This window comes from Diadema antillarum, unplaced genomic scaffold (assembly GCF_040938485.1).
Source record: "Diadema antillarum isolate AM-2024a unplaced genomic scaffold, OU_Dant_1.0 scf00000114, whole genome shotgun sequence".
NCBI classification, from domain to species: domain Eukaryota; kingdom Metazoa; phylum Echinodermata; class Echinoidea; order Diadematoida; family Diadematidae; genus Diadema; species Diadema antillarum.
Window position 1 is genome coordinate 782,060 of NW_027271003.1, and position 144,179 is coordinate 926,238.

Here is a 144,179-nt window from a genome sequence, read left to right on the forward strand (position 1 = left end):
CAATACAGAGAAAGCACAAATTGCGTGACGTTCCAACAGAGGTAAGCAGTATGCTTCAATGATATTACAGGAATCATTATCAACAATAATCTCGTAGTCATTGTTAACGTCTATTTAGCAATAACTGATTCAAGCTACTTTTTTTCCAATGTGAAGAGTTTGTAATATATTGTTTGTGTTCTGTAGATGCATTTCTTTTTGATTTTGTACGTTAAATTAATTGTGCAGTTTTGTTTCATACGATAACTACATGTAATATAATAAAATAAATAAAACAATTAGATGTAGTTTTCCACTTGCTCTTGAATTGTCGGCTACACAGATATCTGTGTGGGTAGGTTTGCTCCTGTAGCAAGTGGGTAAATACATAACGAATAAAAAGAACACTTCATAAGGTTTACACTTAAGGCCAGATGTTTTAATATCTACAGATCTAATTAATGAGAATGTCATTATACACTTTAGCTATAACACACTGACAACGGAAATTATACTTACGCACAAACACACACACACACACACACACACACACACACACACACCTGTTCGTATCACTTCTAAGAATTTAAAGGTACTGCTTCCCATTGGGAGCAGTAATTGAAAAGGAATGTCGAGTTATCACATTTGCTGATATTATAATGTATGTGTAGGTCAGTTTTATCACAAAACATTGGAACATATATATTTTGCAATAAAGCCTGAAAAATAATATGGAGAAATCACAATTTTTCTCACTAAGGCATAACTGTAGACGATTTAGTTAGAGAACAATTTTATTATAACTATTGCTCACATTTTGTATCCACAATACTTAACACTGAATATACTGATTGACTTCTTTACGCTTGTTGTTTCCATCCCTAACTCACATTTTAGAATTATTTTGAAGCACTAAACTGGGTTTTTGTTTCATCTGCAAATGGTTAACAATTCCTTTAAGTGCTACAGCAAAAAGGCCAAATCAGCTAAGACAGCACACACACATACACATAGGCCGACACACACAAACAAGCACACACACACACACGCACACACAAAGTGCAAATATTACATTATATAATTACATCTTTTTATCTTCATTGTATAATCCTACCCTTTTCGGCGTAAAATCTTATTACATTGCATGTGATATGATATCATACTTTCTTACTCTCTCTTAACCATTTCTGCCCTAGAGATATTCCTAATTCTATAACCTCGGGAAATGGGCCATTCTTCCCGTATCGGGCCCTTGAATTTGGTCTGTTAGTTTGTTTGTTTGTTCAATTTCAACACAACATGTTATATTTTATTTTCCACTCTGGTCAGGGAATTTTGTCTTTGTATCGTCGTCCTTATTATTGCATAGTATGTTCAAGTTGCCTTTTTCTTTCAAAAACATTTTTGTTGTTTTTTTTTCTACTTTGTGTCTGTTGTGTGTTTTATCCTTTTTATTGTTTTTTGTGTTTTGAAGGGTGATATTTAGTCATCTCTATACGAAAGGTTGTAACAACACTACTGATTTAGACGGGCAACCCCCAATAAAGATTCACAGATATAATTATGGTGATTATAATTACACTGCATTCTATGCAAAGGTTTGAACACATGATGTAACTACACAGAGACACCAGACGTTGTGCTCTGTTCACAATTGGATCCGCAGTATGTGCTACACTCAGAACTGTCCCGTAACGGATGGGTTATTCCCGTGTTTTCGTATATGTAAAAAGTGGAAGCCGACGAATCGGAATCTCCTGTATGTACCTGGACGAAACAGCTGCCACGACTGCTTTGGGAAGAACCGTCCTGGTGTCGAGACCAGCGGAATATTGTGTCTTCGTATACATGTGACGCTGAGAGCAGTGGAGATCCCACTGCTAATGGACCATCAGATTGTGAGGTAAAGTGTTCGCCTTGCGGAATGTCGTAGATAGGATCCTCGTTAACACTGCGGGCTTGGGATTCTGGAAAGTTTAATCCCGACACCTGTGACTCCTTTGTATATACCATCCCTCCATGTCCTGCTTTTACCCCGGTCGTATTGTTTGTTGTGGTTCGACTCAACTGCTTTTTTAGGCAGAGAATAGCAATAATGGCACATACTAGAAGGAGAAAGCCAACTACAGCAGCCACAAGCATGATCCAGTTCAGTTTTGTTGAATTGAAACCGTTCAATGTAGGATCAGGGGCATCAAGAGTTCCAGTAAAAGGAGAAACATTGCTGGCAGGGTGCATTGTTATTTCTGATCTCTCTTGAGGCAACGATACTGTTTGATTGTCAGTTGGCTCTGATAATCCGTCATCCAAACTACTAGGTGAATCGATAAGTACGCACGACATCTTGTATGCACGAGTTATTGTTAAAACTTCACACGTAATGATACCCCTGTGGCCTTTTCCAGGAATGATCATGTGCCAGGAACCGGTATTAAAGTCTCTGGTGTCGCTTGAATCCAACTGTTTTACCTTTTCGCCGTTCACATACCAACGGACGCCTAGCGTTTCATTTGACTCTCTGTTGAAGGGACATGTGAACTGTTCGAATCCATTATACGTAGAGACTCTCAGCTGACCCCCTTCAGATTCTGAGTCGTTAACACTCAATGATTTGTGTTGATTCACAGATCCTCTTGAACATCGGTGGTACATTGAAGCATTGCGCTCTACGAGCAAATTAATGTCAGTGGTATCTCGAGCTTCTCCTATTTCGTTTCGAGCTTTGCAACTCACTTCTATCGTTCTTTCTGTCTCCCAGTCACTATTTGCAAAAGTGAGCGTCATATTTTCAGAATTTGAGTTACAACCCGACATGCCTTGGTAAGAATCGCAGGACCATGAGTAATACAGCACTGGTGGAAACGAATGCGCAATGCAACGGAATGTTCGCTCAGAAACAAATGGCAAGATGATTGTTTCATTGCTTGGTGTAATCTCTACCGAAGGAGAGTGAAGAATTTCAAAAGGGCCAATACTGCAATGGACATTTTGATCTGCAAACGCGGGACTTTTAGCTACGCAACAAATCATTTTCTTGTGAAGACGTCGATCAGTGATGACGTCGCTGATGATTGCCTGAGTCTCTTGAAGCGATGTCGATGTCGTTTCAGCCTGCAAGCCGAGAGTTTCGTTTGGACAAAGAAACCAATTAATTCTGACTGGTGGGTTGGCCCTTGAGGCTTCACATCGGATAGAAATTGTCTCATATTCTCGTCGAACTGTCTTGCTTGGTCCATCACATTCCAGCTCATGTGGTTTCAGAAAGTACAGAACTTTGAGTTCAGCGAGGTGGGATGTGAACGATCCATGGGCATAAGGAACAGAGATAACACACTTGTAGTACTTATTAGAATGTCGTGTAGCTTTGAGAAGATAAAGCTGAGATGTGTATACCAATGTTGTCACGTTATAAGAGGAAGTAATAGTAATAAAGTTGTCTTGATTACTGTGGTAGAAAGTAAATCCATTTGACCAGAATGACTGGATCGTTTCTGAGGGTTGACTGAGTCTTACGGAGCACTGAAATGATACCTGGTCATCTTCTTTAGCTGTGATCGACTTCGGATGCCCGATGAACTCGACAATCGATGTAGGTCGTACTTGATGGCATAACATGCACAAAATGACGACTGTCAGCAGATCCATTTTCACAACCCCCGATTTTATATAGTAGAGTTGTGTTTTACAGTATTGCAATGTGTAAATCACTCATTGCGAATGGCTGAATTAATTCGGTAACGGCCTTATGAGTACTTTCTTCCGGGTTGCCGTTATCAGATCAGTACTGAATCCTGCGAGGACCTATTGTCCTTTCTCTTTCACCTCTTCTCCTTTTACTTCATGTCATGAAACATGTAATCTCATAATTCTACACTGACAAGGAATTGATATATTACTGTTTCTCTCATGCGAATATTTGCAACGCCTTGAAACCAAAAGCAAGCGTAGCTGTTCTTTGTTCTTCAAGTAAACCTAACTTATCCTCTCAAAAGCGTCGAAAGGTATCGAAAGCTACATAATTATACAAACTGTCAACGAAGATATTTATCATAAATTTTATCGAAGTGTAGCACGTCAGCATTTTGTTTTCAGTTACTCAGCTCGACAGAATTAGTTAAGATGTTTCCAGGACTATATCATAACGCTACACGCACCGAGTTAGAAATTAATCTTCGAATAATCTTCGCAGCGTTGTTTTTTTTTTTCTTAACAATTTTCATCGCACTGTATTGATTGTAAAAAAAAAAGCACCCACACATTTGTTTATCAAAGTTATAAAAGTAATTTGGTTCATTCTTCCTGTTTTTATTTGTGCACTTATTTCATCTTTCTCAGACCTAAATGATGAAATCATGAAAGTTATTCTTCTTATTGTAAATTCGCTGTGTATGATGATTCCCTCACAGCCTCTCCTAGTCGTTTCATTCCCTGGAACAAGAATAAAACGAGAAATATATTGTAACTAAACCTTTAATACTTAGAATACGTAAACATGGATTACAACATAATCTGCGGTTGAGACTTTTGAGTACTGGCTTCATCCCAAAAGAAAAAAAATCACATAAAGAATGTTGTGCGTCATAGTAGACTTTGATGTTCATAGCTACCTTTATAGATCAGTGATATATATATATATATATATATATATATATATATATATATATATACATGTATATAATATATGTTACGTTGCTGACGCCTTTTTTCATTCAATTTAAAACACAGAACAGTCGGGGGGGGGGGATATGAATCAACTAAATTGAAAGGAATACCAGATCATATCTAATTTATATCCAAAGCGTTGGACCGGAAAACAAAATGTTGCCAGTTACATAAGGAAAACTTCATACCAGAGTTTTGCTTATTAGGCTTTTGCAAGACATTATCAATATGTACATAAACAGAAATTACAGACTGTCAAATCTGTACTAAATAAAAGTAGCGGTAACTACATTTTAAGTGTGTAACAACATCAATTTGTCTATCAAGGTCTGCAGGGTCTGCAGTAGCAATATCTGGATAAAGAAATAAGGAATACTTGCCATTTAGCTTCTAAATGGGAAATACAACCTTAAAGTGGCATGAAATGATATGGAAGAATTCGTCACCTCAGCTAGATCGCTCTCCGAAGCTCTTGAATAGGAAACCCGTATGAAGGAAGAGGACTTTGATTGGTCTATGTGGAAGATGTTTCCAGGAGTTAACAGCACGCCCTTTGATAGGACAGCTTCACATAGAAACTTCTCCGTATCTTTGATAGTAGGCAGTTCAATCCACATGAACATCCCACATCGAGGTGCGGACCACTTTGCAAGGCCTACAAAAACAATTAGACGGGAGAGACACGATACAGGCTGGGATATTGCTTGGAGAAAGTAGAGGGTGTACGATTCTTTGGAATAACAAACTCAAACAATGTTTGACCATCACAATTTCATAGATGCACTTTCAAAGAAAGCATAAAAGTACAAACCAACTTAATGCTCTCTCTTAAATAAAAACACCCACGAAATTAAATAGATAGGGTCGCATTTTAGATTGATTTTTATGGTATAGTAGGTTCTATTCAGTAATCATCATACGATATACGCATGGTTGACGTTTACATCGTATTCGATGGTTATAACTAAATCTCGATATAACGAGAGAAAAATGCTGATCTTGAGGACTTCGTTATGAAGGAGTGCGCTGTAATTTAAACAGCATGTGTCTTGATCACCATATTTAAAGGAAATGAAGCTTTTGCATGACTTTATGATCACCATTAACTCCGTTTACACCTCTCAATTCATTTACCCGTAAAAATACTGGATCTCTTGTAAAGGTTACTCCAGTAAGTGCGTATAATTATGTTTATATGTATATGCACAGTGCATATACATATACCATCGTATATATATATATATATATACGTTTTCTCCATAATTAATATGCACTTTAAAAAAAAGGTAGTGGCTCCCATTGTCGTTTAAATGTGGTATTTGAAAATGGACTACGCGAGTCAAGTATATGTAGGGCTTAGGCCCTACTGGTAATCAGCATTCAAGAACTGAACACACGCATATATATATATATATATATATATATATGTGCCATGGTGGCAACCCCCCGTGTGCCACGTTATTCTGGGACAAGAAGGTAGAAATGCTTTCAGAAAGAATTATGTTTTCCAATGTGTATAACTTACTACAAATTTCTGTTAAGGTGGACATAATAGTGAGCAAAGTTCAGAGGAAAGCGAAACTTTGCTTCGTAATAAATTGTATGACAAATCTATTTTCAGTTTTTCTTTTGAATGACCAGTTTGCTACATTACTGTGAAGGCATGACTTTTGCACATAAAACTGTGACAGAAACTTAAAATGTACACGCAAATCTAGTTGGGAACACCGCTTGATAGTCAATCACCACATAGAATGCAAGCCGTATGTGAGAAGAACAAAAGCGCGAAAAACGTTTTCATTGTACCGCGGGATTAGCGATTTATCGATCGGTTTTGGCGGCTTTGTCTGTTGAGCAGAATATGCGAAGTAAGACTGCTGGCACGCCGTCGACTGAGTCGGACGTGCGAACGTGGCACATAAAGAGAGATATACATATAACAACACACACACACACACACACACACACACACTCAAATCACGATATGACATGACAAACCTGTAAGGTGATCGGCAGCTGCTCTTGCCAAAGCATCTCTTTGTCGTAAGTAGAACTCCTTGATTTCATCTGCTCTTTCAAGAAATCCGTGCAAGCCCCACTGACGGAACATGTGATGCATTACCATCTGGAATGAAACAGGAATTTACGCGCCTTCACTTTCTCCTTTATGTTATTATTCACATGGTTTCACGTTGTAACATATTAGAAAATCATCTTTATCACAACTGGTTGAATATAACGAAGGACTAAGGTCTTGTTTGCAACCACTCAATAACAGGAGCGAATTTATGTTTCGATTAACCTAACCATACTAGCCTCTACAGCTCTGACTGAGAAAAGATTATGGAACCTTTTTAACCAGCTAGTAATGGAGATTTGATCGTCTTATTACCATTGACAGGCAGATATCACAGAAGAATCCCCACATTCACTAGAAGACTTACCTCAAAATAAATGGAATGCATTTTTTTAACTAGTCAGTACTTTGCTTGTTCTTCTCTCCCACATGCTGCTAATCAGTATAATCATAAGAGGACCAATACCTGCGACAGAAGATTGGCGTGCTGTACATTGGCCTGTATGTCGTAGTTAAGGCGGGAAACAAGAGCGTGGGGACCAGACAGCCAACCTAGCCGAAAACTATACAAAAATATGAAGTAAAGAAAATCGCGCTTTTATATTCATTTATTTTCCCTAGACTCGTCATTTGACCAGAAAATATATATAACTCTTTCTCATCAAAGAAACGAAATCCAAGTCATAAAAATTCCACGCATATTTGACCAATAGAACAAGGATATTTTCAAGCGTATTTGCACATTTTTCCAGCACAATATTAAGGAAGAGAGACTTGAACTAACCCTGCTCCTATGATTTTGGAGAATGAATCTAATCTGATCACTCTTCCATCACTGTCCATGGAGAGAAACGAAGGCAGACGAGGCTGGAATTTAAGGAAAATATACAAATCATAAGACGCATTTTTATTCTCAATCTGGTATTGAAACTGACAACTGAATAAAGTAATTGATACGATTACAAGTTGTTTTCTTCTAGTATATACATGGCAGTGGTGTGTGGCTGTACAACAAAAGTTAAAGGCAATGAAAACAGATGAAATTCCTAACACTACATTTGTCATATTTTCTCCAGTCATGAAGCTAATGATTACAAGTTTATGTAAAGTAATTAAGATAAAAAAAAATGAAAGAGGTTTTTTTTTTCATGTTATCAAGGAATGTGTTTAACAACACTTTTATGAAGTCTTGAATATAAGAATACTCTTTTAATAATAACACCGTTACAAAAAAAAAAAAAAAATGTTGTTATCTGCATGCCAGGCTAAAAACATCTCTATATTCATATATCTTTGGTGACAGAACTGTACTTAAGTTCAGGATAGCCCATGTGATTCGGATTATGGGGTTTTTCATTTGCTCAAAGTATATGACATTCCTTGCATGTCTTCATATATCTATGTATACATATATATATATATATATATATATGTATATATATATATATATATATATATATATATATATATGTATATGTATAACAGAGGCTGGAAATGGCTCAACGTCGATATGCCCGCTTTGTCGTAGGAGACTATCACAGGACAAGTAGCATGACAATGATGTTGCACCAACTCCAGTGGCCATCTCTTCAAGAACGCCGAGCTCAGCTCAAGATGATGGTGATGTATCGCATCCTCAACCGACTCACAGACATCCCTCATACCAACCTACTTCCGGTAACAACATCAAACCGTGGACACTCTCAACAGCTTCAAGTACCCTTTGCAAGAACCCTACTCTACCAGAAATCATTCTTTCCTGACTCCATAAGGCTTTGGAACTCTCTGCCAGAAGCCCTCATCAAATGTGTGTACCTCTACTGACAGTTTCAGGCAGGAGGTGCAGAAACTCCAGCTCCGATAGAAGGGGAATGCTTTTTTTAGCTGCACTTAGTTATCATGTAGTTATTTTATATAATGGCACTGTACATACACCGCACCAGACCCGCCAAACAGTGCGAAAATACACCAGATGGTGGACTGCACTTACTCGGAAGAAGAAGAAGAAGAAGAACATATAATTATGTATTATTTGATTTGATTTGATTTTTTTCTGCTGAATTCCGTTCATCAGATATGATTTTGTACAAGTGATTTATAACAAACAGTATATCAACACATATTTTTAGTACGAAATAAGACAAATGCGAACAGCTTAGGTAGGGAACTTAAACAGAAGGGTCTCCAAAATAAGCCGGGGATTGACGGTATGGAGACTTAGCTACTCTGGATAGAATAAGGGATAGAGAGAGGGGGCAGGGTAAGCGGGGGGGGGGGGGGGGGGAAGAGAATAGTACAGTATATATGTACCACTCCAACTACTTTACAACTGCTTTACAGTAATGATGATAAATGCGTCTGCTATCAAATTTAACAAGTTCAGTTGCCTTTGCCGTAGTAATTAATCGAATATACACTATGTAAAATCTAATGGTAATAAGTGGATACAAAACATTCTTACATGTGGTTATCTGACATGAAATAACAAATATATCGCGGTTAAGTGTGCACAGTATTGGTAAGACACATGATAACATACATACATACATGCTCATATACATACACTAGTACCTATCCTGTGCATACACATACATACCAATATTCATAATATATTCATGGATAGATAGATAAATCAATATAGTTATGCACACATAAATGTATCATGTATCACATACATATTCATATATATTTGATTATAATCATAACAATAAAGAAATCAAAATATTATCCTGAGGAATACTGCTTAAGGGGGTGAAGTTTTACAGCATTCTTAAATGAATACAAAGTGTCATGTTTTTAATTTCGGAGGGAAGGGAATTCCAAATGTCATTGCCGGAGTCTCTGATAGAATGATGCGCGAGTGCAGTTTTGGGATTAAATGTAAATTTGTGGATTGTCTGGTAGGATAAGAGTGAATCTCTGAATTTGACAGAAATATTCTGTTAAATATTGGGGGCAAAAGGTTTGATTTGAGGCGAAACATAAATACAGCTTTTTGGAGAAAATTTATATCATTTATCTTAAGGGATTTAAGCTGGAAAAAACAATGGGTGAGTGTGATCTCCACAGCGTGCTCGACTGCACACACAGATTAGTTATATCGATTATATATATATATATACATATATATATATATATATATATATACATATATATATATATATATATATAAATCAGTACTGTTAATATCAATGTGAAAAATTCACAAGCAATTTTATCCCTAACGAAGGGGAAGGCCCCCGAAAATTTGGATTTTGAATAAAAACCAAGGCAATTGGTATTTAATGCATTCCTCTAGTGTGACATAATGGTTTCTGTTTCTAGTACTGCCAATACGAGGAGCGAATGCAATAATATATACATTTCTGTCATTCATTTCATTTTCAGTAACATGTGAGGTAAAAAAAATAATAATATGTTTACCTGGTCAAACTGCAGGAAGTAGTATGGGTCATCTTCCAAGATGATGAAATCATATCGTTGTGCCAAGGCATATATCTTGAGGCGTTTCTCTAAGGACACTGTTTCCCCAGATGGGTTATGTCCGTTTGGCACGATATAGAAGAGCTTCGGTCTCTTCGACCTTCATGGTGTCAAGGAAATGTACCAATGTGAGTGCAGAGATGCCTTCGATCATTTTAGAAATCAGCATCAAGTTCCGTTCAGGGGTTTTCAATTGTAGAAATTCTCTTTTTTTAATAATAGTTGTTGCAGTTTAAGCAACAGAGAAAACTCCTTCGGAAAAGCAGGTGGCTAATAGATTTATGAACTCATAGTCGTCCGCCATTTTTTTTTTCTGTTTTTTCGTGGTTTTTCCTTGGTTTGTACCCGTCAAAAAATGAATTATAAAAAAGACTTGTCACCCAAACATATATATCATGAAAGGTTTATATGCAAAAAAAGATGTATCCACTTTTATCCATTTGAGATATTTAAGTTTAAAATTGGTAGAGGAAAAAAAAATCAAAACTTCAACGATAATTCTGATAATGCCCTAAGAAACATTTTGTGTTATGTTAAGAATGCGATATCATTGACAGATTTTATTTCTTGTCCTATTTGCTGTTTGATGATTAAAGGGGATGGCTAGTAACTGATCAGTGGGAATCAGTGGGAATGCTGGAGGATGATTGTTCCAATCCTTGTGGGATTCATTTAAGAGTACATTATATATCTATTGTTGTGTGAAAATTATTTGCTTCAGAATGGTCTCATATTCAAGTAATGTGCAGTTTAATGTTTCCAGGTTAGCGTGCCTGGTCAGTGACGGGGCATTAATCTGCACATTACTTGAATATGAGACCGTTCTGAAGCAAATAATTTTCACACAACAGTAGATATGTTATGTACTCCTAAATAAATTCCACAAGAATTAAGACAATCATCCCTCATCATTCCCACTGATTCCCTCTGATCGGTTACTAGCCATCCCCTTTAACTTCTTTCAAACAATTAGGAAATTGTGTTTACATGTTTTATTTTAAATTTTGTATTCATAAATTAAGTTATACAATCTTAATTGCTATATGATAGACACGCAGGAAAACATGCATTTCGATTATCGATTATTCAAATTACCAGTTTTCTTTATCGTCCGGGTTCCACTGAGAAAGCACCTCTTCAAGATGTGTGATACTGGGCCCATCCTCTTCCATTTTTATTCCAATGGGGTCACCTTGTATCAACCGTAACTGTAATAATAAAGCATCTTTACTTTATTGCCTGTTTTGATGAATATACGGTCTTAATAACTTGAACTGTTGTTACTTGTAAATCATGTTTCAGACCGATATTGTATAAGATGAATATGAAGAGTGAATTCACAATGTTTCTGCTGATGTCATTGATACCAAAATATATAGGCCTACCTAAAGAATCATTTCCTCAGTCCTACTATGTTAATATTACAGTATGTGCGCATGTGTGTGTTTTTGTGTGAGTGTGTTTCTTATGAATGAAGATGAAAGCTTTATTTCATTTTCTTCTTTTGAAATTAACTCACACACTTTTGCAGTGTAATTCGCTTTGATTTTGGGGTTATCATACATTGTAGAATTAATGCAGAGACATATGTCTCATGTATATAATATCAATGCAAAAAAAAATAACGGTGATACATCTAAATAGTGTGATGAGCAATCCATTAAATGCTGGTTATTAGTGATTAAGTAGTTAATGCAGGAACTATTATCTTAACGTCATAAAACACGTTATTTAATTCTACTCAACCTTGGTGTGCGCAGAGTGTGAAACCGTGTTTTTGATAACTGACATTCCAATGTCTCCTAAAAACCCTGTTTTTGGTCTAAATATGTAGTTCGCCCATCATATTCTAAATATTTAATCAGTGTATATACCTATCAGTCCCTTATGAAGTAAAAAAAGATTGGAAAGGCAGTAGTGGTTGTATACCTTGAAATAACATACAGAAACAAGCGCATCAAGGGCCACATATTGTCTATACAAAATGCGGCAGATCATTGCAAGTGTGAGGTGAAAGTTAATTATGTATGTTTTCATTTTAAAGAAACCCATTAAACTACACAGCACGCATTAATGATGTTTGAAGAACACCACTCCCATCTACTGCCAAGCAAATCATAAAGTCTCTTCAATCATCAACATGCACAGGTCGATGTAAGTTATTATTATCCCCAGTAAAAGTGACGGTGGATGGGATATTTATGTTGCAACCCGCAGCATGTGCTTAGTTGGATTGTTGGCAGTGTGAGAAATCAGAAAACGAAGGTTTTATTACAGTTACAACAATAGAAGTGTTGGTGAGTTCGTGAACAATAGGCCTAAACATTAATGGAATCATTCGTTTTGTTCACATAAGATGTGCAATGACGTTTTATGAGTGTCTTTCTTTCATATTTGTGTCTTTGTATACTTTAATGACTACCCACCGATTCGAGAAATGTTGGATAAGTTCGCTCTTGAATTAGACATCGTTGACCTTTGTTGAGAAGCAAATTTGCAGTCTGTTAAAGGAAATGCGAAATGTGTAATCATTAGCTTTGAGGGGAAGTGTTCGATTCAATTTGGCTTGTTTCACATAGCGCAACAACAAAAACAATAAATACTTCAATCATTTCAATACCCCAAAAAGCAAATGAATAAACAACAACAGATTATGTTATTTAAAATAATTGACCGAATTACACAGCCCGAGCTTGTATGAATTGAATGAGTCATAACGTACAGTCTCTGAGGCATTTGCAATTCGTTGATATAAGAAATGTAATATTGTCAATGTTACCATAATTACCATGGAGTTACCAAAATCTATAATGCGTAATTCTTGTGACAGTGTACTGCACAAATATTTCATTGCCAAACATTTCAAACTTGGGTCCACGTAGAGAGAGGACCTAGAGATGAAATTCCTTTATATTTTGTTTTATAATAATTTCATTCTTTAATTTGAAATTAAAGACAAGAGAAGGAAGAAGAGGGAGGAATCTTCAAATCAGCCTGTATTGACTTGAGTAAGTGACAAACCTGACATTATTTTTGTCAGTAAATTCATCCTTAGTTCATTTTTTCGCATGTACATGTAATAGGTTTCCTTTCGTCGCGTCTTCTGTTTTGAATTATCGTTAAATGCAACGTTGCTAGTTCAGATAGCCCCTTTTGCACAGTGAACTTCTTGAAGTCTTCTGAGTTTCGTTCTTTTGCACTTTTCTGAAACTTTTATCAAATATCTTAACCACGTTGATTGAGACTCCATTTCTACACGTGACATTGCGTATAAGGCCTTAAAACTGAAGTGTTTTTTTTTTTTGGTCAAAAAAGAAGAGTAGTTATTTGCTTTCGAAATGGTCCATATGCGAGGTTGTTTTATTTTGCTTTATCTCCAATGATGTTTAGGTTGATTTAACATTTGAAAGGTACCGGTCAACAGACAGCAAGGTCAGGACGCACCGAATACAGGCCATGGGAGGCACCAATGTTGACAATCACTTGAAGTGCTCTGTCTTGATCTGAGCTTGCCGTGGTTGGTGGTTTGTGCAATCTAATGGTCAGTTCCTCCAACCACTCTCGGAACGGTTTAACCCTGGAGAAAAACGAACAACAACAACAACAACAACACTTGTCCCACTGATGGAGTGTAGTGTACAGAGGATATAATAGCTGTTTGTAGCAGCTTTCTTCTGAATGTTCCCCTACTATGCGTAACTCTAAAGACAACGATAAAAGAAAGAACAAAACATTGTGGCTGTAGTTAATTTACCATTCACGAAGTAGTGCTAATTGCATACACTGTAGCTCTCTGCAGTGCCGTTGGAAGGTTGATTTTTTTTTTAATTATGCACTGGCCCATAAACTTACAGGCACTACAGTTCAGGAAATGTCAATTCCATTGGAAAATATTAAAAACTGTAGGCAGATTAAAACAGAATGCATATTTACATTATGGCGCTTAATGTATCAGTATTGTACTTGCACTTTGGTTTGCATAACACTATTGTGTAACCATGTGGTAACACAAACCTGTATGTTGCAAGTCATTAAAACACGAAAAGCAACAACAGTAACAGTTCCGAATAATCACAAAAAAAAAAACACATTCATAAGCGCTACTGAAGCTGGTTTAACATTCAGTCTCCATCATCTTAAAGAGGCTCTTGAGTGCGGTGTCCCAGCTTGTATCGACTAAAGCAGGGAGGTGGCTATCGGGTGTCTACTCCACGTGAAAAAAAAACTGAATACATGGATACACAACAAAATCGGATGAGAAAAATGTTGAAGTTACAACTACACAAACAAGATTTCAAAATAAATGTGAAAACCAAATTCCTTACCCATCACTCTTTCCATAATTTTGGGCGATGTCCATATCTTCACTTGAGAGTTCAACAGTTGAGCCATCTCTGTAAGAAAAAAAAAAGAGGAAAATATGAGACAAAATATTCGGAAAAAAAAAGTAGTTACCGCATATTACAAACTTGCCTTCTTCTATCCTTGGCTTAAGAAAATAATTAGAGTGCAGTTTATGGACTCTGACAATATAGCTGAGACCTATGATGACAACTATACTTGAAATTAAAGGCTCAGTCATTTGGACCAGCTGGACCAATTGAAACCTCGTTTGTCCCCACTGGACTTCAACTGGACTTCAGATGGTCTGAATATACCAATTGAAGCCCCATTGAAATCCAGTTGGACCAATTAAAGCCCCATTGGAAGTCCAGTTGGACATGATGACATGGTTGAATGCTCCATGGAAGTCCAGTTCGACCAATAAAAGTCCCATTGAAGCCCAATTGGTACCAATTGATTCACCTCGCAACAAACATAACTGGAATCTAAATTTGGACCCTATCATATCCATTGAAATCAGTGAGGACCAATTGAAACAAATTAAAACCAATCAAAACCAATTGAAACCAATTGAAATTTCAATGTGGATTCATCTGGATTTTCGTCACGAGCTACTGGAATTGGTAAGTTATCTTTTCACATAGAAAATCTGAAATATGTATCTAAACTACGACAGATTCTGGAGACTCGGTTTCACATTACGCGAGATAGGTTGTTTGTATTGGACCTTGTACCTTGAACTAGAGATTGATTCAGAGATAATTCATATTTCTGAATGTACACACATCCTCACGCACCAGACTATTGTCAATGGTATTTTATATATCAATGGAAAAGTCGCAATAAACAAACCTGAGTTGGAACTTTGCACCCACGAGGTGAAAGAGGTTAGAATTTGGCAGGCCCGTCGAAAGATTAATAAGTGGGATCGCTGTCTCTCGGCCGATTACACCTTTCACGGGAATGCAAAACCAATCAAAGTAAGAAAATAAAGCCGGAGATAGATGTGTATGATAAGCAGAAAATTATGATGAAAGGAATATCACGAATAGTATAATGAGCACACCTCTTTGTAAGTGGCGGATGTTTTGAACTACAGACATAGGAGAGAGAACTCTTTTATATCTTATTGAAATATTCCACAACCAGATAGTTATAAAAAATTTCAGGCTTGCCTTGTGCGGCTTGTATAATCAATCCTTACTTGTTGTTACCACTTCGAGTGGACGACTATCAGAGAATTACACGAGCAAATCTATTTTGCAAATACGCATATGCTTGTCTTGAAGAATTAAATGATAAAAAGTGCCTTATTCTCTTTCGTATGTTTGTTTGTATTTTGCGTATTCGAGTATCTGAGGTTGATGTGTAGGTTATTTCATTGTTTGTATTTTGTTTTGTTGTTCGTGACAATTTTATCTGTACATAATGTGAGCAGAGCCCCTCGGCAGAACAGTTAACCAACTGAATGGCCTACTCTGCTAAAAGAATGCTGAAATAAAATGAATAAATAATATATATATATAACAATGGAGTGTCCTCATCAACAGCCACAAAGTGGGTTGACACAAGCAAAATAATTTTGAATAGGTTTAAGTGCTTGTAATCAATGTTTAATTAAACTGATGTTTTCATTGCAACTGATTGATAAATTGCCCTAAATCGACGTAAATGAGAACTGAATTGATCAGTGTTTTAGTAGTAGCCATGCCCTAAATCGACGTAAATAAGCACTGAACTGATCAGTGTTTTAGTAGCAGCCATGATTATCATGGCTACTGCTAAAACACTGATCAATTCAGTGTTCATTTACGTCGATTTAGGGCAATTTGTCAATCAGTTGCAATGAAAACATATTGACGGAAGAATATCATGAATTTGAAAGATCATGGTTTAGTTTCAATTCCTGTCTTCTGAAGTTGCTAATTCTCAATTACTCGTAGTAAAATGTCAATTCTTAAAGAAAAAAAAACCCTGAAAACAGTGTTATTTACGTGTTTGAATGATCATAATATGAGGACTGAATCATTTTGCACAAGCGTAAGACAGGGATATAGACATGCAAACACGTAGGGCCTACACCTCAACCATTTAGCCATTCAGCCAAAAACACGCTGCCATTGGAGACAGGGTAGATTCTTATTTGACTGAATAATATGTATCTTCTTCTTCTTCTTAGGGTTACGCCCACATCCTTCACACTTGAAGATTATTGTAGGCTTGTGCATTGGGTGCAGGACAGGTATAATGCTCTCTCAGTGCATATAATCATAATAACTTTCATTTGGGGTGCAAAAATGAATCCCTGTATATAATATTTAGAAATTTAAGGCAAGAGTATACGAGCGTGGCTAATGATTTCACTTACTGTACGAAAGAAGAGGAGACAAACGCTGCAGAGCCCCTGACTCGCTCAGAAAATTGCTGTAGTTCATCTTGATGGCAGCGCTGTAGCAAGGAGGACTGAAATCACAAATTACAGATTCTCCGAGAGGGTATTTGAGGTGTTACCAATCAGTTGTTGCTGATGTAGCGAACGGAACATTGCACAGAGAATACACGTTCAGAAGTGACCTAACTTCAGGTACTTCGCGACTAAACGATTCAATGTAAGCCTAAAGCCATAATTATCATAGTTGACACTTCTCACCCACTTATTGTTTGCTTTACGTTTTGGTTGTTTGAGAATACTTGTAGGCCTTCATCCAACGACAACTCACTCGATTCAAATGCAGCTGGATTTGTTACGGACAATAAGATATATTATGTTTGCCAATATGAGACTTCGGTAATAACTTTTGATATTCTCCTGCTTTGGAACGATTGCACTGTTATTCAGTTTAACAGTAAGGGAAAACGACCACGTCAACAGTGCGGTAGATCCTTCCTGTGCTTCCCCTCCTGGACTGCTGTTCAAACAAATAACAAGCAAACATCCGATCTCAACCCTTGCGTAATATTTATACTGGGTAGAATATGAGGGGTCATTGCTAGTCTGGTTTTCAAACCCTTTGTCAGCTTTTTTTTTTCACAAAATACGCCCTTTGCGACGACGAAGTCGCCTCTTTTACCGAAGCCAAAGGACCATCCAGCTCAACCTGCTACTTCGTCCGTCTCATTAGAGGGTCTTGATATTCTGGGACGCAAAATAGCATAGGCAAATGAACTGGAAGCCAGATAAAAAAAAAAAGGTCCAACGGTCACACACCCGTGAGTCATACAGCCCACGACAGCTCACGAACTACACAACAAGTAAGACAGACAAACGAACGTGGCACTAAGCATAACAGGCTTGATCTAGGCAAAGAAGACACACAAGTTCGACTCTGTGAAAATCTCTTCTCTCTTTTGTTCTATTTGCTGATGATACGAATATATTTTATTCTCATAAAGATCTTAAGATTTTAAATGACACTTTAAATATTGAAATTAGTAAAGTATCAAATTGGTTTAAGTCTAACAAACTTTCTTTGAATATAAAAAAGACTCATTTTATTCATTTCAAACTTCATTCTCATAATGAAGATACGTTGATACATATTAACATTGATGATATCCCATTAGAAAAGAAAATGAATTCAAAATTTCTAGGAGTATATATAGATGAAAGTTTGACTTGGAATGAGCATTTACATTATGTTACAACGTGTATTTCTAGAAATATAGGGATAATTTCCAAGCTGAAGTTCTTTCTTCCTCGTTCAACTTTATTTCTATTATATAATTCCTTAATTCTCCCATATATAAGTTATTGCAATGTTGTATGGGGTACTTGCGGCTCTACCAAAATAAATTCTATATTTAAATTACAAAAGAAAGTTATACGTATTTGTACAGGATCGCATTTTCTGGCTCATACAGATTCTTTATTTCATGAGCTTAAAACATTGAAGGTTTTTGATTTGAATATTATTCAAGTAGCAGTAATTATGTTCAAATATATACATCATCAACTTCCATCATCGTTTGATAACATGTTTAGGTTCAATACTTCTGTCCATTCGTACCCTACTCGTATATGTAGAAATTTCCACCTTTTGAATCCCAAATTATTAGTGACACACAAATCTATAAGACATTCGGGTCCGGATATTTGGAATAATCTCCCGGATAATATAAAGTCTTGTTCAAGTATTTATTCTTTGAAAGCTTCACTTAAACGATATTTGATACAATTATATTCTCCAAACCAATTGAGCTAACAAATATTTATAGTATAGATTGTCATCTTATTGTCAATCTCAATTTTCTTCCTACAACTGCATCTTGCACTCTCACCTGCAACTGCACTGCACTCACCTGATCACCTTCCTCCAAGAGAGTTATGTCGTTGGATAGTCATTTTATGAGGCCTCCATCCATTTCAAGCTTAATCGCTTATGATGGTGGTCTCCTGCATTCAATTATCTCTGTTGTTTACTGAAAAATACTGTATATTTTATTTTATGTTTCTGTGTATCTACGTTGCTCAATGCAATCACCTATGTGAATCTATTTATGTACTGTTATCGATTTATTTCAGTGCACTTGTTATTCTTTGTCTTTGTACTTTTTGAAGTTTGCATTCAAATTGCATCTGATTGAATGCAGAAATAAAAGCAAACAAACAAACAAACAAAATTAAACCCCGTGATCTAAGCATGCCGAGCTCGTGGCCCTGTTTTCCCGTAGTGTTCAGCTCGTGAGCTTTATTTGCCTCGTGTCTAGCTCGTGTTCCTACTATCACACTTGACTTAGCTTTCGTGGGCCTTGTTCACATGGGCCCGAATTCACGAAGGTGGTACAAATGAAACCATGGTTTAAACCATGGACAAAAACCATGGAGCGCAAAGTGTCGCACGGAATATTTCGTAACGAAATTGGCCATTTCGTCGACAAAATGACCGTTTCGTTAACGAAATTATCATTTCGTGGACGAAATTTTCATTTAGTTACAAAATATTGTCATTTCGTTACAAAATAATCATTTCATCGACGAAAAATGACTGATTTCGTAACGAAATATTCCGTGCGACACTTGGCGCTCCATGGTTTTTGTCCATGGTTTAAACCATGGTGAGTTCGTGACGTGCACTCAAATATGATATGTACATTCTATAGAAATACTACTGTTTCGTCCACGGGTTTATTTTGATCAGTATTCTGTGTTGGTGTGTGTATAGGCACGTTTGTTCAGGTGTACTCAAGTTCGTGGACTGTATGTTTGTTTGTGTGTGTGTGTGTGCGCGCGCGTGGATGTGTATGTGTAATAACTTCCTTTCTGTAAATGTTAAATATATTGAATTTATTTTGCAAAACGCCATGATGATACTGGAAACTTTATGTCTGTTTCGAATGTGATCCCACGTGTCGTCAATTGTTAGACATATTAGCAAGAAAAAAATAGAGAAAATTAAATATTTCGGATGCCGAATTCGCGTAAAAGGGACATCACAGTTGTACACACAGCTAGCAAGCATATCTAGTAAGACCGAGCCGAACACAATTTGTTTGTACTAGCATTTTATGCACTGTCTTTAAGTCGATGCTATCTAAAATTTATTGGCGATATCCCGTTCATATTTGCGGCAAATGAACGTCAGTTTTGACGTGGACACTTTCGAAGAGATATAATGAGTGAGGATAAAATGAAAAAAAAATAATAGATGGTCATGATGATGAAGCTGGTGCTTAATGGGATGGTATAGTAATGTTTGAAGTGAGGATTCAGCTTTAAATTTTTGCTAGATACCTAGAAACCACTTCATGAAATGTTAAAGAGAATACAATTCTAAGAGGTATTTAAAGTTCATCACTTGATGAAAATTGGTTATGAAATGGCTAAGACATCCTTTTATTATGATCGCTTTGTTTTTGAATATCTCAGCCATTTCAAAACCCATTTTCATCAAATAAACTTTGAATTCCTCCTAGAATCATATGCCCTTTTATATTTCTCAAGAGGTTTCTCATTATATCAAAATCCATCCTAAAAAAAGTTGGAAACCTTTAATACGAGTGATAGGTATGTACCGTAACATTACGTCCAGAAAAGGAGATTATCAGTGCCGTTCATTTACTCCTCAATTACGTCATTAAAAAATCAAATCAAGATCCTCCGAGGTTTTTCAAGTCAATTCAATTTCTTTATTTTCATCGAACAAAAGGCGATTTATGTCACAAAGTTTAAAAATAACAAGTATGCACACCATAAAAAATACCACTTCTATAGCGAATGCGAATGGGATTATAGTATAAAACAAACGATTTTGGAAAAGACATTTAAGAGGTAAATAAAGCGTTGGAAATGAGAATTCGCTCCAAATCACAGCTCGTCGACGTTTATCCCTCGGTGAAATTCATAATAACATATTTTATCCAAAATGTAAATCTTCCTTGAGTAAAAGTGTTTGCTAACTGTTATGATGAAAGCTTATTGTCACTAATACTTAAATAGTACCAGAAAATGCGTCTTTAAAATTAGATATCACATACATATGGTAAATATCAATATAACGGCAATATCCAGACGAGATCCATTATTATGTAATGTGTGTACCAATACAGCAGCAGGATTAACAATGCATGATAATACGTATACACAGTGCCATTGGTGACGCAGAAAAGGAAAAACAAAAATTCACATAATAAGTAAAGAGGACCTTTTTAGTTGACCTCTCAATTCTCCTTTTCCCCTCTAAAAATAACTTAATATTTTGCCGGTATGTATGTATATCTCTATTTGTTTATTATGATTATACACCGTGTAAGACAAACATCTAAAAAAAAAAAGAATGAGACTTGTTCCATTACGGCTATCAGAATACTCTCCTGCCGACACTATGGGTTTTGGTACCTGGGAAGACCTTTTCTTTTTGATCTCATGTAATGGAATAATCATTTCATGATTCGATATTCAGACATGTAATAAACCACATCACTTCTCGTATTACGGTTTACAGTATAACGGTTTGAAACCAAAAACAAGCATGACAGTAATCATTCCTATATGCAGTCTCAATGGATTATTGTTGTAAAAGCATCGACAAACATCGAAAATTCTTTGAAAGCTGTCAAATTGCCAAAATGCATTTCATTTTATTTCATTTTATTTCGCTTCATTTCCGACAAAAGTGTACAATATGACAATTGCATATAAACATTTATCATCCATGTCATTGGTGTGCACTACATAAGCGTTTATTTGAAAGTTGCTTGTGTCGAAAAAACGGTAAAAACGAGTAGGACTATACTGTACATACATACATACATACATACAAACTCAGACAGAAACCTTCGAAAATCCGCACTGTTTCTCTTCCTTCTTCTTTTGCATTTTTGTCCTTACACCAATAATTTCACCGGATCGGTGAAATAGTGAAAATTATCTCTCATGCAAGTAAGAAGGATTTGTTGCATACTCAGCCTGTTTTGTTTGTTTATTTGTATTGTCTTTCTCAGACCTAAATATTGAAACCAACAGAGTTATCCTAGAACAACTTATTCGACATTCGTATCTGTGTATGATGCTTCCCTCACAGCTTCTCCAAGTCGTTTTATTCCCTGGAACAACGATAAAACGAGAAATACATAAGAATCAACGAACCTTATCTGAAATCAGGGTGATGTAAGCACAATTAAAAACAAATCAAAGAACATTTTAAACGTTTGTAGCTGGTTTAGGACTATACAGCTATGGTTAGGTCAAAGATTTGATTCTCTTGTTGGAGATGATGTGCACTGTGGCGGATCCAGGAATTGCACAAAGGGGAGTGCCTTCAAAAAATTAAAAGGGGCGCACACGCCCCCCTCCCCCACATTTTTTATTTCTATTTCTGTTGTTTGAATAGCAAAAATTAAGAGGGGGCGAGCCCAGTGCGCCCCACCCCGGATCTGCCACTGGTGCATCTCATAAGAATTGGATGATCATAACGAGCATATATTTGGGATCGAGAATCCAATTGCTATAGTTTGCTGACACAGACACACGCACAAAAAATAAGGGTTATAAATATTTTACAAGGGAAAATCCATAATGTCGAAAGTTAATTGAGTTGAACCAAAATATGTGTTAGCAGGTCTACAATGTACCCGGAAAATGACATACGGGGGTTTTATGGATCAGGCTTATGTAATTCACTCCAAATTTGCACATGACACGAAAGAAATGCTTTTAAAACTGCGTACAGTAACGAACATTTCATTTCATTTCATTTCATTTCATTTCAATCTCATTTTTCTCTCAAGAAAACATAACACAAAGTAAATCAAAAATTCAATCATAAGCATATTATTACAAAGTATGACAATCAATAGTGATCAACAAACTAATAAAGATATGTACACATATTGGAATTACAAAGTTAAGTTAACATAAATCCTTATAGAGAATAGATTTTTCAGATTGGCAGTAACAATCTCTGGATGTAGAAATTACTTTTTTTTTTTTAATCGAGTGAAAATATTCACTCTTTAAGGAGTGAATACAATAAAGGAATGAATCAAGAGTGAAATTGGAGTGAATTTTGAGTGAAAATGTTTATTTTCACTCATTTTGGAGTGACCTCAGGGATCACTCGAAGATTTTGGAGTGATCTCTGAGGTCACTCTAAAATGAGTGAAAATGAACATTTTCACTCAAAATTCACTCTAATTTCTCTCTTTTTTGTATTCACTCCGTAAAGAGTGAATATTTTCACTCGATTTTTTTTTTAGAGAGTATGGGGGTAATTTTTCCAATGCTTAAGCTTCTAAAGATGCGCTTTTTTAAGCAATGTTTACCTCTTAAAATAATTAAAGCATTATTCACCTCAACTAGATCGCTCTCCGATGCTTTGGAATAAGCAACCCGTACGTACGAGGAGGGCACCGATTTGTCTATGTAGAAGATGTTGCCAGGGGTGAAAACCACGCCCCTAGTTACGACAGCCTCCATCAGAAACTTCTCCGTGTCTTTGATGGTAGGCAGTTCAATCCACATGAACATTCCAGATCTTGGAACAGTCCACTTAGCAAGGCCTTGAGCATAAATTACAATGGAGGAACACAGTCTGAATCGTGTTCGTGATTATTTTACAGAGGTGTGGCAAAATATATGAGGAAACTTGAAGAAAAGGTGGAAAGAGAGGGAAATGATATAATAAGATGTGTTTTGAAAGCATACCATTTTTATTTGTCAGAGGCAAAACGAAGTAAAAGCATGGCTTATTCAGCAATCATCCATCATTAATCCCAGTCAAGTATTACGCAGTTTATTACGTCGAACTGACAACAAACGGAGTCACTTCGTTTTAGCTGTCAAATATTGAAGCCCTTGCCATCAAGGGTTATTCCAGTAAATACATGCATATACACAATTTATGAAAACATGTATGCTTTCTGTAAAAGTGGATTTTTTTTTTCGATGTGGAAATTTTCGCACATTTTGCGCAACCACAAATTAGCGCGAAAATAAAAGCACGCGAATATATTATCTTCCACTAGTCAACGTTCTGATTCCGCGGAATTAAAAACACGCAAAATTCATCGCTCCCGGCCAAGCGCGAAAATGATTAGTATCCACTTTTGCAGGTGAAAGGCGGTATGTCCTGTCTTATTTTCTTAATTATTACCACACTTTGCAATGTGTTCATGCTGTTATTGTGGTGCGCCCGAACATGCCAAGTGTGATATTTGGAAATGGTCTGTTGTGAGGTGGGCACACTTTATTGTGTAAATCGCGAGGAGTTGTATCTGAAATTTGAGCAGAAATCGGCAAACTCTGTATACTTCCAGAAATGGTTTGTGTTGAATGCGTCCTCTCGAAAACTCAGACACACAAAGCGCTGCATGGAAAAAAGATGTCACACTAAGCGCTTTGAAAATAGTGCAATTCCTTACCTCACAAGGCTGTTGAATTCTAAATTAATGTAAATCATTTTGAATTGTTATCCCGGGTTAAGATTACTGACAAGTCTCTGTGTGGTCAGAATGATGACACGCCCCTCACACTCATTCCTTACAGTTTTTTTTTTCTCTCTCTCCTTCAGCTTTTTACTTCTTTCTCTCCTTTCAACCTCCTTCTTTCTTGTTCATAAAAGGTCATCGAGGTCACAATTTTTATATCATTACCCGATAACATAATACAAATGAGTTCTATCATGCTATTTTCTTAATGGACAACTTTCCCGATCACGTCACTATTGGACTTCTGAGTAAGGTTGTACATGCATCTATGGCTGTGTTCGTATATGTATACCTATTTGTGTATACACACATTCATATATTCTTTTCTTTATCTCTTCTTCTCCTTCTCTATCTTTACTAGACCCCTCATTTACCCATTCTACCCTGGTCTTTCCATCTGTTCTACCATCAGGTGAAAGCCTTCATTGACTCTGTAATCATTTTGATGAGGCCACCTTCCCTTTCACGTTGTTGTATCTCTTTATCTTTGCAATTTTAAAATGTGCGGTCCATGATATGTATGTATGCATTTATTACTGTGAAAGCTAAATAGGATATAAATGTGTCATTTTTCCATTCTGCATCCCCATACAAACGTCTCCATATATGTACATGCATATGACTGTGTATGTATGTACAGTATGATTATACCTGTATATGCATGTATTACATAAACATCCAAATATTTGTTAGACCTTTTTTTTTATCCACTTTGCCTTGTCCTTCCCATCTGCTCTGGCAGGCGAAATTTTTCACTGATAATGTTATTATTTTGATGGGGCTACTTTTCTGATTATGTTGCTGTTCATTACCGAGTATTTTTTTTATTTTTTTCAATATCTATTAAAAATATGTGTGGTTTATGATATGTTTTACTGAGAATGCTATGCAGGACATAAATATGTTACTTTTTTTTAACTCTGCCCCCCCCCCCCATAGAAAGGTTCGTTTATTTGTGTGTACATGCAAATGACTGTGTATTTGTGTGTATTGTGTACACCTGTATATGTATTGTATACACATATCTACTTATTCCTATCTCTCACAACGTTATCTTTTCCCCATATTTCTGCAAATTCTGAATGGAGAAATATGAAATTTTTATCCATATTTTTGGACAGTTAGACGAATTTTTCTGTGAATGTGATGTTATTTTGATGATGTTTAAAGAAGAATGTGGGTCACGGGGCTTTGTAGGGGTCGGTTGAGAGTGCTAGGGTAAATAAGTCATATGTGATAATTTAGCCATCAGAATTAAATTTTGTTATGAAATTTAAAAACAGTGATTTAATTATATTGGGGGTTGTGCAATCACATTTCTAAATACCTTTTATTTATCAGTCATGTAAACCTGATGTTTTGTGTATGATGTTTTGTTGTTTTATTGGAGTAGAGGCAAATCAGTCGTATAGTTCTGTTTGTTTTGACAAATGCGGAATATGTTCTTATCTTGCATAATGCTCAACCTATTGATTTGTGTAATAATGATATTTTCCCACTCATCTTCTATCACACGTGTAAAGGCTTTATTCTGTAATTGTCTGAATGTTTGAATTTGTATGTACATATTTTATGTTATATTATACGCAATTTAGCCCCTGGGCTACGAGATGTGATATGAATAAATAACCTTTCAATAAAAAAATTATCAGGTTATCAGCACCTAACTACTTTAAACAAAATAGGCCTACATACATACACACGCACATACACGCACACGCTCACAAAGAAAAGAGAACAAAGCTGTAACATTCCAAACCTGCCAGGTGATCAGCAACTGCTTTTGCCAGAATATCTCTGCGTCGTAAGTAGAACTCCTTGATCTTCTCTGCTCTTTCTAGAAATCCGTCTACACCCCACTGTCGAAATATGTGATACAGTACCACCTGAAATGTGACAGAATACTAAAGGTAGTCACTTTTTCATGTCATGTTAAACCTCATGATTTCACGTTGAGACATATCAGTTTAACCTCTAATTCTGCGAAAACAGGCGGGTGACAAAATGGCTTAACGTTGCCTCTAATGATGCCATGACTCCGGCAAACTTACAATTAGAAAAAAACAAAAAACAAAAGCAAAAAACAAACAAACTTGATAACGCTACGTCTGAGTGAGGAAAGATTATGGACGCCAATAGCTTATAACCAGTTCGTATGCAAGTTCAATAATCTGAATTCTTATCAATACCTGTGACAGAACATTGGCGTGCTGCAAAGTGACCTGAATGTCGTAGAAAAGGCGGGAAACTAGGGCACGTGGACCAGACAGCCAGCCAAGCCGAAAGCTGATTACAGATAAAGAGAAGTGAAGTAAAATGGATGGGTGTTGTATCTGTCACGAATAAACAACAACAACAAAGAAGAGAAGATGTAGTGGCATCCAGAGATTCAATTCAATTCAATTCAATTCAATTCAATTCAATTCAATTCAACTCAATTCAATTCAATTCATTCATTTATTCAGTAATAATTCCGAGTTGCCTTATAAATGTGCCATATTTTGAACTATAGATAACTCAATCAGTATGTTCACATGAATAGGAATATGGAAAGAAAATTGATACGCAGGATATGTAAATTTCTATTGTATTTCACTTGTTCGGTTTTCTTGAGTCGTCAATTAGAAAAAGAAAACAATATCTTTCGTCATGAAATTACTAATCTTAATATCCTCATATACACTCATAACTTTATATATTCAAGATACTATGAATTAAGTCTAGAACACGATGGTGTGCTGTTGTTGTTGTTGTTTTTTTTTTGGGGGGGGGGGGGGGGGTTGGTATGCATTTCTGCAAAAATATCATAAATTATTGATTCTAAAAGAGACTTTAACTAACCCTGCGCCTATGATCTTGGAGAATGAATCAAATCTGATCACTCTTCCATCACTGTCCATAGAGAGGAATGAAGGCAGACGAGGCTGGAATTAAAGGGAAGTATCCAAAATGATGAGATTCATATCCACAATGCACTATCAAAACTGACATTTGAAAAAAGCCATTAAAAGGCCAACGATGTTTACTTTCCTGCATTGATTGTGAAATGGATTTGTCATACCCCTGGCTGTTTGAGTTTATAAAGTTGTCTGCCTTTATGACTTGTGAGTGTATAATGCTCTGTGAATTGTGTTAGTGGATGTAAGTCGGATCAACCTGGATGTTGGTGCTGCAGTTATGTGAGGTGGTGCTAAGGTACCGGCACTGGTATGTGATTGAACGAGCTGTTGTGACAATAATCATTGGAAGAGGGTGCCGGAGATTGTTTTAGTGAGATAGTACAGCAACTTCAAGGGATGGGATGGGAACATCGCTTTCGATCGTCATTGCGAAAGAAACGTTAGCGTGTTGCTTGTTGAGACGATTGAGGGTAGCCGTTGAGTTGATCTGCGTTGTGTGGCGAAATGAATGTGCATCGTGGACATATCTGTGTCAGAATGAGGGTTTGTTTCTTAGAACCAGTATACTTTTGACATTATGCCGATGCCACCTTAAAGCTACAATTCATTCTGTATTTATGGTATTTTACAATGTCGGGATATATAAAGCAAACAATCTAACTACAAAATAAGCACGCATATACACGCGAAAATGTTTACCTCGTCAAACTGCAGGAAGTAGTATGAGTCGTCTTCTAGGATGATGAAATCATATCGTTGTGCCAAGGCGTATATCTTGAGGCGTTTTTCTGAGGACACTGTTTCCCCAGATGGGTTATGTCCGTTTGGCACAATGTAGAAGAACTTCGGTCTTTTTGACCTGTTTTAAAAGCAGTACTTGTATCAATATCAACGTGGATTATGACTTTTTTTTTTCAAGCGTGAGCTTACATGCAAAAGGCTTTCTTTTATCTTTTCATTTTATCTCTATGTCTGCCATGAACTCTCCTATTCTCTATGAGTAATAGCAAGATACATGTAGGTACTAGAGTGCCAAGTAGATACAAACAGATTTATGATTTCATGTAAGAACTCGTCCGTCACCTATTTCTTGAGGTGTTTGGTCTGTTGTTTTTGTTACGGTCTTAATACACATTGAAGACAACTATTTCAGGATATACTGAATTCCAATATATGTGTATAATATTGGAAGAATTTACAAAAAAAAAAGAAAGAAAGTATAGTTTAGAAGCAGGGTTGCCTGAGAAATTGAAAAGAAATTTGGCACTGTTTCATTTCGATTATTCATATCTGCATTTTTTTTCCTTCGTATTACGCATTACTATACACAACATAGTATACTTTAACAGTCATCATATTCGTCATTTCGTCCATTCTAAATTTAGAAAGATTAGTATGTTTTGTTTTCCGTAACATACACATAGCCTTGAATTACATTCCTTTGAATTTCCTGCCATAGTGATGAAAGACATCATGTTTTACTTGTTCAAATGCAAGTTTTCTGAATTTTACCTATGATCGTTAATCTATGGGTCTGCTTAGAAAATTAATCCGTTGCGGAAAGGTATTCGTCATTAAACTCAGTGCCTTAATATGAACACGTCATAATATAAGACGGAAACTCGGCAATTCAAGTTTGGTTCCTTGTCCCGCAGCAACACATGGACTCTCATCTACCTATTACCAGTTTTCTTTATCGTCCGGGTTCCACTGGGAAAGCACCTCTTCAAGATGTGTGATACTTGGTCCATCCTCTTCCATCTTTATTCCAATGGGGTCACCTTGCATCACCCGCAACTGAAATAAATCATGTCACATTAGTTTAAGGAATGCAATAGTAATAGTAGAAATTACCTCTAGATGTTGTAACAAATCACTTCAAATCAAAAGTGTTGCGTGTGTGACTGATACGCGTCCGTGGTAGTGGTAGTGTCAACCGAATTGACATAGACCGCATATTATTATTCTTAAGAAAAACAATAGAGATCCTCAAATTTTGTAGAGTGATATTCAGAATTTACTGGATGTTAATGATTTGTGTGTATATGGTCTGCCAATTTGAGAGGAAGTCGTAATACTTTACCAATAGAAAATCTTTGATAACTTATGATGACCACCACTTCCTCTGCCAAATAAATCGTAAAGGCTCTTTAGATTATTAATAGGATGCGCAAAGGAAACTGATTTGTCTCAAAGTTCGTTACATCAGCCAGAAGTCACACAATTACTAATAATTACGACGAAACTTGGAGGGAGTAAGGCGTCTATAATGATGCAATTATTAGTACATGCACAGGAAATGCAATAGTAAGAAAGGCAGGAAAAATCGATTGAAGACGAAGATACTAAAACAGTTATGACAATGATAGCTGTTGGTGTCAGTGTGAATACATGAGCAAATGGAAGTTATAAAGCTCTGGAAGAAACTTGTTTGTATATATAAAACATACTGCTTCAAGGAACGTTGGATAGGTTCGTTCTGGAATCAAAAAGCGTTGACCTTTGTTGAGAAGCAGGTTCGCAGCCTGTTATTAAAGCAGGGAATATGACATGATTAATCATTATCTTCAAAAAAAAATTGAAGCTAGAATCTGTTCTCTGACGCTTTACGGAAAAAATGTAACGATATTATACATAATCATGGGAGACATAAGTTACAAAATTACATTAAAGGCACATAAACATTACTGAATAAAGTTATATCACTTGATTTAAAATTTTTTGACAATTATTTCTGAAAAAAAAACACGCTGCGATTGATTTTGATCATTCTTTTATGTCACACCTAGATTGTATTATAGGTTTTGCCGGTCAATTTCATACTTTTGTCATTCAAGTTCCCATTCCGAGTATTCGATTTCACGCATTCCACGCTCGCAGCACTGAATCAGCAATCAAATTCACTGTCGGAGGATTCAAATTCACTGTCGGAGCGTTCAAATTCACTATCGGAACATTCAAATTCACTATCGGAGCATTCAAATTTAAGAGAAGAGCACGCATTTCATCAATGAGCATTCAAATTCATGTCAAGCTGGCGACGGAATCTCGTCGGTCATTCAAATTCCTGAATAGGCAACCATGTTCCAAATAACTGCATGCAATGTAAAAGAAGTCCTGAATGTAGTTAGTTTGGGGCAGTGTATGCACGTGTTTCTCATTTGGCTTTGAATAATTGGGATCTATGATGATTATTTATTTTGCAGTAGAGGTCCACCTAATCATTGACAATTTTGAACTCGAGCTTTATAGCAAATATAGGTTTTCCCGGTCAATTTCATATTTTTGTCACTTAAATTCATTAATGTGCATTCAAATTCACGCAGCGCACTCACGCGAAAATATTGGGGCATTCAAATTCAGAATCCAAGCGATCAATTTCATTTATGAGCGTTCTATTTCGTTTTCGTGAAATCAAATTCACGATTGAGCATTCAATTTCAAAATGCGAGCACCGACTTTCCTACTCGTGCATTCAAATTCATGCGATAGTCACGTGATAGTCCCAATGAGCTTGTTTGGAGCGTTCAAATTCATTTTTAGGCGATCAAGTTCCTACTTCGTGCAATCAATTTAACTAGGAAAATACTTGAGGAGACTTTTACGATAGGAAAAAGGGCCAACACAACCAATGAATGCTTGCATATAGTGTAATTAGGATTGTTTACATGTTCCGCACTGTTCTCTGTTCATGTTTTCTTTGTTATTCATCTCAATAAATTTCAAATTGCAATGTCCAATCAGCAGTGCATCCAAACAACACAACGACTAGTTATCATATTTCTTGATGATACTGCAACGCCCCAACACCAACCTCATAATGACAATTCATCAATTTAAGACAAACTGACACACAATGATCTCACACAGTCCCGCAAAATTAGATCAATAAGACAGCAATACACAACAAACAACACATATAAAATGCTCATGTATCAGTTTCAAAATAGTCGAAATTGTGTTTTTCTTCCTCGAAAGTGTCAACCAACCCTCCGTATAATGCTCGTCTGTCATGTCTGTAGGCCTATACAGCGCCTAATATTTGTTTATTTGTTTCATTTTCCATCAAAGAAGATGGCTGGATAACCCATATTCAGCTGCAGAAGCTGGTCTTCCATTTGGGGTCCAGTTAGATGTTTTGCTCTTTGCGATGAATAAATGAAGTAGGATCTTTACGTGCATGATTTGTGACTCTTTTTACATGTGGGACCTCCATTTTATGTCCAATCCCAGGGACATGTGCCTGTATATTCATATTTGCTAAGCGCGAGTTCAGAATTGTCAATTAAAAGGTGGACCTCTACTGTAAAATAAATAATCATCATAAATCCCAATATATTCAAAGCCAAATGAGAAACACATGCATGCACGTCCCCAAACTAATTCGCAGGACTTCTTTTAAATTGAATGCATTTATTTGGAACATGGTTGCCTGTTCACGAATTTGAATGACCGACGAAATTCCGTTGCCAGCTTGACATGAATTTGAATGCTCATTGATGAAATGCGTGCTCCTCTCTTAAATTTGGATGCTCCGATAGTGAATTTGAATGTTCCGATAGTGAATTTGAATGCTCCGAGAGTGAATTTGAATGCTCGGATAGTGAATTCGAATGACCGGATTTTGAATTTGATTGCTGATTCAGTGCTGCGAGCGTAGAATGCGTGAAATCGAATGCTCGGAATAGGAACTTGAATGACAAAAGTATGCTATTGACCGGGAAAATCTATATAAAGGAATATACAGGCTTATGTCACTCAGATTGGACATAAAATGGACGCCCCATGTAAGAGAGTCACAATTCATGCACGTAAAAGATCCCACTTCATTTATTCATCGCAAAGAGCAGAACATCCCACTGGACCCTATATGGAAGACCAGCTTTTGCAGCAGAGTATTGGTTATCCAGCCACTTTCTTTGATGGAAAATGGGCCGAATGCATAAAACAAGCAATTGCTTGTAAGCCATTGATTCAAGCAAAAGCACAAGCTCGTCTAGCAAAAGGTCTAGCTCAAGCAATTGCTTAAATTCATTTGTATAACCTTTTGCTTGTGCTTATACCTTTTGCTTGTCCCGCACAAGCAATTGCTTGCGTTTGCAACAAAAGGGACGTCACGCCTGTGCGAACGCAAGAACGTGCGAGTGTGGCAGCATGTATTTGAAAGGGCGTGTGTGTGCGGAAACATTTCCTGACATGGCAGAAGAGCTATGAAATGAAACTCATAAATGCACACACAGACGCACACACACACATCTATGCACACACGCACTTATTACTGCCTGATTCCCATCACTGTTTACAGTAGCCTGAATATGCCAGATCGCACGTGGAGAGAGGTCTCCTTGCTCTCCGCTGAAGTCAGACATCCTACCTGTTTTTCATCACGTTTTGCGTGCTAACCACTGGACATTCCCGTTGTTGAAATTAAAAAAAAAGTTTCTTACACTACTTAGGAGTAATTTCTTGTAGATTTATACCACTCCTGTACAAGTGTGGTCTTTCTTTCATGAATTTGAAAATGATACTTAAAAGGGAACCTCCCAGTTAAACAAACGCTCAAGCTCGTTTTACAGAGCTTGGAAAAGTTTTTAAGCAAATGCCTGGTCTCTAATCAATTGCTTGCCGGCAGCAAGCAATTGTTTGTGCTTGCTAGCAAAAGCTTCTGCTCGCAAGCAATTGCTTGTTTTCATGCATACAGATTCGTTTAAAAGGCTAGCACAAGCAATTGCTAGCGTTTATGCATCCGGCCCACTGCATAGGCCTACAGACGAGCATAATACAGAGGGCTGGTTGACACTTTCGAGGAAAAAAAACAAAAACAATTTCGACCATATTGAAACTGATACCTGGACATTTTATATGTGTTGTTTGTTGTGTATTGCTGTCTTATTGATTAACTTTTGAGTGACTATATTATGAGATCATTGTGTGAATTGAAAAATTGATGAATTGTCATTATGTGGTTGGTGTTGGGCGTTGTCAGCACGCAGTATCATCTACAAAGATGATTACTAGTTGCTGTGTTGTTTGGATGCACTGCTGATTAGACATTGCAATATGAACTTTATTGAGATGAGAAACAAAGAATACATGAACAGAGAACAATGTAGAACCTGTAAACAATCATAATTACACTAAAAGCCTTCATTGGTTGTGTTGGCCCTTTTTCCTGTCTTAAAAGTCTACTCCATTTTCCTCGTTAAATTGATTGCACGAAGTATGAACTTGATCGCCTAAAAATGAATTTGAACGCTCCAAACAAGCTCATTGGGAGTATCACGTGACTACCGCATGAACTTAAATGCACGAGTAGGAAAGTCGGTGCTCGCGTTTTGAAATTGAATGCCCAATCGGGAATTTGATTCCACGAAAACGAAATAGAACGCCCATAATTGAAATTGATCGCTCGGATTCTGAATTTGAATGCCCGAATATTTTCGCTTGCATGCGCTGCGTGGATTTGAAGGCACATTAAAGATTTTGAGTGACAAAAGTTTGAAATTGACCGTGAGAAATTATTTTAGCAAACAATGGTATTAAAGGGAAGGTATACAAAGTATTGGTGGAGATGAGAATTGGGATTTAGACTTTTTGTGAGATACCAATTAAATACTTATGATATAGTAGAGCATACCATTTTAAGAGGATTTCAAAGTTTATTTGATGAAAATCGAGTTTGGAATGACTGTAACATACAAAAACAAGGTAAAACAAAGCAATCGTAATAAAATGTGGGTCCCACACTTTATAAGATATCTCAGCCATTTCAAAACCAATTTTCATCAAATAAACGTTGATTTACTCATAGAATTACATGCTCTTTCATATTTCATAAGAGGTTTCTCATTATCTCACCCAAAAATGGTGGAAACCTGAAATTAGGTCTCAACCAAAACTGTATGATCCCTTTAACGTTTGAATTATGGAGGCATTTGACATTTCTGTATAATGTTATTAGTATGTTAATATCATTATAATCACGATCATTTCAACATGATTATTCTTCATTTAGCGGTATCATAAGACAGCGTTAAGAAGAAATATCGTCTGATCCTCAATACATGTATTGCACAACAATATTTCAGGCTTGAGTGCTGTATGGGCACGAGTTACATACACTGACATAATTTAGGCCTAAAGAATGTGGTGATTTTTGTCTTCAGGATTGTATTTTTCCTTCTGAAATTTGATTGCCTTTAACACATTCTGTGTTTGTCCATGATTAATTCCAACTTTCAAAGAAGTAGAATCACCCTTTCTGAATTCATTAGATTTTAAAGTGAAGAGCGTGTACAGGGTTTCTAATAAATGAAAAGGAGACGACACAACTTATCTCACTATTGTAAAAAAAAGTGCTCGAGAAAAACGGCTAAAACGCTTTCTTGTTCGTTTTATGATCCCAAATTTTAGCATAATGTGGAACAAGACTTTCTCCTTCAGGAAATATGACAGGTCACGATTAGCTATGCTGACCTGTTTCACTTATCTTCAGTCCTCACACATTATTAATGTGTGCGACTTTTGTTGGTTGTGTGATGCACGGTCACGTATATAATATAGATAGTAATGTAACGATTGTACCGAATGTAATCCCTGCAAGGCCCCTGCGTTAACCATAACTTGCAACGCTCTGTCTGGGTCTGGGCTTATCCTGGTTGGTGGCTTGTGAAGTTTGATGGTGAGTTCTTCCAGCCACTCTCGGAATGGTTTAACCCTTATAGAGGAACGAAGAACAACAAGGACCTTTGTCAACTTGAATCTAGTTGAAAGGGGATTACTGTCATCCACAAATTCTGAACATGCTAGCTCTCTGAACATAATTTTCTCTCACAGGCCTAGAATATTTACACATTAATCTTTTGAAAATACCAATTTCTTTGCCTTAAAATACAAAAAGGAACTGTTATTTCTCAAATTATGATGTTTCTCCATGGTATTATTAGTTATAATAGTTCAGAAGAATGGAGAGACTATGATAGACTTAATTACATTTTATTTACATAATAATGATTATCACTGATTTTAACTTAGCTCTTTAAGGGATGATGTTATTATTCATTCATAAAGATAAGGAATATCTCGTTAAATTGTATATGCGACATCACAACAAAGTAGGTGGCTTGCATACCATCAGAACAGCAAGCATATTTCTGTGATCAAAATTCTTAAGCATAACTATTAAAGAGACATGAGTTATGAAGGCCTATATTACACAGTCACAAACGCTATTATAATCATTTCAATCTCAGGCATTTCCTTTAAAAAGAGAGAGAAAAAAATGTCGCTGGATCCCAGCCTGTATCAATGTGTGCAGAATAGCCTATCATTACGCACTTTTGATTAGCCTTTTATACTACAATGTAACGTTATTATTGTTTATAAGACATCTATTATATCATGCAGAAACATAGGAACTTAATGTGAAAACATTATACGTGTATTTTATTTCATGAAAAAAATTGAAATATGTAAATCATTTATGATAACCAACTAAAAAGCAATAAAAACATGTAGATGCACAAAAGATAAAATGATAAAAAGAATTTCATACCCATCAATTTTCCCATAGCTTTGGGCAATCTCCATATCCTCACTTGAGAGTTCAATTGCTGAGCCATCTCTGTCAAAGAGAGGGGATGAGAATAATTTTCGACAGAAGAATAAAATTGTGTGCATTAAATATGAATATTTGTTTATTTTGTTTATTTATTTATTTATTTGTTTTATTTGTTTTGTTTCAGTAGGGTAGCTCTGTCAGTGGCTTAACACTGTCATTCTCAGAGGCCCTACACATATAATAACGTACATCACGAAATACATTGTAGACACATTTACCAAGAAAAATAACATAATGTACAATTACGGTACACTTACAACATGGCCAAATAATTGAGCATTGCAGAGGATGGTAGAAAATAAACAAATAACATCATTTTTATCATTACAGTTCACTGAAAAGTGATATGCTGAGACATACCTAAGAAAAATCAGAATGTCTAGGTTACAGCACATGTATATATTGCACAATCCATAATTCTTCATATCACTTCAGATTACATAATTGTAATCTTTTTCGGAAACAATCAACACACAAATTTATTAATTTTTATTATTATATAAGACAGGGCCTTTAAAAACAGGCTAGCAAAATAAACACAAATTTCCTGCTCACAAAACCTTTCTTTCATTCATTATTACTGAAATACTATAGCATATGAGAGAGAGAGAGAAAAAAAATCCTGTTTCAATCAGTATCATATCTGATGGTGTAGAATTCGTAATATCCAACCATATGTAACATTGTTTGAGGAAATAAAAAAGTATATTGAAACGCTGTCAAACAAATGAAAAAAAAAATCATTTCATACACACATTATTCTGAAAAAAAAAAATGTTGTGCTCACCAAGAGCATAGGATGGCATCGCCCTAACCTTTGGACAACATTATGACTGTAGTTTACACGTGACGTATAACAAATGACAACAGGTGGAATTGATACGGCCTGTAAATGCTGGCATTGCTTTTTAAACAACGTGAGAGACTAGTCAAGAGGCTCTTTTTCATGTTGCGTGTTATCACTGTTTGGATTTATCTTTAGGCAATATTCGTTGAAATAGTTGATTTTCAAAATTGAATCATTTCACAGTCTATGCACACTGTCATGCACAACATGACAAAACATGAAAGACATGAATCACATAGTATTTTGTTGTATCAATAACAAGTCGTGAAACAAACCTCAGCTGGAACTTTGCACCTACAAGGTGAAAGAGGTCAGGATTTGGCAAGCCTGGTGAAAGGTCGATATGTGGGATTGTTGTCTCTCTGCCGAACATACCTTCAAAGATGAATACAAATTAGACTACAAAAATTTTATCAGTTTTGTAGAAATAACAGAAAAATAATGACAACCGCACTTTTATGAACAACAATAACATTACGTTGTTTTGTCAAAATGACAGTAGTTAAAACAAAAGTCAAATGAATTTGAAGGAATCCTGGCAGGGATCATCCTAGGAGGCCCAGTTCCAAGTTTATAGCTTCCATACACTTTATAGCGTGCTCACATTTTCTTCTATTTGTTGTCATCAAAGATAAGGCACACTGACTTTTAGGGATTATACGTAAGCATACCTTTAATTTTGAAAAGACACACTTCTGTATTTTGAGGATATGAACTAAAGGAAAGGGTTGCTTTATCCTCTTTTGTGAATATGAACGTGACAATGTAAGTGGACTTGTCCTCGCCAAAAGTAATAATGAGTGTGTCGACGTCAGCCTAACATAACTACAATAGCCCGAAAGAGAAGTTCAAAATAAGATGCAAGAGTAAATGAGAGTAAAATCTTACAGCAGTGAAGGTTTGATCAAAATTGAATAATGATTAGCGACGCTATGAAATTGGGATATTTCGCTAATCTATGCAAAACAGTTACTGAAGTGTTGATATTAGAATAAAATGCTTATGAGAGAAACTCACTGTTTTTGTTTGTTGTAAAGTGTTAAAAACTAGTGTTATATCGGACTGGATAATTTCAGATTGATAGTCAATCAGACAATATCACGATAAGATACTGGATTATAACTGAAATTAATACAAACTATACATGGCAAGTTTTAAGGCGGCTAAGTCATCAACATGCTCATCTGCATACTCATATTAACTGTTCAAGTTTTGTGAAACCAGTAGCCAGTAAAACTTCATCATTCCATACCATTCCAATTTGTCATGAATTCATTTTTGCACATAAGGAAGACATTGAGTGTTCTCACACACAAATGCATACACCCACAAAGCACACATAAACATGATGATAATTTAATTGACCTTTAGAGCCACGAACCATACAATAGTACCCAACTGAATTTAGATGAAAAAAAGGTGGCCATGGATTTAACTTACTGTATCTTGCAAAAGGAGACTTGCGCCTCAATTTCCCTGACTCGCTAAGAATCGTCGTAGTCATCTTGTCGTATATCAGAAATCCCAACAGACGGTAATGTCGATGTAAAGGACAGTGTACAATAGGCTCAGAACTGAACTTCGTTCAGGCTCGTCTAGATCCAAGAACAAGGTCCTACTATTCATCATTTTGAAACACGATAATGCCCTCCTACGATTTGTCTGGGTCTTTTCAGACAGTCGTTTGTGCATGCCCAATTGTCAAACTCGAACAATGCATTTTAATTTTACGATACAAGCTTGCACATTTTTTTATGTATTGTTTCATCGCTTGGGGAAATGATCATATCCTCAATGATGTTTGTTTTAAACAGTGAGTGAGTGACATTAATCCAAAATGCGTGTGATATATAGATCCTATATAATATCATGTGCCATAATCTTCCACCCCCCCCCCCTTTCAAACATCGTTGGCCTTCCCTAGTATGATAATGCATGGGCATGTGTAAAATACTTTTATTGTAGAATAATTGTGCGGTTTTTTCCTCCAAAAAACTTTTTCGAACAACGTGCTGTGCTTTTTCGTCACTGCGTACTAAAAATGTGCTTGCCTGTTGTGTGATCATGATATGAGGTGTGTATTTACACACACACGTGAATAAAAGCTTCTTTGGCAAAGAGGCAGGTTATCTTCTAATGATGTGATATGCATTGATTGACTGTTTTATTACCCCATGACTACAATTCTGCAAAACATTTTCCTCATATTCCTCGCAGGCCACAGATAGGAGTCAAGGGGTGCTTAGGCGATTCATCAGCCCTAACTTATGTGCGCCTATGTATTACGTATATAGTGATATGTTTGCGTGTATTTATGTATTTATTCTACCTATATTTATTTGTATTTAATCGCATGCATTCAGATTATATATATATATATATATATATATATATATATATATATATATTCATGGGGTAATGACCATATTATATATTAAATATAAATGTTCATTACTCCATCATGAGATCTGTCATGCTCAAAACATCTATTTCATTTCATAAACAGACAATAAAGCTGAAGAAATCACCTAAGCACCATTAAGGTTCAGATCCAGATTAATTCCGACCATTGCTTCAGGTCTTTTTGTCACTGGAAACATAAAAATGCACAATGAGGAGATCAACAAAAAGAAATCCACAGCAAATTATCATCAACAGGCAGTATTCCCATATCTTATTTCCATACCTTTCTTTTCCTTTCGTATTCGGGAGAAAATAACATGAAAGCATGTTTATATGATATATACCTGAAGGATATCCTCCTACCTAACAGCAAACGTGAACTGCTTGGGAAGCATTCACAATACACAGACCTACAATCAAACACAAAAGTCAAACAATAATTATAGAGTCAGACTGCCAAGGTCCCTAGAGTGTGACGAAACAACTCTCTATACAACAATGGTTCGTGAACCAGCCTCTACGGTTAATCTATTAAAACGCAAACTAGAAAATTGTGAATATGAAAATATTCGGAATAAGAATCCTGGAATGTTTTGAATTGGTGTGGTACGAATTTAATCCACTACTTTCATGAACTGAACTGAACTGAACTGAACTGAACTGAACTGAACTGCAATAAAGGTAATGAGGAAGGGATAAAGTGGAGTTTTGGGAGAAGAAATTAATAAGGTGTTAAATGAATCAATGGGTAATGGAGTAAAAGAAAGGCATAAGAAAGGTGGGAGAGGGTAGAAAGAGGGAGAGAGAGAGAGAGAGATAGGTTAAAGAGAACGATTTATATAGTAAAGGGTAAAGAAATGAAAAAATAGAATGAAATAAAATTGTACTGTTATGACAGAAAGGTATGTTTTGAAATCAAATATTGCATATTTCAGTTTGTCTGTCTACAAATGTATTTTTGGTCCATTTTTTGTGGTTATATAACTCTAACTGTCGAGTGTGTTTTTTTACTATATAAGATGTAATTACATGTTTTTCTGTGTTGTCCTTTGTCTTTGCCTTGTGCCTCTTGTTTAATTCAGGAGACAACCTAGGCCTTTCATGTTACATTGCTTATTGATATAATAAAGAATGATGAAGAACAATATATAATTTATTATATATACATATATATATATATACATATACATATATATATACATATATATATATATATACATGTATACATGTATATCTATAAACACTAAAGGAGATACAAACAAATAGCTAGCATTCGGAGCCTTACCATTTTCACCTAAACAGCCTTATATGATTCATAGAGAGTGACTTCCGAGGTCAAAACAGTGTAGTAGAATTTAGCTCTTTATTGTGCTTTCTGTTTCAAATGCTTCGACTGCCATCTTTTTGACTACTATTGATGTAATGTTTTTGTTGTTCTATTGTTCTTGTTGTTTAATGACACACACCATATGAACATACCTAAGAAAGTGACAGAGGAGGGAAGGGAACAACACCATTAACGTTTAGTTATCTCCTGTTCGAATTACCTTGATGGTATGGCTTATGATATTAGTCATGCTAGTAATTTCTAATATCATTCCCCTTCAAAGCCTATCACGGTCACAAAGTTGAGAACAGTGTGAAAGCAACTCTGGAAAGATGAGTCTCGAGCTGAGATGAAGTCAAGTCTGTAGAATGTAGGAGATTAAACATTCAAATACAACTGATCAACCGAAGACGAAACACAATTCTAGCTACAGTTCACTACGGATTTTAAAGGTTGCAAATATTTTAAGTTCTTTGTACAGTGAAGTTGGACAAATTTTGACAAGTTTTGTCTGCTTAAATAATAATCGTATCAGATAGAATGCTAGGAGTAAAAAATAATGTACTATCATCTTTCCGCTGTTGCCCTATTAAAACGATAGTGTCTCTTTCTTTTCTCTTTTTGGCTGCACAAAAACATTATCATCCATCCCATCTTCATAAAGACGAATAGATATACTGAAGATGATTTGCTTAGATAATCTTATCATTACCGTATGTAAACCAATAGAGGCCACAAAAATGAATTCCATTACGGCCTTAACGAAAATCAAAGTCAATTTCATATTGTCTCAATCAGATTGATTGATTGTTCACCATTTATGGTGCAGTCTCTCACTTGTTTGCTTGCTTTTCGGTGCATTTATTACAAATTAATTGCCAAATCAAAAAAAAAAAACACTCCTAATTCTCTTCACGTCACTCCAGCTTTAATTTCATCTCTACAAGTTTTTAATACATGTTTTGTATAAGTGGTACAAGATTCGGCAGTTTACAAGCATGACGTAGATATTCTCTTCTCTTTCCATTCTCTCTCTCCCTCTCTCTCTCTCTCTCTCTCTCTCTTCAGTCTTCTATAGTTAAACCAGAAATGTCGTTATTGAAACTCGTTATGGAAACAAAATATGGGAAAATTGTGAATTTTTGACATTTTTTTTTACGTTAAACAATGAGGCATGAGCAATTATCTTACCAATAGGAATCACTATATAGAAATGAAAATGAAGTTATATTCATTTCCTTTATTTAACTCTTTATGCATGGAGTAATCAGCGAAATATTTAGAAAAATGTAATTCTAGCATAAAATTATAAAGTTTCGGCACTTAAAGCAGACGTTTGACCATTGGCCCTATGAAACAAAAAATTCCCAAGAGAATGAAAAGAACACAAGAATAATTATGTAGAAGGTTTTATTAAGATTCCTTGAGTTATTTCCGAGACATTAAAAAAACGTAAAATTCCAGCATTTTCATCTGACCTTTAACCTTTGACTCCATTGCCAGAACTTTCCATGTTTTTCTTTTCCTTTCTGGCAATAAACGTATACAGTAATTTAAATGAAAAAAAAAACGCAGGAATTGCATATACGGGGGAACAGTGATATTTTAAGCTATTTGACCTTTTAACTCTTTATGTGCCATGTTCGCATGTCCCACAGTCAGTCAACGGCGCGCCAACTTCGCATATTCTGCTCAAACGCACTAATCCGCTTAAACCGATCGATAAATCGCCTAATCTCGCGGTACAATGAAAGCTTTTGTTCTTTTTACATACAGCTTGCATTCTATGTGGTGATTGACTATCAAGCGATGTTCCCAACTAAAATTTGCGTGTAAATGTTAAGTTCCTCTCACGGTTTCATGTGCAAAAGTCATGCCTTTACAGAATGTAGCAGCTGGTCATTTAAAAATTAAAAGAAATAGATTTTTCATACAATCTTTATCAAAGCAAAGCTTAGCATCCTCTTCAACTTTGTTCACTATTATGTCCAGCTTAACAGAAATTTGTAGAAGTTATATAGATTAATTGGCAAAACAGAATTCTTTCTCAAAGCATGACTACCTTCGTGTCTCAGAATAACGTGGCACACAGGGGGTTTCCACCGTGGCAAATAAAGAGTTAAGATCTTGCTCTTTGACCTTCAGCAAGTGCAGCCAGAAGTTGATAGGCACATCTTCGCCCCCTCACACATATATATGCCAAGTTTCATTAGGATACATCAAAAGGTTCTAAGTTTCGCTGTCCGCAAAATTAATTACAGACGGACGGAAGGACAGACAGACGGCCAGCGTGGAAACATACATTCCTTGGTGGAGGCTTAGAATAGTCCTTATCATTAAGACAATATCAACTGTATTTACTGGGCTTGGTTGCAACACCTAATAGCTAATCTACATTATGAAGATTGTGCATCTTCCTGCAGTGTTCATACTATTCAAGCTCTTTCAATAAGGTTTAAAGAGATGTGAAACATTTCAGATTCGAAAGAGGTATTGTCTTTCTCAATTGAGTCTTTGTAAATTGAATTTGACTTTTAACCCTAAGTTCGTTTGATAACTGAACCTCCCAGAGGTACTAATTACTGAAATTACGTTTCTGCCTTTGAATAACCATAGCTCTTGAAATTACATTTCCTTTTCCAGAGTACTTCAATCTTAACATTTTACTGTGAGGTTTTCAAAAAAAAAAAAAGATACTTCCTTACAAACGTTAATGCATATTCACGATAACAAGGAAAATAGAATTAATTTCTGTGAACATGTAGTATAAGATTGCGAGTGCTAGGTGTATTACAGATGTGCCTGTCACATAATTGAGATTTCATTACAGCAGTTTTGTTTTTTTTTTTGAAACAGGCACGCTATTCGGTTTCATTGACAGGAAAAAAATAATGTTTGATTTTATTTTCAATTTTTCTCAATCCTTTTTAATCCCTCCTCTATACTATATATTCGCTACATGGAGAAAGATTTCCGTATCTGGCTTTTCGATGAGATCTCCACTGCGACGTCCTTTATTTTTTTATTTCTTATTAAATGGATATTAATGGATTAACCACCGCCTAAGAAAAACGCTGTAACAATAGTTAACCAACATCAAGAAACAAGTTTTCATCTATCAGAATATGATTTTAGAACAAGGTATGATGCAGCTGGTAGTGCTGTGGTTGTTATGATTATCATTTCCAAGGCATTATTTACCACTTGTAAATGAAACAAAAATCCAGTTGTAACGCTTCAGAATAATTCTAAAATGTGACTTAGGGTTAGTATTGTTGAATATAAAAAGGTGAACAATAGTTATGATTAAATTGCTTCTGGAATAAACCGTCAACAGTTATGGTGTATTGAGAAAAAAATGTGAAATCACCATTTATTCTAGCTTTATTGCAAAATGTTTACATGGTACATTGTTCTGTGATACAGACGTATTCATGAAATCTGATTACTCGAACATTTTGAAATTTCTGCTTCTAACGGTAATCAATGCACTTCCTTCACACTGCCATTCAGTGAGGAATTTTTTCACATCAGTGGTAACTACACATGTATTACGCAAAATGTTTCTTTCCTTCAACCACTTCGTAGAGGCGTGCGTGCGTGGATGTGTATGTGTAATGACTTCTTTTCTGCAAATGTTAAATATATTGCATTTTATTTTGCAAAACGATATGATGATACTGGGAATGTTATGTCTATTTCGAATGTGATCCCACATGTCATTAATTGTTAGACATATTAGCAAGAAAAAAAATGGACAAAACGATAAATTTCGGATGCCGAATTTGCGTAGAAGTGACATCACAAGTGTACACACAGCTAGCAAGCTTATAGTAAGACCGAGCCAAACACAATTTGTTTGTCTTAAAGTAGATGTTATCTAAAATTTATTGACGACATCCCGTACATATTTGCGGCAAATGAACGTCAGTTTTGACGTGGTAACTTTCGAAGTTAGGACTCAGCTTTAACTTTTTGCTATATACCTAGAAACCACTTCAGAAAATGTTAAAGAGAATACAATTCTAAGAGGTATTTGAAGTTCATCACTTGATGAAAATTGGTATGAAATGGCTAAGACATCATTTTATGAGGATCGCTTTGTTTTTGAATATCTCAGCCATTTCAAAACCCATTTTCATCAAATAAACTTTGAATTCCTTCAAGAATTATATGCCCTTTCATAATTCTCAAGAGGTTTCTAATCATCTAAAAATCCATCCTAAAAAGGTTGGAAACCCGAATTCCCATCTCAACAGATACTGTACCATCTCTTAACTGTGGGAGTTGTGATAGGTATGTACCGTAACATTACGTCCAGAAAAGGAGATTATCACTGCCGTTCATTTACTCCTCAAATACGTTATCAAAAATCATATCAAGATCCTCCTAGGTTTTTCAAGTCAATTCAATTTCTTTATTTTCATCGAACAAAAGGCGATTCATGTCACAAAGTTTAAAAACAACACAAGTATACACACCATAAAAATACCACTTCTATAGTGAATGCAAATGGGATTATAGTACATGTATAAAACAAACAATTTCGGAAAAGACATTTAAGAGGTAAATAAAGCGATGGAAATGAGAATTCGCTCCAAATCACAGCTCGTCGACGTGTATCCCTCGGTGAAATTCATAATAACATATCTTATCCAAAATGTATCTTCGTTGAATAGAAGTGTTTGCTAATGTTATGATGAAAGTTTATTGTCACTAGTACTTAAATAGTACCAGAAAATGCGTCTTTAAAATAAGATATCAATATCAATATAACGGCAATATCCAGACGAGATCCATTATTATGTAATGTGTGTACCAAAACAGCAGCAAGAAACAATGCATAATAATACGTGTACACAGTGCCGTTGATGACGCAGAAAAGGAAAAACAAAAATGGATATAATAAGTAAAGATGACGTTTTTAGTGGACGTCTCAGTTCTCCTTTTCCCCTCTAATCATAACTACTATTTTGCTGGTATGCATGTATATCTCTATTTATTAATTATGATTATGCACCGTGTAAGACAAACATCTAAAAAAAAGGAAAAAGAATGAGATTCGTTCCATAACGGCTATCAGAATACTCTCCTGCCGACACTATGTGGGTTTTGGTACCTGGGAAGACCTTTTCTTTTTTGTCTCATGTAATGGAATAATCATTTCATGATGCAACATTCATAGACATGTAATAAACCACATCGCTTCTCGTATTACGGTTTACAGTATAACGGTTTGACACCAAAAACAAGCATGACAGTAATCATTCCTATATGGAAGCTCATGTATCATTGTTAGAAAAGCGTTGACAAGTATCGAAAATTCTTTGAAAGCTGTCAAATTGCCTAAATGCATTTCATTTTATTTCCTTAAATTTCATTTCATTTTCGACAAAAGTATACAATATGACAATTGCATATGAACATTTATGAGCCGTTTCATTGATGTGCACTACATAGGAGTTTATTTGAAAGTTGCTTGTGTCGAAAAAAACGGTAAAAACTAGTAAGACTATACATACATACATACATACATACATACATACATGTTTCTCTTCCTTCTTGTTTTGTATTCTCGTCCTTACACCAATAATTTCACCGGATCGGTGAAATAGTGAAAATTATCTCTCATGCAAGTAAGATGGATTTGTTGCATAGTCAGCCTATTTTGTTTGTTTATTTGTATTGTCTTTCTCAGACCTAAACAATGAAACCAATAGAGTTATCCTAGAACAACTTATTGGATATTCGCTGTGTATGATGCTTCCCTCACAGCTTCTCCAAGTCGTTTTATTCCCTGGAACAACGATAAAACGAGAAATACATAAGAATCAACGGACCGTAACTGAAATAAGGATGACGTAAGCACGATCAAAAAAAAAAATCAAAGAACATCTTAAACGTTTGTAGCTGGTTTAGGACCATTCAGCTATGGCCAGGTCAAAGATTAGGTTCTCGTGTTAGGGATGATGGGCACAGGGGCGGATCCAGGATTTGCATAAAAGGGAGGCGCCTTCACAAAGTTAAAAGGGACGCACACGCCCCCCCCCCCCCCATTTTTTTTTATTTCTAATCATTTTGTTTAAACAGCAAAAATAAAGAGGGGCGCCCGCCCGGTGTACCCCCACCCCGGATCTGCCACTGGCGCATGTCATAAGAATTGGATGATCATAACGAGCATAAATTTGTGATCGAGAATCCAATTGCTATAGCTTGGTGACACAGACACACGCTCAAAAAATAGAGGTTACAAGCATTTCATAAGCCATAACAAATCCATAATGCCGAAAGTTAATTGAGTTGAACCACAAATATGTTTTAGCAGGTCTACAATGTACCCGGAAAATGACATAGGGGGGGGGGGGGGGGGATTGTGGATCAGGCTTATGCAATCAACTCTAAATTTGCGCATGACACGAAGCAATGCTTTTAAAACTGCGTACAATAAGAAAACACTTATTTCATTTCATATATTTCATGCTCATTTTTCTTTCAACAAAACATAACTCAAAGAAAATCAAAAATTCAATCATAAGCATAATTATGTACATTACAAAGTACGACAATCAAAAGTAATCAACAAACTAATAAAGATATGCACACAAATTGGAATTACAAATTTAAGTTAACAAATATCCTTGTAGATAGTAGATTTTTCAGATTGGCAGTAACAGTCTCTGGATGTAGAAATTATGGGGGTAATTGGTCCAATGTTTTAGCTTCTAAAGAAGCACTTTTTTTTAAAGCAATGTTTACCTCTGAAAATAATTAAAGCATTATTCACCTCAACTAGATCGCTCTCCGATGCTTTGGAGTAGGAAACCCGTACGTACGAGGAGGGCACCGATTTGTCTATGTAGAAGATGTTGCCAGGGGTGAAAACCACGCCCCTAGTTACGACAGCCTTCATCAGAAACTTCTCCGTGTCTTTGATGGTAGGCAGTTCAATCCACATGAACATTCCAGCTCTTGGAACAGTCCACTTCGCCAGGCCTTAAACATAAATTACAATGGAGGAACACAGTCTGAATCGTGTTCATGAATATTTACAGAGGGGTGGCAAAATAAATAGGAGGAAATTTGAAAAAAAAAAATTGAAAAAAAATAGAAGAAAAGGTGGAAAGAGAGGGAAATGATATATTAAGATATTTTTGGAAGCAGACCATTTGTATTTGTTTAAAGCAAAAAGAAGTAAAGGCATGGCTTATTGTTTAGCAATCTTTCATCATTAATCCCATTCAAGTGTTACGCAGTTTATACTTGCGAACTGACAACAAAAGGAGTCAATTCAGTTAACTGTTAAGTATTGAATGCAGAGGCCTACATACACAATTTATGAAAATATGTATGTACTCTGTAAAAGTGGAAATTTTTGCGATGTGGATATTTTCGCGCATTTCGCGCAACCACAAACTACCGCGAAAATAAAAGCACGCAAATATTTTTGCATATCATATGTTCCAGTAGTCAACGTCCTGATTCCGCGGACTTAAAAACACGCGAAATTCATGTTACCCGGCAAAGTTCGAAAAATTACTCGCGCGAAAATATCCACCTCTGCAGTTGAAAGGCGGTATGTCCTATCTTATCTTTTTAATTATTACACACTTTGCAATGTGTTCGTGCTGTTATTGTCGTGCGCCCGAACATGCCAAGTGTGATATTTGGAAATGGTCTGTCTTGAGGCAGGCACACTTTATTATCACGTTATCAGCACTGTCACGACTCAACCCAATCACCACATCATGACAATCAAAATGTTCCGCTCCATTCCTGGCAGATCGCACCCAAACCATCACAACAATGTTGCAAAAGACCACGATTGGGAAGCCATGTCTTGATCTGAGAGCGATAACTTGCTGCGGACCTCTTTATTGGTATTAGCCTTGTTCAAGGCGCATCACATCTCCCCCCTTAAGACGGGAAGTTATGGAAGAACTTTCTAGTCAAACTGCAAACAGTCGTTACAAACATGTTCCGAAACACAATACATAAAAATGCACAATTGTGTGTTCATACACTAAAGTGGATTCTTCACATAAACAAGCTCAGACTTATGAGCCTTATCAAAGCCTGTCTTGAGCGTAGGCTAACTGTCTAAATATAGACCCACTACCCAGTACCTGCTCGGAACAAGCATGTGCGTATACGCGCAAAACTTTACAACCACAACATTCCTTGTTTTCTTTTCTTCTTTTTTTTTTCTGCTTGGTCATAAATCATGAAGCATGTATTCTCTTTAGCTTTCCTGAAAAGTATCAAATGGCCAAACATTTCAACACCTAGTCGAAGTCTAAGAAATGCTGCTGGTTCAGAACAAAATACACTGTAATTGTATCATGAAATAATATACCATAAGTATGGACATATCAAACTTCTCTCTTAGCTTGATGTGCATATGCTTGAGAAAAACCGCTACACATATCACTGAATAACCTACATACACTGATAATCATGCAGTTTGCATAATGAACTTCACACATTTTTGTTGTGATTATTGTGTATGTCACCAATAATAGAAGCAATCTTCCATTCACTATACTTATTAACCATTTTTACATGGTGAGCTTGTAGCAATCTGACCTTTGATGAAAACTGACATAACAACGCGTTCAGCTCAACTGTTTGGTCTGACAAACATCTCTACATTTCTAATTTCTTGGCACTTCTGTTCAAGTACTGTAAAGCCTTGTTCGTCAAGACAATAAATGCATGTACAGTGGGCTAGAGTATAGCAAAACAATGCAATTATGAACACCTATTATACTCTCTCTGTTTCTGAAACAAGATATCACATGAATATTACCTGGTTATGACTGTATACCTGTATGGTCTCATGAACCTTGCACAATCATCAAACATTATAAGTATCATACTTATAATTTCACCCGATGGAAAACATGTATAATTGGTCAACTCTATGATACCACAAATATTCCAACTCTTGCAAATTAAGCATTTGAAAAGAAACAACAACAGCTTTTGTGTGTTTGTGTGTGCTTTCTGCAAACAGCAATGCAACTTAATTTGCAGTTCCAATTAATACCATGTCTACATTATACACTGTATCAAAATATGCTGTATTACTGAAAACCCCTTTCTTCAGCATATAAAGCATAAAACATAGCAAAACTCATGCTATATCACTGGAAATGATTTTGCCCTGTTTTGGTGCAAAAATCATGACAATTTGGAAAACATGCTGTCTTTTCCCATGCAGACAAGAACAAATTATGGATACAAATTAAAACAGTGTACACAATGTTTGTGTCATCATTTCAAAACAAGAACACTCTTTCTTTGACAAGAGAAATATCCTTCTCTTACAATAACATGGAAACACATTTCTTTTGTCTGGTATTGTTCGTGCTTCCAAGTCATCCAGTCTTATTATCTGTGGATAATAAGCACATTTGGTGTCCTTTTGTCCCATCCGTGGAAAATACGTTTACTTCTATCTTATCCACGGGACAAAGCGTCTGCAATGACATTGTCTTTTCCGCGTACGTGCTGTATCACGAGGTTGTACTCCTGTAGCACTAGCGCCCATCTGGTTAGGCGTCCATTTTTGTTCCTCATTCGCGACAGGAACACAAGCGGATTGTGGTCTGTGTACACCAGCACTGGATACTTTGTAGTGTTCAGGTACACGTCAAAATGACGAAGAGCCATGACGAGCGCTAACGTCTCCTTCTCGACAGTGGAATACCGTCGCTGATGTTTGTTGAATTTTCTGGACATGTACGCGACGGGATGGTCAACTCCATTGTCGTCCTTCTGCATCAGGGCTCCTCCTCCTCCTGTGTCACTCGCGTCCACCATAAGAATGAACTGCTTGTCGAAGTTCGGCGCTGCAAGAACCGGAGAACTCACTAGCATTGCCTTCAGCCGGTTGAAAGCACCTTGACAGTCATCCGACCAGTCGAACTGCGAGTCTTTCCGCAACATGTTGGTGAGCGGTGTTGCAGCATCAGCGAAATTATGGCAGAACTTCCGATAATAGCCAGTCATGCCCAGAAATCGTCTCAGCTCTCGCTTACTCTGTGGGCGGGGAAAGTTCAGGATCGTCTCCACCTTTGCTTCAACAGGCTTGACGGAACCATGTCCCACAATATGACCCAGGAACACGACTTTTGCTCGGGTGAACTCACATTTCCTCAAGTTCACCGTAAGGTTGGCACTGGTCAAGCGGTCAAACAGTGCTCTGACTCTCAGAAGGTGGTCCTCCCATGTATGGCTGTACACTATGATGTCGTCGAGATACGCCTCGCATCCCACCAAGCCAGACGTGACGGTGTTGATGAGTCTCTGGAATGTAGCGGGCGCGTTCTTCATCCCAAACGGCATCACTTTGTATTGGAAGAATCCATCAGGAGTCATGAATGCAGACAGTTCTTTCGCTCTTTCACTGAGGGGAACCTGCCAGTACCCCTTCAAAAGGTCAAACTTACTGACGTATTTGGCATTCCCTACGCGATCAATACAATCATCGATGCGGGGCAAAGGGTACGAGTCTGACTTTGTTTTCGAATTGAGCAACCTGTAATCCGTACAGAAACGCAAAGAACCATCCTGCTTTGGAACCAACACACAGGGAGAACTCCATCCACTCTTACTGGGCTCAATAAGGTCATGTTCAAGCATATATTGAACTTCCTTCCTCAGAACATCCATTTTCAATGGATTCACACGATATGGGTGTTGCTTGACAGGGGAGGAGTCCCCCACATCAACATCATGCACCACCACACTAGTACGACCTGGTACATCACTGAAGAGGTGTTCATACTCATGGACTACATCCATCACCTGAGCTCTCTCTACTCCTGGAAGATGAGATAATGTGTCAGATAGATTTGCTAACACCTCAGAATTCTTCAACATCAACTGCGGAATTTCCACATCATCACTCTCACTGTCTTCACCATCCACTTCACAACCGATTCCGACTGTGGCAACAGGCTTTTCTTTAGCCTCTTCTACATTTTCAACATACTCCTTTAGCATGTTGACATGACAGAGTCTTCTCCTCTTCCTCCTATCAGGTGTCAGGATGATGTAATTGACATCACTCACTCTTTTCTCAACCACATACGGCCCTGCATATCTAGCCTTCAAGGCATCTCCTTGAAGAGGGAGCAACACAAGAACCTTAGAACCAGGCTCGAAATGTCTTTCTTTCACCTTCCGATCAAACAGTCTCTTCATGTTAGACTGAGCTGCCTTCAGATGACCTGCAGCTAGTTCACGAGTACAAGAAAGTCTATCCTTGAACTGACACACATAGTCCAATAGGTTGGACTCCGGCTCAACCAAGATCTTTTCTTGCAAGATCTTCAAGGGACCACGAACTGAGTGCCCAAAGACCAGCTCGAAAGGACTGAATCCAAGAGATTCCTGGACCGATTCTCGAACTGCAAACAAGAGGAGAGGAATACCCTCATCCCACTCTTTCTCGTGCTCACTGCAGTACACACGCATCATATTCTTCAAGGTTTGGTGAAAGCGTTCAAGAGCTCCCTGGCTCTGTGGATGGTAAGCACTTGAGTTCTTACATTCTACACCTAACTCACTCATCACCTGTTGGAAGATTTTGGATGTGAAATTAGACCCTTGGTCTGACTGCACACACTTTGGAAGTCCTACCATTGTGAAGAACTTCACAAGAGCTTTACTGACATTCTTGGCAGTAATCGTCCGTAATGGAATTGCCTCGGGGAAGCGGGTAGATGCACACATCATCGTCAGCAAATACTGATTACCCGACTTTGTCCTTGGAAGAGGACCGACACAATCCACAATGACCCGACTAAACGGTTCTTCGAAGGCCGGAATTGGCCTTAAAGGGGCAGGGGGAATCTTCTGGTTTGGCTTGCCAACTACCTGACACACATAGCAAGACCGACAAAACTCTGCGACGTCATGTCGCAAACCTGGCCAGAAGAAATATCGAAGCACCTTCTCTTGGGTTTTGTTGATCCCCAAATGACCTGCCAATGGTGCTTCATGGGCAAGAGATATAATCTCCTTCCGGTACATCTTTGGTACCACTACTTGATGAACATCTCGAAAATCCTCATCACTTGTGGCATCAGGAGGGCGCCACCTCCTCATCAAGATACCATCCCTCTTGTAAAACTTCACTGTTTCATTCACTTCCTCATCCTCAGGTACAAGTGACTGTGCAAGACGCACTATTTCAGGGTCTTTGCCCTGCAATTCAACCAGACTCTGACGAGAAATCTCTGACATTTGACCATGGTCCATATGTGCATCATCACTGCTGCTAGACTCTTCAAGTCTAGAGAAGAAAGTATCAGCCAAGATATCCTCTTGCTCCTCTTTCTTCAGTTCACGAGCCATTGACCTGGTAACAGCACATGAGGGAAACACATCAGGCATATCCTGAACCAATTTCTCTGTGGCTTCGTCAACCACGGGTGTCTTACTTGGGAGAAAGTGAGGCAAAACCTTCTCTCCAGCGATATCATTGCCGAGCAATAAGGTGACACCTTCGACTGGCAATGTAGGCAAAATACCTACTACAACTGAGCCACTGACAAGATCGCTCTTCAATTCGATATTATGAAGAGGCACTCGGACACTCCCACCTTCAACTCCCCTCACAAACACTTCTGAATCCACAGAAGATTCAACCGAAAATGGCAATGTATTTGCACACAGGAGACTCTGTGATGCTCCTGTATCCCTCAAAATGTGAACCTGAACCTGCTCACTATCAGGCATCAAACTAACATACCCTGAAGATATGAAAGGTTTGTAATTCTCTGCCACCCGTTCAAACGATGGCAGATGTTCTGTGCGAGTGATAGCAAAAGCATCTGGCAATGCTTTGGGGTTGCTTATCCCCTCTTTTTCTCGCTTCTTCTTCAACTTCCAGCAAGCTGACATCACATGTCCATCCTTCTTGCAATAGAAGCAAGCCTTGTTCGGCTTTTGATCAAGATTGGGCTTGGGAATGCTTGGAGCAACAGCTCCTCTTCTTGGCACACCCTGGCCTCCTTTCTTGCTTGAAGAAAGTTTGAAAGTACCCTTGTGGGTAAGCACATACTCATCAAGGAGGACAGCAGCTCTCCTGGCACCATTTACTTCCCTTTCCTCCAGGTACTGCCGCTGATCTGGCTGAACACACCTCTTCACCTCCTCTAACAATACCAACTCTTTCAGTTTGTGGAAATCATCAACACCAGACGACCTTAACCAGTGTTCAAAATGGGTCTGCTTGTGTTGCACAAAATCAACAAATGTCTGATCATCCCTTCTCCTATAATTCCGAAACAGTTGCCTGTGGGCTTCTGGCACCAACTCGTACGCCCTTAACACGGAACTCTTCAAATTCTCATAATCAGAACACTCTTGGATAGTGAGAGACGCATAGACCTCTTGGGCCTTCCCTACCAGCGAGCTCTGTATCAATGTCGGCCACACTTCCTTGGGCCATTCTAAACTCACAGCCACTTTTTCAAAGTGCTGGAAAAACTCTTCTACCCGGTCTTCACGAAATTTCGGCACCAATTGAGATTGCCTTAATGCATCAAATTTTGATGACTTTGCTGAACTGCCGGAAGAAGGTTCATTCGATTTTGCATCGATTGACTTGATTTCGAGTTCTATTTTCTTTGCCTCGACTTCCAGCTGCTTCATCCGAAGCTGGATCTCAATTTTCTTCAATTCACTTTCTGCAGGGGTTACCAAAGGTGTGATAATTTCACCATCATCTGTCCCTGCTTCATCCTCTGACAAAGAGGCAGGCCAAATACCAGTATTGGTAAAAAACTCCGAAATTGTGTCCTTGATCTCTGCTTTTCGATCCGATGTTTTGATCGGGATTTCTAAAATTCGAGCAACTTCCACCAGTTCTGCCTTCCTCAGGTTATTAAAACCTTCCTGAGTGGGTTCATCAACAAAGCTCTGCACGACATCAGCCATTGTGGGAATATCAAAATCAAAACTTGCAAGAAGTCACAAATCCTCACAAAACTACAAAGCCTTAACAAAAGAAATGCACTGCATATGAGTACACATGTACGCATGAACCCAGTCACATGCGCAGAACAGGCAAAAATTTTCTACGATAAGCAGAAAACATCAAAATCCCTAAGCCTTCGAATCAGGCATACAATCAGAACACCACGGCATCACATTAGCATGTGATCTAAGGACATAGAATGAGTATACACACTCACTACAAACGATTACATAGCACGATTGTGCAAACCAAGGAAAATATATCAAAGCCTTTAACCGAGGCTAATCTTCCAGAAAATTCGGCGTGACCCGTAGCCAATGTGTACGCAAGCCCCCACACATACACATCCAGCATACGCACACTCACAAACTGCACTAGCCCTACACACGACGCGCTAGACCGACCGTCTGCGACTACAAAACACGTTCGAGCCCAATGCGCAATACCCACGCTATGCACTATACGCACACAACTGAACGTGAGAATCCTCACCCAAATCGGTCTACACAAGACCTTCATGCAAAAACGACAAACGTTCAAAACGTGAGAATCCTCACCAAAATCTGCACTAGGCCTTCACACAAAATGTAGCCTATACAACTACTAACACAGTCAATGACTGCCAAAGCCTACGCAGCATAAATGTTATACACAACGTGCACAACCAAACGTGAGAATCCTCACCAAAATCTGCACCAGGCCTTCACACAAAATGTAGTCTAAAAACTACAAACACAGTCAATGACTGCCAAAGCCTACGCAGCATAAATGTTATACACAATAAATGTGCACAACCAAACGTGAAAATCTTCACCAAAACGCATGTGGCCTGTCAAAACCAACATGCAAACAATGCAGGCCCAATACATAAGCCTGTCATCGACGCTATACACTTGTCTACATACTAAAAACAAACGTGTACAGCCAAACGTGAGAATCCTCACCAAAACGCATGAGGCCTACAGAACCTACATGCAAGCAGGTACATAGCAGGTAGGCCCGATACGACATGAGCCTATGACACCATCGACGCTATACACTACGTACTTACAGCACACGTGTACAACCAGACGTGAGAGTCCTCACCACAATCCGCATGGTACATGCGAAAGAAAACGGCTTGTCTGTTCATTTTCCCGGACAAGGTCCCAATTTGTCACGACTCAACCCAATCACCACATCATGACAATCAAAATGTTCCGCTCCATTCCTGGCAGATCGCACCCAAACCATCACAACAATGTTGCACAAGACCACGATTGGGAAGCCATGTCTTGATCTGAGAGCGATAACTTGCTGCGGACCTCTTTATTGGTATTAGCCTTGTTCAAGGCGCATCACAAGCACCTAACTACTTAAAAAAATAGGCCAGCACACATACACCACAACATACATGCACACGCTCACAAAGAAAAAAGAATAAAGCTGTAACATTCCAAACCTGTCAGGTGATCAGCAACTGCTTTTGTCAAAATATCTCTGCGTCGTAAGTAGAACTCCTTGATCTTGTCTGCTCTTTCTAGAAATCCGTCTACACCCCACTGTCGAAACATGTGATACAGTACCACCTGAAATGTGACAGAATAGTAAAGGTAATCACTTTTCTATGTCATGTTAAATAAAACCTCATGATTTCACGTTGAGACATATCAGTTTTGCCTCAAATTCTGCGAAAACAGGCGGGTGACAAAATGGCTTAACGTTGCTTCTAATAATGCCATGACTCCTGCAAACTTACGATTAGAAAAAAAACAAACAAACAAACAAATAAACAAAACAAAACAAAACTTGATAACGCTACGTCTGAGTGAGGAAAAATTATGGAAGCCAATAGCTTTTCAGTTCGTATGCAAGTTTAATAATCTGAATTCTTATCATTACCTGTGACAGAACATTGGCGTGCTGCAAAGTGACCTGAATGTCGTAGAAAAGGCGGGAAACTAGGGCGCGCGGACCAGACAGCCAGCCAAGCCGAAAGCTGATTAAAAATAAGAGAAGTAAAGTAAAATGGATTGGTTTTGTATCTGTCACGAATAAACAACAACAATAAGGGAGGATGGAGTGGCATCCCGAGATTCCGAGACGCCTTATAAATGTGCCATATTTTGAACTATAGATAACTCAATCAGTATGTTCACACGAATATGAATATGGCAAGAAAATGGATACGAAGAATATGTGAAATTCGATTGTATTTAACTTGTTCGGTTTTCTAGAGTCGTCAATTAGAAAAAAAGAAAACCCAACATCTTTTGTCATGAAATTACAGAAAACAATATGTTAATATATACTAATAACTTATATGCATTACCAAGTTAGAACACCACGGTGTGTTGTTTTTTGCTATACATTTCTGTAAAAATATAATAAATTATTGATTCTAACAGAGGTAAGTGTAAAGAAGAGAGGTTTGAACTAACCCTGCGCCTATGATCTTGGAGAATGAATCTAATCTGATCACTCTTCCATCACTGTCCATAGAGAGGAATGAAGGCCGACGAGGCTGGAATTAAAGGGAAGTATCCAAAATGATGAGATTCATATCCACAATGCACTATCAAAACTGACATTTGAAAAAAGCCATTAAAAGGCCAACGATGTTTACTTTCCTGCACTGATTGTGAAATGGATTTGTCATACCCCTGGCTGTTTGAGTTTATAAAGTTGCCTGCCTTTATGACTTGTGAGTGTATAATGCTCTGTGAATTGTGTTAGTGGATGTAAGTCGGATCAACCTGGATGTTGGTGCTGCAGTTATGTGAGGTGGTGCTAAGGTACCGGCACTGGTATGTGATTGAACGAGCTGTCGTGACAATAATCATTGGAAGAGGGTGCCGGAGATTGTTTTGGTGAGATAGTACAGCAACTTCAAGGGATGGGATGGGAACATCGCTTTCGATCGTCATTGCGAAAGAAACGTTATAGTGTTGCTTGTTGAGACGTTTGAGGGTAGCCGTTGAGTTGATCTGCGTTGTGTGGCGAAATGGATGTGCATCGTGGACATATCTGAGTCAGAATGAGGGTTTGTTTCTTAGAACCAGTATACTTTTGACATTATGCCGATGCCACCTTAAAGCTACAATTCATTCTGTATTTATGGTATTTTACAATGTCGGGATATATAAAGCAAACAATCTAACTACAAAATAAGCACGCATATACACGCGAAAATGTTTACCTCGTCAAACTGCAGGAAGTAGTATGAGTCGTCTTCTAGGATGATGAAATCATATCGTTGTGCCAAGGCGTATATCTTGAGGCGTTTTTCTGAGGACACTGTTTCCCCAGATGGGTTATGTCCGTTTGGCACAATGTAGAAGAACTTCGGTCTTTTTGACCTGTTTTAAAAGCAGTACTTGTATCAATATCAACGTGGATTATGACTTTTTTTTCAAGCGTGAGCCTACATGCAAAAGGCTTTCTTTTATCTTTTCATTTTATGCTCTATGTCTGCCATGAGCTCTCCTATTCTCTATGAGTAATAGCAAGATACATGTAGGTACTAGAGTGCCAAGTAGATACAAACAGATTTATGATTTCATGTAAGAACTCGTCCGTCACCTATTTCTTGAGGTGTTTGGTCTGTTGTTTTTGTTACGGTCTTAATACACATTGAAGACAACTATTTCAGGATATACTGAATTCCAATATATGTGTATAATATTGGAAGAATTTAAAAAAAAAGAAAGAAAGTATAGTTTAGAAGCAGGGTTGCCTGAGAAATTGAAAAGAAATTTGGCACTGTTTCATTTCGATTATTCATATCTGCATTTTTTTTTCTTCGTATTACGCATTACTATACACAACATAGTATACTTTAACAGTCATCATATTCGTCATTTCGTCCATTCTAAATTTAGAAAGATCAGTATGTTTTGTTTTCCGTAACATACACATAGCCTTGAATTACATTCCTTTGAATTTCCTGCCATAGTGATGAAAGACATCGTGTTTTACTTGTTCAAATGCAAGTTTTCTGAATTTGACCTATGATCGTTAATCTATGGGTCTGCTTAGAAAATTAATCCGTTGCGGAAAGGTATTCGTCATTAAACTCAGTGCCTTAATATGAACACGTCATAATATAAGACGGAAACTCGGCAATTCAAGTTTGGTTCCTTGTCCCGCAGCAACACATGGACTCTCATCTACTTATTACCAGTTTTCTTTATCGTCCGGGTTCCACTGAGAAAGCACTTCTTCAAGATGTGTGATACTTGGTCCATCCTCTTCCATCTTTATTCCAATGGGGTCACCTTGCATCACCCGCAACTGAAATAAATCATGTCACATTAGTTTAAGGAATTCAATAGTAATAGTAGAAATTACCTCTAGATGTTGTAACAAATCACTTCAAATCAAAAGTGTTGCGTGTGTGACTGATACGCGTCCGTGGTAGTGGTAGTGTCAACCGAATTGACATAGACCGCATATTATTATTCTTAAGAAAAACAATAGAGATCCTCAAATTTTGTAGAGTGATATTCAGAATTTACTGGATGTTAATGATTTATATGGTCTGCCAATTTGAGAGGAAGTCGTAATACTTTACCAATAGAAAATCTTTGATAACTTATGATGACCACCACTTCCTCTGCCAAATAAATCGTAAAGGCTCTTTAGATTATTAATAGGATGCGCAAAGGAAACTGATTTGTCTCAAAGTTCGTTACATCAGCCAGAAGTCACACAATTACTAATAATTACGACGAAACTTGGAGGGAGTAAGGCGTCTATAATGATGCAATTATTAGTACATGCACAGGAAATGCAATAGTAAGAAAGGCAGGAAAAATCGATTGAAGACGAAGATACTAAAACAGTTATCACAATGATAGCTGTTGGTGTCAGTGTGAATATATGAGCAAATGGAAGTTATAAAGCTCTAGAAGAATTTTTTTTTTTCAATTATATAACACATACCGCTTCAAGGAACGTTGGATAGGTTCGTTCTGGAATCAAAAAGCGTTGACCTTTGTTGAGAAGCAGGTTCGCAGCCTGTTATTAAAGCAGGGAATATGAATCATCAGCTTTGAGGGAATATTTTTATAGTTCGAAGCAAGAATCTGTTCTCTGATGTTTTACGAAAAAAGAATTGACGATATAATACATAATTATGGAAAACACAATCAACAAAATTACATTAAAGCCACATAAACATTTCTAAATAAAGATATATCAGATGATTTAAAATTGTTTGACAATATTTCTGCAAAAACACTGCGATTGATTTTGATCATTTTTTTCTGTCACACCTAGATTGTTTATTAGCAAACAATGGTATTAACGTTTAAATTATGGAGGCATTTGACATTTCTGTATAATGTTATTAGTATGTTACGATCATTATAATCACGATCATTTTAATATAGCTATTCATCATTTAAAGTTATCATAAGAGAGAGCGTTAAAAAGAAATATCGTCTGATCCTCGATACATGTATTGCACAACGATATTTCAGGCTTGACTGCTGTCTCGGCACGAGTTACATACACTGACATAATTTAGGCCTTTAGATAGAATGTGGTCATTTTGTTTTCAGGATTGTATTTTTCCTTGTGAAATTTATAAAAAAAAAAGAAGCGGGAATTAACATAACCAGATAATCTCTCCCAGAAGTACATCCACCGTTCCAAATTCCAGGTAAGGTAATATTCTTTGTATGTAGCTTTCGTTAAAGCAATATACAGTCAAAGTGTGTGCCTAGTTTAAAGCCCTCATTCTGTGCTTGTGGGTTTCTATGTCTTCTTGCATTGTGAGGGAACAATTGACTGACGCTAAATTCGTTTAGTCAAAACATCCATAATTGACGGGCTTCCTTTTACGAAAATGGCAGTTATTTAGTTCCGAAACTAATAATCAATTTTAATCAAAATGTATATGATTGTCTTGTAGTCCTGCATTCTTCTTATTCAACATACTCGAAACGTAAGAATTTTGAGCTGATTTAAGTGTTGAAGTGTATAATATTGATAGTAATATAAGGAATGTACCGAATGTAACCCCTGCACGGCCCCTGCGTTGACCATCACTTGAAGCGCTCTGTCTGGGTCTGGGCTGGTCCTGGTTGGTGGCCTGTGAAGTTTGATGGTTAGTTCTTCCAGCCACTCTCGGAATGGTTTAACCCTTAGAGAGAAACGAAGAACAACAAGAACCTTCGTCAACCTGAATCTAGTGGAAAGGGAATTACAGTCAGCGAACAGCTTTCATCTACATATCAAACGGCCATCCTCAAATTCTAAACATGCTAGCTTTATGAACATAATTTCCTCTCACTCGCCTAGAATATTTAGACATTGTTTTTTTTTTAAATGCCAATTTCGTTGGATTAAAGTATAAAGAGGAACTCAAATTATGATATTTGTCCATATTGTATTACTAGTTATGTTAGTTCAGAAGTATGGAGAGACTATGATAGATTTAATTACATTTTTTACATATTAATGATTACCACTGATTTAAGCTTAGCGTTTTAAGGGATGATTTTATCCATTCATAAAGATATGGAATATCTCGTTATACTGTATATGCGACATCACAATAAAGTAGGCGGCTTGCATACCATCAGAACAGTAAGCATATTTCTGTGATCAAAATTCTTAAGCATCACTATTAAAGACATGAGTTATGTAGGCCTATATTACACAGTCCCAAACGCTATTCTAATCATTTCAATCTCAGGCATATCCTTAAAAGAGAGAGAGAGAGAGAGAGAGAGAGAGAGAGAAGCTTTCGCTGGATCCCAGCCTGTATCAATGTGTGCATAGCCTTACATCGTTACGCACTTTCGATTAGCCTTTTATCTTACTACAATGTAATGTTATTATTGTTTATAAGACATCTATTATATCATTCAGAAAATATTTTCTCTACTTTGTTCTACCTCGCACATTGATATTCTTCATGAAACTAATCAGATACATAGAAATTGTAAATATATAAAGTGTGTATATACTTCATGACAAAATTGAAAATAAATAAGTAATTTTTGATAACTAACTAAAATAACAATGATAATGAAAATATGCTGACGCAAAATGAAATGATAAAGGAAATTCCTACCCATCAAATTTTCCGTAACTTTGAGCAATCTCCATATCATCACTTGACAGTTCAATTGTTGAGCCATCTCTGTCAAAGGGAGGGGATGAGAATAATTCTAGACAGAGGAATAAAGTTGTGCGCATTGAGCTTAGTTCTTTAATTTTTTAATGTCGTGGATTATTTGTGCCACTTTTGTTTTGACTGAGAAGCTACGTAAGGCATAGAATGGAAAAAATCACCTCGAACTTTGGTCAACATAATGACTATAGTTTATACACGTGACATATCATAACAAGTGTAACGGGTGGAATTGATACGGCTTGAAATGCTGGCATTGACTTCTAAATAACGTGAGAGTCTAGAGGCTCAGTTTCATGTTGCGTATTCGTTGTTTGGATTGGGCAATGCAAATAAAAAAGTTGATTTTCAAAGTTAAATCATTTCACAGAATTAATGCACATTGTTATGCTCACAATAGACTATTGCTAATGACATTATTCACACAGTATTTTGTTGGATCAATAACAAGTCGTGAAACAAACCTCAGCTGGAACTTTGCACCTGCAAGGTGAAATAGGTCAGGATTTGGCAAGCCTGGCGAAAGGTCGATAAGTGGGATTGTTGTCTCTCTGCTGAACATAACTTTAAAGATGAATACAAATTAGGCACCAAAACTTTTGCCAGCTTTATATAGATAAATGAATGGGATATGAAATAAATGGAATAACGACAACTGCGATATCACGAGCAGCAATAGCATAATGTCTTTGTCGGAATGGCAGTCTTTGATAACTATAGATCAATCGGAACAAATCCCGGGAGTAATCTTCACTATTCTTTGTGAGACCGAGTTCGAGGCTTATCTTGTTTACCATGCTCACCTTTCCTAGTACTTGCTATCATAATGAATAAGGCACACTGACTTTTAGAGATTCTATGTAAGCATACCTTTCACTTTGCATAATACACACAACTGTGTTTTGAGGATTTAAACTAAAGGAAAAAAATTGCTTTGTCTTCTTTCATGAATATGTACTAGACAATATTATAGTGGACTTGTCTTCGACAATAGTATCAAAGAGTACGTCGACGTCAGCCTAAAATAACTACAACAGTCTGAAAAACAAGTTCAAAATCAAAATGCAAGAGGATAAGAGAGCAAAATCTTATAACAGTGAAAGTTTGATCAAAATCGGATAATGATTAGTGACGTTATAAAATTTGGACCTGTCGCTTATTTAAGCAAAACAGCTATTGAAAAGTTGATAACAGTATAAAATGCTTATGGGAGAAACGGTTTATTTTTAAGCCCTCTTTTCATTTCTTAAAGACCCTGTCCATACTCCTCACTTTCAACTCCAATAACTTTGAAAGGAATGATGCTGGTGAATTGAAAGTCAGCTTTGATCATCTACTGAATGTGTTAATGAAGCATGCTCAATTTCAGCTTAATCTGATAATATCTTCCGTGTTGTTGTTGCTCCGATGATCAACATCTTTGTTGTTGCTGTTGTTGTTGTTGTTGTTGTTGTTGTTGTTGTTGTTGTTGTTGTTGTCCCATTCATCCCACAGCTAGCATGGCTTGGTAAAGATTAGGCGCTTGAATATACCCTGCTCTTCAGAGCCTGTTTTCTCAGTTCACACCTTCCAGAGTGTGTCCTTTCTTTCCAATAACTAGTATTTAGATAGGTTAGGAGAATTCCTTTGAATTGAGTTATACATCATTTTAAAGCTTAGAGTCTGTTTTTTTTTTTATAATCTGCATGCTCTTAACTATAAATTCATGTCTGGTGACTTTTTTGTTGGTTTTGTGATGCAGGGTCACGTACGTGTATGTAAATGTGTAATGTATAATTACAATGTATGACAAATAAACGATAGTCAACAAAGTAATAAAGATATACATACATATTGGAAATACAGAGTTGTGTTTAAAGGGGAAGAAGAGAACTGAGAGGTCCACTAAAAAGCAATGCTTGTAGATTGTGGACCACTCAAGAATTTCTTCAAAAATACGTATACTGTAATTAAGTATGCAATGCTTATGAGTACACGTTCTTAGAAAAACGTTGTAACGAAAGTTACCTAATATCATAAAAGTTGGTTTCCAATGATTAGAACATGATATCAACACAAGATATGATGCTCGTAACGCTGTGGTTATCATAATTACGGTTTTAATGTATCATCAGCCAGATGTCAGAGAACATCAGTAATGAAGATCACACTAACACTAACTATATGACTTACTGTATTTCAATGTTTTCATTGAGTTTTCGTGGTTTCTTTTCCCCTAACAGACTCATTCAGTGATCAATAACTTATTATCAGTGCTGATTACACATATGATACGCAAAATGTGCATTTTCTCCAACCCCATTGGAATAGCTTATCAAGCTAATAATCTGACTAATGGCTTGTTAGCCACAGTCTTCATTACTGGTATAGTAAACATGCGTAACTCTATAAAGCCCACGGGAGCGGCACATTGTGGCTCCCACCGTATTTTCGTCTGCCTCTCCTTCCCCCTTTATCCAATTTCAACAAAATTTGGTGACTTTTTCTAAAATCTCCTTGTAAATACAAGTGTGTATTTGATTTATGATTTAGCTACTTCTGATATTGCTGATTGCCATGGCAACCGTAAACGGACAACCATGTCCATCAGATTTTGCGTGCTTCTTCTGTTCCAATTATTGTTAAGAATATAATGGATTAAATGGGGGTTCTCTTTGCTGTAATTTGATGAACAACCAGAATGTAAAGTAATATTTTGGTCGTGAATTCTCCTGAAATGGTACTGTTATTATTTCCTTCATTTTTACATGACAAATAAATATAATTGAAAAAATATTATTTTCGAAAGACTAGCCTTTTATTTGTATCTTCACTCGAATTTTGTGTGTAGTATCATTATATACAATTTTCTTGAACATATCGATCTGCAAACTCCAATTTCCAATTTCATGGACATATAAAATTTGACACCAATATCATGTACCTATTCCAAACCAAATATTTGAGGTCTCATATACGTCTTTATGATTGTTGCAATGGACAGGGCCCCCCTCATGTGTCGACATTGTGAAATTTCAACCATAACATATAGTGAGGGCTGACATTTAGTGTGCAGGCACAAACCCTTGTTGGTCGTAAAGGAGACTGTGCCAAGACTACTACATGCACAAACCCTTGTTGGTCGTAAAGGAGTCTGTGTCAAGACTACTACATGCACCACTCCTGCACTGTTCCATAAGCCCTGTGTTGTACTAGGTGTTACAAAAATATTTCCCCGATTTGATTCTTGATAGTTCACAAACTATATATCAGATAAAAATGTCATTGATAAGAGTAATAGCTGAATAGTGTCCAATTTAGTTGGAAGTGACTTGAATATGATAGCCTATATAAGTTTCATGAAATCAATGATTTATTTCAATGTTAGGATCCAGATTTTGAGCAAATTTTAACCCTCTGTTAAAAAAATTGAACTTTACACAGGAACCAATGATATGTATGTGAGTGTGTGCTTACAATGACCCTGAAAAATTGACATGGCTACCACCTGTTCAGAGCTCTGCTGCAAGGCATATGAATGCTTTATCACTTATTCATGTGGATTGCCCTGAGCACTGCTAGTCTGAATTCATGAGACAGGGTGACATGCATGCACATGAATAAAATGAGCACATGTTTCCTTGTGCTTGCATACACCGCATTTCAGAATGAATAAAGACTAGCTGTGATAGTGGAATTCCTCATTAATGTGTAATAGAGCATTCCAATCCTTGCCATTGTCCAGGACCATTGTCTGGCTATCAACAACACACTCCTATGCACACCAATAACCCCCAGTGCAAAGTTGAAGTTTTATTCAGTGTTGAAAGTAGAGCAAAATCTGAAACCTAACTGAAAAATTAATGTTGAATTTAACGAAACTGAATGATGCTTTCATTTTCAAATTACCTCCAACAAAATTGTACACTATTCAGCTATTGCTCATATCAATGTTAATGTTATCTGTTACAATAAAAGGATCGAAAGTAGGATTTTTTTTTTCGTAACACCTAGTAGCTTCTCCGAGCGGCTGCAATGCAGTGGTGCGTGTAGTAGTCTTGGCGCACACAGGCTCTTTACGACCAACTAGGGTTTGTGCCAGCAAACTAGGCTGACATGACATTCGTTTGTACCTAGGTGTTTCAAAAAACATTTCCCACTTTTGATCATTAATAGTTCAAAAACTATTCATCCGATAAAACTGTCATTGATATGAACAATAGCTGAATAGTGTACAATTTGGTTGAAGGTGATTTGCACGTGAAAGCATAATTCAGTTTCATTAAATCTAAGATTGATTTTGAAGTAAGGTTTCAGATTTTTGTCAAATTTTAACCCTCTGTACAAAAATTGAACTTTGCGCCGGAACCAATGATGTGTATGTGAGTGTGTGCTGACAATGGCCCTAAACAATAGACATGCCTGAACCACCTGTTGACTAGGCGTCAGTCTCGCGCTCCCTGGCCCATGAATGCTTATAATCAATAATTCATGTGGATTGCCCTGGTCACTGCTAGTCTGAATTCATGCACGGGTAAAGTGCTTGCAAACACCACATTTCGTTCCAGCTGGCAATCGTTTTCAAATTTTGCTTCACATGTCACTAAATTTTGGACATAAATAAGAATAAATTATCTGAAGTTCCTCATTTTGATACAACTGTCTACTGATTAAATAGTCTGACAAATTTTTGGCTTTTTCGATAAGAAGAGATCATTTTTGGTAAAGAGTTCAGCAGCATTTATCATTGGGGCGATTTGTTTCACAGTAGATTAATTTAAGGCTCCATATACACAAGTGTATACTCTTTGCTTCCTGTCACCATGTTTACGACAGAACAGAACGTATTCTTTGTAATTTCGTTTTTCAGAAGTAGGGAGAGCACTGTCACGACTCAGCGACAGTATCGGCAGGCGTTTAACTTTACACAGATACTGCCAGAGGCTGAATAAAGACTAGTTGTGATAGTGGAATTTCTCATGAATAAATAATGAAGCATTCAAACCCTGGCTATTGTTCAGGACCATTGTCAGGGTGTTAACCACACACTCACATAAACACCCATAGACCTCTGTGCAAAGTGAAATTTTGTACAGAGGGTTGAAAATAGAGCAAAATCTGGAACCTAACTGTGAAATTAATCATGGATTTCATGAAACTGATTTATGCTTTCATATCTAAACCACCTTCAACCAAATTGTACACTATTCAGCTATCACTCATATCAATGACAATGCTATCTGATATATAGTTTTTTAATTATTAAGAATCAAAAGTGGGAAATGTTTTTTGAAACACCTAGTAGCATTCAGCTATTGCTCATATCAATGTTGATGTTATCTGATGTATAGTTTTTGAACTATAAAAGATCGAAAGTAGGATTTTTTTTCGTTTTTTGTTTTTGTAATACACGTACCTAGTAGCTTCTCTGAGCGGCTGCAGTGCCGTGGTGCGTGTAGTAGTCTTCGCGCACACAGACTCCTTTACGGCCAACTAGGGTTTGCATATATAAAAATGACTGGTATGAAATGAAAACATGATATACTTGACATACAGAAATATGAAAACAAAACATGATACCAGCTTATTTCAGATGTATTTCTTTATATTTTGGTAAAAGGCGGCCTCACTGGGTGACCTTAAGAACTTTCAAACGTTTAGGTCATGTAGAGTATGAGTAGCTCTACCCGTGTGCCGAATATGACAGTGATAATAGATCACACCCCCACCCCTCCTCCTTGAGCCTTGAAGGGGTTAAAATAGCTTGGGCTTATCAGGGTAAAGGTTTTATGATTATTAAGTATGCGAGATAATACAAGCACTACTATACACATAAAAGCCAGAAAATAAAAATAGATTAATAGACCTTATGATTGCATAAGTCAGGAATAAAAAGAGGGTAACTTGCGTACATACTACATTTCAAAGTCCCGACTTTCTTACACATTGAAAATGAAAGATAATAATAATAATAATAATAATAATAATAATAATAATAATAACAATAATACAGTGCTTATATAGCGCATATCACTACCGTAGTGTCTCTATGCGCTTGTGTTAAAGGAGGGGGAAGAAGATGGAAAAAAAAAGAAGTGCACTGTACCAATGTACAATGTATGTACCATAGATGCAAACCAAAAGTCATTCATAACCATTTTTAAACGGATAGTAATACAAGAACCTTGATATTTAGAAATTCCACACTATATATTCAAGGTAATGTTGGTGAATGTATGGAGCTAAACCAGTAGAAATAGTTTGAGTTTGATTAAAATCGGACAATTACATGAAATTTAAGAAATGGTTTTGCAAGGGAGAAAGAGTATATTAAGAGTAAGATGCCAATACTTGTCCATGGCAAGGCCGAGATGTGATATCATTCAGACAGTATAGGCCTACCTTTAAAATGACTTTTGAGAGCTGTACTTCGGCTTGGTGTCAAAACAGATTTTAAAAATCCCCGTTATTTAAGAGTGAAGTAACAAAATGGCGGGTAACTGATTTGATATACGCAAGATAACAGCGTCTACGTAGTCCTGTATGACAATAGGCGTTCTCACATCAGCCCGATAAACATCCAAGCTCGAGATATTTTCCTATTTCCCAAGTCAGAAAATGGCGCGCTATTTCGAAACATCGGGCTGATGTTAAAACGCCTAATGTGTAGCGACGAATAGTGTATGCATACCATTGCACACAGGACAATAGCTTTGTTCCTGTACGTATTTAACACCATCGCATCAACAGGTCTAACACATCAACACATATGAGTCAAATCTCTGCTCATGTTGATTAACAGATCAGTCAATTAGCGAACTTTTCTGTCATTCACATAATTCAAACTTACAGGTCTGGGTAGGTCCAAAACTTTGCCGAAGAGTTGAAGGGATTCTTCTAAACAAAGTTAGAGAGATCCAGAAGTTACAGTGCCAATGTTACTCTATACCGAGTTGCAGCAGCGAGAGTACTGTAATTACAAGAGTAATGACGTCATTAATCTTTAGTCAAATGTCAGCCAGTTTTCTCTTCTCCATATGTCGCTGAGCGTGAAACAGATCATACACCAAACCTCTATACATCCGTATATTCTACCCCGACATCTGTGATGCAGACTATTGTATAGACATTATTATTCAATGGGACACGCATATTCCACTGCACAAATTAGGTCCTAATGATCAAAACTGTCTTACAGCGCAATTACCAGGTACGCATTATGATTTAGTACACACACCCTCATTTCAAGTTCCCATGATCAATTTCATATCCTGTGAGGTTTGTTCAAATCTAACATTCTACCCTTCTTTTATTGCACAATTTTGATTACGAGAAGGTGTTGCTCCTATTTTCCTCTCTGCCTATGATATACTTGGATTAATGTAGGCCTATTTTAACGCATTTATACACACAGTCAAACCTGACTATAGCGGTCACCCAAAGGGACGAAAAAAGTGGCCACTTTAGGTATGCAGATTCTTTAACCCTATTAAGCCCAAGCTATTTTGACCCCTCGCAGGCCCAAGGGGGGGGGGGGGCACATTGTGCCCCCCCCCCCCTATATAACTTTTTTATTATTTGATGTATCATCGTCATATTTGGCACGTGGGTAGAGTAACTCCTACTCTACATGACTGTACATTTGAATTTTCACAAGGTCACCCATGGAGGGCGCTATTTACCAAAATATAAAGAAATACATAGGAAATATGCTAAAAACATGATTTTTCTGTATAATTTCTTTATCCCCATTATATGTCTTATTATAGACCAATCATTTTCATATTTGCCACAAATGATAAGCAAATGGAATTTTATCATTTGCCATGGTTGAAATTTCACAAGGTCACCACATGGGGGCGCTATTCATATCAACATAGTGATACATTATGAGACCTGGGATGAAATGTTTGGGATAGGTACATGTATAGTTATGACATTTCATATTTGCATAATACTGGAATTTTGAGAGTGCAAATTGATAATATGATAAACTAATGATATTAGAGGCATAACTTGGGTGAATCAAAATAACTAAAAATATAAGGGCAATCTGTAGAAAATATTATTGTTTTCAATTATCTCTATTATATCTATTGTTTTATGCCTTTGTCACATAAAAACATAGGAAATAATAAGAAAAACTTTCCAGGACCATAATTACTTCAAATTTTGCTCCTTCAGCAAATTTCAGCCAAGAAACACTCATTTCATACACTGTAATGCTGTTAAAAGAAATGGGAACAGAAAAAAAAGATGCAAAATCTGACTGACATGGTTGTCAGTTTATGGTTGCCATGGCAACCAGCAACACCAAATATAGCTAAATTATGTATCAAAATGTTCGCAATAAGATTTTAGGAAAAGTCACCAAATTTGGTTGAAATCGGATCAAGGGCGAAGGAGTGGCAAACGAAAATCTGGTAGGGGGGGCACAATGTGCCCCCCCTTGGGCTTTATAGGGTTAACATACTTTTTCTCGCGGAGGGAATTGCTTTTATGGCGGCCGTATAATAAATATGCCAGGTGGCCGCTTTAGACAGGCAGATGCCAAGACAGGGTTGACTGTATGTATGTATGCATGTATGTATGTATGTATGTATTTACGTATATAACACACACACACATGTATATTATATATACATGTATACCATGTTCATATGTACAATCGCTGTATAAGCACATCATATTGATATTGTATTCAATTATTAAGAATAAGTACAACAGGTTTTATTTACAACATGCAGGCTTTTCTATGCCAATCGGGAAAAGAGGGTCAAAGCGGGCTACTTATTTCTCTATCACATAAAATTGGTAATATATCTTCATGGGTTTTAGTGTATGATTATACGCAGATTACTCATTTTGATTAGGGTAATAAAGATGATTACGATAATAATAACAATAGAATGATCATATTTACCAATGATAGCCACTGCAGATCGGGTCTAACACTGCTCTCCTAAAGGGTCCCTCTGTCATCACTACCAAATCATTGTCAGGTATACCAATTATAAACATTCGTATATGTGACCGTGCATCATAAAACAAACAAACAGTCGCTCCTCGGTCTTGATTTTACGTGAGGAATAAAAAATTGGTGAAAGGGGTCAACCAGGTCAATCTTAAGTTTTTCATATTTTCTGAAAGAGCTATTCTTCTCTACATCATTCTGAAGTTTTGGATCATGAAGTGAATGGGAAAGTGTGTTTTCAGCAGTTTTTCTACAACCCTTTTGTGAGCGAAGATATGTCTTGGAGGTCCCTTTTCATTTCTTTAAAATCCTTTGCACACTCTTCACTGTCAACTCTAATAACTTTTGAAAGAATCGTGCTGCTGCTTTGAAAGTTGGCATTAATCATCTACATAATTTGTTGATAGGATATGCTCAATTTCAGCTTAATCTGATAATCCCTTTATTGCTGTTTCTCCAGTAACATGTTTATATCCTGTTTTGTTTTGTTGATTTTTTATCCCATTCATCTACCGCGTTTTGGTAAAGATTAGCGCTTGAATATCCGTATAGACCCTATACTTCAGAGCTCTTTACTCAGTTTACACTTTTCCAGAGCGTGTGCATTCTTTTCGGTATTTAGAATTTGAATTGAGTTGTACATCATTTTTAAAGCTTATAGCCTGGTCTTTTAGAATATGCTCTTACCTGCTAATCCATGTCTTTCGACTTTTTGTTGGTTTTGTGAAGCAGGGTCACATATAGTTCGTGATTCTACCCCACACATTGTATTGGCACGGACACAAAGAGGTTGTATGCACGAGTGTATGATTTTTTTTTTTTTCTGCAGCAGAAAAAAGGGACCCTCTCGTCGCTCTGAAGCAGTTACTGTAATGCTCGCATACCATGTTCACACAACGTGAACCAACGTGAACCACCACGTGTAGAACAGGAAGTGATCATGTTGCTTACACGTGACAGTAAATTGAATAAAAATGATTCTGCATGATCTTTTCATTCATTTCTGTTAAATTTGTGGGCCTACAGGGTTGCAAACTGCTGTGTAATATTCAAAATGGAGTAGCAATTACACGTAATTTAACAAACCACATGGTTTCAACTCTCATCAGCGCTAGCTTGCTTTCGATGCATCAACATTGGAATTTGGAAAAAGACTCTTAACGGGGAGACGATCTAATTCTAAATGCATAGACTTTTTAATGATGTCAAATAATACGCCAGTCATTTCGCAATGCGTGACATTAAACGGCGTTAATACTATTTCCTTGAAATTACAAAATACAACTTGTATTTGATGACAGTGTACAATGTATCTCCTATATTCAACGACACTGCTCGTCTGTGATATGACAAACCTCACCATAGCTACCCTCGTTCCTCTTTTCTTATTTTCAGAAAACGGTTTTAACACCTGAGCCTTGCACGTATCCCATTGTTTCTTTCAATTGCGGTCGTGTGCACGAACCTGGTATAGCGTGGGGATACCACGCATTCGGAAGACGACATGGCCTTACCCAGATATTTGGAAATCTCCGTAAACGAATCATGTGATGTCTAAATTCATATTTCTACATCCAAAGAATCTCGCTGCCTGACTCTTTTATTCAGGCTACTTGCGGTTTTCAACTGTGATCCGTAACAATTGGAAAAGAATGAGATCGATTCGGCTGGATAGATTCAATCGTGTTGCCCTTCTCTCCCATTAATGGTTTGGGCCGTTATCGAAACGCACGCACTGCACTGCGTGCGCTTCCATTCTCTTTGCGGCAACACTGCTGCGTTTTTAAATGTCCTTGCAGATTCTTAATATTATCATTATTGCAATTATTATCATTTTTGTTAGCATTATTATATTTGTTAATATTATCATTATGACCATCGTCATCATCATTTTCTATTCGATCAGGTAAAGAATACAGGATGTACGTATCATTTCATATTGTGCATAAAAGAGAATGTTTATTGACCTCATGTCATTAAGAGTGGTTGCAAAGATGTTCTCAGAGTTGGCATAATCATGCTTTCGTACACATTTTTTGAAGAATCAACATCTAACATTATGCCAGGTATAATTTGTCCCTTATTTAGCATAATTCTTGTACATGTTAAAAAAGGAAATTACTTGTTGTATGTGTTTGTGTCTTGTCGTACCTTTTTTCGTTTGTTTGTGTGCTTCGTCGAAAATTACAGCAAAGCAAGTTGTTGAGACCTTTGGTTTCTGCTTGTCTGTTTGTTTGTTTGTGTGTCTGTTTGTTTGTTTGTTTTTGGTTTGTTTTGTTTTGAATGGTTTTGAAATGTTTTTGTTTTTGTTTTGTGTCTTTTTGTTTTTTGCTCTTGTTTGTGTGCGTTGTTTTGTTTGTAGTGTCAGCTATTCAATTGGGCACCACAATAGGTTGATATAATGTAACATAATTTCATGGCAATGAAGCAAAATCCTACTTTTCACACTGATCACCACTGCAGTGGGTGGCCAAGAGAAGCAGGTCGAACATTGCTATGTTGCCAGAGTTGGCATAATTATGCTTTCTGGCACAGTGTTATTTTTAGACGTTTCATCACCTATAGCATTAATTATAGGCATAATTTGACTGTTTTTAGCATGATTATAGCATAATTGCCACAGAAAGGAAATCTCCAGGTGTGTTATGACAGATGGTCCCCCTATTTGGTTGGTCCTTTAGTTTATGAGCTTTTTTTGACCGAATTGACAATAAAAAGTTTTGAGGACTTTTTTTTTCAGACGTTCGTTGGTTTTGCCGATTGAGGGCCTCAGTTTAGTTGGGAGCATAGAATTAGAGACCTTGGATTGTCAGCTGGTTGGGCACCATAATTTGTATGAAAAAGAAATGTAGGCCCTTTCATTTTTTTTTTAATCTTCATTTATTTGTTCTGTTTTTCGTTTTGTTTTTTTGTTGTTTTTTTTTGTTTGCTTGTCAGTTTATCGGGCACCACAAATTGTAGCAAAAATGGGAGGACGATTGGGCAGCACAATGCAAATGGCACCACAAGGCGATTAGGAACTAAAATACGATTGGGCACCCCAATCTAACTGTATTTGTTTTTATGTTTATTTTTCTTTGTCAATCGATTGGGCACCGTAATTCGTAGCAAAAAGAAATGATAATTATAACAATAATGTCAGGACCTTCCTTTTTTGTTCTGTTTTGTTTGGTTTGGTTTATTGTTTTGTTGTTTTTTTGCTTGCTTGGCGGCGATTGGTTGACTTGATTTGACATATTTTCATGGCAATTTAGCATAATTTTGTGCCGCTTCAAGCATAATCCCATGTATTTCGTCATTACAAAAGACACGCTAGAGTGTTGCCTGTTGAGACGTTTTAGGGTAGCCATTGAGCTCATTTATGTTGTGTGGCGAGATGATAAGATAATTATATGCATCGTCGACATATCGGAGCCAGAGAGAGGATTTGCTTTCTTAAAACCAAACTATTTTCTATACTAAATGCAGATGGCACTTGAAAGCTACAATTTATTCTGTACTCATAGTATTTTACAATGTCGGGATAAATAAAGCAAACAAACAAACTACACACTGTGCCAAGGTGTATATCTTGAGAAGTTTCTCTACGAACACTGTTTCCCGTGATGGGGTATGGCCGTTTGGCACGACGTAGAAGAACTTCGGTCTCTTTGGCCTGTTTTACAGGCAATACATTTATCAATACGAACGTGGGTTATAATTTGTGACCCTGCACCTCAAAACAAACAAAAAGTCGCCAGACATGAATTTTTAGCTAAGACCATATTCTGAAAAAGTAGGCTTTAAGCTTTAAAATGATGTATAACTCAAATCAGATGGACTCTCCTAACCTACCTAAATATTGGAAAGAAAGCACAAACTCAGGAAAAGTGTGAACTGAGAAAAGAGGCTCTGAAGTAGAGTGTCTATTCAAGCGCTTAATCTTTACCAAACCGTGCTGGCTGTGCGATGAATGGGACAAAAAAAAAAAACAGGAAGTAAACCACCAGAGTAACAACAATGAAGGGATTATCAGATTAAACTGAAATTAAACATACCTCATTAACACATTCTGTCCATAATTAATACCAACTTTCAAAGCAGTAGCACTATCTTTTCAAAAGTTATTAGAGTTGAAAGCGAAGAGTGTGGACAAGGTTTTTAAGAAATGAAAAAGGGATTCTAAAGACACACCTAATCACACTATTCTACCAAAAATGTTCGAGATAAACTGCTAAGAAACACACTTTCCTGCCCGTTTTATGATACAAAATTTTAGCATAATGTAAAAGAAGACCCGCTCTTTCAGAAAATATGAAAATGTCAAGTTCGGCTAGGTTGACCCATTTCACTTATTTTCAGTCCTCACGCAAAATCAGTGTGTGCGACTTTAGTGTATTGTTCGTTTTGAGGTGCACGGTCACATTTAATCTTTTCACGTGTTAGCTTACACGCAAAAGGCTTTCTTTTAGATTTTTCTTTTATCTCACCTTATAGTTGTTTCAGAAAGAGCAAAGAAGTGCAAAGTGGATACAAACAGATTTATAATTTCATGTAAGAACTCGTCCGTCACCTATTCCTTGGGGTGTTTGGTTTGTTTGTATTTGTTTTTGTTACGGGTGACTTAAGACAACACTACTTCAGTTTGTATGGAATGCCTATCATCGGACGAATCTACATGAAAATAGAAAATAATCTAGAAAAAAGTTGTCGTAGAAATTGAAGAAAAATTTGGTAATGAAATACTTCGATTGTTTATGCTTGTATTCTTTGTTTTATTAGTATACACGAAATCGTATACTATAACAGTCATCAGATTTATCATTTCGTCCATTCAAGAAAGATAAATATCTTATGTTTTTAATAACATACACACATTCTTTTTAATTTCCTGCCATGGTGATAAAAGACATCATGTTATACCTAGTTAAATGCAAGCTTTCTTAGTTTTACTCATGATTGTGAAAGTGTCTACTCAGAAAAGTTATCTTGCAGAAAGGTATTTTTCATTAAAATGAGGGCCTCATATGAACACTTGAAATCATACGGAATCTCGGCTATTCAAATATTGCTCCTCGTCACACAGCAACACATGACCTCTTGTCTGTTTATTACCAGCTTTCTTTATCTTCTAGATTCCACTGAGAAAGCACCTCTCCAATGTCCGTGATACTGGGTTCATCCTCTTCCATTCTTATTCCAACTTGGTCACCTTGCATCACCCGCAACTGAAATAAATCATTATTGCGTTAGTTAAGGAGTTAGGTGGAAACTAGCTTGCGATGTTGTAACACATAATGTTCAAAGGTTCAAACGGAATGAATGGTGTTGTGTTATTAATTATGTTATACGCATATGTAGAAGAACTATTAGTACTAAAAGCAGCAAGACCGGATGTTGACAGTTAGAAGAGAGAGATATATTTGCAAGTTTTTATGTGTTATTCCGAAGTGGTGACTGTAAATGACTGATGGTATTTCAGTTCCTAGAAGTTCTTTCAACGTTATCAGAACGCATTTGTGATGTACGATAACTTCCACTTCCTCTGCTAAGTAATTCGTAAAGGCTCTTCAACTTATTAACGGCATACGCAGAGGAACCAGATTTGTTTCAAAGTTCATTACATAAGCCAGAAGTCACACAATTAGAAATAAGACTTAATCTGGTTGAAGTGAGGCGTATATACAATATGTAATTTTAGGTTCATTCATAGGGATGGCATTAGTAATAAAGGCACGAAAAATCGATTGAAGACAAAGATACTAGAACAGTTATGACAACGATAGCTGCTGCTGTGATTGTGAATACAATGAACAAATGGAATTTATCAAAAGAAACTTTTTGTATAATTATATAAAACATATTGCTTCAAGAAACGTTCTATAAGTTCGTTCTGGAACCAAAAAACTTTGACCTTCGTTGAGAAGCAGGTTTGCAGTCTGTCATTAAAGCAGGGAATATGAAATCAATAATCATTAGCTTCGAGGGAGCATTTCTTCTTTTTTCAGTTCGAAGCAAAAATTTGTTATCTGATGCTTTACGGAAAAAAAATGTAATGAGACAATACATAATAGAATGGAAAACATAACAAAATTACATTAAAGGCACATAAACATCACTAAATAAATGTATATCAGATGATTTAAAATTTGACAATTATTTCTGCAAAAACACTGTGATTGATTTTGATCACTTTTTTTCTGCCACACCTAGATTTTATATTAGCAAATAATGGTCCTAACGTTTGATTCATGCAGGCATTTGACATTTCTCTATTGGTGTTATGATTATAATCATGATAATTTTAATATGTCTATTATTCATTTAGGGTTTTTAAGAGAGTGCGTTAAGAAGAAATATCGTCCAATCCTCAATACATGTATTGCACAACGATAGCTGATAGGCTTGCGTGTTGTCTAGGAAAGAGGTACATACAATGACATAAATAAGGCCTAGATGATGATTTGTATTCAGGATTGTATTTTTCCTTCTGAAATTTGAATAAAAGTTAGGTGAAAGTGACACAACCAGATAATTTCTCCTACAAGTACATCCATATTCCCAAACTCCAGTTAAGGTAATATTTGTTTTGTATAGCTATTGTTAAAGCAATATACAGTCAAAGTGTTTGCCTAGTTTAAAGCCCTCATTTTCTACTTGTGTGTTTTTGTATATAGATTATTGTCTTACATTGTGCCGGAGCAATATTGACTGACGCTAAATTCATTTAGTCAAAACATCCATGATTAATGGGCTTGTTTTTACGAAAATGACCGTTACTTAGTTTCGAAATTGATAATCAATATCAATCAGACTTTATATGATTGCATTATAATACTGCATTCTTTTTTTTTCTTTTTTTTTGTTCAACATGCTCAATACGTAAGAATTTTTGGCTAAATTGAGTGTTGAAATTGTATAGAAAGCCATGTAAGGAATGCACCGAATGTAATCTCTACAAGACCCTTGCGTTGACAATCACTTGAAGTGCTCGGTCTGGGTCTGGGCTGGTCCTGTTTGGTGGCTTGTGAAGTTTAATGGTGAGTTCTTCCAGCCACTCTCGGAAAGATTTAACCCTTTAGAGAGGAACGAAGAACAACAGGAACCTTTGTCAACCTGAATCTATAGTGGAAAGGGGATTATAACAGTCGGTGAACAGCTTTCATCTGCATATCAAACTGCCATCCTCAAATTCTGAACATGCTCCCTCTCTAAACATAATTTCCTTTCACAGAAAAGAATATTTAGACATTAATCTATTGAAAATGCCAATTTCGTTGGAGTAAAATATAAAAAAAAGGAACTGTTATTCCTAAAAGTATCATATTTTCCCATTATATTATTAGTTATTCTAGTTCTGAAGTATGGAGAGACTGTAATAGATTATAATTACATTTTGATTACTGTACATTATAGTGATTATCACTGATTCAAGCGTAGCTCTCAGGGTATGTTGGCTTTAACGAATGATTTTCACTTTAATATACATAAAGATAAGGAATACCTCTACGGCGTTATACAGTATATGCGACAACACTATAAAGTAGGCGGCTTGTATACCATTAGATGGGGCTGCACACTATTAAACCCATTTCTGATTATAACTGGTCTGACCTATCCATCGGTCCAGTAGGTACTTAGTTTTTCCAATTTTCACTGTACACTAATTTCTGATACTGGGTGACCTATCCATTGGTCCAGTAGGTACTTATATAAGTTTCCCATTTTTCACTGGTAAATTCCTGAAAAGTTACTTGTCCGACAGTGATTTTTACTGGTCAGGGACTATCAGACCAGTGCCAGTGTGCAACTTTGCATTAGAACACCAAGCATAATATTTCTCTGATCAAACTTCTTAAGCATCACTAAGAGACATGAGTTGTGTACACTGCAGTCACAAACGCTGTTCTTATCATTGCAATGTCAGGTATTTCCTTTAAAGCCAAAACATAGTTCTGGTACGCCTGCAAAAGTTGTCAAATTTCACTTGCAAATGTGCACGTATGCCTAGGAAATGTGTGGAATAACGCTGTAATAACAAGATATTCGATGGTTAACGACGAAAATGCGAAATAATAACCAAAAAGGTTCGCCGGAGTCGCAGTCTCAGAACTCACCCGATCGGGGTCAGGCTAAATTCGGACTCGGGCATGTCGGGGACAACTCGGCCTCGCTTTAACGGCGGGACGAGTTGTCTCCTCTGGATTGCACAGCGTTGTACTATGGGAGCGGCCTGTAGCGCTTCGCATTCTGGCTGGTCACAGTTAGAGTCCGAGTTGATACCAAAGACGCTTAACTAAAAAGACAGGGAAGTGCGCGCTACTCCTGTATAAAACAAATGGACAGCACGCGGTCCTCAAACGTATTAGGCCAATATAGAGACGCCCTGTCTTTGACGTTGTTATGCTGTTTATTAAGCGTCTTTGATTGTCTTTTCAGTATGGCGATCACGAACTGCGTGTAAATTGTCTGAAATAGGGCCAAGTTTTGCCTGAGATCGAGTTAGTCTGGATCCTTCTGGAATAAAAGTCGGTTTAGACCTACCGACTTTTATTCTTTATCTCGAAATACTCCGAATCAACTCCTCATCCCTGCAATTAAATCGCGTCAAGCAGGTAAGTTTCTCGGTAGACTCTCTCGATATATTGCAACCAATGAAATGGTGCCAGACGGGTTCTCAAACCCTTACCAAAACTATGTTTTCACTTAAAAAAAAAAACAAACAAACAAACCGCTGGATCCCTGCCCGTATCAATGTGTGCAGTATAACCTTACGTCATTACGCACTCTTGATTAGCCTTTTATCTTATTATAATGTATTGAACGGGTTATCATTGTTTATAAGACATCCATGTCATTCATGAAATATTTCTTCATTATGTTCTACCTCGCACATCAATATCCATCCTGAAAGTCGAAGTCGAAATATTCAGAAGGATACAAATTATGGATATATAAAATGCGTAGTTTACATAGTAAAAATATGAAATAATTAAATCACTTATCACAACTTATCAAAAAAAATATAAAAATAGGCAATCGCAAATTATTATGTGCATACGAAACTCCTACCCATCAATTTTCCCGTAGCTCTGGGCAGTCTCCCATATCCTCACTTGAGAGTTCAAATTTTTAGCCATCTTTGTCGAAGAGAGGGGGAAGAGAACTATTCAAGACAGAAGAATAAGATTCAGCACATTAAACTTTAATAGTTACATAATTTTCCATTATATTGCGGATACGCTTTACCGAACATTGTGAAGGCAATGAAGGAAAAAAAAATACTTGGTTAACAGCTTATACGCTTGGCACCAACCACATTTGTAGGGCCTATACATCTACTTGTATGCGCATGTACAATGATAATACAGGAACCAATAAATCAAATCAAGTCAAATCAAAACATTAATCCCATAATGTTGTGAAGCATTTGTGTCAGTTTGTTTTGCTTCAATTTTGGTGAAAAACAAAAAAACAAATAGGGCATAAAGTGTAAAAATCATTCTAACTTTTGGCCAACATAATGACTATAATAGTTTACATGTATCATATCATAGCATTTGGCAACGGGTGGAATTGATATGCCTTGGATGTTGCTGAAGGGCTAGGGTTCGCTTAGCTCTCTAGCACTCATCACACCAACAGCAGACAGGGCAGCACACACGTGTTACTTGGAAGGAGTCCCCTGGCTAACTAACTCGTAACCAGTTTATTCTTCACATAATTTGGCACGGGTTTTACATGTAAATCTGGATTGTAACATAAATATTATGCAAAATGAACATGACAAAACATGCAAATAAAGAAACAAAGATTAAAACTAAATATTCACTATATGTAAATGATGTGTAGGCTTGGGTGATTTGGGCATGTTTTCAGTGTTACAGGGACCAATGGGTGATAATTGAAAGAGCGGGAAAATGTCAGGTGATGTGTGGAATGTCTGTCATAGGAAGGGCGTATGGATGCATGTGGATGTGAATATGTATGTGGTGTGGGTTGATGTATGGGTGTGTAGAGGGGTGGTATATGTTATAACAGAAAGGGGGAATACATTAGTAATAAATGGTTCAAAATAAATGCCTACAAATCAGTCTTCCTCTTACAAATAAAATGTCGTCATTTTCTTATACCTTTTTTTTCAAAAAAAAAGGTTTATGAGACGCAAGTCAATACATGTATATGTTTGCAATTTAGTAAAACCGGATTGAGTATTGATGTTAACAGAAACAGAATATTGGTTGTGAACAGAAATGGAAGATACTGTTGTTAACAGAAATATAATAGTTAGGAGGGAATATATATGTTACTTTGTATATTTTGTTAGGATAGAAAGATAGAAGATTAGAAGAAAGTGTTGAATTTCGTTTGGATAGAGAAATAATGGGAAGTGTATTTATACGGAAAAAGTGATGTTTGATATCTAAATAACATGAGAGTCTGGAGGATCAGTTTCACGTTGCGTGACATATGTGTTTGGATTGGAATACACTTTAAAAAACTGATTTTCAAAGTTAAATTATTTTAAAGAATCTGTGCACATCGTTATTAACTCAATAAACTATTGGTAATGACATGATTCACATAGTATCCACGAGTTTTTTGTATATCAATAACAAGTCGTCAAACAAACCTCAGTTGAAACTTTGCGCCCACGAGGTGAAAGAGGTCAGGATTTGGCAAGCCTTGCGAAAGGTCGATAAGTGGGATCGTTGTCTCTCTACCGAACATACCTGTAAAGATGAATATAAATTAGACAGCAGAACTTGTGTGAGCTTTGTATATAGAAAAACATGACAACGGCGATATCATGAACAGCAATAGCATTATGTTGTTTTGTCAGAATGACAGTAGTTAAACACAAAAATTCAAATCAATTAGAAGGAATCCTTGCAGGAATCTCTTGTATCCTCCAGAGACCAGGTTCCAGGCCTATAGTTTTTATGGCATGCTCACCTTTCTTGTACTTGTTGCCAGCATAGATTAGGCATACTGACTTTAGGATATTCCGTATTCATGGTATTAGCATACCTTTAAATTGGCAAATACACACTTATGTGTTTTGAGGATGGAAACTAAAGAAAAATGTTGCTTAGTCCTGGAAATATGTACTATACAAACAGTACATGGCAAGTGTGAAGGAGGTGAAGTCGTCAACGTACCAATTTGCATAATCATATTGACTGTTCAAGAATGGTTTTGTGAAAACCAGTGGCCAGAAAACTATCAACAACTTACTGTCCCACTTTTCATGATTTCATTTTTGCACATAGGGGAAGACACTGGCCCGAATTCACGAAGGTTGTACAAATGAAACCATGGACAAAAACCATGGAGCGCCAAGTGTCGCATGAAATATTTCGTCACGAAATTAGTCATTTTGTCGATGAAGTAATTATTTTGTAACGAAATGACAACATTTTGTAACTAAATGAACATTTCGTCCATGAAATGATAATATCGTTAACGAAACGGTCATTTTGTCGACGAAAGGACCAATTTCGTAACGAAAATAGAATATTCTGTGCGACACTTGGCGCTCCATGGTTTTTGTCTATGGTTTAAACCCTGGTTTCATTTGTACCACCACTCGTGAATTCGGGCCATCGAGTGTTTTCACACACAAATGCATACACCCTCAGAAACGCATGCAAACATGACAACAGTAACTATTATTAACCTTTGGAGGCATGAGCGAGAGAATATCTATGAGCACCCAAATGATTTTAAACAGAGTGTGACTGTGGGTTTCACTTACTGTATTTCGCAAAAGGAGACTTGCGCCGCAATTTTCCCGACTCGCTTAAGAAATCGTCGTAGTTCATCTTGTCGTATATCAGAAATCACCAACTGACGGGTAATAGCGATGAAAAGGCAGAGTGCACAATAGGCTACAGGCTCAGAACTGAATTTAGTTCAGTCTCTTTCAGACAAATTGATGCCAACTAGATCTAAGCGTAAGGTTTCACTATTCAACATTTTGAAATACGATAATGCCCTGCTGTCAGAACAGCATGTTGCGTTGTGATGCGCCTGTGTGAACAAATGTGCTTGCCTGTTTTTATGATTATGATATGGGGTATGCACACAGACCACATGTGATTAAAAGCTTCTCTGGCAAGGATACAGGGTATCTTCTATCTAATTGATGTGATATGCATTGATTGACTGCTTTATTACCCCATGACTACATTATTCTCCAAAATGTTTTCCTCGTGTTCCCTGCTAGCCACTGGGAGTCAGTGGGTGCTGGGATTATTCATTCATTCAGCTCTAACTTGTGTGCGTCCATATATTAAGTTTCAAGTTTCAAGTTTCAAGTTTATTTCATATTTCTACTTTCTCAGTGATGGGATTACAAAATGATTGACAATAAAACAAAAGTACAAAGTATATACAACCATATCTTATGTTTGAAAAAAAAGACAAACAAACATTACACACAAATATAAATGGTCATTATCATCTGAGGATATCACAAATAAATGTCAGAAATATGATGGGCCCTACATAAAAGCAATGATGCTTGTAAAAACTGTAGGTTCCCGAATTTATAGGCGTGAAATTATACGGAGAACGGAGATGTTTATCTCGACCAACTTAAATCGTACCAGTGTAAAATCAGTATTAAGAACGAACTATCGAACCACATGAATACTTTAGTATCGCTTAAACGAGACTGTACATATTTCGCCGTATTATGCTGTGATATAATGCATGTATTCATTTCTATATTCATGCATGCATGCATGTATCTATCAATTTGTATCTTATGAGTATTATGTACAAACATGTTGAGAATTCATATATGGCTCCAATATAAAGAAGATTCGAGAAATAAACTAGTAATGCATCATTTTGTCAATAGAGAATGAGTTTATTACACAAATTTAACTATTGTTCAATTTGTGTTTTGGTACCGTAAGGTTATTTCCCGTCAAGACTCCTGAAGAAGGTTGAGGCGACAGAAAATTTGAGTACAATTAACTCGTTCTCTATTGACAAAATAATGCATTACTAGTTTATTTCTTGATTCTTCGTTTTATGTATAATATGTATATATATATATATATATATATATATATATATATATATATATATATATATAATATGCCACTTGCATTGTTGTTCCCTCGATTTCCGCCCTAAATTCAGAAATTAATTGATTGCAGCGAGCACTGTACAGTTTCCTACAAATGGCTCATAATTTTAAGTAATTTTGATGATGTCACGACCACATTAACAAAAAATAACCATCTATACAGTTATGTGGAAATATACTTTGTAAAATAACGAAATACACGACTAGAACGTCCTCTTTCCCCTTCATCTCTCCCCCATCTCTCTCTCTCTCTCTCTCTCTCTCTCTCTATCTTTCTCTCTCTCCTTCTTCATATTTATATTTTCACATTGTACGTCCACAGATAAACTAAGTATTAACTCTACTAAATCGTCGGGCATCGGATGGTTCAATACCAATTGAAGAAAAAAAAGTTAAGTATAATAAAGTATAAGTCAAATGACGTAAGTATACATACAAACAGGGTACACTAACAAGACGACTCTCTCGTCTATCAATTGGTGTCCAACAGTGTATATAAAGCAACCGTGTGCAACTCTGTTAGTGTGTATTGATTATGTGTCAAATACTACTGTCTGTTTTTACGGAATTTCGTTATCGGGATTCGCCTGGTTGATAAAATACTTGGTGACGAGGACACGCTGTTTGTAATAACACACAAGTTTACAATCAGTAGTGAGTATGATGAGCTGTTATTTATTCAAGATATATGCTCGGTACAAACAACAAAGTGAAGCTTCAATATCTACGCAGATTAGCATTGCCTCTAGGAAAAAGAAAACATAAGCAAGTTACTGTCCTTGCTCTAATGATTATGTACATTACGAATATGAAACCTATCATAAAATAGCCAGCCAAAATATTGCTTAATTTCTCTTTCGCTCAGTTATAAGCAAGTAATTAAGCATCACCCACTAGTAACTGTACTATTGACATCGTCCTTTTACATAGTTATAACGGATGTTCATTTAGAAGAAAAAAAATGATCATTTAAAAACTTTTCACACTAAATTCTTACTTTTCTTGTGCAAGTCTTTCAAACTGAAGTTATACTTAAAAAAAAAACAAGATCACTTACTGTGACGACATAATTGAACGTCACGAAATCGATAATATCTTCAGTTATGTGTGATTATAAAACGTGACCAAAAAGAAAGAAAGAAAGACCTGTGACAGGATGGAAGAGCAAAAACTGAAGTCAAATAAGCTCTAGAAATGCTGACAAAGGCAAAAAAAAAAAGATAGAGAAATAAGCTAGGCAAAAGGATGAAAGAGAAACTGAAATACATCAAATCACTACTTTGCGTATATTCACTACAGCCTTTGCAGGTATTTACAGCCGTTTTACAGCCTAGAAATCTTGGCTATATGGTGCCCATGCAACCAGTGTTCGTGAGACCCAAGACCCAAGTTATAAGCTTCATCATACATGTACTCTCATTCCATCTTACTTAGAATGTCGTGTAAGAAGTCCATGTCGAAATGCTTACCAATACAAAGAAATGTGGAAATTACTAGGAGTTTCTTGTGTACAGCAAATAATTGTCATAGCCTCATCATTCCTAGCCGTGACATAGGACTACAATTTATTAGCAAACTAAAAGTAAAGCAACGAGTTTGACGTATAGCAAGAAAAACAATTGGTACAACGTTAAATATTGTAAAGAAAGCACACACTCAGAAAATGTGTGAACTGAGAAAAGAGGCTCTAAAGTATAATGTCTATTCAAGCGCTTAACCTTTACCAGGCCGTGCAGGCTGTGCGATGAATGGGACAAAAAAAAAATAAACCAGGATGTAAACCACCGGACTAACAACAATGAAGGGATTACCAGATTAAAGGACAAGTTCACCTTCATAGACATGTGAGTTGAGTGAATGCAGCAATATTAGTAGAACACATCAGTGAGAGTTTGAGCAAAATTGGACAATCCGTTAAAAAGTTATGACTTTTTGAAGTTTCTGCTCAGTCACGGCTGGATGAAAAGACTACTATGGCTTGTGATGCCACATGAGTACAACAGTATAAAGAAAGAATAAAGAAAATTCAACATATTTCCATATTTCTCGCATAACAAAAGAACACTCGACTTCTCTCTTTCAGAAGGCAGGGGGAATAACATTGCCCATAACATATGTCAGTAGCAAGTCGAAGAAATGTGCACTTTATTCAAAGAGTAAAGTTTTGTGAAATTCTCTTTTTATTTTCCTTATATAGTTGTACGCATGTGACATCATACACTGTAGTAGTCTTCTCTTCCAGCAGTGACTGCGCAGATACTTAAAATATTTGTAACTTTTGAACGGATTGTCCAATTTTCCTCAAACTTTCACTGATGTGTTCTACTAATATTGCTGCATTCTCTCAATCCTTATGTATATGAAGGTGAACTTGTCCTTTAAATTGAAATTGATCATGCCTTATTATGACATTCTGTCCTTAATTGATGTCAAATTTCAAAGTAGTTGCATCATCCTTTCAAAAGTTATAGGAGTTGAAAGTGAAGAGTGTGTACAAGGTTTTTAAGAAATAAAAAGAGGACTCTGAAGACACACTTAATAACACTATTCTGCAACAACAAAAAATGTTCGAGATAAACTTCTAAAAAAACACACTTTCCTTCCCGTTTAATGAACCCAAATTTTAGCATAATGTAGAAGAAAAAATTGTTCTTTCAGAAAATATGAAAAAGTGCAGATCGGCTCAGTTGACCCATTTCACTTATTTTCAGTCCTCACACAAAATCAGTGTGTGCGACTTTTTGTTCGTTTTGTGATGCACGGTCACATATACAAATGTATGATGGCGTCATTTTGTCTCAATACCAATGTTCCTATGTTAACCATAGAAAATTTTAAGATAAATGGACTCTTAGGTTTAGGAAAAAGATCCCCGAGTAGACAGGGGAACAATTGGTGAGAGCTTGACCACATGTATTATAATTAGTATATCACACAAGGGTAATGTCTGCCAAATTCTACACAGTATACACCCTCACATCATTGACTCTTTCACTTTGGTGTCAAGAAAATACACTTGAAGATTCTGAACAACCCAAGAGAACTGAAGTTGTGAAATGGTCCTCAACTACATAACACAAAATATTCAATCCCTCTAACATTAGGGAGAATGTCTAGGTTGAAGCAATGTTACCAAGCATTTTCAGGAAAGTGAAGTATTATGGAAAAATTCCCTGCTGGAAAGAACACAGTGTCTAACACTTGTGTTCACTATGTGTTCACATAGTCAACTATGTGAAATCACTCAAATTTAACAATGTGAGGATGATTTTACACTCTGGTGGTTTTTCGCAAAGAATTCACTTAGTCATATTCGTTTTACTCTGTCAATTGATCGGTCCCAACGTGTTTACAGAGTTGTGTAGCTCGAATTTAACAACGTGAAGAGATTTCACACTGTGTTCACAATAATATTATGTTCACATTGTGTTTCACATTGTTTTTCTTACTGTGACACACTGTGTTCTTTTACGCAGGGTTTGCAGCTCCCTCCATGTCATCTTTCTTTATACATTAATCAGGGTTGTTTTTTTTTTCCAAATCTAATAACCATCCCTTCACCATAATTTGTTCCATTGACACTAATAATCTCAATCTAATACATGATCATGGTATAAAGTAGAGAGAGCCAACGTCATCAATATCATTGTCATATCATTATTACATAATTACAATCAGGTATAAAATTACTTTCTCATACTTTACTCATGTAACAACTTCAATTACATTTCATGAGGGGTAATCCATCTCAGACACGCATCGTATGATTTTTTTTAATTAATTCCTACCTAATAAGAGAACGCAATGGAATCTAAAGTCTTTGTGTGTGCTTCTTCACACATCAATCATATCATTTGAAACCAGACTTTTGTATTAGCAAAATAACTGGTGATCAGCTCTATTGTCAGTATATTTCCAATACGTGGAAAGTGAAGGAAACAAAACCGTAAAAGGGAATTCCATGCCTGTTTAAAGTTTGTCTGGAACTATAAAAGAAAAGGTCAAGTCTTGAAAGGACAATAACAGGATGCATATCAGAATGTGATAAGTATTAGGGAATTACAGTAAACTATTCTATTTATTTCAAAAGATTTCTTAAACAGTAACTGTGAGAATGCATTTGTCTTTAGATGATGTTGTTATGACCTCACAATTACCATCTTTCGTGCAAAATAAATTCACGAAAATTATATTCGCCTGCCATGTAAGAGTAAAACATAATATTATAGGTGGTTGGATTATCATTCAAATGTAGGGCTATCACAATTGCCATGAATGCGTTTGAACACAAAACTAGACATTACAAGATCATCGTTTCATGTGTGCAAATTATAGCGTAAATTTAAGATAATATCATAATCTCATACTCATATTGATTGTTCTAGAACTCTTATGTAAAAATAAGCGAAGTTTCACCACACTATAAATTTATTCATCTTTAATCTCGTTGGATCAAATTTATTGTTTTGTGCCTATAGAACTGTAATTTGTCTTATCACTAACTTTTAACAGGTCTGGAATTCTCCGTCAATAAAGTAATCCTGCTACTACAACGACAGTGTTTAACAATGTTTCGAGTTTAAATATTTTGACTGTTATTATGACCTTGAATGATAAAAACATCAAAAAGTCACAAAACGTGAATATTTCATTTAGGACAGATTCCGACAGAAAAGAAACAATTAGAAAAGAAAAAAAATTAGGCCTCACTTTCATTCTTAAATAACTTACAAATCAATACTAATGGACAATCCTAACCCATTACCCATTAAGGAAAGAAAGTCGGGAAGTCAGAGTGGGATGAACTGGGACGCGGGAGAAGTAGGGCACCTCTACTATCTCAAAAAGTTTTAGCATCAGAGTACAAGTATGATGGTAACTGCTCTGAATCAAATCTGGGAGAAAGTATAATTTTTAATTATAATTTTCTTTGGAATTTTCTTTTCCGTTTTTTTTTTTTTTTTTTTTTTGCATTCAGTGTAAAATGCCCTGTGAATTCATCGTAAAGTTTTAACAGACACTTAACACGATGTATGTATAGGCCTCATGGGTTCCAAAAAAAATCCATTTTCTGGCGAAAATTAAGCTAAATTGTGATGTTAGCCGCTATTTTGAATTTGTGGGGGCGCTGGAGCTAACTGGGACATCATCGCTGTTCCACTCCTCCTGATAACAACATCAAAGATTTTCTCATTATTTTCTTTAAATTTCAGATGCTTTCAATGCAACTTTCTCAGATGGACAATAAAGGATATAGCACATTTTGCAATGAAACTCTTCATGTAGGTAAAAAAATTATTTCAAGGGCCCCTGAAATCCAAATGCATGTTGATTTTTGTTGATTTGTGATCCGAGAAAGCCCAAGTAAGAACCCCCCCCCCTCAAAAAAAAAGATCAATTTAGTGTTCTAGAATGATACAACAAACAACAACAAAACCCTAAGCTTAAGAATTCCGCAAACGAAGAATTGATCTGTGAGAAAAGAGAAAAGTCTAAAATTTGATTATGTTAACCATGTTAACCATGTGTGGTGTAACTTTTACTTGGTTTTGTAATGTGCAGTCACATAATTACTCTCCCCCGTGCAGAGCAATGTTTGCACATGAACTCACTCACCAAGGCCAACGACTAGGATGTACACACACAACCCAATCAGGATGCTAACTATCATGGGTTTGTCATAGACAAAACCGGAATCAGACTTTCCGCCTTGGTGATCTTGATCGGGCTCGTCTATTACTATGTCGTTTTGCGTGGTGGGTGTTTTTGGATAGTCCCTGCAAGTGTTCAGGTTCAGGTCAATCTCAGTGCTGTCATCAAGAGAACAACAGTAAACCGTACTTTTGTTTCTTTCTTTCAGAAACCAGCTATCAACGAAATATCCGTCATTATAGCTGTTTGTCTGATGGGGGAGTTTGAATCCGTCTTGGTGACAGACCAGAGTGACATTTTCTGTGCCGATAGCGGCTCGGCAGTGAACTACTGTGCCATTCATTATTGTGGTACATTCAGCTTTACCGTGCGGGCGATACACCTCAACTTCTTTTGTGAGCACCGTGCTAGAGTCATTTCTAGTACCCTGCGATCTACGTGTCAGAATGTATTTCCCAGCATCTACGGGAGAGACATATAATATAGTGATAGTGATTTGCAATTTGGTGTCTACTTTGTCGTTGTAGACACTGAAGCGGTTAAATTGGGATGGGAATTTAAACCCTTCTTTGTGGAGCTGTGCGAGGGACACCGTGGACGTGCAGAAAGGCTGGTCTTCCACCTCAAGCCCGATTGTGTAGAAGGAGTACGCGTCGTCGTCAGGAGTCCAGGGGATGCTAAATGGAATGCTGCCTTGTGAGCCTTGCTCCAATTTAATGTGGTGTGTCACTGTGCTAGAAGCTAAAGATCCCAGAGGCAGACATAGCAGGAGCATCATCGTCATGGGTGTTTTCTTCTTCCGATCCACCAGATAGTGTTTTCGCTGAAATTAAGAGATTTATCAAGATAAATACCGATTTACCTTCACCAGTTAGAGATACTAATACTTTAAGGCCTTGTCTTTTTTTTTCTTCACACTTTCACATCACTTACGAGTTTAAATGAGCAGTCCAACATCACATTCTTTGAAACTGTAAAATGCTTGAAAGTATTGCAAGCTCGCAGCAACATACCTATATATCACAGTGTCCCGCCTCTCCATTAGCTCTATGTTTTGCTTATGTTGTTACTCTTGCATTTTCTGTGAAACTGATTTTGGTGTGTATAGATTGGTACCTCACGCAGTATCACATGCTTCTTATACACGAAGATCAAAGGTAGTTGTACTATATAACTAATGCGCCTACTAAGGAAAATTTGCTTGCCCTGTTAAAAGATATAGATGATGATTTATCTTTAATATGCTCAAGTTTTTATAGAAATGTATTTTCTCTGAATCAGCCTTTGCTTAGAAATTAATTCTAAGAGAATGTGCTTAATCTTGGAAAAGGTTAATCTGATTGGTAATTCTCTAATTGAGGCGAAATTTCGTTTGTACACAACCAGAGAAAACTATTTGCGTGAGCTTTTGCCTACTGTCTGTATTATGTAGGCTTCACCAGACTGGCGTTGACTCACCATAGATGGGGTGTCGGCAGTCTTACAGTCCGAGAGAGTGGGAATGTACGCTGAAGATAATTTGTATCGCCGGAGGATTCCTTCAACAAGACACATGTTTTTGTGGAGAAGTCACAGGAGAAGGAATTTACCCAGTCCAAAGCGAGACAACAGCCCAAGTTACAGCGCTTGATTGATAGTCATCGGCGCCAGTTTAAGCAGGATATCGACTTCTCTGACTCTCAACTTAAAAGGTGGGTATCAACATTTCTAAACACAAGCTTTCCTCGGGTGAAACATTACTGTTGGGAAAGGGTTTGAATTCTGCCGTTGCTCCCAACAAACTCCCTGTTGAAGAGTTTGTTGTCGCTTCGGAGCTAGCAACAAAATGTTTGAATCCAAGCCTGCCTCCTTCGTAACGATTGATCGGAATACTAGAAAAAAAAAAGTCAATCCTCCAAACTCCAAAATTACCAGTCAAGAAAGACAAACTTTGAAGGACCTGTCTAGTAACAAAGATATCGTCATTTTGCCGGCGGATAACGGGAAGGTAACAGTATTACTTAACGTAGATTATTACAAGGAGAACGTCAGTCATATGTTAGAAGATCAGAAAACATACGAGAAACTTCCGTCAGACCCAACACTTAAGTACAAAAAAGAAACTCGTCTTCATCCTGAAATCCTTAAAGGAAGAAGAGAAGATCTCACCAAGACAGTATGAAAATCTGTATCCCACGGAAGAAAACATCCCACATCTGTATTGCACTCCCAAGACCCACAAGGAAGGCTACCCTCTCCGCCCTATTGTTGACTACAAAGGTTCAATCAGATACAACACAACAAGAGCGTTGGCCGACATCTTGGCTCCCTTGGTTGGGAAGGCAGACCATCATGTCCAGAATTCCAAAGAATTTGCTGAGGAAATCAGTGAGCTGACCTTTGAACAAGGAGAGTCACTGGTACCAATACTCCCGTCGATCAATCCATTGACATTATCAATCTGAAAGATAGAAGTCTGAAGGGAAAACTAACCTGACTCCAGACAACATTATCGAGCTGTTGAGTTTTATCCTTACTACCACCTATTTCCAATTCAATGGCCAGGTCTACCACCAGATGTTTGGTTCACTCCAAGATCACCTGAGGACTCGACAGGAGTAGTGTATCAAATACCTTGTAAGGATTGTGACAAAGTCTACATTGGGGAGACGGCAGAAAATTTGGAGTCAGGAAGTCAGAACATCAAGGCAGAATCACTGGGGAAGACATAATGTCACAAGGGCCAAGAAGAAGGAGGCTGATCTCACTCCTAAAAAATCAGCCATAAGTGATAACGTGACTCAGGAAAACCACACTCTTGACTGGAAAAGAATTAAATTGTGTCGAAAGACAGCAATAAATTCACACGATGGATAAGATTGGCTATCAACATCCAACGGGGGCGTAAACACATGGTGAATCGTGACGTGTGGCAATACAAATTGATGAAGCTGATGAAGCCTACAGACAGTAGGCGAAAGCTCACACAATGTAAATAGTTATCTCTGGTTTGTACAAACGAAATTTCGCCTTAATGTGATTAATGTTTGACATGTATAACATAATTATGATCTTTACATACTGATATTGTTTGTACTAGACGTTACGAAAAACATTCCCCAAATTTGATCGTTCATAGTTCAAAAAACTACATTGATATGAGCAATAGCTGAATAATGTACAATTTTGTTGCAGGTAATTCAAATATGAAAGCATAAATCAGTTTGACTAAATTCAAGATTTACTTTCAAGCTGAATTTCAGATTTTTCTCTACTTTCAACCCGCTGTACCTGTACAAAACTTTAATTTTGCACAGGGGTCTATTGGTGTGTATGGGAGTGTGTGGTTAACACTAAGACAATGGTCCTGAACAATGGCACGGGTTTGAATGCTCTATTACATATTCATGAGAAATTCCTCTATCACAGCTAGTCTTTATTCATCCTGAGATGTAGTGTATACAAGCATATTGAAACATATGATTATTCTTTTCATGTCCATGCATTTTACCCTTTACCATGAATTCAGACTAGCAATGCCCAGGGCAATCCATCATGAATCATTGATAAAGCATTCATGTGCCTTGGAGCAAGAGTCCAGAAGACAAGTCAGCAGAGTTCTGAAAAGGTGGTATTCATGGTTTTCATGTCTATTCTTCAGACATGTCAGAGTTGTTGTAAGCACACACTCAAATGCACACGATTGCTCCTTGTGTAAAATTCTTTTTTTTTTCTTTTTTTAAGCAATGAAATGAGAGTTGTTTTCCGGATTGCAAAGGTGTTGAAAATCAACAATCGCAATGATTGGATATTGTAGCATCGAACACAGTTTGTTCAATATTCATTTACTTTTATGGGCCTGCTTAGTTATTATCAATAATGTGTCAAAATTTCCGGCCAACTGCTTGTCAAATGCTACTTACTCTTTGTACCTTTCTGCGAATGGTGCGGCCTCTCTGCGATATAATAGCTAGACCAATGGTAGGATGTCCGGAGCCGATATGCATACGCCTGTGAAATACCATGTCAACAAAGTGACACAAATTATGACATTACTGTACTCAGCTCAATACATTTATCTATCAGTCATTGTTAGTTTAAGGACGTGATAACAGCTAGAAATCCATCATTAACAATTAACACACACATTTCAAGCTATTGAATGGAGATCGCTGACCCAAAGGAAAGAGTGCATCTATTTTGATAAGTAAAAATTATCAAAATTTTTAATTGCATCATTCACACTTATTATGAAGCGAATGATACTAATCAGGCAAAACACAACAATTTGAATGGTATCACGCTATCAGTTTGGAAGATTGTCTAAGTCATTCTGAGATTATTATGTAAAATTTAATTTCAGTCTTCTCAAGTCCTTTGATAGTATAATACAATCTTCCTTAAATCATTCTGGGTCAGACAACGCAAACCGTTTTTAGAGATTTTGCTATTTTGTATATGATTAGGAAGTCAAAGCAAAATGTTAAATGAGAGAACACACCTGTTAATGGTCTTCGTGTTTGTCTGTTTGTATCCTTGGGTCTGTTCACCTCCTGAGTTGATATATTGAGACTGCAGTAAAAACGACAAAAATCTGGTCATTTACTTCGTGAAAATGGATACTTTTGATACGGCTTCGATAAAACTATCTCACATGAAAGGTATGAGGTCGAAAATGAAAACTTATCATCTTGAGATTACAGTCACAACCTATTCAACACTAGTTCACCTCAACTTAAACATATACGAAAGTGGAAAGCAATGTAATTTGGTCCATCTCAAACATTCACTTCCAGTTGAAACAAAATCAATTCACTGATAGATAATGAGAGTAGCAAAATGTACTTACACAAAATGCAATTACTTGAGAAAAAAGACAGAAATTTGTAAACACGTTTCCCTATTAAGAGCTGAAGAAATAGTTGTGTGTTTTAGGGGAAACGCGTTTCCTATATTATGTAACACGTTTGTTAGTCGTTATAAAGCAGAAATAAGAAGAAAAGTTGAATGCTTTTTATAGGTAATTTGCTAATAAGTTGATTAAATCTTTATAAATTTACGTTTAAATGATCGTACCGTCTCAGTAAAAACTTAAATTTATTTTAACATTGATACAGGTTGTGCTTGGACAGGAATTACTTTTCAGTACTAGTCAATGAATAATTAATTAATGTGTCCAGCCCAACGAAGTGCTAGAGTTTTCATGTCAACTCATAATCAGGTATCGGATCGTTCCCTTTGTTTTCATATGATTTTTTTGTTAAACTAACGTAACAAACTACTCTACCATTTTATAGGCGAGTCCTTTGTTTATTTCTTATCTACGAAAGTAAGAACTCATCGTGCTTTCGGTTATGTTGATGACAAAAATGATATTTGATATTTTACAAAATTTATTTTGGATATTTACCATATTCAACTTGTTGATGGTAGTGCAGGGTGACATATTCAGCAGAGCCATTTTTTTTTTCGATAAATCTTACGTTCAAAAATTTTTATATAAGATAGAAGAATCAGCCATTAATGCACGTCCACAGTCATTGATCATCAAACCTACCAATGTAGTTACTGTACATACCTCTCCTTCTGAGGGACCAATTTTCGCCTCATTTTGATCCTCCTGGAGTTGAATGTTTTGTAAAAAAGAACACGAATAAGATGGTATTAGCCAAACCGAGAATAACACAATTTGTGCGGTTGTAATTCATGAGATATTCACGATTGTACTGCAGTTGTTTCTTAATTTCATTCGGTTTGTTTGTGTGTGAGGTTTTTTTTTTTTCTTTTTACGGTTACAATATCTATTTACATACAGAAGGCACGCACGTAATTCGAATCTTTGGTGAAAGTCCGCCAATGATAACTGTTTTCCATTGACATGGTGATCTTGATCATGCAAAATGAAACACGTAGCAAAATATAAAATGGCACACTCTATGATACGTCAAAATACTGCCAGGAAACGTAAAGGAAAGCAGTCACAAGCAGAGCGTGAATGACGGAAAAATCTAAACTTTAATTTGATACGATACTGAAACTATAGTTATTTAAAAAAAATGTAGGAATAGATGGAAAATGTGGGCCCAGGATAGGTCAAGTCGTGCATTGGGGAGTTGGGTAGGGGTTTGTTTTGTTTATTTGTTTGTTTTTTATAAAAATAGTTGATCTGTGCTTGAATGTTGCTCGCATATTTCAGAAAGAAAAATTTTAATTGTCACATTATCTGGAAACCATCAAAACTTACTTCCATAGATACTTCAGCATCATTTACGTCTAGATCCCATCCGCCCATTGCTCCAGTTGTTTTTTTTTTTTTCACTGGAAAGCAGAAGAAAACACAATTAGCAAGTGAGATTAAAAAAAAGCATCAACAGCAAGCTATAATCAACAGTGATAGACTGAGTAGGCAGAATACCCATATCTGGTGTAAATGACAATACAAAAGTCATAAAGCGACCTTATATGTTTTCTTAAGTATTCGGTAGGAAAAAAAAAATGAAAACATGTTTATATGATATATTCCAGAAGGATACATACTACCTAACAGCAAACATGAATGCTGGGGAAGCATTTACAGTACCTACACCTACATTTAAACAAAACAGTCAAAGAATGATTATAGAGTCAGACTGCAGAGGTCCCTAGAGTGTGACAAAACAACTTAAAAAATATTTTCTATACATAATGGTTCGTGAACCAGCCTACACGGATATCAAAACGCAAACTGGAATCATGGAATTTTTGGAATTGGTGTGGTACGAATTGAACCCATTACTTTCATGAACTGCAATATATATGTATATATGTATATATATATATATATATATATATATATATATATATAAGCATTAAATCACACACTTTTTAAACCTCGAGGGTAGGCACTGCCCCACATTGAGGAAGATTACGGTGCTGTAAATTGTTCAGAGTATACTTTACGTGTACACGTTTTGATTTTTTTTTAATACAGATTTCTTGAAACTCAATCTGAATGTTTTTCATTATAAAATGACTTTTATTCTCTTGTGAGCCTTCCAAATTGCCATTTCTCGAAATACAAGTGGCTCCACGACATTACATGTTATGGTTCAGTGTATCACTAGTCACGTTTATCACTTTATATGCACGTCAATCTCGTATACCGTAATTGTACCTCAATTTCAAACTTTCTATGCTCTGTGGTACTATACAAATTTTATGTGCAATATGTTATCATATTCAAATATAGAGTACAACAAATACTTAAGATGAGTTGTTTTATACCCCGAAAACCAGCGAGTAGACCCAACAATTCTTCAGATGCACGTACCATGAGAATTTATGGAAGTATGATATTGAGATGTTTATATAGTACATTGTTGACGGTCTGTCAACTCCAAATTAAAAAAAAAAAAAGATTTACGCTTCGTAGAAGGCCACAGCTGTAATACTTATCTTAACTGATTCTTCCTAGCAACAATGAAATACAAAACCTTCAATGAGTTTTCAATATCTGAATGTGAATGCCAAGTCTTCGAGATCATACATGAAATTAAGTGTTTCTGCTGTTTTAAACATTTCAGGAGGATAGTAAGATCGGTATGCACATCAACGTTACCAACGTGTTAATGTCATGTGTCAAATTCTTGTGTAGGGATTTGCAGTTCACTGTACGTGGTAATTAATGGGCTTACTATCTCTTTTCAGCAATTGACCAGTTACAAATACCATTTTGTACTAAAATAGATTATAAGACAAGGCCTCTTGATGATAGTTACTCTTATCATTTAACTTGGAGTTCCTTGATGTGCAATCAGTATTGACTTAACACACACACACACACGCACACTCACACACACACACACACACACACACACACAAAACAATCAATGTGCACCGGTGTATGATATTTCGCGGGACACCAAAGCCATCTTTGAAAAATACTGTTGGTCATATTTTTCATGTTTGTTGTTTTTTCACCTAATTTTCTCTCAAAATCTTTAAAACTATGTGCCTGCCACCAAAATAACAACACATACAACGTAGTTCAACGTTTGTGCTTATTATGGATTACACCCTCAGTTAAATTAAGTTCCCTCATGTAAGCAAATCTTACACAAGGAACTTGATGCTTCATTTTCGTTGACAGTATTCAAAAATTTTTGTCTTTTATAATTATTTAGCCATTACAATAGATTTTTATCCACCTATAAGTTGTAAATGTTTCAAACTAAACTGTCACACAATGTTGCCCAAAAATGTATTTTTTTTTAATGTCCAAGTGATGTTTTATTTGGTACTCATCATAACACTCTTGAAGCAATCACAGCTGAGAGATACATGACAAAGAATATATTTTTGTTCAGTTTCTTAATTATACATGTACATTTTTCTCTTGAAATGTAAATGACAAAAATGTAATGATTTCACACTTTCTTTTGTGAAAAAATGTCCGATATTTGATAGTAGCAAATTTTGTTTGCCTTAAAAAAAAAGAAAATACTTACCTGAATATGAGTACTCAAGAGTACAATTACTGTAGGTCTTGTACTTTGTAAGCAATGACATGAAGAAACTAATAGAAGGGGCATCTAACCAGTGGGATATTTTTTTAGAGAATTACCGATGTATATTGTATGTGCATATGTATATGTATATGTATATGTATATGTATATGAAGAGTTAGTTGAGATCTTTGTCATTAAAGCTGCTAAAGAAACATAGAAAACAATAAGAAAATACATGATATTAATTTGTAATCATAACTATAGAAGATCACTTATGTTATAATCAAGTGAGGTATTACTGGAAACGTTTAATTTTGCTCTATATGATGATGGACTTACTTTGAAATGTTTAAAAATGGCGCTTAGACTATTTTGCAATAATACTGTTCATATTGATAATAATGCAAATTCAAAATAATAGGAGTAATAATACCGTCTATCTTTGTTTAGGGAAGAAATTGGATTAACCGAAGACTAGCAACTAACCATGGGCATGATGGGGTCGCGGGGAATAACACAACACAATACACATGATTCTACCACCAAGTACCACATTTGATTGCTGTACATTCGTGTTTTTTTTTTCTTTCAGCAGTTTATCAAACACACTGTACATTTAGCACTTGCCATTCTAGATTTGCCTTTGAATGTCAATTTTTTTTCTCTTTCACAACAAACTCAGCAAACAGAGGGTATGCGTAATGTCGCACGTTATCAACAGCGTGCTTTTTATCGTCTCTATACAGGCCCAAACGATGAGAAATGAAAGTCCCCTTCTAATAATAGATAGCGATATCATTATTTTTTTTCTTTTTGTCACTAATCACTGGGCAAAGTTCAAGTATCCACAGTATCATGGGCTCGGAATCCCCTACACAGAAACATATATTTCACATGGCAAGGATTTGCGTGTATGTCTGCGGCGATAAACACGTACAGTCTTTCTGCACTACGATGCACATTCATAATATCAGATTTCTGCGTATCATATCCCGCTATGCATAATGAGAATATACTTCAATGTAATGTGAGCAATGGGTGCACAACAGAACACGAACCAAGGCATGCATTGTGTTATCGGGATGATAGTCAAACTACAGCGCAGTCACTGTGGTCTTTGGTGTTAGGACATGCAGGAAGTTAGTATACACTCAGGAAAAATAGAAAGTAAGCACATTTTCGAGTTCAAAATTTTCATAGAACATTTTGATGAAAATCAATTTGTTATATACCATATTAAAGGTAATTTAATTGGCTATCAACCTAGTAAGTCAATATAAAGGGAAACTTAACGTATGAGTGAACACATTTGTTTTTGTCCTCCAAGGCACAAAAGTGAAAATTGCAAAAAATTTACATAGTGTCTTTCATTAGCAAATGCCTTTTAAGATAACAATGATAACAAAAGACCAGTTTAACACAATGAGAGACATGAATGAAATAGCAAAACTGAGTTTACGTTCTCTTTATCTCTTTATAACCTCAAACAAAATCAAAGTGGGAAACTAGAGGGCGGAAAATCTGAATTTTCTTTCAACTCAAACTTCAAATGACATAGGGAGTAAGGGCACAAAGATGATTTAATGAACAGAATATTTTCATTTCATTCATTTAGTTTAGTAATTTAAGAATTCTTTAGGACAAAGTGAAGAACAACATATAATTTACTATTTTCCTAATTTGAGAAATCCATTCAAAACCCTACCATATCTCTTAATGATGTTTTTTCTCTCATTTCATTTGAATTTGGATTTGACAAAATGCTCTTCATTTTTCTCCAATACTTTTAGCCTTAATTGATCGTTTGAGCTTCCAAAATATTATAGAGATCTTAGGTATATTTTTGCAATTGAATATTATGTTCTTTATTGTGTTAACTTTGTCTTGTTTCTCATTGTTACATGAAAGAGCTTTTACGCATGAATGACAACTTGATCATTTTTGCAATTTTCACTTTTGTGCCTTGGAAGAGAAAATCAAAACTGTTTCTCTTTTTATTGACTTGCCAAGTTGATAGCCAATCAAATTACTTTTCACATGATATATAGTACGATAAAGGGACTGTGCAATACTGGTTGAGGTGGGGATTCATGTTTTGAACATTCCTAAGTAAGATAATGAGAAACCTCGTATGAAATATGAAAGAGCAAGTTATTTCAAAAAGGATTCTACGTTTGTTTGATGAAAATTGATTTTCAAATGGCTGAGATAATACTAAAAAAGGTTATGATAATAAAAGGCGACAGGCCACGCCTTTTATTAGGCTCTCCTTGTTTCACCTTGTTTTTGGATATCTCAGCCATTTCAAAACCGATTTTCATCAAATAAACTTTTGATACCCCTTAAAATGGCATGCTCTTTGACATCTCATAGAATGATTTCTGAATATCTCGCAAACCGTTAAAAGCTAAATCCTCACCTCAACCAGAACAAATACGCCCTCTAACATGTCGCCAAAAATTATATGTGAAAGATAAACTTGCAAAAGTATTTACTTTCTTTCTTTTTTTCTTGCTGAGTGTATATCGTTTAACAATGTCTAGGGCAAAGCTGAATTCCTATATTCCTCAAATCAATAAATATAAAGGTTATTACATTTCACCTTTCTTTTCTCAATCGATGAATGAATTACATCTAGCCACAACACAAATATAAAATTTTACAACATTTAGAGTACAGAGTACAGCAGTTCAGCTGCCAAACGTCTCCCAATAAGGAAAAATAAGGCAGAGTAACAGAGAGCCTGAGAGAGGTATAGGACAAAATGTAATTGCAAATTCACCAATTTAGTTGAATTTTAGAGTTCTTTTCTTTTACTGGAAGGTCAATTTCCTCCTTTACCCAATACCCGTCATGGTATGTTATGCAGGCCTATGTATATTGTGCACAACTATGTTGCACCAGAATACTATCAAGTTCTCCTTATTTATGGATAGGGAAAAACTGCTACAGCCTTATTACATGTATTGTGATGGAGCCGGGATAATTACTGTCATGAATATGACATTCTTTGTCAATACATTTTTGGTGTTACGTCTCACACCTTTTATCAAATAGGATTAGATAATAAATTAAATAAAAAATAGATAAATGCTATAGAATGTTGTCGTGATTCATTAGAAGTATACCTGCTTGACGCTATTTCTCAATACCCTGTATGTTTCTTTTGGCTGCTTTTATTTTCATTTTTGCTGATAAAAGGGGGAAGAAATCCTTTGACTGATCGCCGAATTACATAAAAAATCTTAGTCGCAAATGGATTGTCTACAACAGACCTCAGGATGAAAGGTAGGTGATATTTCTTTCTTTTTACGTTAGCAATATGTTATGTCTTTGTCGATAAGGCATAACTGTGATGAGAAGAAAAAAAAGCATAAACAAAGAAACAATTATCAAAGAAAATGGGCCTGCACACGTAACGTTGCGTTGAGTCACTGGAATCATGAACGAACCGGGCAGGTGTATACCCAAGATAATTGGCACAGACACAGAGCCAGTGTGTGCGATATAGTACGTGGTTATATTTAACTTTATACCTTATCCCTTCGCCACAAAATGTTGACAAAATGACCACAAAACAGGTCCGGACAGCCATACAAAAACAGCAACGTTAATTTCCGCAATATTCGAGTGTGGAAATGTTACATTACTAGTGTTTTACTCACCAAATTAGCTCTTAACTCCAGACAGCATAAACTGTGGGGTGATGACAGAGAGGATTTAAGCAAAGATGCTATACTACGTAATAATATGTAAACTCTTCCGATTTTACACGGCCGCTGGTGAAACGGAAGTGGCTGCCGCCCGCTAGCGGTGAGCGGGTAAGATCGAACAAGAGTCAGACCGGTATTAGTTCGGAATTTCTGAAAATCAGCACTTTCAAAATTTCGCGTGTGCTTTTTTTTTCAAGTAAATTTCACACTTTTGTCAATCAAATTCATTATTCTGCATTCAATTTCCCACAGCGCACGCACGCGAAAATATTCTGCCATTCAAATTCAGAATCCGAGGGATCAATTTCATTTTTCGTTAAATCAAATTCACGCTAGGGCGTTCACTTCCCAATTTTCCAACTTTTCCAAATTGCATTTCCTACTCGTGCATTCAAATTCGTGCGATAGTCATTTGATAGTCAAGATGAGCTTGTTTGGCGCGTTCAATTTCATTTTTAGGCGATCAAGTCCCTACTTCGTAAAATGAATTTAACGAGGAATAACTTTTTTTAAGTAGACTTTTTTAAGAAAGGAGAAAGGGCATACACAAACAATGAAGACTTGCATAAAGTGTAATTATGATTATTTAAAGATTCGACATTGTTCTCTGTTCATGTATTCTTTGTTTTTCATCTCAATAAAATATTCTGAATTTTAAGTGCCAATCAGCAGTGCATCCAAGCAACACAACGACAATCTAATCTTTCCTGATGATACTGCATGCTGACAACTCCCCAACACTAACCAAGAATGACAATGCATCATATATATTTTTTAAAGACAAACTGACACACAATGATCCCATAGGGTCAAGCAAAAGTAAATCAATAAGATAGCAATTAAAAAACAAACAAGACGTATGCAATGTTCATATTATCAGTTTCAGTCCAATTTTTCCCCCGAGGTCTCAACCAACCTTCCTTTTTATGCTCGTCTGTAGGCCTTAACAGTGCCTGATGTCTGTTTATTCGTTTGTTTGTTTGTTTGTTTGTTTGTTTGTTTGCTTCATTTTCCATCTAAGAAAATGGCTGGAGAGCCGACATTCAACTGCAGTAGCTGGTCTTCCATGGGTTCAGTTGAACGTGAGGTGGGCCACTTCACAGATTAAACACACCCTGCTCTTTGCGATGAATAAATGAAGTGGGATCTTTTACATGCATTAGTTGTGACTGTTTCACACATGCCACCTCCATTTTATGTCCTAACCAAGGGACATGTGACTGTATATTCCTTTTCATGGAGCCAGAGTTCTTTTTTTTTTTTCAATGAACAGGTGGACGTTTAATGCAAAGTAAATATCCATCATAAATCCCAATATATTCAAAGCTAAATGAAAAAAAAAATTGAATTCAGGACCTCTTTTGATTGAATGCAGTTATTTGGAACATGGTGGTCTATTCACAACTTTGAATGGCCGAAGAGATTCCGTCGCCAGCTTGACATGAATTTGAAAATGCTCATTGCTGAGATGCTTGCTCCTGTCTTAAGGCCCCGTAACACTAATACAGCGAATGCCCAACGAATGCCAAGCGAATGCCCAATGAAGTCGAAAATGTGAAGACAGTTTGCATCCGTTGCTAATAGTACAATACTTCGTAAAATTTTTGACGTTCTTTGTATTCATTAGCTATTCCTAGGGATTCGCAGAGATACGCTAGAGATTTTGGACATGTTAAAAAAAAATCGGCTCCAGCGTATCTCTGCGAATCCCTACGAATAGCTAATGATTACAAAGAACGCCAAGCATGTTACGAACTATTCTAGTATTACCAACGGATGTGAACATATCTTCAAATTTTCAAATTTGTTGGACATTCGTTGGGCATTCGTTGGGCATTCGTTGGGCATTCGCTGCAGTATGACGGGGCCTTTAAATTTGAATGATCTGATAGTGAATATGAATGCTCCGAAAGTGAATTTGAATGCTCCGATAGTGATTTTGAATGACCCGGTAGTGAATTCGAATGACCGGATTTTGAAATTGATTGCTGATTTATGCCTCAGTCACATATAAACACGGATGCTCAAGGATCTACACGTTGATCTGGGGAAATCCAGGTAGATCCGGGTGGATCCGGGGAATTCCAGGGAGATCCGATGAGGTCCGTGATATTTTCGACCTCGATGGAGTGTCGACGAGCGTTGGTATGACTGTACACACGGTGTCAACACTGCAGCTACACGGATAAGGCCGGAAAAGCGCGGCGTCTACACGGACAAACACGGTCTCTACACGGATCAACACGGCAGCTACACGGAAGCCACACGGACCACCCCTGGTTGCTCTGCCATAACAGCAATCCTTGGATGACGCCGGATGTTTTTTGACCTCCAAAAGTTGCCGTGTTGGCCTCCTGGATGTCCCCTGATCTACAAGGACATTATACGGGTGGCCAAGAATGTCCAAGGCGTCAACACGGATCTCTCCCCGGATCACCCCGGATCAGATCTGGGGTTGGGTACAGGGTGATCCTGGATGTCCATGTGACTGAGGCATCAGTGCTGCGAGCGTGGAATGCGTGAAATCGAATGCTCGTAACTTGAATGACAGAAGTATGAAATTGACCGGGGAAACCCTATATTAACTAGTTTATTGGAATAAAAACTAATGTAATATATATATATATATATATATATATATATATATTATAATGTTATAATAATGGCACTGAAAATGTGAGGTGTTTCTTTTTTTGAAGAAAACTTCAAGATATTTCGGTCACTTTCGATCTATTGTTTACGAAAACTTCTGATAGTTTTGAGGATTTGAAGTTAGCTACAGGTAGATTAACAATTATACAATCGTTAGAGGATATTGTTGAATGTTCTTCCCTATCATAAGACTCCACAAATTAAATTAATGAAAATTAATGATCAGTAATGAACGACACGAAGGAAATAATAGACACCATAATTATAGACTTTACATAATTATACATTGGAGGAAATTGATGATATTATGTACAAACAATCACCTATTTTAGGAGTCACATAAGTCAAACAATAAATTATTTTGTTTGACTTATAAATGCCAAGAATAGTAGAATTAATTTAAATAAAAACTGTGCACATCCTTAGATGACAAAGAACATTTTCTCTAGAATATACACTCAAGCGACTATACGTGAAACATTTGCATGGATGATGGTCTATAGACAATGACAGCATTTACAGCTAACAATTGAAGACCTGAATATAAGAACGACCCAAGTCCAATTTTTGGCCAAATTCAGTTTGACATGGGAAATTTTGGCTTATGCATGGACTCATTTTGTGTATAAATGATAAATCCTAATTACCCCCGGAAGTGCCTGAAATAAATGAGTTAAATCTTACCTTAATGTAACAATGAAGGACTTGGGTCATTCTTACATTCATATTATAGCACCCTCTATCATTCTTCTCTCATCTCTACAGCAGAATATCATGTATATGATTCAAAGAACGACCCAAGTCCATATGATTCAAAGAACGACCCAAGTCCATCACACAAAATGGCCTCTCCACAATTAATGTAAATATTAATTGTCATGATAATATATGTTCTAATTTGTATATACAATGTTGCCTTCCCATCACAGTTAAATAGAACATTATTGGACAAATAAGATATGAAGGGTTTTTTTAAGTTTACTCGAAATGGCCTTCCATGGACTTGGGTCGTTCTTATATTCAGATACTCAATTATTAATAAAGTTAAAGGCCCGGGTAAACCTAGTTTAGACATAACTAGTCCTAGGCGAGCCTCAAATATGTCTTACTTTTCCACATTTATACCTGTCCCTTTGTTACATTGTTTATTCCACACAACACTTAAAACAGATGGCCAGACAGCATAATCATGTAGTGTTATTGCTGTCTAAGAACCAATTTGTTACAATCGTAATATAGTCGAGGTATAAGAATAAATTAGTGACATGCCAGGTCTAACGTTAGATCAGTAGGTTGCTTAAGACAGATGTTGAAATAAGATTATTCCAAACGGGTCATAGATTCTGTCTGCAAGAATCTTCAGGTTTAATATAGAAGGGCGCACACTTAATCAGAAGAAGAGGATTCCGAATGCACAGCTTTGTTACTCAAAATTCACAATTTGCATGACTCAATCTCTTCTAACAATAAAGTGTAAAAAAGTGTAATAGAATGGAAGTCAAACTTTGGTAATTTCAGTGTAATTCGATGCCTAACTGAGGAGAATCAGATGGCAAACATCACGATAAAGTCTAAGATATTGATATGATCGGAAATACATCCACCTTTCTAGTTGACACATTATTGCCCTGTTGTTGGGCGTCCGGACAATTTAAACATAATAGATTAGACAAAATCATTTGAAAAAAAAAATGTTAACATGCAAAATCTCTTCATTGTTTTCCCAATAGACAATAATGAATACTGATGACGATTAGTACTATTGCATGTTTTTCCTAAATCTAAAGACAAAAAGGCGGCTCCGTATTTGTTACTTGTCGGGGCACCCTAACGTCATCCTTACGTTTGAATGCAGTGATAAATCTGATGAAACACATATCTAACATTCCTGGATCTTTTTGAGATCAAAATAATGATAAACCTGTTGATGGTTTGGTGTAACTATTGGTGCAGTTTAATGCACTGCACCAGATCTTATATGTACTTATTATTCTTCACAGAAAATTCCATCTTTCTTGTCTTCGCCTGTCTAGGTCTTACACAAACATATCGGGAAAGTACAGCTCACCTGGAAAGTTTACCCGCTCAACGCCAGTTGGCGCACTCATTCATATTCAAGCCGCAGCGTTTCACTTTTCCACCGAGGGGTGGTCATTTTACGTAGTGTCTTGTTATTGTTTTTTTTAGCATGACGTGCAGTTTTTCTGACCTTTTACCCGGAAGTTATAATACGGATACGCGGAAAGCGTGATTTTGGTTTACACCACAGCTCAGTCCAATTCGCGAAGATAAAGAAATTGCAGGTACAACGCAAGACTAAATGTGACCGTGCACCTCAAAACGAACACAAAGTCGCACACACTGATTTTGCGTGAGGACTGAAAATAAGTGAAATGGGTCAACCTAGCAGATCTTGACCTTTTCATAGTTTCTGAAAGAGCAGGTCTTCTTTTACATTATGCTAAAATTTGGTATCATAAAACGGGCGGGAAGATGTGTTTTTTAGCAGTTTATCTCGAACATTTTGGGTAGAATAGTGTGATTAGATGTGTCTTTAGAGTCCCTTTTTCATTTCTGAAAAACCTTGTACACACTCTTCACTTTCAACTCTAATAACTTTTGAAAGGATAGCGCTACTGCTTTGAAAGTTGGCATTGATTATGGACAGAATGTGTTAATGGGGCATGCTTAATTCCAATTTAATCCAATAATCCCTTCATTGCTCTTACTCTGGTGGTTTACTTCCTGTTTTTTGTCCCATTCATCGCACAGCCAGCACGGTTTGGTAACGATTAGCGCTTGAATAGACACTGTACTTCAGAGCCTCTTTTCACAGTTCACACGTTTCCTGAGTTTGTGCTTTCTTTTCATTATCTAGACAGGCTAGGAGAGTCCAATTGATTTGAGTTATACATCATTTTAAAGCTTACAGTCTGCTCTTTGAGAATATGGCCTTAACTAACCTGTTTTCCCTAATTGAGCGACGGCAGCCTCGCCCTGGCCTTCGTTCATCTGGCCTCACTCTCCAGGTGCCCATCACACATCTCAAGGGATACGGAGACCGGGCGTTTTCCTCTATTGCTCCTCGCCTATGGAACTCCCTCCCATCTTTCCTCCGTGAAATTGACAAACTGGATCACTTCAAAGCCTCACTCAAGACTCACATTTTTCACCAGACATTTAATTGCTAACTGTCTTGGAGGAGTCTGCGCCTTTGAATGTTTCTGTGACAGATATATGGCGCCATACAAATGCTGTGGATCATCATCATCATCAACTAAAATTTCATGTCTGGCGACTTTTTGCTCGTTTCGAGGTGCAGGGTAACAAAATTTTTTAGTTAAGACCATATTCTGAAAGAGCAGACTTTAAGCTTTAAAATGATGTATAACTCAAATCAAATGGATTCTCTTAACCTATCTAAATATTGGAAAGTAAGCACAAACTCAGGAAAAGTGTGAACTGAGAAAAGAGGCTCTGAAGTACAGTGTCTATTCAAGCGCTTAATCTTTACCAAACCGTGCTGGCTGTGCGATGAATGGGACAAAAACAGGAAGTAAACCACCAGAGTAAAAACAATGAAGAGATTATCAGATTAAACTGAAATTAAGCATGCCTCATTAACACATTCTATCCATAATCAATGTCAACTTTCAAAGCAGTAGCACTATCCTTTCAAAAGTTATTAGAGTTGAAAGTGAAGAGTGTGGAGAAGGTTTTTCAGAAATGAAAAAGGGATTCTAAAGACACACCTAATCACACTATTCTACCAAAAATGTTCGAGATAAACTGCTAAAAAAACACACTTTCCTGCCCGTTTTATGATACCAAATTTTAGCATAATGTAAAAGAAGACCCGCTCTTTCAGAAAATATGAAAAAGTCAAGTTCGGCTAGGTTGACCCATTTCACTTATTTTCAGTCGTCACGCAAAATTTCTTTATGTTCGTTTTGAGGTGCACGGTCACAAATGTGAGACGCTCCCTGCCAAAGAGTTCAATATTACTGGGACTAGTAAGTTATCTTTGGCTCCAGTCCCGCTCACGTGCGCTAGTAGTATGTAAAACCCTTAGCTTCAGGAAACTGCAAAATGCAGCAGTTCTCGTCTTGAGATTAAGGTCTCTAAAAAGAAAGGCTTCTGTGGTGCGTCGCCATTAAAAGAAGAGAAAATATAGGTTCATTTGTTTGATGAACTAGAATTATCACTGAAGGTGATTAATACCCCAGCCCCTAGTGTTGCTTTATAGTATGTGATGTCGTGAGGGCAATGACGTTTATACCAAGTAAACCAAATTTGACCTCCATAGCTTGAATGGTTTATTTTGATACAAAAATGAGTAGTTACCATGGCAAAACATTGTCCTTATTCTACACATTGGTGTCTTGCATAACTACACCTCCCGATCATTATACATACTAGATTTGACCTTAATTGCTTGAATGATGTGGAAGTTATTCCATCCACAAGGTTTTGGTAAAATTATGATTACCGTGGCAACGCTTTGTCTGACAAACACAATAATTTTCCACATCTATGCCTCAAGGCCATAATGCCTACCAAATTTGATTTCAATTGCTTCAAAACTGTGGAAGTTGTTCACTCTACGGGATTTCGAAGAAAACATCCGGTTACCATGGCAACGCTTTTTCAAGTACAAATTCAAAGAGTGTCTTGCATAACTACACCTATAGATCACCATATATACCTATTTTGAAATTGATTGTTTAAATACTAGGGAAGTAGTTCCCTCCACAAGGTTTTGGTAAAATTGTGGTTACCGTGGAAAAGCATTGTCCGACAAACACATAAAAAAAAAATGTCTTGCACATCTATATCTCAATATAATCATTTACCTTAAGTTTCATTTAAAATTGCTTCAAAACTGTAGAAGGAGTTCGCGACGCAAGATTTTGCAACAGACCGACCGACCGACCGACCGCCCGACTAACATCACGGTGATTCCTATATACCCCCTTCACACTTAGTGTGGATGGGGTATAAAAAGCAAAAATAAAATGTTGTTAGATCAGTAGATGATCTTTAAAAAAATTTATATATCTTTTTTTTTTTGTAACTTAAACCATTAAATTATTTTTTATTTGCTGTTTTCTGATGGCCCGACAATGAACCTTCGAGGCCGGAAAAAAAAATAAGAAAAGCATTAAAGTGCAAATATTTCATAAAACGGTCGAATAACGGTGTACAACAAACCATACGTATGTCAAAATTTGAAGGTTGGACAAAATTCGTCAAATGATTTCTACCGTGAAAAAGGTAAGGAAATGACGAACATTAGAAAATGAAATGATTTAATAAAACATCAAAATTATCATCAACTTTGATAAAGTAGTTAAAACCCTTAATTAATCGACACCTTCATCATTTAAAACCACTGTAAATGTTTAACGCAATTCGTAAAGCAAACATCAAATGACAAGTTGCTTGCCCTTTTTTAAGATTTACTCTATCAGAGTATAGTATTATCAGTTGAAGTAACAATAGCTTCTCAAGCCTCTCAATTTTCATTTGCATTTTTAATTGATGACTTGTGACCCCTTTGCAGCTTCTGTAAACGAGAAGTACATAACTCTTATGATTGGCGCTGTAATTTGCTACTTGATGATAATCATATAAACGCTTTTTAAATCTCTCGCAATTACTGACCATTACCTTTAAGAATTAAGTGATAATTTATTTGGTCATTCATTCATTATCTACACTTGTTTCATTTATTTATTTGCCTTTTGTTTGTTCCGCTTGTTTTTCGAGGGATGTCGGATTTTGGAAAGGGTTATAAGGAATTTACAAACCTTTCCCCATTCAGGTCTTCATTTTCAAATGTTTCAAATATTGGATGTTCCTACAATGGGTAGAATCCATTATTTTCGAATTTCAAATCCATCTGGGAAAGAAATGAAATACAAAGCATTATCTATTAAGAATTGGTGTACGTGTCAATGCGAAACCGGTAAAATGCATTTTATTATAAAGGCTTCAGTGCTATGATTTATTTGACATTTGCAACAAATAAACCAGATAAAAAGGAATATCAAAAAAAATGAATAAAAAAAATTAAAAGATGCGGAAAATTCAGCATTTCACACAAAGTAAATTCGATGCCGCGGTGACCTGACCCAGATTAGATAAGGAATGATATAGTGATTTGAATAAGTGGAGACACAAGAAATAATAATTGATAAAAACAATAAATTACAACGAACGTTGAGGGAGGGAGACAGGCACTGCTACATGTAGATCATTCATGATCATCAATATGAATTTGGTTGCTATAGCGTAATTCTCTTCATACTGCTGACTCTTCTGGAACTTTTCCGTAGCCTTATAGTGCTCCCCTTCATGGACCGAAGAAGGAGAAAACCAAATGAAGGCAGAAAGAAAAAGAAGAAATATAAATATATGTATCAATATATATATACACATATATATGTAACACGGGTATGTTGGAGAACATACAGTTGCTCTAGTCTCAGTTCAAGTTCCCTCCTTGGTAAACTCTTTTGTTTCCTGATGAAAAGGCCACCAGGCGACCACCTTAGCACCCGGCGTTTGTTTGATAAACAAATCCCTTTCTTACCTGAGAGCTGAATGAACATCATCTGGCGTGGGTCAGCACAAGTTCTTCACTTTGCAGAACTGTGTTGATCAAGCCAGGTGTGTTCTCCCCCTGCTCTCTATACAGGTAAGAATTACTCTACTTCATAATATGAAGTAGAGTAATTCTTACCTGTATACTCTCTTGCTATCTCTATGTTTCACATATTGATATGTTATTAATGATGTATGTTGTGTTTTGATAATAACATGATTGCTAAATTATAGATATGGTTGAGAGCTTGTTATATCAAGTTATAATAATATGAGTTATGATTTTACTCATCAGTTAACTTCCGGTCGTTGACCTGCTATAGTAGTCTATTCCAGTTGTTGAAAACAACCAATGAAATATATACATTATTCTCACTTTTTTATACAGACTTGATATATTCAAGAGTAATTAAGGGTTGATTTGTAGTTACCTTTAATTAATTTGCATTTGGTAACTGGCTCAGTTGCAAAATACTGTGGCGGTAATCATATATTGCTAAGTTAGGCGTTAGCGGTTGTGATAACACTGTCATATCATCGACAACTTGATTTATTTATATGTCGGTGGATATGGTATGAGATATGCTCTTCGCAATATTCAATGGATACAGAGTGTTAAAATCTGAGTACATATGTATGTGGGAACGTGCCCCATACTGCTGGATATAATGTATAGCTTTTCGTTTAATCCGGAATTTACATTGCATTTGAAGGAACTCATGGCTTTTCTTAGCGTACTATATCATGTTATGTAGAGGGTAGCATTAGTCTGTGTGTGTGACTGCTTGTGTGTGTGTGTGTGTGTGAGTGTGTGTGCGTGTGTGTGTGTGTTTGCATGTAGGTGTTATCTGTGCCCCGTGTTTGTCACTAACATATAGAAGAGGTAGTTGGTTTGATGTAGAGTATATAGGACGCTAGTTTTCCTGCTCAGGCCCGCTTATTTGTTAAAGCAAGTTTTGTACACAAGGCAGTGGACAGGGTGTGCATTTGTATGTTATAGTGCGATAGGTGAATGGGGTCTGCGCGAGTAGACTGTGCCGGCTGACCACGGCTTTTTAAGACCGCACTACGGCGGAGGGTCATTGTCAAGTTTCTTTACCTCTGTGGAGGCCGGAAAGATGTGCTGGTAGCTCTTTTGTTTCAAAGTCTTAATGGAGGGAGTCTCTCCCCATCTCCTTTTCTCTAGGCCTGGAAGAGGCGGAAAGAGGAGCTAATTTTTTGTATAGTATATGTTCAGCGCACACGCTGGTTAAAACTTCCTTTGTATACTTTGTTGGCTTTTTACACAGTGGGGAGCCCAGCGTGTCCTCGCCTTAGCTTTTATTTTAGTTTGTGAGTTTACAAAGTGCTTAATGCATCTCAGGGTTCTGCATCGGGGTCTTTCCCATGCGTTTTGTTGAGTGTATTTGGGAGCGTGTATATATGTAATGTATATATAGAGAGATAAGTTAAGTCAATGTGTACAGAAATGAAGTTTGAGTTAATGGGAAATAGTAAGTGTAATAGGATATCTGGTGATAGAGTAATATGTAGTTAATAGTACTAAGGGGTAGTTTTGGATATTATGTGGTATGTAATATGTCAGTGTACATACATGTAGTGTATGTGAAAGTTGTGATTGTTTCGTTTTTGTAAATTGAAAGTATTATGTATCATGTTGAATGTGAATAAAGACTTTGCAGAACTGTGTTGATCAAGCCAGATGTGTTCTCCCCCTGCTCTCTATACAGGTGTCATATCTCGCAAGGTTAGGGACCTGTTCTTGCATCGTCGCCCCCCCCCCCTTTTTTTTTTTTTTGTTGAGTGAACGCCCCCTGCATCCCCTTACCCTCAAGCAGGCTGCGACTACTTCGTATACACATAGGAGAGCAAGTGCGCTGTTAGCTGTCGCGCTTGCAACGAACCACGGGCGTTACCTATATATATATATATATATATATATATATATAATACATATTATATATATAGTGCATGAGGCTGAATGCACTATAACAATATAAACACCGACAAATTCTGAATTTGCCCCGAAGGCCAGTTATATTCAATGAGGCCGCAGGCCGAATTGAATATAATTGCCTGAGGGCAAATTCAGAATTTGGAGGTGCTTGGTAATTGTTATAGTGCAATAAGATGTCATGCACTATGTGTTATATAAAATAGCATACATACCCAGGCAAGATAAATTGAAAAAATACGAAAGCCTAGATCATGGATTTAAGACTCTACACGTGTCTAGACAAGCAATAATACCACTTCCTTTGAACCTGTGTAGACAAAATCCTGAAGATCCAAATTCAACTATTAGAGTCTAGGGTCTACGTGGTTATATCTAACGATTTCTAGGCCCTACGATAGATCTGGGGGGGGGGGCGTTTCATGAAGCGTTTTGTCAGATATTTCGTCTGACAAAATGTTAAAAGCTACTGAAATCCTTGCATCTGATTGGCTGAGAGCAAATTTGTCCGACAAGTTGTCGGACAAAAATGCTTCATGAATGCCCCCAGGTCTACGGGCCCTGGCCTAACGTTGTACTAGACCTACGTCACTTACGAGCGACAGAGCTTACGTTTATAGTTAACACTTGACCCTACAGTAGGTCTACCATGGATCTACCAGTAACACGTTAGACGCCCTAAGTTTACTTACTGCACTGTGGGTCCAGGACCAGGACCAGATGATGCTTTGTAGGATTAGGGATCTACTAGTACTGGATTTAAACACAAGGCTCGTGTCACCATTGCTGCACAAGTGGATTCCGAGAGTGTGTTGTAAATGTCGTAGTAAAAGCTCATAGCGTAGCGTGATCAAAAAGCGCTTAGCGTATACCGTACACACGCTACCCATTTCCACGGCGCACTTCCGCGTAGAATGTACGGAGAAAGCGGCACAAATCTTGGGTTGACTTGTTCAACATCCGTCGGATTGATTCCTTTTTCAGAACAGTAGGAGTCCAAAATTCGTAGGGCGTATTTGATGGCATCCTTTGTGTCCTTATTGTCTAAGATACTGTTTATATAGATGAGTCTCTGTAAAAGTAGCGAACCTGTTCATTTCAGCTTCCATGTTTAAATCTACCGCTGAAAGTCTAGTCCCATACAGATAAGTTGCTGGCATAGCCAGCGAGAATCGAGAATAACGATAATATCGAGCAAAGCATATCGCGGTTGTGGCGCAATCGCGTCGATGAGGTGCGGGATTCAGTACTCGATGATTAAAATGAGGGAGCAAAAACCGATATCAAATCGATAGTGGGTTATCGTTTGCAATCGTTATATTTTACGTGCACTATAACTTTTGTCATGCACTGCCGGCCTGTATGATAAGTATGTATGCTATTTTATATATATATATATATATATATATATATATGTATATATATATATATATATATATGTATATATATATATATATATATAATATATATATAATATGATATATATAATATATATATAATATGATATATATATATATATATATATATATATATATATTATATACATATAATACATACATACACCAGGGCCCCATTTCATAAAAGATGTTAGGATGGCAACTCTTGCTGGAATGGCAACTTCCCATAGCAACAGCCAATCAAGAAGCTGGATTCTCGTCGTTGTCATGACAATTGCCATTCCAGCAAGAGTTGCTATCATATCAACTTTTTATGAAACGGGGCCCAGGACTTGACACTAACTTTATTTTTCGGTGGCCCGATGGGGCCACCAAAATCATCAATTTCAAATTTTTGGTGGCCCGAGAGAAAAATTTGGTGGCCCCAAAAAACATTGATAAAAGTCCATTTTTTTTTTTTTTTTGGATAAGTCGCACACTCACTGCATGCATTTATGCATTTCCGGCGCAAAAAGTTACGAATTTATTGACAATCTTTTCAAAAAATTTTGGTGGCCCGAGGTGGGCCTTTTTCTGAAATTTGGTGGCCCGACCTTCATTTTTGGTGGCCCCGGGCCACCGGGCCACCGTTAGTGTCGAGCCCTGCATATACGTAAATGTGAATAAGTATGTAAACGTGTGTGTGTGTGTGTTTGTGCGTGTGATACTACAGATAGGTCATCCTCGCGCTGTTTTGTCTAGTACAGAAAAGTCATAGCAAACTACATGTAGATTGGCATCAGAGGCTGCAGGCTAAAGGATGAGATTTTATTGAAGACTTGCTGCGAGAAGAGTTGCATGCATATTTTCATGTTTCTTGAGAACAAAAATCACAAACTACAAAAATGTATGTGAAGTAGCAATAATGTTCACAAAGTAGTTCAAATGGTACCATTCGTTGGTGCCTTTTTCGCTATTCTAAATGTTGTTAAAAACAAACTATTATTCTACACCTACAAATCAAAATGTAACATTATAGAGAGCATGAATAATTATAAATGTGCACAATGCAATCATTGACATCATCAAACACAATATCTACGGTAAATAATAGCTTACTCATCAAAATCTTATATTTCGTTTTTCTTTGTTTCGTTCATTCATTCCAATAAAAGATCAGTGGTTACAAAAAACAAAAACAAACAATCGATTAAAATGAATTCAATTACATAATTAAAACAAACAAAATTACAGCTTACATGTTTGCCATATCGAACACTACATGCAAATGAAAAAGAAAACTAGAGAAAAACCTTTGGGCCTTGTGTGAAATAAGTTCTCTCAGGTCTGTATGAGTGCTTTAATATAGAGGCACATTGAGCATTTTACATTTATTTTAAAAATTAACAAAAACAGCAAAAATATGGAAATGTAACAATCATATGAAAAAGAGTAGAAAAAAATAAGGTTCAATATTTGACAAGAAAATAATTTGAAAGTTTTTTTTAACATTTGTAAACAATTATGACAGCGTATGTTATTTGATAAAGAGTTTCAACGACAGGAAGATTAAAACGGACATTTGTGTGTGTGTGTGTGCGCACGAAAGCTGTATTAACTTTAAAAATGTGAAATAAATTACTGTTACGAGTATTACAATGATGGATACTGGGGTTTTTTGCGAAAAAAAAGAAATATTAAGAGGTAGTATATTCTAAAAATGCACAAATCCAATTATTGCAGCACTGCGTGATATCAAAATAAATCATGAAATTCTAAAAACTTTACTGAAGGAATAAGCAAAATAATCATCTACTTTAGACTGACTACAATTTCCCCATGCAACTACACAATATGGTGAATGAGGTAATATCAATAAATGATACAAAATGATAGCAATAGCAATATACTGACACACCTCGACATTTTACTAATAACACAATCTACATTTGTGTTTTCATTATAAATGTTTACCAATGTATACACCAAGAAATTTAACACTCTCTAATCTTTCTATACAATGTGCTAATCAACTGACATTTCAATATTACGTATTCAATCAATACCCTTACTAAATTTATTATAAAATATTACAAAACTGGTTTTATCAAAATTAAAGGAATAAAAAAGATTAAAATCTTACGAGTATAACGGATGAAAAATTGTGACAATTTGAAGTTTTGTTTAATAATTTCTGCAAAACAATTCTTGTACAGTGGATATGAATATGCAGATGAGTGAGCTAATTTTCCATTGATCATGTACAAAAAAAAAATAACGTAAATGCAATGTTTCTGTCATTGAAGTCTGAAACAGGATTTTACTCCTGGTTGAGTAACGTCAGAATATAGTCACCAGTTAGATATACTAGGATTTAAGAATCGGGCATAATGCGATTGAATGAAAAACTTAGAATTTCAAAACTTTATGTACTATACGGCAAGTTGTGAGGGGATAACATACTCACTTTGCCATTTGGCATATTCATATTGTTCAAGAACTGTTTCCTGAACTTCAAAATGTCATAACTTTCCTATTTTTCACACGGTTTCGATCGAAATTGTACGGTTAAACACGTAATATTTCACTCTATATTATCAGACTAACTTATATTCAGACCGGATTTCACCTTTAACAACTAGCTAATTACTTTTTTAACCATCTACTAACTTTTTTTTCGAACTCAAACTCAATATCATCCTTCAAATGTATATACATATCAAATATATATACATATCATAAACATTATACTCGTGCGTTCATTTGAACTACGTAGTACAAAGAGCTCTGTTATAGAATAGAAAATAGATCAATGGTACGAACATTTTTTTTTCTTTTTTTTTCTTTTTTTTTTGTATATCATACCACTGGCGGATCCAGAGGGGCGCACCGGGCGCGTGCCTCCTCTTTAATTTTTGTTGAAACAGAAGAAATAAAAAGAAAAATAGAAAAATTCACTTGTCCTGTACACGTTGATCCAGTAAACTTAACAGACTTAACATCCTACCTTCTGGCAATGCAGATCCACCTTTGACCACGATAACTCAAATCACGAACAAAAAAAGATTTACTTTTCAACAAAGACAAAAAAAAACATTGTTAACATCATAAAGGCTTATGAAATATTTAAAAGGACTGTTTATTTGTGTTTTGAATTGCATATACCTTGAAGTCCACATCGCTAACTGGGTGCTATCATTATGATTGGAAATTATGGAATCCAAGACCTCCATCTGCGTCTGCAAATATTGTTACTTTGATATTTTTTTCTTCATTTTATGAAAAGCGTTCTCCAAAGACGTGCATTACCTTGTTTAGCTATGACTTTAAGTTTCATGTTGATTGACACTTCAGGTTAGATGTTTGAAAATGTCAAGAATCATATTCCCTGTGATGAATATCGCTGGTCAAGGTCTTTATTTTGGCAAATTACACAGATACATTACTGAACATCACAACTAGTTTTAGTCAAAAAGTATCTCGACCGACGCCACAAACATGACAAAACGTAAAATTTTTTGTGCAATCTGCATGATCTGGTAGAGAAGTGGCAGCCAAAAATGTAAAGACCCCCTTTTTTGTCATGTGATTTTGGTAGAGTCGAGAGTCGAGACGAATCGACGTCCCTGTTCCCATAAAGTCGGCCCCCATCACTTTGAAACTTTGTAAATTTAATGATGCTTCATTGAAGTGGAAATATATGAAGTTCATCTTAACCAATGAGTATCCAGGCACAAAATCAGCTTCGTTTTGCCAATGTTTACCGTCGTTGATTTATTACACAACACGTTCACTAAAATTCACACACATACAAACTGCAAGGGCGCCGGGGGGGGGGGGGGGGGGCGGTAGAGGGTGCACTTAGCCCCCCCCCCCCCCCCCGTATTTTTTTCTTTTTTGGGGGGGGGGGGAGAGCAAAACGAGTTATTGCCTCCTAAAAAAAAAAATGTCCCCTGAAACAAATAATTAATCAATCATTTAAAGACCAAAATGAACAATAAAGCCACTTTTCTTGTCTAAATGTTGTCTATTATACCTGAAAATGCGAAATTTTCGGTCTGATTCATTAATAATATACATTATTATATTCATACACTGATGTTTACTTATGAGTAAATCTCTGACCATGCATCACAAAACGAACAAAAATCGCACCCCTTAATTTTACGTGAGGACTCAAAAAAGGTGAAATAGGTCAACCAGGTCAATCGTGATTTTTTACTATTTTCTGAAAGAGCTATCCTTCTTTTACATTATTCTTAAGTTTGGGATCATAACATGAAAGGGAAAGTGTGTTTTCAGCAGTTTTTCTACAACCCATTTTTGGGGAGAATAGAATGATCAGGTATGTCTTGAGTCCCCTTTTCATTTCTTGAAATCCTTTACACACTCTCCAATTTCAAGTCGAATAACTTTTGAAAGAATAACTGTACTGCTTTTAAAGTTGGCATTAATCATGGACTGAATGCGTTAATATAACATGCTCAATTTCACCTTAATCTGATAATCCCCTTCATTGTTGTTGCTCCAGTGGTTTACTTCCTGTGTTTTGTCACTTTCATTGCACAGCTAGCACGGCTCGGTAGAGATTAAACGCTTGAATAGACCCTGAACTTCAGAGCGTCAGTATTTTCTCAGTTCACACTTTTCCAGAGTGTGTGCTTTCTTTCCAGTATTTAGATAGGTTGGGGGAGTCGATTTGCATGGAGTTATACATCATTTTAAAGCTTAGAGTCTGCTCTTTAAGAATGTGCCCTTAACTAAAAATCCATATCTGGCGACTTTTTGTTGGTTTTGTGATGCAGGGTCACATTTATAGATGGCAATCTCGTGTCCTCCAGTGTGCCCCCTGAAACATACCCTCAGTAAATCTTTCATTTTTCCTTTTCTTCTATGCTTTCAAGCAACATTTACAAAGAACAGTTTTCATTTCTGGAACAATGCGATCACGTTTAAGCTTTTAATAACTACATTTCAGACAAATGGCAAAGTGAAAGTGGCTCGCTCGCTCTGCCAGTACTTATAGTAAAATGAATATTTTTTCAGAAGTTATGATCATAGTCCTTCGCCGTGATTTTGTTTAATTCCATAGAAATTTGATTTTAAATGCTCTATGAACGCAAATTTTATACTCTTTTCACAAAAAATCCTTATCGTCGGAGGGGAGTTTCCCCCTCCCACACCCTCGCCGAGGATCTCATATTGTCGCATTAATGTGTCCCCGTATGTTATAATTATCATAGTCCTTCGCAGTGATTTCTTTCACTATCACACTGTAAAAACATCGGTGTTAGATTTAACACCACGGGTGTTAAATCTAACACCGATCAAACTTCAATAGAGGACCACACCCACAGGTGTAGAAAATGCACTGCGATGGTGTTGAAAAGTGTTCACCTGACACTTCGTGGTGTTAATGTGACACTGTACCTGGTGTTATTTTGACACTGTACTGGTGTTAATTAAAAAATGACACCACATGGTGTTGATTTGATATTTGTTGGTGTTAATATCAATGGTTTAACACCCGTCCAGCTTCAATAAAGGACCACACCAGCTGGTGTTACTGTGGTGTAAATTTATTTTCAAATTTTTTCAAAAATCTAGTATTTTAATGTAAAATTCTTGATCGTCTTGTTTAAATCAAAAATCAACAAGAAGTGCAGTTACTAAGAAACTCTTCAAAAAACTGTTTTATATTTGGAAATGACACCCGGAGGTGTTAATTTAACACCATAAATGAGCACCGAAAATTTAACACCAGCTCGGTGTTCACTATTTAACACCGGACTTTTTGCAGTGCATGTTTAATTCCCTAAAAATTTGCTTTTAGATGCTCTATAAACGCAACTTTTATACTCTGTTTAAAAAAAGTCCCTACAGTGGGAGGAGTGGGAGGGGGTATCCCCCCTCCCACACCCTCCCCCTGCTCTGTCGCTTCGCTCCCTTGCCGAGGATTTCACACCGTCACTTAAATGTACCCCTGTATGTTATAATCATAGTCCTTAAGTCGCACTGATTTTTCCCCGCTTAGTTTAATCCCCCAAGAATATGCTTTTAACTGTTCTATAAACACAATTTTTTTACTCTGTTTTTACAAAAAGTCCCTACCGTGGTATCCCCCTCCCTCGCCGAGGATCTCACACCGTCACATAAATGTACATATTCCACATCTCGGAAATGGGGGGGGGGGGGAATGATATGTCCCCTGGGCTACTCCAAGGATCGACGCCCAGGCTCTATGGGTAGGCCTATATGTTTTTAATTACACCAGGATGTTGAATTTGTTAACGAATACCACAATCAGACTGTAGATGTAAATGATTCTGGCATGCAAGTAACAGCCAGAAGCAGACATATTGGTGGGTCGATATCCCGACGTAGTACTCCGATTGTTATTAGTAATAGCTTCTTTGGAATTAAAGACAAAGTCTCGACAGGTACTTTCGTTTATTGGTGTGTCATAAACGTATGAGCAGCAGTGGATAGTGCTGTCGATTGATTTAATCGCGAACCTACCATGAATATACCCGTTGTCACTATGCAGATATCCCTTGCAGGAAGTGTTCATCCCATTCTCAAAACACACCAGAGTGACAATTTCTCTTTCAGCATTGGCTCTGCAGTAGATATCTGCTTGATAATTAGAATTTCGGTCAGTGACTGGGAGTAACGTGCAAGCGGCCTTGGCAGGGGGTCTATACAGTTCAATATTTAGTCGAATAGTATTGTCACTTCCGACACCAATCGATCTCCACGTCAGGATATACACCCCAGTATCTTCCGGAGACACATCTGATATACTGACTGTTACATGCATGACATTATCCTTTTTTGTGCTTTGACAACTAAATCGGGGATACTGGGATGGAAAATGAAATCCTTCAAGAGACAGCTGTCCTACTGTACAAAAGGGCAGGTCCTCAGACTCATATCTTACGGTGTAGTATATATAAGGGATGTTGTCGAGAGGACTACGGGAAATGTTGAAGCTTATGGCCCCTTGTGACCCTTGTTCCAATTTGATCTTCTGTAACGCCGAGGAGCCAGTAATCAGACATACCAGTCTCATCATAATCACCATCCATGCCAGTGGACTGTGTTTTAGTTTCATGAAACATATGACAAGTAGATTCAGACTTTGCTTCACTACTTCGAGACAGCAGCGATACGACGCTTTCTTCCTCTCGTTGTTCAAATTCAAGGGGTACGTGCGTGTCTAGGAAAGTAGCATAAGAAAATCAAACTCCTTGAACCTGTGCAGTGCTTCCAAACTTTTACATTTACTTGTAAGGTAATAGTACTAATCTTTATTGTTCGTTCAAGCTTTTTATCATTTCATTATCCTATTTTCTGCAAATGTCTTTGGCACGTTACTAACTCGTTATAGTAGTTCTTTTAAAACAGAGATATTAATATTAATTTGTACACTGACACGCAAAGCAAAATTAAAAGCAAAAAGGATCATGTCATGCTTTTTGTGACAGCTCCGGACAATTCAACTGTAGGGGTATCGTTGACGTAGGACTCCTTTCGGCTGTCTGACATGAATATACATTGTATGCCAAAATATGATAATTACAATGAAATGAGATTGAGCGTGCTAATCTTGAAGACGGTTAATCAAAACGGGGTGATCATCTAACCACAATCACTGTTTTCAAAAATGAGACAACATGCGGTGTCTGTATTATAAGCTAATAATTTTTGAAAAGATACAGTATTCTTCATGATTAGGCCTACATGGGTATCGCTGAATACAAATGCTAATTTGACACTGTAATCTGGTCAACTTTTCTTTTCAAGGTTGCTGATATCACTGTTAAGGCAAGAATACAAATTCGATGTAATTTAGTGTCTATATCTTTAATAGCGCGATTGACAGTGTTTACCTCTATTGGTCCACACACTGACTCATTACCACTGTCCAGAACTCTGTTCAGTAACGACTGATCAGTTCGGTCAGTGGCTGGATCTCCCTTGTTGACATCCTCATTCCTGTTGAATATCAGCATGACACAGTGACACCACATTGATAGTGTTTTCACTGAAATATGTTCTAATCCTCAGTTGTATGTAGGCTTACGTGTCTTTTGCTCTATATAACCAAAGAAGACAGATATCTGATATATGACTTCATTTTGTTGAGAGTTACTCTGTAGTGAAAATCCAGCATCTTACTGACCAAAAAAAAAAGTGTTTAGATTATTGCTTGGAAATATGAACCGTCTCAAACTGAAAGGTGTCCGGCAATGCTCAGAGGGTACGTGAACCATGCAACAGGAACAGTAAAACAGTATCACCACACATACATGCGAGATCTTCCACCCTGACCAGATCAAAAGTACCATTGAGAAAAAAAAAAGAAGCTTAGATTAATTAAAGGCACTTCTCTCTTTCTCTCTGTATATGTGCATTATAATTATATATACATATATATATATATATATATATATATATATATATATATATATATATATATAGGTTAAAGCGTTTTTAGTCTAATGTATCTCACTTGAGGATTGAAATCTCTGGTAAAGATTTGGGAGTCATTACAAGGGTTTGAAAAGGTGACTGGACGTGATAATTGCTTTTGTCTTTTGGCAGAAAAGTTATGGAATACGGTTCAGTGTAAGCAAGTGCAATATGTCAACATACATACCTGTTAATGGAATCAGGGTTTGCCTGATAGCCATGATCAGCCTTCATTACTAGTAGTTCATTGCCCTTCTGAAGAAAGGAGAGCAATCATGCCAATAGTATGGTGTCAAACGCTTTCGCTAACACACTATGCTGCCCTACTTTGGCAAAAGGAATCAAGTGATATCGAGTAAAAATGCTACAAATTAAGAAATATGTTTTTGGGTAGGCCCTTCATCATGGAAATTTGTGATGAGAAATACTGCCGGTATTTGTGCAAGTCATATGGTGATGCATTTATGACAATTCGAAGAATTTTGATATTCCCATAGAAACTCATTATTATGTAACTTGCTTCCTTTTGCCAAAGTATAATAGATTTGTAGTGAAAACGAAAAATCTGGCAAAAGGAAGCATGCGGCAATCATATCATGAGTATGTTGCTAATTGCTTCCTTTTGCCCAAGTATCATAGATTTGTAGCAAACATAAACAATTGACAAAAGGAAGCAAGTGACAATCATATTATAACGATGTCACTTGCTTCCTTTTGCCGAAGTATCTTAGATTGTGTGCAAATGTAAATAATTTGGCAAAAGGACGCAAGTGACGATCATAATTTATCATGAGCTTGTAACTTGCTTCCTTTTGCCAAAGTTTTTCAGATTTTTAGCAAACATGAAAAATATAGCAAAAGGAAGCAAGTGACAATCACATCATGAGAATGTAACTTGTTTCCTTTTGCCAAGGTACACACATTTGTCGCAAAAATTAAAAATTGGCAAAAGGAAGCAAGCGACAATCATATCAAAGGGATGTTTCTTACTCCCTTTTGCCATAGAATTTTAGATTGTGTGTAAATATAAATGATTTGGCAAAGGGAAGCAAGTGACAATCATATCACGAGGTTGTTACTTGCATCCTTTTGCCATTTTTTTTTTCATGCATTTTGTGCAATCGCTTCCTTTTGCCCTCCGAATATCTCAGAAATGTGCCAAAATTGTAACTTTTGGATTCTTCACTTAAATACAGCATACCTCACATATGCCAAATCAATAAAAGAGTCAATATCCATAAAAATGTCACTTTCTTCCTTTTGCCAAAGTAGGGCAGTATGTTTGTTTGCTATCTTCTTTTTCCCCATTTCTATTAAAGCAAAACGTAATCCACATGATCAATATAAACGAAGCGAGGCAATTTCTTAATCTGTACATAGGTGAGGCCTCTGTTTATTTATTATCTATGAAAGTAAAAACTCATTGTTTTTTATGGAATATTGATGGCAAAAATAATATTTGACATTTTACTTTATTTTGGATAAGACCACATATTTCAACTTGTTATTGGTATAGCGAAGGGTGACATATTATTCAGCAGAGCCATATTTTTTCCCCGCTATATCTTAGATATAAGAATTTTAAAGTTGATGATAAAGTTGAGGATCATCTCGACTAAAAACAAAGATATTATAATATCTAAGTCGGTATACGAATCACCCATTAATGCCCTTCCACAGCCATTGATCATCAAACCTACCATTGTAGTGATAAAGTTGAGGATCATCTCGACTAAAAACAAAGATATTATAATATCTAAGTCGGTATACGAATCAGCCATTAATGCACTTCCACAGCCATTGATCATCAAACCTACCATTGTAGTTACTCTACATACCTCTCCTCCTGGGGGACAAATTTTCGCCTCATTTTGATCCTCCTGGAGTTGAAATGTCTTTAAAAAAAACATGAATAATATTGTATTAGACAAACCGAGAATAACATAATTTATCTCAAGTTGTATTTTATGAGATGCACACGATTGTACTGCATTTTTACGTCTTTTGTTTGTTTGTGTGTGTTTTTATTTCTTTTTACGGCCACAGTATCTATTTACATATTGAAGGCACGAACGCAATTCGAAGTCTTGGTGAAAGTCTGCAAATAATGATAACTCTATTAAAGTGGCATAGGCGATTCCACTGACATGGTGATAATGATTATGCAAAAAAAAAAAAAAAAAAAAATATATATATATATATATATATATATATTGCAAAATATTTACACACTCCATGATACGTTAAAATGCTGCCAGAAAACTTAGGGGAAATTCGTTACAAGCAGATCGTAATCAAATGACGAGAAATATCAATTTGTATTTAATACGATAATGAAAATAAAGTGATTATAAATCAATTTTTGCTAGGATAGGTGGAAAATGTTGGACCAGGATAAGTCTCGTCGTGCATCAGACAAGGTTTAATTTGTAATAGGTAAATGAAAATTATTGTAATAAAATCCAATTCAATTCAATGTTTTATTTGATTTTTCGACAAGAACAATTATGAAGAGCTTGCAATCAAAAGGCGCTAAATCCATTGAAAATGATGGATTAAACGCCTTTTTAAAGCAAGCTCTTCATATAGACATCACTTTTGGGGGGTAACAGAAAATAAGGTGCGTAAAACTGTGTAGGATGAAAAGAATGTACAATGAATGTAGTACCTTATACGATAAAGTATTATACATTATTATAAAACTCAAGTGATTAGAAGTAAGTAAACAGCATGCAAAATTCGAAAAATGGAGGGACCCACTAAAAAAGACAAAGCTTGTAGGATGCGGCCTCCTCAGAGGAAAAACATCACTTGAGAGCAAATTAGAAAAAGTCTGGAAGCCCACTAGAAAGAGAGATCAACAAAAACAGGCAGATATACACACAAATAAACATGAAACGGGACTGAAATAGGAGTAACAGTAAAACGGAGAATAGACTATGAGACGAGACAAAATGAGACAAAACTAACATAACAGTAACAGAACAGAACAGAACAGAACAGAACAGAACAGAGAAAAGCGTTCGGCAGAGACAGCGATCCCGTCAGTAGTATGTCGAGAGAGTGGGAAAAGAAGTGACGCGAAAAAGAACAAGGTAACAATCGCAGAAATATCCTAGCATTATATTAGTATAATAGTAAGAGCTGAAGTATACGTAGTAATCAATACGTGAAAATGTAGGTTCTTAGATAAGATTCTTAGATAACTTGGGCCAGTATAGACAAAGTGTTCTTGGCTAAAATCGTACGAAAAAGGGGTAAATGATATTCACTAGAACGTCGAGTTGGATATTCATGAAATGACTTATTGTTTGGAAACATGGAATGGAAAACATCAGGAAGATAGTTATTGTTATACATATACATAAATTGTCCTTAATCAAACAAAAACAAGTCTCTAAATTTTTACACCTTATTACAAGCAAACAGCGCATCTGTAGGAGAACGTATGGGAGAATAACAAAATTGACGCGAAGAGCTTTCTTTTGCAAAAGGAACACTCAAATCAAACAAATATCTGCGCAGTGAATAAGAATCCCATACGTTGGCCTACTTTGCCCACTTACCGCGGCTAACGAGAATAGATTATCCTTGAAATGAGTACAATAACATAAATGTTTTTACCTGTCCTTCGTTATAACCTTTGCTATAAAGTCGCTGAATATAAAATCTTGTCGAAGTAGGTAATAAGAATATTCCTGCCAAATGTCAGGTGCCTAAAACCCACAAACTTTCCATCTCCTGTGGCACTGTCATACACCTAGACATAGCTTTAGCACGATGTCATATGTCAGGCCTTTTCAATCTCTTTGGAAACCACGGAATAACAAATTACGTAATGAATTGAGTCAGTAAGTATACAAATCTCATCTCTCAGAGTTAGGAAAATCGAAGGCAGTATTTCCTAAAAGGGAAATGATTTTTATGATATTGGACAGAATTATCAAAAAAAAAATGTCATTCCAAAATTACATGTCAGTATCATTGAAAAGCAGTCTAACAGTTTTACCACGAATGCACGCACAGTTGTAGCAGTTTGCCACATGCAGAGATAAGCAATATACCGCTCAACATTGTATTCATTGCACTGAGTGAGAGCGTCAAATTAGCGAAGGATGTTGCCATCTTGGGGAGTTGTGTAGGTGTTTTTTTTTAAGATAAAAATAGTTCATCATTTCTAATGTGCCTTATCTGTTACACAACAAAAGTAAACTCCTTCCCTAGAATACCTTTAAGTTCGTAAATGTTGCTAGCATATTTTAGAAAAAAAAAACACTCGAATTGTCACATTATCTGGAAATTATCTAAGCTTACTTCCGTAGTCGGTTCAGCATCATTGATGTTCAGATCCAGATCAATTCCGACCATTGCTTCAGGTCTTTTTGTCACTGGAAAACATAAGAAAGCACAATGAGGAGATCAGCAAAAAGAAATCCACAGCAAATTATCATCAACAGGCAGTACTCCCATATCTGGAGTAAATGATCATCCCATGCAGAGTAATAAGCGACCTTATCTTTTAATTAGTATTCGGTAGAAAATAACATGAAAACATGTTTAGATGATATATTCCTGAAGTGTATCTGCTACCTTACAGCAAACGTGAATTGCTTGGGAAGCATTAATAATACATTCACCACAATTAAACACGAAAGTCAAAGAAAAATTATACAGTCAGACTGCAAAGGTCCCTAGAGTGTGACAAAACAACTTTCTGTACAATAATGGTTCGTGAACCAGCCTATACGGGTAATCTATTAAAACGCAAACTGGAAAATTGTGATTGATATATTGTGATTCTGAAAATATTCGGAAAAGTAATCCTGGATGATTTTTTTTTAATTGTGGTACGAATTTAACCCACCACTTTCATGAACTGCAATATAGGTAATGACAAAGGGATAAAGTGGAGTTTTTGGAGAAGAAATTCATAAGGTATAAAATGAATTAATGGGTAATGGAGTAAAAGAAATGTATAAGAAAGGTAGGACAGTTGTAGGAGGGGGAAGGTAGACAGAGAAAAGTTGGAGAGAGAGAGAGAGAGAAGGAGAGAGAGAGAGAGAGAGAAGGAGAGAGAGAAATGTTAAAGAGAATAATTTATATAGTAAAAGGTAAAGAGATGAAAAAAAGATAGAATGAGATAAGTTCTATTATTATGATAGAAAGGTAAGTTTTGAAATCAATAACTACATATTCTGGTTTGATTGTGTACAAATGTATTTTTTGTCAATTTGTTTGTGTTTTTGTAACTGTATTGTCGAGTGTGTTTTTTTTTTATCATGTAAAATGTATTTACATGTTTTTCTGTATTATCCTTGTCTTTGCCTTGTGCCTCCTGTTCAATCCAGGAGACAACCTAGACCTTTCATGTTACATTGTTCGTTGATATAGTAAAGAATGTTGAATATATATATATATATATATATATATACATACACTACAGGAGGCATGCGAACTTACAAAATCGCTAGTATTCGGAGCCTTACCATTTTTACCTTACATGTCTCATCTAATCGAGACTGACTGCTGAGGTCAAAACAGTGTATAGCAGAATTTAGCTCTTTATGGTGATTTTTGTTTCAAATGCTTCGACTGCCATCTTTTAGACTATGCAATGTTTTGTTTTTTTTTTTGTTGTTGTTCTGTTGGTCTTGTTGTTTAATGACACACACCATATGAACATCCTTAAGAAAGTCTGACAGAGGAGGGAAAGAAAACAACACCATTAACGCTTGATTACCTCCTGATCGAATGATCTTGATGGTATAGATTATGATATTATTCATGCTAGTGGTTTCTTATATCATTTATCTTCAAAGCCTATCACGGTCACAAAGTTGAGAACAGTGTGAAAGAAACTTTGGAAAGATGAGTTTCGAGCCGCGATGAAGTCAAGTCTGTAGTATGTAGGAGATTAAACATTCAAACACAACTGATCAACCGAAGACAGAACACACTTCTAGCAAAAGTTTTCTACGGATTGTAATGGTTGCAAATATTATAAATTCTTCATACAGTGACGTCGGACAAAATTCAACCTGTTTTGTTTGCTTCAAAAAATAATCTTATCTCAAAGAATCTTATCTCATAGAATGCTATGGTACAAAATGCACTATTATCTATCCGCTGTGGCCCTAATTGAGTTTTTCTTTTTCAATATGATCTCTTTCTTCCCCCACTTTTTTTTTTTTTTGCTGCACAAAAACATTATCCATCCCATCTTCATAAAGACGAATAGATATACTGGAGATGATTTGCTTAGATGTTATCATTACCAATAAACGAGACCAAAATGAATTAGATTACGTTAAGGAAAAAGCAAAGTCAATTTCATATCGGTCACAATCCGATTTATTAATTGTTCACCATTTGTGGTCGAGTTTCTCACTTGTTTGTTTGCTTTTGGGAGCATTTATCAAAATTGAATTGCCAAATTTCAAAAAGACACAATTCTAATTATTTTATGCCACTCCAGCTTTATTTTCATATTTACAAGTTGTTAATGTATATTTTGTAATTGGTACAGGAAAAAAAAACACAATTCACGAGCATGACATAAACATCCTTTCCATACTCTCTTTCTCTTTTCAGTCTTCTAAAGTGAAACCAGAAATGTCGTTGTATAGCAACTTGCTTTCAAAATATGGAGAAATTGTGACTTGTTTTATTTTTGGCATTCTTTTTTACCTTAGACCCCATGAGCAATTCTTTCATCCTATACAGAAACACAATGAGTATAAAATTATATCTAGTTTTATTTACGTTTATGCGTAGAGTAATCACAGAGTTCTCAAGAAATGTAATTCTAGCATAAAATAACATAGTTTAAGCGCTTTGACCTGACCTCTGAACATTGGCCCCATAAATCAAAAAAAAATTCCAAGAGAATCAAAAGAGCACATGCATAATTATGAACACGGTTTCATAAAGATACCTTGAGTCATTTCCGAGGAAATAAAAGGGGAAAAAAGTGAAATTCCAGCATTTTCACTTGTCCCTTGACCTTTGACTACGTAGCCCAGAACTTTCCATAGAGAATCTTTGTCTGGCAAATATATCATTCAAAACACAAAAAAAAACTAAAAAACAAACAAACAAAAAACCTTCGGGCGTCGCACATATGGGGGAGCAGCGACACTTTAAAATCTTTGACCTTTCAAGATCTTGAACTTTGACCTTGAGCATGTGCACCCAAAAGTTGATAGGCACCACTTCGTCCACTTATACATACATAATTATGCTAAGTTGCATTACGATAGCTATAAAGGATCTAGATTACGCTGCCCACAAAATTGATTACAGACGGACGGAAGGGCGGACGGTAACCTGAAAACATTTCGTGGTGGAGGCATAGAATAGTCCTAACTATTAGTTAGGTTTGTTGAGATGTGAAGCATTTCATAATATAAAGAGGTATTGTCTTTGTTAAATGAGTTTTGTCAATTGGATATGAGTTTTAACTTTAATTCCCTTTGATTACTGGACTTCCTGGAGGTATACTTTTACTGAATTTACATTCCTGCCTTTGAATAAATATATTTCTTGAGATTACATTTTTTTTTCCAGAATACTTTAATCTTAACATTTCACCGTGAGGCTTTCAAAAGAAAAATGTTTCCCTTAAAGTTCATGCATATCCCCAATAACAAGGAAAATATATTGTTGTAGGTAGAGAAGTGTAGTATAAAATTGCGAGTGCTGTATAGGCATATTACAGATGTGCCTGTCACCATAACTGAGATTTCATTTCACGAGCTGTCTTTGAATACGAGACACAGGCACGCTATTCTCCTTCATTGAGAGAGTAAAGCATTGTTTGATTTTATTTTCAGTTTTCCTTAATTCTTTTTTATCCCTTCCCTATAACATGTTCGGTACATTGAAAAAAATCCTATACCTGGCTTTTCCCTGAGATCTCCACTGCGACGTCCAGTACACATTTTTTTCTTAGATTGAATGGATAATAATGGATTCACCACCGCCTTAAAAAAAAAAAAAAACCTTCTTACATCAACTATCAGAACAAGATTTTATAACAAGGTATGATGCAGCTGATAGTGTTGTGGTCCCTACGATTATTGTTTCAAAGGCAGTATTTACAATTTGCAAATGAAGCATAAACCCAGTTGTAACGCCTAAGAATGATTCAAAAATGTGAGTTAGGAATAGAAACCACAATCATGACAATGTTAAAATGTTAAATACTGTTGAATATAAAAATGTGAACAATAGTTTTCTAGAATAAACCGTAAGCAGTTATGGTTTATTATGTAAAAATGTGATACTACTCTACGCTTTATTGGAAAATGTTTACATGGTACATTGTTCTGTGATACAGACATATTCATCAAATATGCTAACTCGAACTTTTTGGAATTACTGCTCCTAATGGTAATCAATGCATTTCCCTCACATTGCCATTCAGTGAGGAATAATTTCACATCAGTGTTAACTACACATGTTTTACGCAAAACGTGCCTTTCCTTCAACCCCCTTGGAGAGGTACATAAAGATATAAATCTGACTTGTGTCTTGTTAGCTCTTCATTACTGGTGGCAAACCTGAATTAGTTTTAATAATAAAAAAAAAGATCAAATCATGCAGAATGATAACTGCCATAATACACTTACACTAAGATCAATGCTAATTGTTAAAGCAGTATCTCTATAATAATTCAGTTCAATTCAATTCAATTTGTTTTCATATTTCTCAATGAAGGAATGTAAATCAAATATGATAAATTGAAGTGAATCATAATATCCGGCTTGGATACACAGTAAATTAATGTAAACATATAAAACATGGCGGTCAATCTTCGTAGGTTTGGCTCTATGTATAACGCTAAAGAAATATAATGGAGCCTACTTAAAAGCGAGCTTTGTTAAGCGTAGGTCCCAAATTCTGAACAGAGTGTGAGATACAGATAATAATATATGTCAAATTGAAGAACAATAATCGAACTTATACATACATGTATTATAATAGAAACTATACAAGTCCTGCCTTTTACCTGTTGAATAGGACAGGTAAAAAAAAATACACCTGCTTAAAGTTCAGAAATTTGAGTCCATGTTCAAGTACATTATGTTGGTGAATGCGCGGAGGAAAATCAGCAAAAATGGTAAAGAGTTTAATGAAAATCCGCCAATCATGGGAAAGAAATGTTTTTTTTCCCAACATAAAAAAATAGTGGTATCACTCTTAAAAAAAAAAAAAAAAAAAAAAAAAATCCGAGTCAGGACTGACCCGACACTGGGTCCGTTGGGGTCATACACTATTCCGAGTCAAAAATGACTTGGAATTTGGTCATGAAGACACCGAATGGAGTCACCTTGACCCAATTCATGACTCTGAATGGGTTATATCTAACCCCATTTCTTGTCATTCCTGCCCGGAACGGTGTGTGACCCCAACGGATCCAGTTCCGGGTCAGTTCTGACCCGGATGTTTTACGAGTATACTAGTATGTGATTAGCAATGCCAATGGTCGTCCAGGGCCAGTCTTAGCCACCAATAAAGCCGAGTTTCCAGCAATTTTGTTTCTGCCTTTACTATGATATAACATTTATTTGTATCTTTGTTGATAATTTACCTGTGTCTTTATCACATGTTATTATGTTCCATCGCATTTCTGTATACATTTCCTGACATCTGTACATACGAACATTTATTGTATTCCTAATTATTTGTTTGTTGGAAATGAAATAAATCTACTTGAACTTGAACTTGAACTTGAGTTGTGATAATTCACACTGTATCTTTGATATGAATTGTGGAAACTGTGCTTCGGCTTGGTGTCAAACACAGATTTTAAAAAAAAAATCCCCGTTTTTTAGATCGAAATAATAAAATGGTGACTAACTGATTTGATATATGTCTACGGGATGAGGGGATAGACAACAGCGTATTCGCAGTTCTGTATGACAATGTACATTGGCGAATATTGTATGCGTGTGCGTCATATGCATATCAATGGCATTGCGTACACAGGAAAATACTGTATTCCACCTTCGAACTATCGCATCAACAAGTGTAACACAATCATGTTCTCAAATGAGTTGAATCTCTGCTCGTAGATTAACAAATTCATGCAAGTCAATCAGCAAACATTTCTATCATTCATTAATTCAAACTTACAGCTCTGGATCGGTCCAAAAAACATAAACTTTGACGACGAGTTGAAGTAAATGTTCTAAACAACGTGCGAGAGCTCCTGAATGTCAATGCAATGTTGCTCTGATGACTTCAACATTTACCAAGTAGTCTATTGTCAGCCGTTTTCTCTATGTAGTCGCCCAGCTTGAGAAAGTGTATAAACGCGTAGCATAGGCCTACTTCCATTGACTGCAATTGATATTTTGCAAACGTGTCACAGCAAAGAATATGTATGACTCTAATTGCAGAATGTGTCTATCTTTCGCTTATAGGCGGTTATATCTATAGCTGTCGGTCAGTTACCAAGTTACGGTTATATAGGTCACTAGTTACCAAGTTACGGTTATGTAGGTCACTATCATGTATGATAGTGACCTATATAACCGTAACTTGGTAACTGACCGACAGCTCCAAGTTACGGTTATATAGGTCACTATCATTTATGATAGTGACCTATATAACCGCGTAACTTGGTAACTGACCGGCAGCTGTAGATACAGCCATAATCGTGATCACCGATTTCTTTTTCTTCTCCTAAATCTTTCTCTTTTCTTTTTCTTTTCTTTTTTTTTTGTTATTCCTCACAATTCTGTGCAATACTCATCAGTTAGTCAGTTCAGGTAAAAATGTTTTATTGAAAAAAAAATTATGTTTCTACACCTTGCGTTTTGTCCTCGAGATTTTCACTCCTCTTGACAATATTCCCCTGAAAGTTAGTTTTGTGCTGTAAAAATACCGAATATTTTTCCCTGTTTTTAGCTTTAATATTTTCCCGTGACATTTATTCTTAATCCTGAAAAATTGACCGTCATTTCCTCTGCGATTTCATTACTAATACTTTGATTCATGATATTTTCCCATCCATGACATAAACACCGACAATTATACCTGTGATGTACTCCTAAACTTTAAATCAATTTCATTGTACACTAAGCTTGCAACCCAGACACTTTTAACCACTGACGTTTTCACTCGAGATATTTTGTTAAACACCTTTAAGAAGTTAACTGGGAAAGGCTCCCCCAGCTCTTTAACTCACACCTGACATTTTTCAGAAATTTGTTAACCTTTACATTAACTACCCCAGACATTTTCAAGTCTGATATATTGGCCGAAGGGTTTACCCTTGACGTTACCACCAATTAGGTCATACATTTTCATCTGTGGCATTTTTTTTTTTTAAATAATGTATCATGAACATGAAACTGGCACCTTGGTATCCAGGCACCAAAATCCCCAAGCATCAGATGATTGCGAAACTGCTTTCGTCATGATATTATTTTGTCTAGAAAAATCCCCGTGCCATGCCTGCTAGTGTGTTGGCTGCAGCATGGATCTGTCCTTTGTGCTAACGATTTACTTAGCTGAGCTAAGACCATGATATCCGTTGTATTGACCCAGCCTCCCCTTGACAAAGAACATGACTATTAGTCTACATGATAAGGACTTCTATGTGATAAAAGCTGCGGCAATGGGTACGTTATATCTGGGAAGGTGCGATACGTTTTTTAGCTTTTTGCACTACAAGGAACACGAAAATTTCTGTATAGACAAGGACATGCATAATGTTTGCAGATTAGTCTGAATGGTGCAGGCATATCCCATCGCACAATTTACGAATAATGATTAGAATACTGTGCAACAGTCATCAGCGTCATGGGACAATGTCTCGTACACATGCTAACCCCCGAAAATGTATGCATGTTTCCATTATCTAATTCACATTTCTGTGCAAACCGTACATCCTTCTTATAACATAAATTATCAGAATGTGGCACATATGTTCTTTTCTCCCCACCCCCCCCCCCCCCCCCCCCCCTCTCTCTCTCTCTCTCTCTCTTCCTCTCTGTCTATGAAAGAATTTTTTTAAAATGCATAGAAAGAGAGGGTTGGTGCACTCAGTCCCTTTATTAACACTAACGGATGATGCAGAAGAAAATACAAATAAGCGTAGTACACGTATGTCATAATACAAAGAAAGCGACTGCCGCAAAATTTTGCCTGAACATAGAGCCGGATGTCAACTAAAAGACTACTCGGTCATACAATACAAAATATCGATTTTCTATTTTTAGTATAATTCTTATTCATGCAAATTTATGCATGAAATCATTTTTTACCTGAAACTTCATTAAAAAGACTGGATTGCTAATTTTTCGTGTCACAATTCCTCACGACATATTAAACAATTTTCTTGTAAAAATATAGCCCAATCAAAATCAAATTCAATTCAAGATTTTTTTTATTGTTTTGTTAATTTCTTATGTATTTTATCGTTTTTCGACCTTTTATTTCTATTGGGGTTTTTTTCCCCAAAAATTGGTTGCAGGCACTTTTTCAAGCTTATCTACACTAGAATTGATTAATTTCAATGATTTAAAGTTGAAATAATCTAATTTATGTCAATTTAACTAGGAAACACAATACACTTGTAATGCACTGGATTGTACAGGATGACATGAATTTGAGCTGTTTTCGGGTTGAGATGCATTTTATATGCACAACATTACGTAAATTCAGAACGGTGTACCCGGATGTCGCAAATTTGGTCTCAAAATTTGCGGGAGACTTCAATGAATAAAAAGTCATGAAATGACAAGGCAAAATCTTTGCGCGTTGCTGAATCGTCGCGCGAAATGTCAAAGGGGGGAGGGGAGTCAATTTGAAGTTAAAATAGAGTTAAACCATGTCTGCAGAGATTCCTCTGCTCTGCACAATTACTTCAATTGAAAGGGATGGTATACTTTTGATTAAGATGGGCAGCTCCAGGTTTCCAACTTTTTGTGAGATAACAAAAAACGCCTGTGTGAAATATGAAAGAGCATGCAATTCTAAGGAGAAATCACAGTGTACTCAGTATTTGATACAAACTGATTTCGAAATGGTAGAAATATCCAAAAAAAAATGAAGCAATCACTCAAAAAGGTGGGACCCATCCTTTATTAGGATCACTTTGTTTTACTTTGTTTTTTGATATATCAGCCATTTAAAACCATTCTTCAACATATGCATGAACTTTCAATTCCTCTTTAAATTGTATACTCTTTATTATTTCATAAGTAGTTTTGTAATCATCTTGCAAAAACTTGAAAACTGAATACCCTCTCACCCATAACTATACATCCCTTTACTTCATTTTCATACTTTTCTTTACGGGTTTTGACACATAGTAAATAACAGCAATGTACAAAAGTTGCACTTTGTCAACTGTACATACACATACTATCATTAATGAACACATATACATTACTTATTGTGGTCAAACTTCATTTAGGTTTTCCCGTCCAATTTCGTAAATTGTCATTCAGTTATCATTATGTGCATGCAAATTCGTATGTTTGAAGCAGTGCATCGACTTTGGTCAAACGATTTGATGTTTAGAGTGCTTTCAGATTCGTTTTAAGGCAACAAAATTAGTTAGTCGACACAAGTTCAAATTCAGAAGTACAGTATGTATGTATTCAATTTCATGTTTGGGCATAGATAACCAAATTTGTTGATTCAAATTCGCGGGATGGGATCAATATGCACTCTAAAGCACTTTCAATTTTGTTTTTGAGCAAGTGAATTCTATAATTGATCATTCAATTTCGTAATGCACATACATGTATAAGTAATAAACAAGCAAGAGTGTCAGCTAATCGATGAATTCAAGTGCTAATTCGACAAATTAGAGTGCATAATGCAAAGTCGATTTGACAATTATTAGTCAATTTGTATGAAGAAAAATTATGTTGAATGACGGTATCTGGATGTCTGAGCAAATTTCACGAAAATGGATGTTTCTGATATGAAATTGAATGACAAAACAATAAAATCGGCTGGGAAAACCTATACTGACACTAAATAGATTTACACATTTATACACATAGGCGGTGTATGAACTGAAAGTGAACCCAAGCTGTGGCCTTGTTTTCATGTGCTTTCAGAATGGGATATGATTATTGACTGTTTACACACTTTAGAGTACAGGAGTTTTAACTGCATTAGAACTATTTCATTGTATGAGCATCTACATATATATGCACACACAAAAAAAAGTGGATTGTGCAATCATAAAACGATCATGAATGCCCCCGACATGGGATATGCCTCCAGACAGCGACCGTTTCTCATTGATTCATCTATTTACACTTAGGTGAACAGCTTGCATATGTACATTTCACGAGAACATTGGCTATTTTTTCCCTTCTTGACCTCTAACCAACAATTGACCATTTTCGTAGAGTTTTGCAAAAGGGAAATTTGCTTTCAACGACTGCTGTCCACGGAATGGAATTCAAAGCCAGATCCTTGGTAACTTTGTTAATTCTTTTTCATCCTTTTCATCTAGCCTCAGCCCAAGCTTGTATTTGTTTATACAGGTACAAGTATTTGTAACAGACTACAGAATGCATCTTTACCAAATTACGTCAATCATTGATGAAGTCCTCTATAATCTTCCAGCAAATAAATACATGTATTACGTGAATGCATTTCCACTCTTCACATCAACTAGCATCATTACTAAACACTTTCCTTTTCAAAAGAAGCAAAATAAATTGAAATATACAAAGCTAAAACCAGGATTAGTTTGTTGAAAATTTTTTGCTCATTACATATTCAGATATAGTTTAAAAAATACTAATTCATAACTACTATTTCGAACACGTAAAATAAACTACTTTACATCAGACAATACCAAAAACTGTTTTGGATGATTTTTTTTTTTTTTTTTTTTTTTGCGCAGCACTACTTAAAGCACATTAATTTTCACAGAACAAATAACCAGGGATCTTACATAGGTCAATGAAATGGCTATAATAGTTACATGTGGTATGGCTCAAGTATGTCATAGAATTTGCTCTAAATCATATATTTTCTATGGCATACCACTGTTTGTTGAAGTTAAGTTTGAATTTCAATTACCTTACAAAATAAGCACAGAGAGAGAGAAAAAAAAAGTTTGGAGCTCCAACACATATACAGTATATTAGACATTTCAAGCAAACTTCCAACCAAATAAATTGAAATATACAAAGCTAAGAACCAGGATTAAATTGGTCGATAATTTTTGGCTCATAACATATTCAGACATACATTTAAACATACTTATTCACTACTACTTATTACAAACACGTAAAATAAACTACTTTAATCAGACAGAATACCAACAACTGTTTGGGATGATTGATGATTTTTGTTTTTTGTGTTTTTGATTTTTTTTTTTGATTTTTTTTTTGCTTTTTTTTCCGTAGCACTACTTAAAGCACATTAATTTTCATAGAACAAATAACCAGGGATCTTACATAGGTCAATGAAATGGCTTTTATATTTACATGGGGTATAGCTAATGTATGTCATAAAATTTGCTCCAAATTATAATTTTCTATGGTACACCATTGTTTGTTGAAGTTAAGTTTGAATTTCAATTAATTCACGAAATAAGCAGTGAGAGAGAGAAAAAAAAAAGATGGGAGCTCCAACATATCTACAGTACATTAAACATTTCAGGCAAACTTTCAACCAAAATAAATTGAAATTTACAAAGCTAAGAACCAGGATTAAGTTTGCCGATAATTGTTTGCTCATAACATATTCATACATTTAAAAATCCTAATTCATTACTCCGTATTTCAAACACGTGAAATTAATTACTTTACATCAGACAGAATACTGACAACTGTTTTTGGATGATTTTTGTTCCTTGTTTTGTTTTTTCTCTTTCATTCTTTTTTTTTTGCCTAGCCCTACTAAAAGCAAATTAATTTTCCAGTGACAAATAACCAGGGATCTTAAATAGGTCAATATATTGGCTCTAATATTCACATGTGTTATAGCTAATGTACGTCATAAAATTTGCTCCAAATTATATATTTTCTATGGCATACCGTTGTTTGTTGAAGTTTGGTCTGGTTTGGTTTTATTTCTGACTTTTTCCCAATCACACATAACAAAAGAATACACATACTTAGAGATTAACATAGCATGAAGCATAAGCCAGCATACTGTGTTACAAAGTAATTCAAAGTACATATATACACACACTATGAACATAACAGTATTTGATATATGAGACGTGTAGCATATCATTACAAAAAATTAACAGTTGTAAATCATGTAAATAATAATTGATTATTAAATTCAGAGTATGTCATGTCGTTCCAATAAAAGAGAAAAGAAAAAGAATAAAAGAGGGTATTTAAACGAATCGATTTTAGAATTAAGCATTTTAACCTATTATAATAACAGAAAAGCAGGAGACCACGATCATAAGCAGCAGCTTCACATGGATGGAGCCTCGGGTAAAATTCGAAACTTAAATTTGATTTACATAACTGTATGACGGACATGTCTACAAAATAGAATCAATAATCAAATCCAAAATATCATAGTAATTTGTGAGGTCAAAAATAAAAGGAAATTTCAAAATAGTTATTGTTTGTTTTAAATAAACAGACATTCTTTATTATAATATTGTGCTGATGCGAGTACTGTGGTGTGCATGCCATGAAATACAATTTTGTTAATTCAACATGTTGGTATATAATACATGACTGGGTTTGTATCTAGTGTATTTTTGTGTCACATGTACAGTGTATAGTCTATTACATACTTTAGCTTACAATATCGACAATTTTAATATGCAGCAAATTACTAAACTCCTAATATACCAATAAAAACCGTTTATAAGTCAACATAAAAACCTCAAAGTTTGAAATTCAATTATTTCACAAAATAAGCAGAGAGACAAAAAAAAAAAAGGTGGGAGCTAAAACATATGTGACCCACCACCACAAATTGACCAATAAGTCACAATGGGACTTTTCAAGTAAACAGCTGAAATACCGGGTTGCGGTGGAAAATTCCATTTTGTTGTTTTTTAAGTATTTTCTGAAAGTCCATTTATCGATCTACCACCTGATAAAATTTCAGGGTCTAGTGTTTACTACAATGTACTAATATTTAAAATAGATCTTGTCATTGATACATTTCAGCTCATACTTTAAAGTGAAAAATTCGAAAAGGCTTGATTTGATCACATTGAAACTTTGAATCTACTAAGCATAACTCAAAAAGTATACAATATATTTGAAGGTCTTTAGATTTTAGATTATTTGAGGAGTACATCCTTTTAAAAGCTGCGCCAAGTTTAATCTTTATCCGGTTAGTCCTTCCTAGTGGTTTCTCGGGAGATTTGATCCAATCTTTTATCCCCCGGACAACAGCACACAGTTCTGCGCTTCTGAATGGTCACAGTTCTTTAGAGTCTGTTTTCTCTACTATTCTGGAAATTACCCTGTCTGACATCCCCACTTCCTTATTGTATTTTTTAAGGGTTTGTTTTGTCTATACAAGGTGTGTTATATATCATTTTAAAGCTTACAATCTCAGCCTTTTGAATGTGTTGAAATCTAAAAAAAAAAAAAAAATTCCAACTTATTGGCCGTGGTGGGTCACATATATACATTATATTAAACATGCATAGTCCCGGTAATGTAGAGGGCGCTGTTGGTGATACTGCCAATCACTGTTAGCATTGATACAAAGATAACCGAAGTTGAGCTGTCATCACGATTAAAGTGCGTAGGTGTTGCTAAGTAACGTTGCCTTCATTGTCTTCTCTGCGCAGTCTGTAGTAATGCCAGGGTGTGTGCATATGTGCTTCTTTTTGTGGCATCACAAAAGACGTTTGCTAGAGCTGTCATCCCCCTCAGCCAAATCATGAGCCGAACTGTGATTGGACCACTGACTACAGTGGATCGGGCTCCTTTGGGCTCAGGGAAGTGGGTCACAGTGTAAGCGCCAAAGAGGAGTCGATAGCGTAGGTCTCTATAGGAAACTTGCGCCGTGCGCCCGAGTACGCATTTGACTTAACCACCTGGACCATGCACCTTTAAACATTTCAGACAAACTTGTTCAACTACAGTCTGAGGGGCATAATACTACGACACTTTTATCAGTGAATCTTGAATCTTGTAGAAAAAAAGACTGTTATCAAATACACTATAACTGTAAATGGTGCACAGTGTACTACAGAATTGAAGGAACACTTTTCTGAACAAAATTTATCAAAATAATGTGATGCTGGCAACTGAATCATGAACTTGTAACATGGTCTGTTCCTGGTCACTCTGTTACATCAATAAAGGTCACCTTTCAGAGCATTGTAGATGTCATGCAAGCCCATTACCTAATGTATCCCCTGGTAAATTTGGATTGGCAGATCTGTTTTTTCGTTCTTGAACCTTAATCAGCTTCGTGGCTACATCCAGAGTTTAGAGTAGGTCCATTGACTGTGCAAGTTATATTTGAAAATAATGTTCTTGGTCACGAAAGGTGAAATAGTTTTGTCTCACAGGGTAATTTTGGATGAACTCATACATATCGACGGCTATTATAAAACCAAAAGGGCACTATCAGACTCGAAGATCTGGGCACAAGTAAGAAATCAAAGCAATACATTTTTCTTTCTTGAAACAAAAAGCTTATTTAATCAATAGTGGGTAGATTTATAAGCATTGTTAAATATATCTGGTCAAAAAAGCAAATGTGGTTGTGTTTCTTCACATTCTACTGAAAATGAAAATTTAAAATTGACACAATAACGTTGAGATCAAACTTTAAAATGTGACACCAATAATTTACTACAGCCCACGATTGTGATAAAGTACATGCCAAGCGTTGTCTCGCCTGAATATCACACTTTAATAGGATCTATTGAGTATTTTAATGTACCAGTAATTCAATTGACCTTTTGACCTACAAGTTTGACTTTGTCAGGCTTCACTAATATTCTTACTTGACTGGCATCATTTGTTGTCATGTACCAGTTATGTGAATTTGGCTGCCATACCTCAAAGCTGTAGAACGTAATTAAGAGTGCTGGTATACAGTATTGTACCACAATACTTTTTATCTATTTATTTATTTTTTTTTTTTTTTTTTGGGGGGGGGGAGTGGTTATACGTTAATATTCATTGAACTTTTGACCTTCTACCTAGTAGGACTTCACCAATATTCAGAGCTAACTGGCATCTTAGGCCATGTACCCGTGGTGTGAGATTGATGCTCATGGCATAAAGCTGTAGAAGCAATTGAGAGGATATCATTATACCTTCGCAACCGCTGGCGACTTAGCAGGTGAACCACCTTCGGTCAAGACGTATGCGTTCTTTTCATTCTTCTCTAATTTTGTTAAATTCATCCTCAGTTTCTTGTTACCATAACAGTAGTAGCAAAGAGCCACGGAGAGACTGATCACCAAAATTACAAAAATTACCAAAAGTATAATGCAACCATGTGGGTAAAATCTAAAACCGTTTGTTGGTGGCTCTGCCAAAAAGTGAAAATAATTGCAATTGGACTGGTTCTTTCTTCCATCTTGTTCAAAAGAGCAACACTGAACTGGACCACTGGTGGCCTCTACCCAGAAATCTCCCAGTACATTACCACCTTCATGCCATATTCTCTGCCTGTTGCGGGCAGTCTTTCCATTCTGGTAGCACATCAATGTGCTATTCTCTGTGCCACCAGTAGCACTGCATGACAGAAACAAATAACCATATGAAGTCCCGTTTATGCACTGGGCCTTGCTCAGGGGTTTGTAGACATTGACATTAACTTCCAGTTCCACTGAATAGTTTTCCTCTGAACCATGTGTGTAAGCCTTCAGAATATACAGACTAGCATCTATATGAGCTACCTGTGATATATTCAACCATACCCTTAAAGTGCTTCCTGCAGCAGTGTAGGATATTGAAAGCCTCTCACACTGGTGTGCAGGCAAAACATCGCAATCAATTTGATTGAGCGTAGCAAATGGCTCACTGCTATTTGAGTGCAGATGGAGAGCGAAGTACGGTTCTGCACCGGAAATCCACGGAACTTCAAAGTATATGTCGCCTGGTGATCCCTCTTGCAGATACTCCTGGTGGACTCCAGCAGCCTTGGAATCTTTCATCAATAAGGTGAGAATAATCATCCAAGAAAGCCGCATATGCATACGTTTTGCCTGGAAAGACATTTAGCAAAAGGAGAAAGTTGATTGTGCTCAGTAAATTATATTTTGCATTAAAGGAGTATGTAATCACAATGTTACAGTGACAGTAGTGATAAAGAGTTTAATGGTTGGTTATGAATAAATGGTTAACATCACATATCAACATACACTGTAGAATTATAAATCACCATACTTCTCAATTTATTTGACAATAAGTCTAATTAATATGCTCACTCTTGCATTGTATTATTCTTTTGAAGAAGCCACATTAAAAGGGTATAATAAAACAGATTTACTGAAGTGCAAAGTATGATTGAAAGAAACATATTCAAAATAAACTTTGACTTCAGCTATTTTAAATGATGCATTATCTTTTATTATTATATTATTCAAGCACCTCAGAGTACCAAGGAAATCTGCTGGTTTTGACACAAAGAAGATGGACACATATTTATCACTAATGAAAACAGAAACCGAAACCAACACCAAATTGTACTGTACTCTTTCAGTGGGTTGCATGACTTTAAAAAAAATAAATAAATTTTCAAAACCACTGACAAAATACTCTTTGAATGATATTCACATATAAGACCCATTCACAGATGCATCCCTGGGTACTGTGGTTTGAAAAACTGACTGTATGTAAAAAAAAAAAAAAAAAAGCAATTAAAGGAATGATTTAGTTTTGGTAGACAAACTAACTTCAGGTTTCCAACATATTTGGTGAGATAATTATATGAAAGAGCATGTACAGTTGAACCTCTCTTATCCGGCCTCCCTTTATCTGGATCTCTCTATTACTGTAAAAGTGGATATTTTCGCGTGACTAATTTTTCGCGCTTGGCCGGGTCGGGAGAGTTTCGTGTGATTTTAATTCCGCGGAATCAAGACATCACGCACAGGCACATATGGCAAGCAAAAATATTCGCGTGCTTTTATTTTCGCGCTAGTTTCTGGTTGCGCGAAATGCGCGAAAATTTGAACACCACGAAAATTTCCACTTTTACAGTATACGGACGCAATCTCGCCATGATTTTTTTTTTTAATAATTACGGGAGGAAAGGGGGATTCCCAACTCCTTGAGAACTCCTACACAAACAAACATGAATAACATATTACTTCCAACATGATTAACATACATTACATCAAATTTCCTTCCAAATTGCTTACCTTCAGACATTTTAACATCCCCAAACATCCCCAAATGTAACAATGAAAAGGTTGCAGTATACACATTACTACATGTGGTACTACAATGGGCTACATCAGTGCATGTGTATGTACAACTGTATATGTGCATGTATAAAGCATTGAGTCTCCCGTATCCGGCCAAATCCCTTATCCGGATGAGCCCCGGTCCCGACTTGTCCGGATACGAGAGGTTCAACTGTAATCCCAAGATGGAGTCAACGATTATTCAATGAAAATTGGTTTTG

General features: G+C 36.4%; 3 protein-coding genes across 3 annotated transcripts; all 3 read right to left on the reverse strand.

Moving 5' to 3' along the window:
- Window positions 1–3,807: 3,807 nt before the first annotated feature.
- On the reverse strand, window positions 3,808–16,980 carry LOC139719761 (kynurenine/alpha-aminoadipate aminotransferase, mitochondrial-like). Its single transcript, XM_071631149.1, has 12 exons — window positions 16,914–16,980; window positions 15,398–15,497; window positions 14,527–14,595; window positions 13,646–13,778; window positions 12,628–12,702; window positions 11,297–11,409; window positions 10,142–10,301; window positions 7,503–7,585; window positions 7,185–7,281; window positions 6,640–6,766; window positions 5,088–5,296; window positions 3,808–4,407 (listed from the first exon to the last, which is right to left on the reverse strand). The coding sequence occupies exons 1-12, from the start codon at window positions 16,978–16,980 to the stop codon at window positions 4,348–4,350; spliced, it is 1,293 nt and encodes a 430-aa protein (XP_071487250.1). The 3' UTR covers window positions 3,808–4,347.
- Window positions 16,981–22,024: 5,044 nt separating this feature from the next.
- Window positions 22,025–38,340, reverse strand: LOC139719705 (kynurenine/alpha-aminoadipate aminotransferase, mitochondrial-like). Its single transcript, XM_071631100.1, has 12 exons — window positions 38,277–38,340; window positions 37,112–37,211; window positions 35,924–35,992; window positions 34,954–35,086; window positions 29,820–29,894; window positions 29,054–29,166; window positions 28,069–28,228; window positions 27,311–27,393; window positions 26,659–26,755; window positions 26,229–26,355; window positions 23,334–23,542; window positions 22,025–22,087 (listed from the first exon to the last, which is right to left on the reverse strand). The coding sequence occupies exons 1-12, from the start codon at window positions 38,338–38,340 to the stop codon at window positions 22,025–22,027; spliced, it is 1,293 nt and encodes a 430-aa protein (XP_071487201.1).
- Window positions 38,341–46,303: 7,963 nt separating this feature from the next.
- On the reverse strand, window positions 46,304–82,436 carry LOC139719706 (kynurenine/alpha-aminoadipate aminotransferase, mitochondrial-like). The gene is made up of 12 exons (XM_071631101.1): window positions 82,370–82,436; window positions 81,245–81,344; window positions 61,620–61,688; window positions 60,551–60,683; window positions 59,480–59,554; window positions 58,716–58,828; window positions 57,735–57,894; window positions 56,977–57,059; window positions 56,438–56,534; window positions 55,998–56,124; window positions 47,351–47,559; window positions 46,304–46,363 (listed from the first exon to the last, which is right to left on the reverse strand). The coding sequence occupies exons 1-12, from the start codon at window positions 82,434–82,436 to the stop codon at window positions 46,304–46,306; spliced, it is 1,293 nt and encodes a 430-aa protein (XP_071487202.1).
- Window positions 82,437–144,179: the final 61,743 nt, after the last annotated feature.

Coding starts and splice junctions, on each gene's coding strand:
- LOC139719705 (XM_071631100.1), bottom strand. CDS start 38,340: ATGACTACGACGATTCTTAGCGAGTCAGGGAAATTGAGGCGCAAGTCT. Junction 27,394..28,068: donor ACTTCCTGCAGTTTGACGAG/GTAAACATTTTC, acceptor CTTTAATTCCAG/CCTCGTCTGCCTTCATTCCT. Junction 22,088..23,333: donor CGGAGAGCGATCTAGTTGAG/GTGAATAATGCT, acceptor TCGTTGTTCCAG/GGAATAAAACGACTTGGAGA.
- LOC139719706 (XM_071631101.1), bottom strand. CDS start 82,436: ATGAACTACGACGATTTCTTAAGCGAGTCGGGAAAATTGCGGCGCAAG. Junction 60,684..61,619: donor AGTTACGGAAAATTTGATGG/GTAGGAATTTCC, acceptor TTTCTCTCTAAG/GGTTAAACCATTCCGAGAGT. Junction 59,555..60,550: donor CCGTGCAGGGGTTACATTCG/GTACATTCCTTA, acceptor CTTTAATAACAG/GCTGCGAACCTGCTTCTCAA.
- LOC139719761 (XM_071631149.1), bottom strand. CDS start 16,980: ATGAACTACAGCAATTTTCTGAGCGAGTCAGGGGCTCTGCAGCGTTTG. Junction 7,282..7,502: donor TCCAAAATCATAGGAGCAGG/GTTAGTTCAAGT, acceptor ATTTTTGTATAG/TTTTCGGCTAGGTTGGCTGT. Junction 6,767..7,184: donor ACGCCAATCTTCTGTCGCAG/GTATTGGTCCTC, acceptor GTTTCATTCCAG/ATGGTAATGCATCACATGTT.